The 144179-nt window shown below is 37.9% G+C and overlaps 2 protein-coding genes across 2 annotated transcripts; one reads left to right on the top strand and one right to left on the bottom strand.

Moving 5' to 3' along the window:
* Nucleotides 1-30424: 30424 nt before the first annotated feature.
* Nucleotides 30425-114366, top strand: FBXO11 (F-box protein 11). The gene is made up of 23 exons (XM_042981341.1): nt 30425-31079; nt 88716-88843; nt 89226-89307; nt 89729-89873; nt 92047-92176; nt 92894-92977; nt 93060-93192; nt 94728-94834; nt 94920-95031; nt 95346-95452; nt 95538-95675; nt 103577-103794; nt 104996-105081; nt 105936-106030; nt 107010-107132; nt 107220-107305; nt 108300-108376; nt 108466-108609; nt 110909-111019; nt 111682-111789; nt 112129-112237; nt 112859-112957; nt 113040-114366. The coding sequence occupies exons 1-23, from the start codon at nt 30860-30862 to the stop codon at nt 113167-113169; spliced, it is 2772 nt and encodes a 923-aa protein (XP_042837275.1). The 5' UTR covers nt 30425-30859; the 3' UTR covers nt 113170-114366.
* Nucleotides 114333-135974, bottom strand: MSH6 (mutS homolog 6). The gene is made up of 10 exons (XM_042981340.1): nt 135631-135974; nt 125514-125713; nt 123066-123235; nt 119278-121822; nt 117179-117447; nt 115985-116102; nt 115541-115630; nt 114920-115074; nt 114612-114811; nt 114333-114504 (listed from the first exon to the last, which is right to left on the bottom strand). The coding sequence occupies exons 1-10, from the start codon at nt 135882-135884 to the stop codon at nt 114423-114425; spliced, it is 4083 nt and encodes a 1360-aa protein (XP_042837274.1). The 5' UTR covers nt 135885-135974; the 3' UTR covers nt 114333-114422.
* Between the last annotated feature and the right edge of the window lie 8205 nt (nt 135975-144179).

Below are 144179 nucleotides of genomic sequence, written 5' to 3'. Positions count from 1 at the left end.
TGGAGGCTTCAGGAAGAACAAAGGCCCTGAGATAGGAATGTGCTAACTAGGGCAGGATGGCCACGGTAACTGCAGCACAGAGTAGGCAGAACGTGGTAAAGAGTGAGAGATGTAAAGATTAAGGGGCTGAATAGGTGGGGATTGTGGACTATTCTAAGGACTTTAGGTTTTTCTCTGAGTGAGAAGAGAAGACAGTTGAAGGATGTGACAAAGAGGAAAAATGTTATCTGTTTTAACTTTTACAAAGTCTGTTTGTGGACAAGGGCAGAAGCAGAGAGACCAATTAGGAGGCCACTACAATAATCCAAGTGAGAGATGATGGTGGCTTGGCCAGATTAAATAAAGATGATGAAGGATTGTCAGGTTCTGAATATATTTTGAAGACATAGCCAACCAGATTTGCTGATGGTTTGGGTGTGGAATATGAGAGGAAAGGAAGAGTTAACAAAGACTCCAAAGATTTTGGTGGGGGACTGTAGGAAGAGTGGGTGTGAGATGGGTAATAAGAAATTTGGTTTTGGTTCAGCTAAGTTTGAGAAGCTTATTAGACATCTAAGTAGAGATGTTAGGCTGTCAGATGGATAGATAATTCAGGCATTCATGGAGGAGGTACAAGCTAGAGATTTAAATTAAAGTGTTGTCAACCGATAAGCCAGAAGTTTCTGTCCTGGCTACTAGTAATAATCACCTAAGGATCTTTAAAAAAAGGTTTTTTTGAAATTGTGGTAAAATGCACATAACATAAAATTTCTTATCTTAACTATCTTGAAAAAAATACATAGGCTCCAATCTGGACCAATGGAATTAGAATTTATTGAGATAGAAACTGGGCACCAAACAGTGTTTTTAACAAATATGCCAAGTGTTTGGGAAGATGAGGAGAAACCATAAAGGAAATAGAAAAGAAACAGCCTACAAGATAGGAGTCAGACAAGTGGAATGTCCCCAAAGTCAAGTGCAAAAAGTATTTCAAGAAAAGAGTAATATAACAACTGTCAGATACTACTGATAGGGTCAGGTAAGATGAAGACTAAAGAAAAATCATCAAGCTTAGCAAAATGTACATCTTTATTTTCCTTGACAACTCTTTCTATCAATTGGAACTATCATATTTACTAATATTAAAAATAACGTTTGGTCATTAAAAATAGCACCTTTTGACAGTAAAGCCCATTAGAAGTTTTCAATCCTTCTGTGTCTTGCTCATGTATCACTCATGACTCAATAGTCAGGACAAGGTCAGTTGGTGATTTGGCCCCAGACTGAGTCTCCTGCAGATGATATAGAACTTTGTGGGACCTCCTTTCTGAGATGGAATGAAAAAGGATCTTTCAACTTGATCACCAAGGAGATGGGATAATAAACTCACCCAGCCACTCATAGGAACCAACCAAAGTGAGACAGAGAGGACTACTTATAAAAGGCCAGACAAAAGCAGTCACTAAGAAAAATAGAACTCTTCCTCTTTTTATATTTGAGAAAATGCCCTATCTCTTCCCTGAAACAACTGCCAACAAATGCTTTATATGATTATAATTTATATAATGCTTTAAAGCTTGATAAATTTGAGCTTTGCCAGACCCTTAAACAGAGGGAATTCAAAGACTTGAACCATCCATTGAGAAAGATCTGCTGCTTCAGTTCAAGTCCATGTCTTCTGGATGTTTCTTCCTCAGTGTCACTTCTTTCTTGCTGACCCTGAATCTGCCCTCAATTTATTCATGAATCTGGGTGAAGGCATCCACTGCTTACCAAAGTCTTTCTCCATCCCATGCTAAGGAGCTAATGCTTTCCCCCATCTCACTACTGTATTCTCAAGGGACAGAAGCTCTGATGAGAAGGAAGGATGACATCAAGAATACATGTAGGACATAATGTAGGGACCATATTAGGAGTGATGTCAAAATTCTCATCCTCCTTGTTATTCACTCACTTCTTCCTCTGGATTGTGTATCTAGAACAGGCACCTAGCAGTGCCTCCTGTCCCTAGAGTAGGATTCAGTAGAAGACATACAAGTTTCTCTATAGGGCCAAGAGGGCTTCAAGTCCATGTTATCCCACCCAGTTCATCACAACAGGAGACAAGATTGGGACTTAAGGCTGAAACTCTAATGAATAATTTAAAAAAAGGGAATTTTTCTAGAGCAGATGTTCTCAATCTGGCAGCAATCTCTGTGGTATGGGCTAAATGTGTGTGTCACTCCAAAACTCATATGTTGAAACCCTAATCCCTATTGCGATGGTGTTTGGAGGTGGGGTCTTTGGCAGGTAATTAGAATCAGAATAAGTCATGGGAGTAGAACCCTCAAGATAGGACTAATGCCCTTATAAGAAGTAACATAAGAGAACTCTCCCCCCCACCACCAATATGAGGTCACAGAAAGATGGTGGCCATCTGCAAAATAAGAAGAAAGCCTTTATCAGATTCCAAATCTGCCAGCATATTGATCTTAGACTTTCTAGTCCCCAGAACTGTGAGGAAATAAGTTTATCATATCAATAAGCTTATCATATCAACCTCAGATTCCATGGAAGCTAAGTCATTGGGCCTAAACCCATTCCTGCGTCCCCTTCACCCCCTACACCACTGCTTTGTAATCCAAAGCCAAATACAATTTTTTGGTGTTTAATTGTAATACAACTTTGGAGCAAGAAGTAGTCTGACTTTTTTACATTGTATTGACCGTACAGCAAGGGTGGAGGGACCAATAAGAGTCTTATTGCAGCACTGAGGGAAAAGCTTTTCAGAAAAGGAGATCAAGAAAAATATGACTCATCATGGATGAACCTTGAAAACATTATGCTAAATGAAAGAAACCAAACACAAAAGGCCACATTTTGTATGATTCTATTTTCCATGAAATGTGGAGAGTGGGCAATTCCATAGAAACAGAAAATAGGTTAGTGGTTGCCAGGGTCTGAGGGAAGGGGGAATGGGGAGTGATTGGTAATGAGGATGGGGTTTCTTTTTGGGATGATGAAAATGTTTTGGAATTAAACAGTGGTGATGGTTGTAAAACTTTACAAATAATACTAAAACCACTGAGTTGTACACTTCAAAAGGATGGATTTTATCATATGTGAATTATATCTTAATTTTTAAAAGAAAAGAAAAGATGTGACTCAGAAAGGCACACCTCAGATGTGATAACTATGGCTCAATCACTTATTTGGCAATTAATTGGAGAGTATGGTCTTGAGATACTTCTCATATGTAAAGTTCTGTGCTTTTATCCTCTCCCCCACACCAGTGGAAATCTTTTTATTGCCTTTTCTGTTTACAAAAGCAATACACAGGCATTTTTAAAAATTCTGAAAATACCAGAGGATGTAAAGAATAAAATAACTTGAAAAAGCACCACCCAAAGAAGGTCATTATTAACATTTTGGTGTATATTTTTCCAGATTATTTTTCTATGCATATGTAACAGAGAAAATATTTTAGAACTATGTTAATGTGTTCTTCTCTTTTGCACTTCCTTGTATGTCAGCAACCCTCATTCTGTACAAAGCATCCTTTTTCCATAAACTATCAGATTCTTACGACAGGAATGCAAAGAGTGGAAAAAGAGTCAATGTTCAGTTTTTGACTTCTAAAATACGATTTTTGATTAGACATTAAGAGTTTTGAAAGCCAAATGTTGAAAATAGAGAAGTTTTTTAAAAAAATTATTGTATTTCTCATCAACCTAAGAGGCACAGATAGAGTTTTACTGAAAGCCAAGAATAGGGAAACTCCAAGGATGAGGGATGTGAACTGGGGGGAGAGGGATGAGTTTGGTTGGAGGATTATGGAGGGAAAAAAGAATGGCTTGGGGGAATGCGGAGTAGACAGGTGTATCCTGACCAATATTCTCTGGACCGAATTCCTAGAGGGGAGAGCAAAGGGAAAGGAGACTTCTCTCTGCCCACCAAAAGAAACCTAGGAGACTTCAGTTCAGGGAGATCCCACCCTAGTGTGGGTTGGGTAGAGCAAGAGTAGAACCGCATGGGTTGTGACAGATGAAGCAGAGCAGCAATCCCAAACTGGTCTTGGCTCCACTGTGACCCAGAAGGGACCCCTTCAGGGGGGAATCTAAAAATTAGCCCAGCCTTTAGTTGGGGAGCAGCTAGTGTGCATCAACCAGACCATCCCCCCACCTCCTTCCCCCCTCCCCCCGTACCCCCACAGCCTCCATCTGGGGGAAGGGGGTGGGGGAAAAACAGCCTTGTTAGGGAACTGGACTTTGAATTGATGAGCATTTACCTGACAGAGACCACTTTAAATCAAAATAGACTGTTAAACCACAAGAGACTAATCTGGAGGAGACTGAGATAACTTTAATTGGAAGGGTGGGAGTGTGTGAGAATATTAGATCAGTTAAGAAAAGTAAAGAAGCCAAATGCCCCTCTTTAAGAGCAGTGTAATCAAGCTAGATGTTCTATTTTAAGCAAATGAAATAAATGAAAATGAATAAAACTTTATAAATACTTTTAGCATACACATTTTCGTAACCTGATGTTTTTCACTTTACAGTATGGTTTATTATTATTTTGTTGTTGTCTCCATGTTCCTTCCCCCCAGCTAGGCTATAAATATTTTGAGGACAAGGACAGTGTTTTCTTTGTGTCTGCCTCAGTGCTGAGTACAAAGCAGACACTCCATATCACTACCACCTAAAACATTTCTAGTTCTTTCCCTATTTACATGCAGCTAAAAAAATCTTGAGGCAAGCAGATAGTTTGGAAGAAAGGGCCAGTGGAAAGAACACTGCATGGATCCCTGAGTTCTCCTCCTGATTGGTCACTGACTTAAGGCAAGTCACTTCTTCGCCTCTTGCTCTCACTTTCTCCACTTTCCTCCCTTTCTCAGAAATAATGCCTTCACTATCTTTTCATGCACATGTGAGGCTCAAATAAGGAAATGTACATGACATCACTAGGAGATGAATGCAAAATAACCACATCCAAATCTCATTTTTACTAGTGACCCCAGACTAGAATGTCAAAGTGCCTGGGATCAGGCTCTCTTCCAGGCTGCCCTCTTTGCCCAACCTTCCTGCAAACCCATTGCTACAGTGTTCCTCCTCCCTCCAACCCCCCACCATCAGCTTTCTCTGACTGTGGCAGCCAGACCAGAGTCAATGATCTCCCAGTAAATACTTGTTTTTAAAGAACAACTGAAAGATTTTTACTTAACTGACTTGTGACTGTTTCCTGAACACAGATGGAAAAAGGTTATTTAGAGACAGGAAAACAATAAGGGCATTTTTCATTCTAACAGTGATTAAAGATCGTTAATCCTTTCCACTTCACCAATTAGCAGGTCTTACAGGTCTTGATTGAGAACAAATAAAAGTAAGTATTTTCTCCACATACCAATAGTCTTAAGTCATAAGCAATGATGTAAGCCAGGACTTCAACCGGCAAGGCACTGCACCTTGGTTTTTAACCAAGAGGCCTCTGGTATCATGCTCTGTGATATATGGAATATGGTTCTAGATCTTCAATAAAACACACAGCTTGCCTCCAGTGGTTTCAGAATCTAAGGCAAGCATGATCCTGAATAATTCTGTGGGTTTTAAAAAAAAATCCAATTCCAACTTAACTATCATTCACTATGTAAATAAATCTCTGAGAAATATCTTCTTGAAAAGTAAAGAATTGTTCATTCTTTTAGGAAACATTAAATGAGTATTTGTCACATGCCAAGAGGTGTGCTATGCACTGGGATACAAAAACGAATCAAGCTGAGTTTAGTAGGGGAGACAGACATGTCAAGCGAGTAATTGTTCTACACTACAGTAAATATAATCAAAGGTGTTCACTGGCCCAGAGGAAGAAGGACTGAGCATCCAGGTTGGGTTCATGAGACAGGCCCCTGAGCTGGATGTTTTCATTCCTGCACTCATGCCACAAATACTTACTGCAACCACTGTGTGTCAGGCATTGGGTAATAGGAATACAGTAGTGAACAAAACACATAAAAATTCCTGTCCCCATGAACTTACATTATTGTGCAGACAATCACGAAGACAAGTAAATAAGTGATATATTTATCTAACTAACGAAAGATACTAAGGGGGGGCCTGGGTGGCTCAGTCGGTTGAACGACTGACTTTAGCTCAGGTCATGATCTCGGGATTTATGAGTTCAAGCCCCATGTCAGGCTCTGTGCTGACAGCTCAGAGCCTGGAGCCTACTTCGGATTCTGTATCTCCCTCTCTCTCTCTGTCTCCCCCTCCCTCACTCATACTCTGTCTCTCAAAAAAGAATAAACATTAAAAAAGAAAGAAAGAAAGAAAAGAACTTTAAAAAAAGAAGAAAAAGAAAGGTACTAAGGAATAAAAATGAAACCACAAATGCAGATTTGAAAATTGTAGGTGAGAAGGCCATGGGAAGTCTCACCTGAGAAGGTGACTCTTAATATCTAATGAACGAGATACGTTAAGACTTCATTTCTATGAGGACACCATAGGACAAGATGGCAGAGAAAAGAGCAAGCACACAGGCCCTGAAGTACAAAAGAGCCTGGAAGAATGTGAGGAAGACCAAGGTCAGTGTCCCTACAGTAGAATGAGTGAGCAGGAGAGTAGTGGGAAATGAGATTGAGAGGCAACTGATGAGAAGGAGGACAGATTTTGAATAGGGAATTATGGGAAGGATCTGAGCAAGGAGTGACCTGAGCGGAGAAGATGACGCTGCATGATATGTTCTTGGGGGCAAAAGCAGACAAGAACAGTTGGGAAGTCACTGCAGTAGTCCAGGTAAAAGATCGTGTTTTAGACCAGGGTGGTGGCAGTGGGAATGGTGAGATATGGCCAAATTCTGGACTTATTTTGAAGGTAGAGCCAACATGATTTGCCAATAGATTGAGTGTGAAATGTGAGCCAGACAAAGGAATCAGAAAAGCACCAAAGTTTGTGGCCTGACCAATTACAAAGGTGGAGTTGCCATCGACTGAAATGGGGCAGAGGGACAGGCGTTGGTTTAGAGGAGCACACCTGGAGTTCGATTTTGAGCATGTTAGGTTGAAGTGTTTATGATATCAACTAGAGATATCAAATAGCTATATATTTAGGTGTGGAGTTGAAAGCAGAGGTTGGATATAGAGACATAAATTTGGGCACTACTGCATATAGATAGAATTTAATGTCACGAGCTTGGACAAAATCACCCAGAGAGAATGAGGATATAAAAGAGAACAAAGAGAAATAAAGAAAGAAAAGAAAAGAATTCCAGATAGAGAGGAAGACATGTGAGGACAAGAAGGTAAGGACAGAAATCCGCTTCGTTGAGCTAGAACAGGAGTCGACAGATTTTTCTGTAAAGAGCTAGGTCAATATTTTAGACTGTGTGGATCATACTGTCTCTTGCTCTTACTCATCTCTGCTGCCATAGCATGAAAGCAGCCATAGACAACCCCTAAATGAATTGAGAGTGGCTATGTCCAAATGAAAATTTATTTACGGACAGTGGAAGTTGAATTTAACATAATTTTCACATGTCACAAAGTATTAGTCATCTTTTGATTCTTCTCACCCACTTAAATATGTAAAAACCATTCTTAGCTCACAGGCCATACAAAAACAGGCAGCAGGACAGATTTAGTCCACAAGCTATAGTTTGCTGACTTCTGAGCTAGAAGAATATAGGGTGCAATTAGGGAGCAGTGGGAAAATAAAACTGCAGAAGTAGTCAGAGTTTACGTCATGGGTTAGAAATATCAGGTATGAAGTGACTGCTACATGGTCTGCTCTCAATTAATGGTAGATATCATTATTGATTTGATGTGTCATTTACAGGGAACTAGCAGACAACTTTAAGGAAGTGAGATTTACAGTCAAAACTGAGACCTAAAATCACAGGATTTAGCATTAGCTAAACCAAGAGACAGAAGAGGATAAATGAGGCCTTCACTGAAATAAGATTGGGGGTGACTAGAGGGGCCCCAAAGGCACCAGCAAGACGTTCTGGGTAATAGTTACTAGAAATGCACACATGGATGATGACTTGTAATGATACTTTAATTTTATAAGACATATGTGGAAACTCATTGTGGTTGCAGGCATGATTCATTTGCAGTCTGTGAATGAAGATCTGAAATCGTTAATACAAAAAGATGCTTCCGAGCAAATGAACCATATTTCTGTGATAGAGGAGCATCTTTAATTTATATGCAAGCTTATCAAACTGGAGATAAACATGGTGTGCCAATGTTTGAGTTTAAAGCGCCTGGGTGGCTCAGTCGGTTAAGCATCTGACTTCGGCTCAGGTCATGATCTTGTGGTTTGTGAGTTTGAGCCCTGCCCTGGTCTCTGTGCTGACAGCTCAGAGCCTGGAGCCTGGAATCCGTTTGGGATTCTGTGTCTCCCTCTCTGTCCGCCCCTCCCCCACTTGTGCTCACTCTCTTTCTCTCTCTCAAAAAAATAAACATTAAAAAAAAATTTTAAGCGCTCCTATTCTGCTCAGAATCACCAGACAGAATGTAGACTGAGTAGTACAGGCCTCCCCTCAAACCACCTCCCTACAGGCAGGGTGGAACTTTGGGTTTACGTGTTCTGGTGCTTACTAGTTGGGTGAACTTAGCCCAAGCCCTTAACTGTGTTGGTCTTCACTCTTCTCTTCTGTAAAATGGAACTCATTATATATTTACTCATTTGAAAACTAAAGAACACTTTTTTTTTTTTTTTTTTTTTTTTACTTTTCGGGGTTTTTTTTTCAGTTAATTTCAATCAAAAACACTATTGCCCAGAGAACTGACCTGCAAGATTCCCTAACCGTTGTTATCTTAAAATAAATTTTATTTTTTCCCATTGTAGATGCGAGGTATGTTCATTGCAGAAAATATGTAAAATACTGAAAAAGGAGATGTATGGCCACACAGGGGTGGAGAAACACGCCTGAACCCCCAAGAAAAATCATTATTAAACTTTTGAAGCATTTTTTTTGGTATTTCTAGAATTATTATTATATTTTAAACGTTCAAACTTTTTGCCACCATGAAATGCCAGCTCTCAGGCTTGCCATAAAAATAACCTGAACATACAGAAACGTATTATTATGGAACCGACATTTTCCATCCTTGGTACACAAAACAAAACTTCACAGTCCACCAACAATATATGATTGAGATTCTTGAGGATGTGCTTCAGGGAACTGTTTGTTGAATACTTAAAAATAAAAATCAGTGTTCCATTTTTAAAGAACAGCTGGCTGTGGATCTTCTGCCGTTTTTGCTTTATGGTCCCTTCTGATTCTTAGCTGTAATTAATTTACCGGAAAGATTTTACAGGGCTGAATTAAGAATGCGAACACGCAGTTGTACGATAAAAGTCTGTGCTGTTGTTCTTCACGTCTCTATATTTTTACAAATCATCACTATTTCTCAAAGAAGCTATCAGACACAGATCAAATTGTATTATGTGGAAACAATAAAGCTCCTTTCACCACAGTTAAGAACATTCTCAAGAATCATCTTACGGCCTGCAAATGAAGTTGAAGGAATATTTGAGAAAATCAAAATTCCCATCTAATGAGGGATTTGTCCCTTAAAAATTGTTTAGAAAGGAACTAGAGCCATGACAAATTCACGCATGGTGGCGGAGCATTTCCTGGCCTTTGCTTCAGTTCTCATATTTCTGTCTTGCTCTTCACAATATTATTGTTGTGGGGGGGGGGGGGAAGGTACATGTTGTTAATGATTTCTGCGCCTGTTGTTTTGTCCACATTCTCCAGAAAGCCCTTTCAAGACTGTTCTTTGGAATCAGCTTTTATGTACACGCTCCAAGTGAAAGTTGGGCATTTGCCAGTGAATTCAATGTCAGCATCAACTGTCAGGGTCCAGGAACCCTTCTGTGAGAGGCAGCTTGGGATAGAAGAAAGAGCACTGGACTAGAGTTCTGGGTCCTAATTCCGACTCTGTCACTTATTAGTTTTGTATCCCCTGACTATTTACTTAAACCAAACGAGCTTTTGTTTCCTCATCGGTAAAACGAGAATCATAATAACTGCCCTGCCTATCTCTCAGGGTTGTTGTGAGGAACAAATAAAATACTGCAAGTGAAAGTGCTTTTAAACAAGTGCTCAGTAAATGTCAAACTTTTTTTTTTAATTGTGGTAAAATATACATATAAATGTTACCATTTTACCATTTTAGGTGTCAAGTTCAGTGACATTAAGTACATTCACCTTGTTGTGCAATCATCACCGCCATCCATTTCCAGAATTTTTTCATCCTCCCCAACTAAAACATTACCCATGAAACACTAAGTCCCCGTTCCTCCCTCTCCCCAGCCCCAGGCAACCACCATGTTACTTTTTGCCTCTACAAATCTGAGTACTCTAAGTACCTCTTTTAGTGGATCATACAATATTTGTCCTTCTTGTGACTGGCTTCTTTCACTTAGTATAAAATTTTAAAGGTTCATCCATGTTGTGACATATATCAGAATTTCCTTCCTATTTAAGACTGAATAATATTCCATTGTATATATAAACCATATTTTGTTTGTTCATTTGTGGACAATTGGGTTGTTTACATTCTTTGGCTATTGTGATAATGCTGCTATGAAAATTAGTCTACAAATATCTGTTTGAGTCCCTGCTTTCAATTCTTTTGGGTATACACTGAGAAATGGAATTCTTGGATCATATAGTAATTCTATGTTTACTTTTTTGAGGAACTTCCCTACTGTTTTCCACAGAGGCTACACCGTTTCACATTCCTACCCATAATACACAAGGATTCCAATTTCTCCCACATCCTCACCAACACTTGTTATATATATATATATATATATATATATATATATATATGTGTGTGTGTGTGTGTGTGTGTATATATATATACATATATATATATGTATGTGTGCCATCTTAACGATTGTGAAATAATATCTCATTGTGGTTTTCATTTGCATTTCCCTAGTAATTTGTGATGTTGAGCATCTTTTCATCAGCTATTGGCCATCTGTTTATCTTCTTTGGAAAAATATATTCAAGTCGTTTGACTGCTTTTCAATTGGGTTATTTGGTTTTGCTGTTGTTGTTGAGTTGTAAGTGTTTTTTATATATTCTGGATGTTAACCCCTTGTCAGATATGTGGGTTACAATTATTTTCTCCCATTACATGAATTGCCAAATATTTTTACTTTCATTCATGTACCAGAGCCTATAAAAAAAATGTTCAGTCATTCACCATGGAGTTTTAGGAACTGAGAACACTCTCCCAGAGTTTCTGTATATAGACATGATACCATAGTTTAAAGACCAGATGAGAAATTTTCATTGGCAAAATATTTTCTTCTGATTTAAGTAGTAAGAAAAAGTACTTCAAACTTCCCCTACTCTCAACCTGTCTCAATAAGATATTTAATTTAGTTGTAAGTTGGAAAGTGATTTTCTTTACCTGCTTATACAATAACTAGATAGATTAACAGATTGGCCAACAAAAAGCAAAGAGCTACAGTTATATATGACTGAGGGGAGAAAATAGAGACACTTTTTTTGTTGAGAGAGGGAGCATGTGCATGTGCATGTGCTTATGCACAGGGGAGGAGCATGGAGAGAGAGAGAGAGAGAGAGAGAGAGAATCTGAAGCTGGCACCATGCTCAGCATACAGCCTGGAGCCCGATGCAGGACTTGATCCCATGACCCTGGGATCATGACCTCAGCTGAAATCAAGTATCGGAAGCTCAACTGACTGAGCCACCCAGGTGCCCCCATACACGTTTTAAAAATAACATTTCCTGTTTATGCCTTGCCATTCACCATCCACAAAGGAAAAATGAATAAGCATATGCTAGCAAAGAATAATCACCCTCTTCACAGGCAAACTGTTAAATTGCATAGGTGGAAATAACAGTCAAAAAAAATACTGAGTATCTACAGATCTTTCATTCAATAATTTACTTTACAAACTTGATATTCAGCTCTGTGTTAGGCACTGGATACACAGAAATGAATGGGCACAGTTCCTGCCTTCAAGGAGTTCCCACTCGGGTGGAAAAAATGATCAAGGCAAAAGATAATTACAATACAATATGGTGACTACCAGGGAGTTCTGAGGAGTGTTTCCATTGTGGATAATTCACTGCTGACTTCTATGAAGAATATCTTAGAAGTATCAAGTAGCGGCTTATGAAATCCATCATGAAGATAAAACTTTATGAAATGTTAATTATTATTATTATTACATTCTTGGTATTCTTTTAGTATTAAGAGATATGGTGTGTAAACCACAGAGCATTTTGTGCCTAAAACTGTTTTCATTATCAAAATAATGCATTCTTTTTATAGAGAGTGCAAGCAACACAGAACTCACCGGAGGTAAACACCACTAACAGTTCACTATGTTCTAGTTCATTTAAGATAGCATCCTAATTTCAAAGGTACTAAAAAGTGGAGAGAAAAAAAAGAATTTTAGTCAGCACTTGAAGTCTTGGGTCTGTATGAGCAGAAGGCAGAGACACCAAGGCAGTCTTAAGCAAACTGTGCAGAAGAATTCACAAGAAATCTGGCTTGCATGATTAAAAGAGGATTATATTCATTTTCATACTAATGTTTTATACTTCCAGGCCTTGTATATTACACTAGGAAGTATTTTTGTATATTGCATTCCAAAAATCCCCGGCTCTTAGAAGATGCTCCCAAAGTTTATGTTTCCAGAGTTGTACTTAATACCTTCTGAATAGGTTAAGAATATGATCTTCGTTGTTTGGAAGATTTATTCTGTATTACTCAAGTGAATCTTTGCCTGGAAGGAGATAAATCTCCAGTTTCTGAAACATTGGTCAATAAGTATGTATTGGTCCCACACAGACAGATATGAAGGAGCACATGACTTTTTTTTTTTTTTCTCAGTCATTGGCCTGTATTTATTTTCTTTTCTAAAATCCAAAGGGTTTTAAGGAATGAAAAATGTTGGGATGCAGCCTGTCCAACTGTCAGGTCTCTTTCTTTTAAAAACATTAAGGAGACAGCACAGTATAACATAGTACAAGAGGAAAACATGTGTATGCAGACCTAGGTTCTTCCACTAATTACATGTGTAATTTTAGATAAATCACTTAACCTCTCTAGACCTCTGTTTCTCATCTCTAATTGCTCTACCTAGTTCATAGGTTATTGTGAAGATCAAAAGAAGTCATAAATGTGGAAGCACTTCAAAAAATATAGCACATGCATACTATAAGGTATCATTAATACATACATTTATCATCAGTCTGTGATGCCACTCTTAGACTCAGGCAAGAGGAGCACTTGCCCTGGGTGCTGTGCTCCACAAACACAAACACATTCAACTTTATTAAATATCTAGCAGGACATTCCTAGTATGGCCTCAACTCTGGCAATGGCAACAATATTATCTGGAGTGATTTAAAGATTATATACAGTACTTTCTGGATCTGGCCCAAACTGGATCATCTTGATCAAACACATGTCAGATTTGACCTCACAGACATTCTGGTTAACAATGGAGATGCCATTTAAATGCTTTTGGAGGGGGCACCTGGGTGGCTCAGTCGGTTGAGGGTTCATTTCAGCTTAGGTCATGATCTCATAGTTTTGTTGGTGGGTATCATCATGTTCTGTGCTGACAATGAGGAGCCTGCTTGGAATTCTCTCTCTGTCTCTCTGTCTCTCTCAAAAAAAACAAACAAAAAACAGAAAAAAAAAAAAGGAAAGAAAAAAGTTCTTAAAAGATGGTCTTGGAGAAATTAGATTTAATTTAGATAAGAGGGTGAATTGAACTAGGATAGTTAAGTAAAACCATAAAAGATCCTCAAATAAGGAATTGTGGTCTATGGTGGAAAATACTTTTAATTTTGTGCTAACAATAGTTATTTGGTATGGACTGTTGCTTGCTATTAATGATGTTAGCAGAAGCTTACATAAGACATAGATCTAAACTTGCCTATTTCATTTTTTAAAAAATTTTTAATGTTTATTTTATTTTTGAGAGAAAGAAAGACAGAGTGCAAGTGGGGTAGGGGGAGAGAGGGAGACACAGAATCTGAAGTAGGATCCGGACACTGAGCTCTCAGCACAGAGCCCAATGCGGGGCTTGACTGCACGAACCGTGAGATCATGACCTGAGCCGAAGTGGGATGCTTAACTGACTGAGCTACCCAGGAGCCCCGCCTATTTCACTTTTTAAATAATTTAAAATGCTTTTTAAATTTTTAAAGAAAATGATTTTTCTAAGTAGAAATATGCTAAATGTGACAAATACAATGAAAATGATGTTCCAATAAAATAACAGAAAATTCAAAGAAGGGAATAAAAATGTTGGCATAATTAGGAACATGCTTGTATACAACTATATATCTATATATTATATATCTGTGTCTGGAGAGGTAGATGCTATTTTCTATACATTATAGGTAGAGGTATGTTCCCCTCTGAAAAGAGATTTAAACAAATTGAACCACATATTTTTCTTTCTGTTTTTCTTTATGTCTCAGCATGGAAAAAACTGAAAGAAAATTTAACACTGTATAGATATAGATATTGCTGATAGGCTGGTGAAAAAAAACTTATAAGTGATAGAATTTATATGACAAAATTAAAATTTTGTAGTATTTTCTCTGATAATAATCATGATTGCAGCAGCCCCATTAAAACGTTTGAACATGATCTGTAAAATTTGTGGTTTATTTCCAAATATAAGCATTGATTTAGAAATTTTATTGACAATTCTAGTTGCTACTGCCTCAACAGACTAAAATTCCTCCAATTCTATCAAAGCAAAATTTTTAAACATCTAATATTAAGGAATTACTTTCTTTGCATGAAAATAGTATTAAGATTAATTTTTTAAGAGATCCTTTTTTCTAGGGATGCATATTGATATATTCATGGATAAAATGTTAGGATATCTAGGATTTGGTTCAAAATAATTGGATATAGAGAGTTGGGTAGTATGGATAAAGCGAGACTGACTAAGCATTAATACTTTTTAAGGGTGGGTGACAGGTCCAGTGGAGTTCTTTATGCTCTATGTCTACGTTTGTAAATGTTTTTACATTTCCATGATAGAATGTTAAACAAGAAGCTAAGAAGTCTATTATTTAGGAAAAATTTTGCTATTAGTGTCAACAGAACTCAAATTGTGTGGATTAAAACACTAGAATTAGGGTTTTCCTGAAAAAAAAAATAAAATAAATATGTAGTAATTTATGACCTATGTACATCTTTATCTTCCTACTCATCCAAACACCATGAGCCCATCAACAGAACGCCCAAATGTATAATAATAATTAAGTTCAGTCATTTTTGCTATTTAGCTGACTTTCAGTCATATAAAAACCATTGCTTTATACATTAAATTCTTTTGTCACAATAACGGTATATTTATCAAGGAAGATGGATAGAACACATTTATTTAATTTTTTTAACCTTGATTCATGATTTTTAAAAATTAAAAATTGGACCTTTTGTATGTAGCCCTCTATCTGCACTCTTGTCCTGGGAACTCCAAATGTTAGGGACAAGCATGCTCTCAGAATTTCCATTTTATTCTTTATTTTGACAGCTAAGATTGGCAGTGAATACCTAGAAAAGTGCTTTTTTTCAACTTATAATTGTCTTCCTCTATATATTGTAAGAAAATATGTGTATTTTTGCTCAACATCACAAATGGGGCTCAGATATCTCTGAATGTTCTACCCAAGGCAAGAACCATGTGTAGTCATAGTAATGTTGACAATCTGCCCCCTCCACAGACCAGTGACCAAAGCAGTCATCACCTCTTTAGTGAGAATAGGTGAGATCAAGTTACAGTCATTTCAGGGAAGACCTTAGGAGTTGTTTGAGACCTTTGCAGTAGATGGTCATCTACATCAAGGATGTGCTGTGGAGAGTTCTGTTTATAACTCTGGCCTCTTATTTAATACAGATATTAGACTTTTGGACAATTTGTGCAGATAGAAAGTTTAAGATCCTCTATCTTTTACATGATAGAGACATTTAGCTTCATATTTTCTTAGCTTCCAATTCCCAAACAAGGAGATGTAAAAGGGTGAAGGAGGTTAAGATAATTATCTGGACAACACTTAGTCCATATAAGCAACTAACAACTAGTTTCTTTTGTCTAAGTCATTCATATATTCCCACCCAAAAGTCCTGTTTCTGTTTGAATTAGCTGTGTGATCGCTCCAATCTCCACATGCAGCAATAGCTGACTCTTCAAAAAAAACCTTATTATCTCCAGTGAAGTACATTCATACCACACTTCTGCAATTCTAAGATACTTTTGATTGTAGGATTGACCAAAGATGTAGTAACCACTTTTTTAGGAGATAAAAGAAAGGGACTGTAAAATTAATTCTAATCTCATAAACACCAAAATGTGTGTGGGGGGGAGAGGAGAATGTCTTAGAATTGAGAAAACACTAAAATATGATTTTTTGAAGTTACTTTAGAATAAGAAAGTTATTATAACTCTTATGGGGAGTGATGGGAGACAGAGAAAGGTGTACATGTGGGCCATTACATTGGAACAGCATGGTGGCCCTCTGCTCTGGTCAGAAAGGCACAGCATGAGAGCATGAGGACCTAGCAGGAAGGACAGACACCAAGAGTGGGGAGAAGGGGGCTTGAAAGCAGTCATGGGTCAAGTGGAAATGGTGCATAAAGAAACATTACATTAGGAAATTTGCCTATAGCTGGCTCTGCCTCCAAATAATCCTAAGTAACCAGAAACCTACAAGAAATGATCAAGGTGAGCCCTCAGTTCTGTAACTTCTTCCCTTAGGTTATTATCAAAACCTAACCACCAGACAAAGCACAAGACCTTTTAGCTTAGCCTGCTTGAGAAATAGGGCTGAGTGTTCTACCTCCTGGAACATTAAAAATTACACTTAATCTCATTTTAGTGTAATGTTAAAATACTTTCAAGTCTGTATGGTAAGAAATGCAAAATGTTTTGAGACAAAATACCAAAGGGTATAGTCATTAGGTGTTACTGTGTTTACCCAGTAATTGGCTCCTTTCCTATAATGGATGAATCTCTGTTTCAAAATGGAAAAATAAATTAAACAGTAAACAAATTCCCTACATAAAGGTCATATGAGCTCTTTGTAACCAAAATGAGGTATTTCAGTAAGTTTACTGAGCACCTGGTATTTTGTTCAGGTGGCTTGCTTCACTCTGTAAATGCCAATAACTAGTGTTTATAAGTCTGAACTATTATAATGGTCACTTTCATGTAATAATCGCATCCTTATTCTCTGACTGGAAAAAACAACATAAAAACTGTGAACACTATGTGACTAAATACGGAAAATAAATATGCTTTAATAGTTTGGGAATAGGAACAGTGTTTGAAGGTAGAGAATAGAAAAGAAAAAGGCATTCTGCATTTCCTTGAAAATTTTGATTCTGCTGTCACCACTTCCAAAGTCTAAGTGGGTACAAACAGCCACAATACATCTTTCTGGCTCCGTATTCCTTATTCCCAACTCCTCCTTTCGAGGTAGAGAAAACACTTTGCTTTTTATGTGTCCTTCTATTTCTTAAGTCCTGGAGAAAAGGAGATCAGGTAGTTACCGAAGGAATTGCCTCTTTGATTCACTGAACTCCTACTATGTGCCAGACACTGTGCTGGACATCATGCAAGATGCAAGATGACAAGATAAAGTCCCTACTCTTCAGAAGCTTTAATGTGGTGTAGGGAGAGTGGTCAGGGATTGGGATCACACAGGTAAATCACTAAACTACCGGGCATTGATGGCAGGTAGGGAGTACCAAACAGGATTACCTAAATCAGCCTGTGCTGTGTGTCTTGGGGGTGGGAGGGGGGGCAGTGGTGGTGTACTGGAAGGCCTTCCTGGGAAGAAAAGACACGATTTAAGGTCTTAACCAATGAGTAGAAATTAGCCAGATGAAATGCGGCAAAGGAATGCAGAAGAGCCTTCTTGGCAGAAGGGACAGAAATAAAATTGGCAGAAATCAGTGAGTCATTAGATGGGGGCTGGGTCAAAGAGAGAGGAATCTTATAGATGGGCAGGTTGTGGCTGCAAAGGCACAGGCAGAGCAGGCAAAATTGGGTTTTAATGAGATGTTTCTTTGGTCAACTCTCCTTTGTGGAATGCCCCTTTTGTCCTGGCCCAGGTCATGGCTTCTAACCTGGCATCAGTAAAGAATAGACCAGTAACTAATCTCACCCTCTGGGTTTAGCACTTTGGCAAATACCATCTTTCTAGCTTCCTCCTTGCTCTCCATCTCTGACATTCATTCTTGTTAAACCTCTTACTCAATGCATTTTGCTGCTTGTTTGGCTGGTGTTCCAGATGCCTAATAGCCAGTTAAATTAAACTTACCTTTATAGTTATTGATCTTTCTTTGCTTGAAAAAATACTTACTCAAAATAACAGCTTAGTTTTTTTTTTTAATGATTTCCAAAGAAATAGCCAAGAGCCAAGGGCTAAGGGCCAAGAAAGCCAATAATAATGATAATAGCTACAAAAATGGACTTTTGTTGCTTGTCTCCACAGCTTCTTAGCTCTGTTTCCCACCCCCACCAAGTCTCTCGGTTTTTATTTGAGGAATCCACCTCTCCCCACGCAGCCCATGTGCTTCCAAGGAAGATGACCCACTACCTGGTTAGTTTAAACCAACCATCACATTTCATCTTCCCATGCACAACTTTTGGTTCCAGGGCAGGCTTGTGATTTAAGCAACTGAATATCAGGATATTTGCTAGGGTGCTGGGGCCCAGTCATTCTCCCTAGATGTGGATGAGGGAACATGTACTTTTTGGAGGTGTAGGCAGTCATCTTGTGATCATGAGAGTTGCTGGCTTTAGGATAAAGCTGGCAATGCAGAAGGCTGAGTGGAAAGATGGAAAGACACTGAACCCTTAGTGACTAAAGACTTAAACAATCCTCAGTAAAATAAATTAATCCAAAAGCCTGCCATACCTCTGGACTTTTCAATTTCATGAACCTGTACATTCCTTGCTTAAACCAGCTTGAGTTGTGTTTTTTGGTACTTCCAACATAAAATATTCTATGCCATACAGTTCTTATGTGTTGAGAGCCTACTATGTGCCAGGTATGGTAATGTGTGTTCTACAGACTAATTTCTACAACCATATTTTTTCTTTTTCTTTACAATTGTGGTAAAATACACATAACATAAAATTTCCCATTTTTATCTGTTTTAAATGTACAATTCAGTGACACAATGTAATACAGCCATTACCACTGTCTACTTCCAATCATAATCATATTTTGAGGTGGGTATTCCTATCCTCATTTTACCAAAAAGGAAAATGATCATCAGAGAGATACATTACCCACATCAGATCACAGTTAGTGGTATAGTCAAGATTTAAACCCTAGTCTGTGTGACTGCAAAGCCTAGATATTTTTCTACTTCATTGTAGTGCCAAATGAAATTATGAAGGAAGGAAACAGGAAGTCTTGGTTGAATTATCAGCTCAGGGTCCACAGCATAGAGATTAGGATCTTGGGAGGTACAGATCCAAAAAACATGATACAAGGTAAGGAACAAATAGTGATCAGAATCCAAACCATCAAAGGTTGGACACTAGAGGTGAAAATCAAGGGAACAGGGAAAACCGTTTAGGTTCAAGAAGTAAGGTTGGAAAGGGGGCTCATCAGTGGACCCTTTAAGAATATCTGGTTGTATTTACTCACCCAACCCTGGTTTGTAGGTGAAAAATTACTGCCTTGTTCACTTATTTCCTAAAGGATTTTGACCTCAAAACTAATAACAAATAATACTTTAAAACAAAAAAATAGCCCCAATGCTATGCTAAGCATTCATTAAAATAAGTCACATAATAAAGTTGATCCATATCAAAAAGGAGACACATCCTGTGATGGGGCCTGGTCCTTTAAATGAGGTCTGTGATGACTGAAGAGCTCTATTACCTTCTTGTTGGGACAAGATGGATTCCAAGCAGTGTTTCCTTAAAAAAAGAAAAAAAAAAAAATTACAAGCTTCTATGCTAAAAGCTGTCCACCTTTGATGAGTATCTCTTAATTGTTTACTTTTTAACTAAGGGTTTTTAACTAGGGCTATTAGAACTCCAGGGTGTTTAATCTGTTGATCTGTTTGTTTTCAAAAGTCTAACTCCTTTCATTTGTGATCCTAGGTAAGCAGTAGCTTGGAGGGTTTTACTTATACAAAAAGATCAGTTCCTTAATTTTCGATTTCCGTAAGTGTAAATTTTTGCAGTGTCAGAGGCTCTCTTGAAGTGGGGGAGGGGAAGTTATGAGAATGGATTGGGTAAGACTCCCCATTGTTTTCACACCCCAAAACCTGGACCTCCACACCAAGGCCCCTTCTCCAGTTGGGTAGTGAACAAAAATACCAACATTTTCTCCTCAATTATTTTTTATGTAAATCTAAGTGCTGACCTTAATGATTCACTGCATACTGAATAGAAATATGACAGGGAAAGGAGCTTCATAAAGCCAATGTCATTTGACATGGCTGACACATGTATGAGGCTTATCACCCTTTTCCCTTTAAAGCAGCATTTAGGCCACTAAATGCTCCATGGTTTACATTAGGGTTCACTCTTGGCATTGTACATTCTATGGGTTTAGACAAATTGATAATGACCAAATCCACCATTATAGTATCATACAGAGTAGCTTTATTGTCCAAAAGATCCTCTGTCCTCTGCCTATCACACTGTCCCACCTCCCTAACCTCTGGCAACCATTAACCTTGTTACTGTCTCCATAGTTTTGCCATTTCCTGAATGTCATATAGTTGGATTCATACAGTATGTAGCCTTTCCAGATTGGCTTCTTTTACTTAGTGTATGCACTTAAGGTCCTTTCATGGCTTGATCATTTCTTTTTAGTGCTGAATAATATTCCATTGTCTGAATGTACCAGAGTTTATTTACCCCTTTACCTACTGAAAGACAAGACTTATATAGAGAGGTATGAATAACTGAGCAAGTCCACCTACCTGACCAGGTGCCAGGATTACGGTTGGCCTGCCAGATCCATTGAGTTGGGAATGGAAAGGGGAGAGGATGACAATTAGGCCTCCTTACCAGAGATAGCCCATCGCTACTATGCTACCATCATTCCTCTGGAGAGAATATGTTGCTTCCAAGTTTTGGCAATTATGAATAAAGCTACTATAAACATCAGCGTGCAGGTTTTTCTGTGGACAGAAGTTTTCGACTCCTTTGGATAAATACCAACAAGTGTGAGATTGCTGCATCTTATGGTAACAGTATGTTTTATTTTGTAAGAAATCACTAGATGTTTTTCTCAAGTTACTGCACCATTTTGCATTTCCACAAGCAATGTACAAGCGTTCCTGTTGCTGTTCACCTCACCAGCACTTGGTGTGGTCAGCTTTCTGGATTTTAGTCATTCTAATAGGTATGTCGTGAGTCTCCTTATCTTTTCAGTTTTTACCCTTGTCCTCTCCACCCCCACCACTCCTTGCAATAGCCTATCTTTTCAAAAGGACCCATGGAATCTGAGGGCTGTGTGGTAGGTGGCACAAACAAAGCCACATTAGATAAATGATAGAGTGGAAGGCTGAGAAAGGACTGGATCAAGTCATATGGGAGCCCTGGGGAGAGGAGTCACCTGGCACCCTTTCAAACCAATAGCCTTTAAATAGCTGAGGGCAGAGAGAAATTCATTTTCTATTAATATAAAATGTATAGCTCTTTATGGTTAAAATAAAGAATTTATTACATGCATTGAATATAATAATGTTTCGACTTATTTGGAATTGTCTTTCCTTTCACATTTTTCATTCATTTATAACTTGAAGAACAATAGTTTATTCACCAGGCATAGAGGTAAATTACAACTACAGACTCTTGTTCAAAATATATTTATAAGTTCTTTTGTTTTTTTTCCAGTTTATATGTCACAAAAACAGTTCTAACTTTTCTGAAGGTCTTGTTCTTTTTTTCATTTTTCTTTTGGGAATTTGTGAGCTAGGCAACATCTTGTAAGACACATTCATGGCTTTAAAATGTAGAAAATAACCATCTGTCCCCCAAAACAGTATTAAAAATTGGTGGTAGAATTCCAAAATCAAATGCTACCTCCACCTCTTCTACTGACCAACTTATCTGAGGGAACACGCATGCCCATGTCTATGCCCCAGTGAGAACCCCAGTACCACTTTATTAGTCAGCAGGCAAACGCCCAAACTTAATGCTTGGATCAAGGCTGGGTAGAGGCCAGAAGGTCTAAGTGAGGCCTCTTGAGCAACCTTTCCAACCTCAAATCTAATTCCTGTGACCCCCCCTCAAGTATGCCAGAAAAGAGAAGAGTAGTAGGAGTGAGAATAAGAACAGGACATATAGAGAAGTCATCAGGAGATGACTATAAGTCCATCTACCCAACCAGGTGCCAGGATGAGACTGGCCTGCCAGACCCATGGAGTTGAGAACAAAAAAGGGAGAGGAGGACAATTAGGCCTCCTTAGCTGAGATAGCCCATCGCTACCATGCTACCCTCCCCCCCACCCCGGGGGGGTATCTGCAAAGCAGATTCCTAGGGGTAGGAAATAAAAAAGCAGGCATTAGACTTGTAAGAAAGGAAAGTGTCTTTCAGTGTCATGATCCTTCCTTCTAGTGAAGTGTCTCCAGAGTCTCTGACCAGGCTAGTCACTTTTTCCATGTGGAGGATCTAATAAGAGGGTAAATAGAGGCAGAAGCTTGAGTGGAAATGTCCTCCTTCATGAGCTCTGACAGCCCTGAACAGCCCTCCCCACCCCACCCTCCACACCTACCCCATTATTTATTTATTTATTTAATCTTTAACAACTGGGCTTAATAAGCAAACTTTGTTCAGCTAAGTTTGTCCAATTAAGATTAGCAGCTCCCTTGGTCATTACCACTGCTCCTTGCTCTAACTTCCTGGGACCACTGAGATGCACAGTTAAGCTTAAGCTGGTCTTCCTAAGAGTTTCGGTAATGGGTCACAACAGGTCATTAAATCAATTTAACTTCCAGGCTGTACTGCACCCTTGGCCAAATATTCACTCCCTAGTTTATTTCCCATCTGAAATCATACCTAGTCATACTGTCTAAAACTGGTCAACACAGAATATTACTCTCAAAAGTCCAAATAAAACAACAAAGAATGGTTGGAAATGGAATGACAATAACAGAAATTCAAGTCCAAAATGAATTTCTATTTGTACCATAACTTGAACTCAAAGACCTTCAGAATCCAATTACTCTTCTCCCTGGTTTCCTGATCCTTTCAGTACCTGTCGGAGGATTCTCCTTCAAGTGCCTTGGGTTCCTTCAGCCTTCGCTGCACCCTGAACCTTCTTCCATTACAATGGGTGTAGAGCCTTCAGCACCTTCAAAATGAAGTAACCCACCCAAATCTCTCGAGTCCCATAAATGTAGAAGCAATTGTGACTTCTGCAGCAGCAGCATTTTGCAAACAAAATGATGTTTCTAGGATCCAATGAACAGACAGCCCCTCATTGCCGTTGCCTACCAGAGATTACAGCAGACTGAGTGTTACCTGGGGGAAGCGGAATAATGTATGGGAAACAAAGGATGAAGAGAGAACATCTTTTTGGTTTCTGCCTTGCCAGGAAGCCTATTAGAATATGTCAGTTTTCCAACTGCTACATGTGAATTTAAATCAGTTGGGATAAACTTCCAAATAAGAGGTTAACTGTGACATAGGACGTCTTAGTTGCTTTTAATAGGGACATAGTTGACTTCCTATACAACATCTTCCTCTTTTTCCTCAAAAAACCCTAATTTTTTTCTATGAACCCACATTTCCTCCATCAGCTGACCACATCTGAAGCTATAGGGGCAAGTCTAATTGGTCTAAGAGTAATCCTCACCCTCCCCAGAGGCTCATTCAAGAATGGGCATAGAGGGGTGCCTGGGTGGCTCAGTCAGTTGAGCCTCTGACTTCAGCTCAGGTCATGATCTTGTAGTTCATGAATTCGAGCCCCACATTGGGCTCACTGTTGTCAGCCTGTCAGTGCAGACCCCACTTCAGATCCTCTGTCCCCCTCTCTGCCCCTTTCCTGCTTGTGCTCTCTCAAAAATAAATGAACAACAACAACAAAAAAAGAATGGGCGTAGAACCCAATCAGGTACAAAGAGAAATGAGGTTTTCAGAGGTAGCATCCCTAATGTCTAGATCACACCCAAATCTTCCTTCTTTCTCTTGGTATCCTTCCCATGTTCTGAACCCTTCTATTTCCATTTCCCTTTTGAGTCTGGTATTTCTGGCCGAAAAGACTAATGTTACATTGAACCAGGTCTCTGTGAAGTGACATAGCTTCCACCTCCATGTGTGAACACAGCACTCCACATTTATCATAGGCAACCTGGGGGGCCTGGATGGCTCAGTCAGTTGAACATCCAACTTCAGCTCAGGTCATGATCTCACAGTTTATGGATTCAGGCCCCGCATCAGGCTCTGTGCGGACAGTTCAGAACCTGGAGCCTGCTTTGGATTCTGTGCTTCCCTCTCTTTTTCTACCCTTTCTCCGTTCATGTGCTCACTTGCTCTCTCTCTCAAAAATAAATAAATAAACATTAAAAAATATGTAATAACAACAGGCAACCCTGTAGTCCGTGCTTATAGCCTTGCAGCTGGTCTTCTCTGCATTTGTCCACTCCAGGTCCAAAGCCTTTTAAACTTCATGACACAGCTGCTGCCGCTGTTTCCTGCTCTAGAACTCCTTAGGTCTATTAACCTTGCTTGCAAGATCTGCTCTCCTGAAATGTATCTTAGCTGGATTATCACTCTCAACAGATTCCCGAATCTGAAGCTTCTACTGATGCTTCCAAAAGCGATAATCTCAGGATCACAGAGGAGTCTAATTTGTCCTCTGACATGTGCTCCTCCCCTAAACCCCACTTGCTCTAGCTTTCAGATTCTCCAGTCCTTGAGTAACTTCTACTACTTCATGTATTACTTTCTGCCACTTCTTTCTCTGCTCCTGTTCCATGTCTATCATTCCTACTCTTTTCAAGGAGGCCCAAATGAGTTCATAAATTTTAATCTGGTACTTAAATGCAGCCAATTCTTCCACAAACACAGATACACCTCCAACTGCTGTCTCCTTTCTAGGCCTATGCATCCATTTCCTGACCTAATCCTTGTACTCTCTCTTAAGAGGCTCCCACAGTGAGAAGATGCCAGAGTATTCTGCATCTGCCACAAGATCCTTGTTCAAATACTGCCTGAGTGGAGAAATCCTGCAGGGAGGTCTCCCATCAGTCCATGCCTCATCACCTGCTGTCATTCAGCCTGACCCTCCCCTTTGGTGCTGTCTTGTACGTGCCTTGCAAAAAGTTTTCTAGTACTATTCATTTTCTAGGCATACTTCCTTATAACAAGAGCCATGTCTGCTTCCCTACATATAATGCCTATGTGTTTTTGAAAATCACCAAGTATGGCCTGAAACAATACCAACACCAACGGCAATAACAACAATGGCTAACACTTTACTGAGCCCCTTCTATGCACCAAGCACTGTCCTAAGCATTTTATAGGTATTAATTTGTTTAATCCTCATAATAATACCATGAAATAAGGACTACTGTCACTCCCATTCCACAGAGGCAGAAACTAAAGCACAGAAAGGGTAAGTGATTTGCCCAAGTCCAAAGCTCCCTGTTAGTCTGCCACTCTGACATCTACCCACACGTTGGTCACCTACCAGTTCTTCCAAGATATAATACACTCTTATCATTTGGCCTCATCTTTTCTCAGTGCTTGGAAATTGGGTTCTGCTTTTAAAAAGCAAAAATAAAGATTTACAACTGTCTGTCACAGCTCATCCTAAATCTTGAACACAATTAATTTTTTTAAAGAGTGCCATGTCTCTATTATTCCACAGGGAAGGGTATTAAAGTTTGAATCTATAATTCTTTAAAGATAACCTCTATTACAAGTATCATTGGAGTGCGTGCTTACCAGGTTTTCCCACATATACATTAAATTTAAATCCTTAGTTCCAAGTTAATTTTCACTGTCTAACTGATAAAATATTATCTGAGCATGTACTAAAGAATGAATTTCTGCAGCTTAGTGAGATAAGTCATTCATACTCTAACAAGGATATTTTAAACAGCTGGTTATTCCTTCAGGAAAACCATATTCAGATCAAACTAATTTCCTAAATGACATAAAAGGAGTGAGCAGCTCTGAGGTGTCTTATGTAACTCACTGAGTGCTGATGGCTTGGGACTAGATGATGGAATGACAGAGGAAAGGGAGGCTGAATCTTTGACATGCTAAAAATCACAGTAAATATCACCTGCCAGGTATTCAAATGATTAAAGGGCTTATTTTTTCCACATCCCTATTGTGATAGGTTTTATAAACAAATAACTTTACATACACTATCCTGTTAAGCACCAGTAATTAGTTGAGAAAAACAAACACAAATGTACTTGAAGAGAGAGCAAACCCTGAGGGAATTTAGCCCTCTGAAATTATTCTAAGTGTCTACTGAAATCATTCTAGGAGACTCCTATCCCAAATAAAAACCCCCTTTAAGTTTTTTTCCTGTCACACATAGTATCTATCCTAGCTAACTGACAGGAAGGAGTATTTACTGACACAGGTGGACCTGGCAATGGATAACAATATCTGGAATATTTGGGGTTTTCATGGGGGAATTGGGTCTATATATACCTGTGAATGGAATGGGCACTGTACTGGCAAACAGTAACTTTGCTACTAAGCAGTTACAGGATTTTTTTTTTTTTTTTGTCACCTTACCTCTTTGAACTTTAGCTTCCCAGTCTGTCAAATACAGAAATGAAAATTACATGATCTCCAAGGCCCAGTCTAACAACTCCCAAGTTCCACAATTTTAAGATGCCTTTGAACACTTTTGCGTGAAGAAGATTCTAACATTGAATCCTGTAAGATAGACTAAAAATATGTAGGAACCAGTGATCTGGGGATAGGATAATATTTTTTGTTATCTCCCAATAGATGTTCCATTACTGTTAAACTAGTTTCTCTCTTGCACTCCATCAGCCATCATGGCTCCAAGAAAGGGTACAAAGCAGATACCATCACAAGAATGAAGAGGATATGGTACATAAGGAAAGCTCCTGACATTTAAGAAGGAGAAAAATTCCTCTCTTATAGCCCTGAGGGATGATGGAGAGAAGACAGGGGTACACGGAAGAGGTAATCAGACCCACCATGCTTACCTTCCATCCCTTCTCGGTGGAAACTATGATTGGAGGTATATAGTTGAAGGTATATAGTTCACACAGATTTGGGGAGATCCAGGAAAACTGGGGATAGTGGTTTGCTTCCCTGAGCATGCCTGTGAGAGACTGAGTCCTCCAGAAGCTCAGCTTTCAGCTTGATGGCATGTTCAATATGACGTAAGGAGGATAATGCAACATTGGTGGCGGGAGATGGCTCAATAGATAAGCCCGAAGCAAGGCTCCTGGCTCATCAAGGCCTACATGTGGTATTCAGGGAATCCGGAAGTTCCCATATATTTCAGTGAGAAGAGAGAGTGGCATTGTGAGAATCAATGGACCCACAGGGACTTGGGGTCAGTCAGTATTGAGGTTGTAGTACATAAGGCAAATGGCTCATGTATGTACTTCAGTCAAGATACCAGCATGATACCTCAAAACACTAGAAATGACCAATTTTACCTCTAGACTATCAGTCCTGCTTTCAGACCATAGCAGCCACTCCATACCAGTGGATAACAAAGGACTGGCATGCCTGGCTTCTTTGATGCCACGTAGGCCTTCCCATCCCCCACGGCTGCTACCAACCCACTAGTCACGGTGTAAATTAGAACAAGACACTCCCTTTCTTAAGACACTTTACTTCCATCTATCAGAAAATTGTCATAGTATACACTGGTTTTGTTAGAACAAGTCATCTTACTGCCACATGCCAGAGAACTGTCATAATAAATTTAGAAATCTACGATGCCAAAAAAGTGAAGGGCATTCTAACTGTACCTTATACAGTAACCTTTGGCCTTCATACATATCTTGGAATGAGAGGAGGATGGAGAAACAAAATCTCAAAGACTGATCATTGTTATTAAAAAAGAGGGGGCAGGGCACCTGGATGGCTCAGTTGGTTGAGTGACTCCTGATTTTGGCTCAGGTAATGATCCTAGGCTCGTGGGATCGAGTCTCGCATTAGGCTCTGTGTTGAGCACTCAGCATGGAGACTACTTAAGATTCTCCCTCTCTCCCCCCCCACCCCCTCCCTCTCTCCTCCATTCTGTCTCAAATTAAAAAAAAAAAAAGAGCGAGAGCGATAATGTGGGGACTCAAAAAGGTTAAACATTACAGAAACAAGCTACAATTTCTTTGTACATCTGAATTAATGTAAGTAAATCTTCGACTATGCCATGCCAAATTACAAACTCTTTATGCCCAAGATTTTACCTTTTTATTTTTGGTATTTCTCTTAGCACCTTACAGAGTAATGCAGAAGGGACAGAAGGAACTAATAAGTGCTTGTTGAATAAAAAAGTAAACTTTTAGAAAAGTCAGAATTATGGGTCCACTTATATATATAATAGTAAATAATTTTCCTCCCCCCTCACATTTATTTCAACCAAATCTAAAATTTTACCCATTGGCACCTAGCTAACAATCATAAAAACCTTAGGTTCTTCAGTTGTTTTCTAACAGCCCCCTGCTCAAATATTTTTTGGAAAAGGAAACTTAGATGTAAATTTCAACATTTTAAGGACCAAAGAGAAATCATCTCAAAATTACAGCATTTTTAAAAACTGAAAATGGGATTATGTAGTCCAAAATAAGTTCTTTTTACGGTGAGGGACCCTCATTATTTAGAAAGGTGATATGCCCGAAGTCACATAATTAAACCCAAGACTCAAACACCCTGCACAATATTGGCTCATCTCTTCTTGCCCCTCTCTCTACTCCCTCCCCAAGTACATACTTTTCTCCCTCTCAGCGTTATTTTATCACCCTCTGCAACCGCTTAATTACCTATCTCAAACCTAGATAGCAATTGATCAAACTCAAACAAGAGAGAAATCACCCAAAGGTCTGCAAACCAGAGAATCAGGTAAACTGCCAGTTTTGCCACATCCATAAAATAAACAAAAAAAGAGCGGAGAGAATTGAGAAAGGGCACTTTTTCTGCCATCACAACAAAGCTAGGGAATAAAAACGCGTTTTCCTTGGGGACAGATTATGCTGAGGGGACCAGATACAGATACCAAAGATAATTCCTCTTGGGTTTTTTTCTTTTCCTTTGAGTTTGTGGGATCAAAAAAAAAAAAAATTAAATAACAGTCATAACCTCAGCACATTTACTTCTCTCCTTTTTCTCACATATTATTTTCTTGAACATAGACCAAGTTTCCAAAAAATAAATTGACCAAGGTCTATTGCCTGTTTACCAAAACCTCTTCAAGACTTAGGTGACTCCTCTTAGTCACGAAGATTAGCAAACTACTCCAAACTTCGGTTACAGGCTGAAAGCTCGGTAAATTGGATCTTCAAGGTTTGCAAATACCCTCAGCTGGGCTAAAGGGCACAAAATCTCTAGCGCTCCCTACAGCTCACACTTTGAACGTACCTACCACAGAAAACGCAAGTTACCAAGGATCGACTCCCTAGCTCCACTTTTTTTTTTTTTTTTTTTTCTGCTTAAAAAATTGGGTGAAGGTGGTGGTGGTGGGGCGGGGGGAGGACTAAAAAGGCGAATCGAAGGATTAATCACTTCTCCCCATTACATCAGCAGCCCCCGCCCTTTCCTCCGAGCACCTCCTCTCCTAGAATCGTCGCTACGCACTAGCGCTCTCTTCGCCCCCCCCCACCCCGCTCTATTATATGCCCTGATACCTCCCCATTATCACCCGCCCCACCACACTCCCCTTTCCTCCTTCCCCCTCCTAGGCGAGGCAGGGAGGAAACCCGAGAGAGGAAACAGGGCGTTGAAGGAAGGGACTTCGCCATAAGACCAGAGGCCCCATTGGCCCGAAGGTTGTATGGGCGCCCCCCATTGGCTGCTCTGCCGAAATCCCCGCCCCTTGGCTTCCCCGCCCATTCACCCCTCCCCCCGCCGCCCCGCGGCCCTCCCCCGCGCCCCTGGCCAGCCCCGCGGCGGGGAGGGACCCACTGGGCGAGTGGAGGCTCCGGCGGTGTCAATGGCTCCTCCTGCCACGGAGCAGCAGCAGAAGCAGCGGCTACGGGGTTGAGGAGGAGGAGGAGGAGGAAAGGTTCCTTTAAGGAGGAGGAACGACGACGCCTCTTTTTCCCTCTATCTCCTCCCTTCACACTCATTTCCCCTTCGCCGAGGAGAGAAGGGGGGGAGGAGAGAGAAGAGGCCGAAGAAAGAGAGAAAAAATTCCTCACAGAAATCTCTTTCAGGGGGTGTGGGGGGAGGAAGAGGAAAAAAAAGAGCTGGGCGCCCCCTGCTCCCTCCCTCCCTTCTCTCCCTCTCTTCTCCTTCTCCCTTCCTCGCCCGCCCGCCCACTCCCCCCGCCGCCTGAGACGCCGCTCGGGAGTCGGCGGGACCGGAGTCTGTCTCCTCACCCGCCGACGCCGCGCTTCGCCTCGGGATCCCCAGGCGGGCGGACGCCCTTTCTTTCTTTCTCTCTCTCGCTCTGCCCGTCTTTCTGTCTCCGTCCCTCGCGGCCGCCCCGCCCGGCGGCCTCGGCCTTCCCCGTGCGTCAGGCCCTCCCGCCCGGCCTCGCTCGGTCTCTGTCTCCGCCGGCCTTTCTCTTGAATCGGGGTCTCGTTCACCCCCTCCGCCCTTCCCATCTCCCCTTCCCCTCGCCCCCTTTCCTTCCTCCCCCTCCCCACCCCCTTCTCCTGCCCCGCAGCTCGTAGTGCGTGTGTGTGTGTGTCCCTCCGCCAACGCCGCCACCTCAGCCCGGCAAATGAACTCCGTCCGAGCCGCCAACCGGAGACCCAGGCGAGTGTCGCGGCCGCGCCCGGTGCAGCAACAGCAGCAGCAGCCCCCGCAGCAGCCGCCGCCGCAGCCGCCCCAGCAGCAGCCGCAGCAGCAGCCTCCGCCGCCGCCGCAGCAGCAGCAGCCTCCGCCGCCGCCACCGCCGCCTCCGCCGCTGCCCCAGGAGCGGAACAACGCCGGCGAGCGGGGTAAGGCCGCGCTCCTTCCCCGCCGCCCTCCGGCTCGGGCGCCGGCCGGCCGGGACCCGCGGGGAGGAAGGCCGGGGCGGGCGGGGGAGGCCTGTGCGCCCCCGGGGTGGGAGACGGAGGCTGAGCGGAGGCGGGTCCCCCGGTGCCGCAGTGTCAGCCCGGCCCGGGCCCCGGACGGCAGGAAAAACCGCGGCTTCCCCACTCGCCCGGGCTCTCGCTCAGGCCGCGCTTTGTTTGGTTGCGGGGGCTCGGCACCCTCTACCCCCACCCATCCTTTGGCTCCTTCGCTGGCTCACGGACCCCGCAGGAGTCTGTTGGTGGCTGGGGTGGGGGGAGGCAAAATGTGGGATTTCCCCCTTTTCTGCTGCCTTCCACGGTTTAGCCTCCCCCTTCCTAACAGAAGGTGGGGGGGGGGGGACAACTGGGAGTGATCGGGCGGTGGGGCTGGCTGGGGAACTTGTTTTCCCCCTTTTCTCTGTTAGCCTCCCCCTTCCTGTGGAGGAGGGGGAAGGGGGGGAATCCGAGTGGTCTGTGGTGTTGGCCGGGGAACTTGTTTCCCCCACCCCCCTCCCTAGTCACGGGGTAGGGGGAGCAGCGACTACTCTCCCAACCCCGTAATGTTTGCTGCGCAGTTTGGCTTTAGTTACAGAACCCCTGGGAAGGACCCGTTAAATCAAGACCTTTAAATAAATAAATATAGAATCCATCGGCCATTTCCAGTCCCCTCCCTCGCGTCAGTGCAGTTACCCTTCGGTTCTATCGACCACCCCTCTCGCCTGTCCTCCCCTAGCAAACCCCTACGCCTCCGTGCTACCCTCCGTCTCCTAGTGGGGTTTGAACGCCCCTTCCTTGGAACTGGCCCCTTGGGAGAGTGTGAGTGTGTGTGCTGTGTCCAAGGCCTAGTGAAATGTGTCATTTGGACCCAACTGTGCAGCTCTGTCTGGTAACCACCATTGTCTAAGGGCTGAAGCTCCCGGGGGTTGGATTCTTGCTTTAGCAAAAATAATGTTCAGTTCTACTTTGATGATGTGGTTATTTTGGGAGATATATGAGGTAGGATGTGGCACCTTGGTCTCCAAACGTAACTATTCTCTTTATTAATTAGCTGCTCTCAGTGGGAGTGGAGGTCAGTACCATATTTATGTGTACGGTTGTTGTTTTAAGGAGGAGGGGAATTGTTAGGAGACATTTTGCGTGTTTTCGTTGGCGGATTAAGGTTAATTTTACATGCGTTGGTTGTCACACCTCCTTTGATTAAGCGAATTGAGATTAAATGCCTTTTAAAAATTATACATTCCTTCCTTAAAAACTGTTTCAATGTTGTACTTAGCTAAAATACTTAAAAAGAGAGATGAGAATCTTTTGAAAAATAGTTCAAAGGGTTTTCACTAGTCACTGTTACAGATGGTCCTTGAGAAAGCAGTTTGCTATATGTTGCTTGAAAGAATGTGATGTTTCAAGCCAGTTAGAGGTGTTGTGCAACAGTATTGGTAAATATGTTTTGATGATTCTCGGATACATTTACCATGTTTTTGTAAATTAAAAATATTTGTAGTTTCATCATTTCCTTTCACATTTGCATAGCAGGGTTTTCCTGTGTTCCATTCAAATAATAGTCAAGTCCCCTTCCACCATATACTGTAGAGATCACAGTCCTTTTTGAGAAAACAATGATACTAGATTGAAATCCTAGCATAGTAAGGATTTAATTGCTGGAAGTGTTTTTAAGATGTACTGATTTGTTCATACCATTAGGGCTGAATCAAATCTGTTTGGCCAAACTTAATTTAGTCCCATTGTGTATTTTAAAATATTTATTCTGAATCTCCTTTTCATGATGTGTGTGATTTCAAACTTAGTTGAGGTACTTTTATCTTGGGTACTTTTCTTAACGTTTGTTTGAATTAGTAGCCACTAAAGTCTATTTCCTTTTGAAGTAAAATTACTTGGTTGTTGGCATTAGCATACTAGAGTGTCAGTGTCCTTTTCATTCATGTCCATAAGCTGACTAACAAAAAGATGTTCAAGAAATCAAAATTTCAGTATACACCTAACCAAATAGTAAATCAAATGCACTGTAGAATTGTTGCTTTGCTGCAGCTAGTAGAAACTGTTCTGGTAATTCCATGTTGACACAGGGGGGAAAAGAACTTGCTGATTAGCCTTCAGGGAAAATTCTGTGGGTCTTTTAGAGGGCAGATAAATGGCTTTAAAATGAATAAAACATTAAGATAACTTAAAAGAGTAAAATAGTAAAGATTTTGCCAGTTTTAAGTAAAATATGTCTTTCTACAAAAATTGGCAATTTGATTACTTTTTAAAAACGTACAGTTCACACGATGAGAAGTTAGTCAAAGGAATAACCTCTCTTTTAAAAGTTTTATGGAGCATGGGAAGTGTCACTATTTTTGGTCTGGATAGGAGAGGTTTTGTTGTTTAAGAATATAGTGGGTATCATAATTTTGACAAGGTAATTAAGGAACTACAGCCAACATGTATGTGTGTGTTGTACTTTTTACTAACTGTTAATGGGTATGTAGCTCTTGCATTAGAGTTTGGATAGAGTTACATAATAGTGGATCAGACAGCTTTCCAGGTCAGAAATTAAAGTCAGACTCACTGTTTTTAAGACAAGTTATTCATTCAATATAAAAAATTACTTACTTATTTCACATAAAAGGATGGACTTTGGCTTTTTAGTGGTAATAGTATAGTTACAATGTAGTTTTTATTTTTTTTCAAGCAAAAATTTTGTCAGGGTTGGATTTTTGTTGCTCTTTTACCCACAAGATAATTGGTCTAAAAACTTCCTTGATACATCCTTACACACACACACACACACACTTTCTCTTATATGTCATGGCCAGTGTTTGAAGAGGAAAAAAACAGTCTAATACAGTGAATTCTTATGAGGACTTTTCAAAACCTTCCATTGGGGACAATTACTTATACCCACATTGGGAAATATTTGGCCTGAGTGTTTCATGGAATGCTGTCTTCACTCATGTTATCTGTAATGGCCCACTGTCTTAACATGGAATACTAATCATTAGCTGGTTTTGGTCTTTTAGTTTAAGTTCCAGAGTTTAGGATTTCACATACTACTTTAAATTAGTAGAATATAATTGGTGTTCCACATAGGGACACTTTGATGATATATTCCAGATTCAGTGAATCTGGAAGTAGTGTGGGATAGATTTTTTTATATTTATTTTCTTTTGAAATCCTGAAAGGATTTAGCTTTTGCAGCTTGTTGTGATTTATGTTAATATCTTTTTGATAGTCTTTTTCTAAAAGTATGAGGTAAGGTTACAAGTCTGCAGAAGTGCTATGTATTCCGAGCATTTTTAGTTTGTAGTTAAAATTGGTTACTTAAAATAGGTAATAAATACAAATGATTTAAAATTCAGAAGTTTCTTGTCTACACCTGCCTTCAGCTACCAAATTCTCCTGCTTGGAATCAATCACTATTATTAGTTTCTCATTTATTGTGTTTTAATAAAAACATAAAAAATGAAACTTGACAACTGAAAGTCTTGATATCAAAGTTTTTGAAAATAGGTGTAATTTTTTTCTGGTTGGAGAATTCATAAGATTCTTTTGAAGTGCTGAAATTTTAATTATATAATCATTCAAGAGATTTAATACAATATATTAATGGTATTGCTATTAATTTCTAGTCTGAAGTAATTGTAGAGAGTAAAAACATAGTCTTTTTAGTTCCATATTTGTGGGATAAAAATCTCACCAATGACCCTGGAATTAGAGTTTTGTTTTAACTAAACATGTTGAAATAATGCAGTACATACAGTATATGTGAAATATTCCTAATGGAGCTACGTATTATAATATGCAGCAGCCAGGAAACTCCTTAGTGTTCTAGTCATGCATGCTAATCGTACCTTCTGTGGGCTTGTTCTAGCTCATGATATTTTACCTTCAGGTTCTTCAGAATAAGGAACTTACAGAATGCAAGAATAAGGAACTTCTGCAACCTTTTTTGACAGAAGAGTTCTGGGCAAAGGACATGATTTTTCCAGTCTTAGGAATTAAGTTCTGTGGGCCACTACTCTCCCATCTGGTGGCCAAACCTTCAAAATATTTACATCCATGAAAGGAGAAATGCCACCCAGTTTTTTGTGGGAGTAGGGTGGGGTGGAAAAGAGCCTGTTTTCTCAAAGCTTAAGTTATTTGAGGGATAGAAATGAGATAGTGGGGTGCCTGGGTGGCTCAGTCAGTTAAGGTATGACTCGATTTCTGTTCAGGTCATGATCTCACAGTTCATGAGATTGAGCCCTGCATCAGGCTCTGTGTTGACAGCATGGAGCCTGATTAGAATTCTCCCTCTCCTTCTCTTTCTCCTCATCCTCCACTCTTGCTCTCTTGCTGTCTCAAAATAGATAAACATACATTTTCAGAGAAAACATGAGATAGTGTGACAATGCTGATGTGAAAGTTCTGCTGATTAGGCCTATGGGTTGTCCCTATACTGCTTTTCTCTTTCTTTACTGGAAATTCTGGCAAACCCAAGGACAGGCCAACCAGCTTGGAAACCTACCAGGTAAGGCAAGAACTACCCGTAGATCCTGACCTGTTAGGACCCCTGGACTTAGATTTGGGAGAATTCAAGGCTAGTGAGTATTTCCAAGTTTGTTTGGTTTTTTTCCCTATGTGTTTTAATTTTGAAGCTAATAAAGAATTATTTCAACTTGAGGTTCCTTATAGTCCCCATATTTATTACTAACTAATAAGTTAACTCTTGTGTCTTTCTTGTCCCACTAATCTCTGAAGAGTTATTTTGTTTTAGACCTTCCATTTTATTAATTTAATCAGCCCTTTGAATTAATTACATTCTCAACTTCCAGAGAATTCCAGTTGTATGTGAGGTTACTAGCAAAGTACCTCCAAATTGCAGTTGTTAACCCTCTGAAAATAAAATGATAAGCAAAATATGCCAGTTGAGACAGTTGGGCAGTATGATAGGGAGAGCTCAGGGGTGCCTGGGTGGCTCAGTCGGTTAAGTGTCCTACTTCGGCTCAGGTCATGATCTCACAGTTCTTGGGTTCGAGCCCCGTGTCGGGCTCTGTGCTGACAGCTCAGAGCCTGGACCCTGCTTTGAATTCTGTGTCTCCCTCTTGCTCTGCTCCTCCCCCACGCACACTCTGTCTCTCTCTTTCAAAAATAAATAAACATTTTTAAAAAATTTTTTTAAAAAAGAAAGAGCTCAGAGTTACAGCTAGCTAGTTCTAATCCTGGTTACACCATCAACAAGCTGTTTGACATGGCGAAAGCAATATAAACTCTTGGAGCCTTACATGATTATCTTTAAAATGAATATGGTAATACTTGTCTTATGGAATAATTAATGAGAGATTTAAGTATCTAGGACTTGACAGATGCTTAATAAATGGCAGCTTTTTAAAATAGTAATAGGTGCACCTAGGTGGCTCAGTTGGTTAAGTGTCAGGATCTCATGGCTCCAGAGTTTGAGCCCGCACCAGGCTCTCTGCTGTTAGCACAGAGCCTGCTTCAGATCTTCTGTACCACCCCCATCTCTGCTCCTCCCCTGTGTGTGTGTGTGTGTGTGTGTGTGTGTGTGTGTGTGTGCGCGCGCTCTCTCTCTCTCTCTCTCTCTCTCTCTCTCTCACAAAAATAAACACTAAAAATAAAATAGGGGTGCATGGGTGGCTCATTCGGTTAAGCGTCCGACTTTGGCTCAGGTCATGATCTCATGGTTTGTGAGTTCAAGCCCCACATTGGGCTCTGAGCTGACAGCTCAGAGCCTGGATCTGTTTCTGATTCTGTGTCTCTCTCTCTCTGCCCCTCCCCTGCTCACGCTCTGTCTCTCTCTCTCTCAAAACTAAATAAAATTTAAAAATTTTAAAAATAAAATATTAATAATAGTAAGCAATAGAATCAGTTATATATAAAACTAAACCCAAGAGATAAAATGTGCATGAGTCATTAGTTTCTGGCATACCCCAAAATGCAATCTAGGTGACTTGATAAAACCTTACAGAGGGGCACCTGGATGGCTCAGTTGGTTAAGCCTCCAACTTAAGCTCAGATCATGATCTCACAGTTTAGGAGTTCAAGCCTTGTGTTGGGCTCTGTGCTGACAGCTCAGAACCTGGAGCCTGCTTCAGGTTCTTTGTCTCCCTCTCTCTCTGCCCCTCCCCTGCTCACACTCTGTCTCTCTCTCAAAAAATAAAATAAAATAAACATAAAAAAAAAAAAAACCCAAAACCTTAGTCTGGTTTATAATTATAAATCATTTTATAGCCAACAAATTGAAATATTCTTTGAAGAAAGAATAAGGAAACAGAAGAAATGAGTATTTGAAATACAATAATAAACATAGATCACTGTTTTTGCTTATGTACTAGAGTCTAATACACTCTCATTTAACCCTTTTAGCAATTCTGTAAGATGGACATTAGTCAGCAGTGAGTAGTCCTAGTAAATAGCAGAGATTTTCAAAATTGATTTATATCACTGAATCTTCCCATAAACAAGAGGAGAGATAACAAAATACATTTGGCAGAATGTGTCCATCACATTCAGAGGAGGGAATAACCTAGCCCTTGAAGCACATCTGTCTCCTTTCATATCCCATTTATTTTATTGAAGACTGGTAGAGTAGTCTGATGCCATACATTGTTAGACACCTGCTTTAACATTTTTTAAATAACCTTCTGATTATAACTTTACCTCTAATGTAGATTTGTCTCTGGAAGAGATTGCACTGATTGGCCAGCATGTTTTTCCAGCTTGTTGAGATCACTAAGTACTCATTGTGTAAAGAGGGGTAGATTTCTCTTGAATTACTCATAAGTTATGAATAAAAGGTGTTAAGTCATTTTAGCTCATGGTTATAGACTAGCCTATTTCAGGAAGGAAAAATGTGAGTTAAATTACACTTCAGTGGTAATTTTGACAGGTTTGTGGACTAAATATCCTTTTGTCACCATAGCTTGATGTCTTTGCATGTATAGCCTGGGGTTTTTATATGTTTGGTTAACACAGAAATGTGCTTAAACTTAATCCTTAGAAAATAGAGAAATGAAACCAATTAACTTCCCTTGTATAATTTATTTTAGTTTAAGGAAATATCAAAAATATGTACTTTGAAAATGAATACATTGTGTATTTTTTGTTTTAAAACATCCAAATTAAGATAGTATATTAAAGCAAATGTAAGTTGCTTATTGTCCCCAATTTCTAAAGATCCAATTGTCAGTGTTTAGTCCTTCTAACAAATGAAAAATTGTGTGTGTTCAAAAGAGGAGAAAAAATTATTAAATGCTGTTCCCTCAACTGGTGAATAAACCTTAAAAAACAGAATGGAATATTTCCACATCTCATGAAGGAAGAGGTACAAAGAGAGCCTACTTTTCTGTTTTCTCAAAGCTTTGAAATTGAGTGATAGAAATGGAATAATAACCTGTGCTTTAAAATTATTTTTCTGGTAACAGTGAAAATCTTTACTGATTTCTTCTAGTGTGCAGCATGCACTCATTTTCTAGATGTTCACGTTGGGTTGTGTCAAAATCTTTGACTACTAAAAATTTTTCCTCAGAATGGAATTAACTGGCTCCTATAGGGGTTCAGTCTTTGACATTGATTTCTTTAGTACCATGTATTGATAACTGACTTGAATCAGTTTAGCCTCTGCTGGTTTGCTGCCTTTACTTGAGTTTAATGAGAATTCTTTTTTACACTGAAATATTGATTTTGTATCTTGCATCCATAGTCTATAACATAGTATGTATAAGACCATGTGGCTTTATGAGAATCTGACACTTAAGAGGAAGCAGGTGGGGAAGAGAAAGAACATACAGCTCTTTTTTATTCACCTGTTATATTTTGAGTTGGACAGGGTTGGTATATATATGTCACTAGTAATTGTTTCTTCCCATATAATCATACATATTAAAAAAAAACAGGCTTTAAGGGAAATTAGAAGTGAAATAGAATTTAACAAATGGAAAATAGAAATCATTCTGGGTTTGTATCATGGCAGAGATAAAGGATCAAAGAAGACTTGTTTAAAAGAAATGGAGGTGGGTGAAGATGCTGTATTTCGAAATTGAATTGTTGGCAAAGTGATTGTATGGTAAAAGAAATGGTGGAATCACTCATTTTTCTGTGTTAAAAGTAGCCACAGAACTAATTCACCGTTGTGTGTAAATGACTGATATCTTCATAATCCTTTGAAATGCATTTGCATTTTTAAGAAACTGATCCCTTAGTCAAATTTTGGTATTTTAGGCCCAGTAAAAGAGATAGAAATAAGTGATTTGGACAAAGGCTTTGGGTAGGAGTGCTTCCTCAGAGACAAAATAAGTATGTCAGGGGAAGGTGAGGGTGGAATAGTCTTGTAAGAATCACTTCCCTTACACATTTATTGTTTTTACTAATCTACTTCTGACCCTAAAATTTTCTTAAAAGTTTCACATTTTATTTTTTCAAAAGACTAATTTTGGGTTGAAGATTGGGATGGAGAGAAGAAAAAGAATTAGAGCAGGTAGGAGTGACAGTATGTGTGGGTCATTTTAAATTAGCAGTGGTCATTTAAATTAGAAAGTCTGTATGTAATTATACACACACACACACACACGCTATATATAACCATATATAATTATTTAAATTGTGAAAAATCTATTAGTTTTTTTTTAACTAAGTTTTTTTTAATGTTGATTTTTGAGAGAGAGCATGAGTGGGGGAGGGGCAGAGAGATAGAAGGAGACACAGTCTGAAACAGGCTTCAGGCTCTGAGCTGTCAGCACGGAGCCCAACATGGGGCTTGAACTCAGGAACAGCAAGATCATGACCTAGGCTGAAGTCGGATGCTTAACCCACTGAGCCACCCAGGCACCCCCCTAAACTGACATTTTAATAAAAATACGCAAGTGCACAAATCATTGGTATAGCTTGATGACTTTACACAAAGTGAACACGTCTGTGTAGCCAGTAATACCTAGATCAAGAATTAAACGCTACCAGTATCCCAAAGGGGCGCCTGGGTGACTTGGTCTGTTGAGCGTCCGACTTCGGCTCAGGTCATGATCTCACAGTTGGTGGGTTTGAGCCCCGTGTCGGGCTCTGTGCTGACAGCTCAGAGCCTGGAGCCTGCTTCAGATTCTGCCTCCATTTCTCTGCCTCTCCCCTGCTCATGCTCTGTCTCTCTCTTTCTCTCTCTCAAATATAAAATAAAAAACAAACAAAAAAACCACTACCAGTATCCCAGAAATCAGCATTCTGTGTGTTGTCCCAGCCCCTTGCCTTCCCAGTCATTATCCCCAACCCTATCTTTCTTACTGCTTGGATTGCTTAGATTAGTTTTGTCTGTTGTCTGTCTTTATATAACTTTATATAACTGTAATCACTCAGTCTGTATTCCTATGTGTCTGGCTTCTTTCCCTCAGTATTTGTTTATTTCAACCATGTTGTTGCTTATAGCAATAGTTTGTTTAGTCTTGTTGATCTGTAATACTACATTGTATGAGTATATGACAATTTATTCATTCTATGATTAAGAGACATAGAACTTTAATATTTGGCTGTAAGGAATAGTGCTGTGAGTATTTTATGTATATCTTTTGGTGAATACAGGTGCCCATTCCTGGTAAGTCTTTTACCTCAACATTATACCATCAGTTTTCTTTTCTCAAAGACAAAGCTTCCATTTACTTGGGAGATAAAACAACTTTAAGACAGATGTGAATATGGGGCACCTTGGTGGCTCAGTCCGTTAAGCATCCAACTTCAGCTCAGGTCATGATCTCACTGTTCCTGAGTTCAAGCCCCACATTGGGCTTTCTGCTGTTAGCACAGAGCCCACTTCAGATCCTCTGACTCTTTCTTCTTTCTCTCTCTCTCAAAAATAAACGTTAAAAAAAAGACAGACGTGAATGTGTCCTCTCATAATTAACGCTGCCAAAACAATTGATTTTATTTCAAATATTAGTATTTTTCTTAAGTCTTTGGAATATCTGCTCTAGCATCCTTTAACAGTGGTGTTAGGAAGTTTACCCTTTACCTTAATATACTTTAATTTTCCCCATAGGTTGTAGGTTGGGTTATTTTGAGGAGGAGGGAAATCTTTTTTTATATTTAGGAATTTTCAAAATTACTGTGGAATTTAATGTGATTCTAAGCCTTCATTACAAAAATTATTTGTTTTTGCAACTGCCGTAGTTTCTCCATTTCAGTGTGGAATCCTTTTTTTTTTTTTTTTTTTTTTTACTACTTTTAAGCTTATCTTTTTAACGCCTGTGAAAATATTTTGCTTTTATTTGGTTAATTGTTTAATTTATTTTTTTCTGCATATCTTGATTGTCCTTTATTAAATTCTGCTTATTTTAAAATTACAGAAGCTTCATAGAAAAATTGGGGTGCATTTTGTTCTCAAGTTGTTTTTCTAGTCCTTGACCAGATCATCAGTTCCTGATGTATAAGAAGAAGGTGTAAAAGTACCTCTGCCAGTATCATTGATAAGTTTTTCCTCAGCTGAAAGCTTGTGCTGAAGTGTGCTAGTTAGTGTCTTATAAGCTTATGCTCCCCATGATATAAGTATCCCCTGAGAATGGCAGGCCATCAGTGACTGAAATGGGGTTCTGTTGTTAAAGAACCACTTGCTTAAAACAGATAATATGGTAGCCTTAGATATCAAAAAAGTAAGATCTTATTATTTCATGTCTGTTCTTTCAGCACTTACTAGTTCAGTGTTAGTGCTAACAGTTGTTCTTTCTTGTCCACGATAAGCAGTGTGGAGGAGACTGCTACCTTCCTGTCTTTTTTTTTTTAAACACCTATCCACATCAAGTAAATGTTAAATTTGGGGATAAGGAGCCTGAGCTTTTTCATCAAAGTGGCTTTTTTTTCCCTTCCCTTCCTAGAATTAAATTTCTACATCAGGGGATTTTGAATAAGGTGACTTCTGAGTTGCTTTAAAACTCTTTCTGTATCATTTAAATTGCCAGTAGAAATCAGTGAGGTCTGAATTTGTTAGGTATTACTATACAGACATGGTTCTTGCCTTTATGGAACTTATAATTGAGTTAGAGACTAAATTTAAATAACATTTGAGACCAGAATGAGTTGCAAATAAGGATGTTGATATTGTTTTCATTGTCTTCTGATACATATTTTTAAGGATACACACACATATACATGCATACATACATATACCACATCGGAGTTTCATTCATAACCTTATCTGTCCACTGTTTCCAAGTCCAGAGTCTGTTGGAGAGTTTTTTATGAAATGGTATGAAGATGAAGGTTTGTTTTGACTCCCCGAAGTCTGATATATATTCTGCCCTTTAATCATTTATTGAATTACCTCTGTGCCACACTTAGAAAGTTGTTGCAGCCCAAAGTTTAAGCTAAATTATAGCATGCTTGTGTGTAAGTTATTAAGAAAGAAAATGTGCCTAGTGAAAGAAATTACCTGCAGAGTTGGGGTCATTTATCTTGTTTTCATGGTGTAGTCCTTCTTCATTGTATTCGTTATTTTGCTTATATATCCAGAAACTGAAAGTAGACGGACAGGTTTAAATAAAATTATATGTTGCCAGAATCTAAGATCTTCAATTGCAGAGGTAAAACAACACTTTAAGGTCCTTCATAGCAGCTGTAATCCCACATATAAGTTAGTTGTAAAGGCATACTCTGAAGGTGCCTTTATGGATTTTTTCTGATGCTCTCTTAGTCTCTACTGCAACATCTCACAGGGAAACTTCCCTCTATTTCTGAGTCATTTGATTTGAGAACCTCTTAGCTGAAATCTTTAAAGCTGAAAAACAGAGCTGAGACATCTGGGTGTAGTGAACTTGTCCAAGGTTTGTAAAGTTAAGTCTGGTTTTAGAGGGCTACAGAAATGTCACATACCAACATACATATGCATTGATAACACACACAATACTCTCTGAAACTGGGAATATGCACTCCTGATTTTGTGAAGTGTCTAAAAATTTTTGGTGAAATGTTAGCAGTAGTATCTTGGGATGGTGGAGGGAGGTGATTTTTGTTACTTCTTTTACATTTCTTTGTTTTTCAAATACCATATATGGAATCTGGAAGGAAGGTTTGTATTTTTTTTAAAGGTTTTAAATTTTTTTTTTTTTTTAACGTTTATTTATTTTTGAGACAGAGAGAGACAGAGCATGAATGGGGGAGGGTCAGAGAGAGAGGGAGACACAGAATCGGAAGCAGGCTCCAGGCTCTGAGCTGTCAGTACAGAGCCCGACGTGGGGCTCGAACTCACGGACCGTGAGATCATGACCTGAGCCGAAGTCGGACGCTTAACCGACCAAGCCACCCAGGTGCCCCTTTTAAAAGATTTTAATGGTTGTGATTGATGATTGTGACTATTAGTAGTTGGTTTGATGACATGATCCTCAGATAGGTCATTTTACATTTGAATACAAGCTTGAAACTTTACATTTCTCAGTTCTCTGTGTTTTAATTTATAGACATTTTTAGTTTTTGTATTCACAGCAACTTTAGGATAATAATTGCTTATATCATTTGCAGGAAATGAAGATGACTGATGATAAGAAAGTCAGAATTCGAATGAAAAACAAATTTGTTATTTGGGGTTTTTTTTGAGCCAGTGATACTGTCTTTCTAGGACAAGTTTGTGACTGTAGATTATTTACATGCAAATACATACAGTTTTTTCATTACATACATGCCTGGTTGAATGATGGAAATTTAGCGTACAAACTGGATATTTGAAAGAAAAGTGAAACTTCTTATTGGTCAGAACAAGTGGCTATTTCTTTTGTACTCTGGTGGTATGGACTCATGTCTATTTGATAATTTTATATGGAGGATTTTCGTCCCATAAAACTGGAGATAGCTCTGAAAAAAATAATGACTATTAGGTTGAAACAGATTGCTAAGAGATTGTTGCATCATTATCAGTAAAAAATCTTCCCATTCTAAGATACTGTATTCTTAGAAGTTTTGGATTGTGGAACCTAATGTGTTTGAGAATAAATAAGAACCCACAGTGACTTTCAGAAGATACGGACCTTTGAAGCCTAAATTTATTGGATTTGGAATTAACTTATCTCACACTTGGCCAATCTTCTGATCATCTTATAGACTCCTTATAAACCTTAACCAAGAGAGAATATTTTCTTATTGGAAAATACACTAAAAACCTTTATTGAAAGAGGTGAACTGTTTGTTTTGTTTTTAATGTAGGGGCTACTGTGTGGTTTAGGGGAAATCAGTCATTAAGTATAGATTCTAGATAGTAATTATCATAGTTTTATGAAGAGCTGATTACAGATGAATTTAAAGTTTTTTCCTGAAACAGTGACTTTGGGTAGCTGAAGAAGGAACAAGAGTGACATAGGTGTATTTAAATACAGCTTTTATTCTTTTATGAAATAGTCATATTGGTGTTGTGAGGTTGGGGGAAATTTTTTTAAGTTGAATTAAATGGAAGCAACAACTACAAAAATAGCGCTAACCATTTACAAATAGACATTTACAAAAATTTAGTAAATGGTTGTTTCTGTTTCCCTTCTTTTTCCTTCTCTAGACTGAGGTTTGTTCATATTACTAATTTAGGTTACTATACATATTAAGTTCATAGATTTAAAAAAGCAGGGGCGGGGGGATGCCTGGGTGGCTCAGTTAGTTAAGCGCCCAACTCTTGGTTTCAGCTCAGGTCATGATCTCATGGTTTGTGAGTTTGAGCCCTGCATCAGGCTCTATGCTGACTGCACAGAGCCTGCCTGGGATTCTCTCTCTCCATCTCTCTCTGCCCCTCCTCTGCTCTCTGTGTCTCTCAAAATAAATAAACTTAAAATTTTTTTTCCCTTTTTTTTTTTTTAATATATGAAATTTATTGTCAGATTGGTTTCCATACAACACCCAGTGCTCATCCCAACAGGTGCCCTCCTCAATACCCATCACCCACCCTCCCTTCCCTCCCACCCCCCATCAGCCCTCAGTTTGTTCTCAGTTTTTAAGAGTCTCTTCTGCTTTGGCTCTCTCCCACTCTAACCTCTAAAAATTTTTTTAATAAAAAAATAAAAATAAATAATAAATGCGCTGAGGTTAAGTACCTCAAAAATCAAGAATAGAAGTTAAATTACTTTGAATGGTCTGTTAAACAAAAAAATGAACCTTCATCTTTATAGGAACAACAAAAAAATGAATAATCACTTAGAAATGTTGAGCCAGAACTAAGTATGGCAGAAAACAATATGGACTACAGGTGAACCAACCTAAAGTGTTTGTGTGTGTGTAAACACATGATAATGTATCAGAGTAATAAGACTTGTAAAATGTTGCAATGGTTGAGAAAATATGTCTATTAAAAAAAATCAAGTGTTATTCTAAAGAGGGATAAGCTGACAGGTGACTAAACCTTTCATGTGATTGGAAGTATATGCTCAGAAGATAGCTAGGGAAAATGAATTTAAATTATTTGATGTTTAGAGTGATATAAAGAACATCTGGTAAACATCTTCAACAGGTCGATAAAGAAGATTATATACTTTGCTCTTTTGGTGTCAGCGATTTTGATTAGATATTTTAATTATCGTAGAGATGGTAAATTAGTTAGAAATTATAGAATGTTGGATGTAGAACCGTAGTCCCAATTCTTGAGGTTTTTTTTACTTGTTCAAGGTGGTGGTTGGAATGAACCCAGATCTCCTGACTCCCAGTCAGTGATGATGGTGTTATCTGTTCTTGCTTCAGAATTTTATTAACATTCTGTTCATTTTTTCAGTTTAGTGATTAGTTGAACCTATTGATCAGATAAAGTTTTCTGTAATTTTTTAGCTGAAATAAAAATTAATTTTGTTAGAATACTTGTGTTCAATAACTTAAAATATGCAAGTAAATTTTAATAGCTTGTTTTTTTATTAATTGACTTAATTTTTTGTTTTGTTTCAACCAGTTGTGACTGGTTGAAAAAAGGCAGTTATGTTATTCCAGCAATTATATTATTTACTGTTCAATAAATGATACTGAGACTATTGATTATTCATTTGGAAAAAGCATTCAGTTAATTTCCTACTTTGTACAGTACCAAAAACTACATTTTGAATGATTAAAGAGCTTGACATTTTTTTCAATTGAAAAATGTTTTATTATAGTAAAAACATTTAACATGAGATCTATCCTTTTAACAAAGTTCTAGGTGTATAATACAGTATTATTGATTGTAGGCAAGGTGTACATCAGATCCGAAGAACTTACTCATCTTGCATTACTGAAACTTTATACCCGCTGAATAGCAACTCCTTATTTCCCCTCTCCCCCCAGACCCTGGGAACCACCATTATATATTCTACCTTCATAAGTTTGACTATTTTAGATACCTCATGTAAGTGGAATCATGTAGTATTTGTCCTGCTGCAAGGGGCTTATTTCACTTAGCATAATGTCCTCCAAGTAAGAGCTCAGTATTTTTAGAAAATCATAGAAAACTTAGAAGAAAGTACTTTTTCCTCAGCAACACCAAAAAAAAAAAAAAAAGAAAATCATTAAAGAAACATCAAGAAATTGACTACGTAAAATAAGTGGAAAGTTCTGAGCAATGAAGGTTGCTAATAAACAAAGGTAAAGCAAATGATAGACTGAAAGAAAATTTGCACCTAACATACAAATGATTAATATCATATGTGAGTTTTTATGAAAAAAATTATACATAAAATTAGCTAAATCTTTTTTAAAAAGAACCTTTCATCCCATTCCCTTCCTCACTTTTACCCTCTCAAGAAGCAACAACTGTCATAAATTTGATATAAATCTATTCATTCCATTTTTAAGTACTTTAACATATTTGTGTGAATCTGTAAACATTTAGTTGTATGGTGTTATGGTTGTTACTGTGGGAAAGTAAAAGCTTACCTTCAAGGTGTTTCAGTGCAGTAAACAAGAACATAAAATATTCTTTCAAAAAACGTTTAATATGTAAGTGCCAAAGAAATAGATAAGTCATAAGCCTGGCACTCTAGATTGTTAGGTGAATTAATGAATATAGAAGGATATCACGTTTAAAGGAAAAGTCCTCTCTTCCCCTGACCTACCACTCCCTAGAGGTAACTCTTAACTGTGTGTGTTTACTATAGAATTTTTTAAATATATGTGTATGTAAACACATACTCTTTTTATTTAAAAAGAAACCATACTATATTAATTTGTAAATTAAGTGTTGTTTTTTACTTAAATATATCCTGGGCATTTTTCTGTATCAATATAAGTATAAATAGCTCTTTTTTTTTTAACAGTTGCAGAATAGTTCATTATATGAATGGATTATGATTTATGTTAAATGTACCTCTATTAATATTCAGGTTCTTATTTTTTGCAATTATAGTAAACATCTTTTTACAAGTATCTTCACATGTTTATGTCACAGTTTCAGTTTCATAAAAGTTATTGAGTCAGACATATTTGCATTTTAAAGTTTGAGAAATGTCCAATTTGTTTTTTAAAACAATAATCCCACCATTAATATATGAGATTAAATGTTATTGATTGAATGTATACATGAAATACTTAAGAGTGGAGGGGAAACTAGTCTGAGGCTGAAATGGTTTGAAAAGACTTGCCAGAGAAAGTGAATGCTTAAACTAGATCTTGAAGAATGAGTATGTCACAGATAGAAAAAAGGGAAAAAAAGGATATTCTTAGTAAGAGGAAATGGGCCAGAGAACATGGAAGAATTACCAGGACAGATTTTTAACTCTGTCATCATATTCTGTTCATCTTACAGTTCACTTTGTCTTGATGTTTCTTTTCCAAAAAAGAAGTTAAAGTTGAGTTAGGCACTCTCCACTTCAGGTCTTACCACGTGTAGAATAATCTAAATTCCTTAACCCAGATTCAAAATGCTCTATACTTTGCCCTTTTTTCTTTATTATGATTCTGTTTTGTCATTGACAGACTTACCTATAAATTGTTTTTGAATGAACCCTGTATGTTGCTACTGTCATTTTTTTTTTACACTGTCAGAAATTTTTGAACTCAGTGGTTGCTTGACTTCAGTGTTTAATCACTTGCTTTTCTGTCTCCATGCTTTTTTGGTAGCTACCCATATCTCAGCCTCAAGTGCTTGCTGTCATTTACATTTATGTAGTAAATAAATATATGTAAGCATAAAGGTCATTTATGTTTAATGTTTGGAGGATTATCAGTAAATATTTGATAATATTTTATATAGTAAGCTCATTTTGTTCGATGTCCTGAATGTTTTTATTTATAATACTATTTGGCAATGAAGTTTCTGAAAACTTACCAGAAGCTATGGGAATTCCCTATTAATAGATACCTGATATCAGTGTAGGGACTTCCAATACACAGTGGAAATGATGTATTATATATTGCATATATAATATCAATGTATATATTAAGCATAATAAGAAAATACTTTTGAAAGCACTTAAGTAGTAATTAGCTATTTTTATATCCATGACAAAACACAAGGAATTTTGGTAATTCCTGCCCAGTAGTTGTGATATTAATAGACATCATTTATTGATCACTCTATTCTTGGTAGACAGTAAGTGCATGTTTTATTTTTGTAACAGCCCCCATCATGTAGGTAATATACCCCTTTTATATATGAGGACTTTGAATTGAAGTAAAACCTAAGTTTCCATATTAAAATTGTACATTACTGAACGGTTGTGTAGCAGGATAAATAGCAAAAAAAGTCTGCTTTTAAATCCTTGGTAGTGGGGCGCCTGGGTGGCTCAGTTGGTTAAGCGTCTGACTTTGGCTCAGGTCATGATCTCATGGTCCGTGAGTTCAAGCCCCGCATCGGGCTCTGTGCTGACAGCTCAGAGCCTGGAGCCTGATTCGGATTCTGTGTCTCCCTCTCTCTCTGACCCTCCCCTGTTCATGCTCTGTCTCTCTCTGTCTCAAAAATAAATAAACGTTAAAAAAAAAATTAAAAAAAAAATAAATGCTTGGTAGTGAAATTATAGAACATAATAAGTTCTTTCTTCTTTCTTTCTTTCTTTCTTTCTTTCTTTCTTTCTTTCTCCCCTTTTTAGAGAGAGAACACATGCACGTGAGCGGGGGAGAGGGGCAGAGGGAGAGAGAGAATCTTAAAGCCAGTTTCAGGTCAATGCACAGCTCGATCCCACAGTGCTGGGATCATGACCTGAGCCAAAGTCAAGAGTTGGCTGCTCAACTGACTGAGCCACCTAGGCACCCCAAGAGTTCTTTAAGATGGTGAAAAAAAGAGTGCCTACCCCAAAATATGAGCTATAATGACAGTGTATTTACCAGGACAATAATTTCCAGAAGATAGTGGAATACTCTTTCCTTAAAATATAGAGGTAATATAACTTTAGTTTGAATTCTATACCCATTTAAACTATCAATTATCAGCAAAAATGAGGCCCAAAGTCAGGCTATACACAAAATTAAGAGTTCATCACCTATACAAACTTGATGCAAGGGGCGCCTGGGTATTTATTTTTTTATGTGTATTTTTTTAATGTGTATTTATTTTGAGAGCATGTGTACAAGAGAGTGCACAGGAAGGGCAGAGGGAGACAGAGAATCCCAAACTGGCTCTGAGCTGTCAGTGCAGAGCCTTACAGGGGGCTTGATCCCACCACCATGAGATCACGACCTGAGCCGAAATCAAGAGTCGGTTGCTTAACCCACTGAGCCACCGGTGCACCCCAAAGTAAAAAAAGGGTGCCTGGGTGGCTCAATTAAGTGTCCCAACTCTTGATTTCAGCTCAGGTCATGTTCTCACAGTTCGTAGTTTGAGCTCCGCATTGGGGTCTCTGCTGTCAGCACAGAGCCCACTTAAGATCTTCTGTCCCCCTCTCTCTCTGCCCCTCCCCCACTTGTTCGTTTTCCCTCTCTCTATGTCTCAAATAAAAACTAAAAAAGAAAAAAGAATACATCATGAGTGAAGAATTAGTAAAATATGTTAATAAATTGAGTAGACTTGATTGTAAATATGTATAATATTTTTAAAGGTAGAGCCAAAATACTGGGCAATAACAAGAAAATTGGAAGAAAGGGGATTATAGCATGTCAAGAGTGCTACAGGGTGCCTGGCTGGCTCAGTTGGTAGAGCATGTGACGCTTGATCTCAGGGTTGTGAGTTTGAACCCCATGTTAGATGTAGAGATTACTTTAAAAATAAAATCTTTGAGAAAAAGAGTGCTATAATTCTTTTTTCACTGAGACCTCTAGGTCATCTTGTAAAAATAGCTATTTCTGTGGCTCTGCAGCCAGACTCTCTGGACGAAATCCTAGCTTATGCCTTACTAGCTGTGTGACATTAGGGTTACTATACCTTCCTGTGCCTAAAATTTCTTATCTACAAATAGGAAGGCAATAACCCTCAAAGTGTTATGGGGATGATTAAGTACAATACATGTAAAGCCATTAGAACACTACTCAGTACATGTAAACACTCAATACATGTTTGCTGCTGCTGCTTTCATTTCTCTTTTACCTTAAGGGTAACCCTGAAAAGAATAGAAATAAAATCTATGGCTTATGAACCAGGAAAACTAAAATAAGAGAATGAAGAAAGCTTAACCCTTAGTGTACTGTCAAGAGCAGTTGCACTAATTTTAGTTTTTTATTTTCTGAGCACTTCTAACACTTAAAAAGCTTTGGTGTTTTATTACTTTTATTCTTCTTACAGATCTTCCAAAAAGCAGAAAAATTTTTACTTAAAAAAATCAATCTATGTTGCAGTTATATGAATCCATCAGATGCTTTTTGTAAACCTAAGGTACATTATGGAATCTTAGCGATCTGTATTTTGAAATATTTTGCAATTTCTAGGAATTTTATCATTGCCACCATTTATTTCCTGCTGTGTTAAAAAAAAAAAGATTTGATAAAGCAAGAATGATGGAATCCACTGGAAAGAAGGTATAGTGAAATAGTCATTTTTTAGGTTTTTTAAATTAATTTTATGTTTTTATTTATTTTGAGAGCACACTGGAGAGGGGCAGAGAGAGGAGAGAGAGAATCCCAAGCTGGCTCCACCCTGTCAGCACAGAGCCCCATGTGGAGCTCAGACTCACAAACCATGAGATCATGACCTGAGCTGAAATCAAGAGTTGGACGCTTAACCTGCTGAGCCACCCAGGCACCCCTTTTTTTCAGTTTTGTTTTGTTTTTAAAAAATTTTTAATTTAATTTTTTTTTTTTTTTTTACTAGCTGTATTGCATCCTTCAAAAAAGGTGTAAAAGAGGATGAGAGACATACAGATAAGATAAATACAAGGAGAGAACTAGTATTCTAGACCTGGGCTGTCTAGTATGGTAGCCACTTGCCACATACAACTACTTATATTTAAATTAATTAAAATGCATAGAATTTAAAATTCACTTCCTTGGTCACATTAACCATGAAGTAATTATATAGAGGGAATATAGCTATCTATTAGCTTCATTTCACTATGGCTACCATATTGAAATGCAACTATAGAACATTTTTATCATTGCAGAAAATTCTATTGGATATCACTGCTGTAGATGCTAAGTATGATAGTGAAATTGATCATATAAGTGATAGTAATATGGATCATATCCATGAAATTTCAGATTTTGAGACTTGAGATGTTCTGTACCTTCCAGGGATGGTATTAAAGAGTGCAATTTGGGAAAACTAACTTGTCTAAAACCATAGACTTAACCAGTACTGACACTGAAACTTCCTATGTCCCAACTTTATTACTCTGAAGAGCTTTTTAAAATGTGGGTTATAGCTGTTTACTATATCATAAAGCATATTCTCTTACAATAATATATTAATATACTCTCATGAGTAATAGCTTTTTAAAAACAAAAATAATGGAGTAGCATTGTTTTACATTTTTGCAAATCTGGTGTCTACCTTAAGAAAAAAATCAGCTGGATTTTAATATCTACCTCAGCATTTGGTCAGTTGTGATACCCCATGTCCTATATGTAGCTTCTGAAAAACACTGTATACTTGTGAGAAAATGAGAGTGAAAAGGCATATGATGTCTTATTATTAATAATGAAAATAGTTTGGACCTTAGTACCCGTTGAAAGTCATCCTTTGATGACTCCCAAGGGTTCCCATACCACACTTTGAGAATACCTTCTCTACTCTAAAGCCTGCCAGTCATAGCCCCATACAGAATTTAGAAACCACATTTAATACCTTACTCTAGTATATAAATGGACAGCTGATGATTATCAGACGCTTGAGAAAAACCTATGAAATGAAAGATGGAAGCCAAAGCAGAAAGGTAGAAACAAGTGATTGAGAAGAAGTATAAATGGTACTGGGGAGAAGAAAACTTGTAAGAAAGTAATAACCTCAGAACACTAAGAGGTTATTATATGTGTGAAACCAGAATCAGATGTTAAAAATAAGGACCGTCATAGAGCAAAAGGAGCTCCAAATTAAAAAATCAGAGCAGAGGGGCGCTTGGGTAGATTAGTTGGTTGATTTTGGCTTAGGTCATGATCCATGGAGCCCCACATTGGGCTCTGCACTGGGCGTGAAGCCTGCTTAAGATTCTCTCCCTCTGCTCTTCCTCATGTGTGCACATGCGTATTCTCACAAAATCAGAGTAGATATGAAGTATGAAAAGTGTAATTAAAAATTATAGAAATGTTGACAGTTTATGTTTGTAATGTAAGGGTAGTGAAGGACTTTGTATACAAAACTTCAAAAGCACATGGCATGAGTCAAAAAATGAAATGAATTTGTTTACATCAGAGTTAAGGCATTCTGTGGATTGAAGGGACATCATGGTAGAATGGGAGAAGATATTTGTAAAATATAAAAACTAACAAGGGATTTAACATCAAGAAAATGGAAGAAACTCCTAAAAATGCAAAGGGAAAAGACAGCCATACCAAAATAAAAATACATAGAAAATATGTAGAGGTTCTAAAGAGGCATTTATAGAAGGAGAAACCCCAAAGCTACTAAGTCTGTGTAGATACACTCAAAATCGTTAGTTAACAGAAAATTTTAAATTAAAACAATAAGATATCACATTTACCCATTAGTTTGGATAAAACAGAATGTATTAGTTATCTATTTCGTCATAACAGATTACTCCCCAAATTTAGCATCTTAAAACAAAACATGTATTATCTCACAGCTGTGAAGGACAGAGAATCTGGTATCAGCTTAGCTGGATGGTTTTAGCTCAAGGTCTCTCATGAGGGTGTAGTCACACTGTGAGCCAGGGCTGTAGTCATTTGAAGGTTTGAGTGGGACTGGAATATCTGCTTCCAGGATAGCTCACTCAAAGCTGTTGGCAGGAGGACTCAGTTCTTTGCTGGTTGTTGGCAGAAGATCTTAGTTCTCCACTGCATGAGCCTCACCACAGGGCTGCCTGTGTGGATTCTGAAGGCTGCTTCTAATAACATGGTGTTACAGATTGAATGTCATGTTTCCTTTCTCCCCCAAAGTTTGTTTAAAGTTTCTATGTTGAAATACAACCCCCAGTGTGATTGTATGTGGAGGTAGGGCCTTTGGAAGCTGACTAGGTCACAGGAATGGAGCTCTCATGAATGGTATTAGTGCCCTTATAAGAAGAGGCCGGAGAGTTAGCTCACTTTCCCCCACCATGTTAGAATACTAAAAGAAGTCAACTGTCTGTAGCTTGGAAAAGGGCCTTCACTGGAACCTAACCATGCTGACATTATGATCTTGGACTTCTGGCCTGTAGAACTGGGCAAAATAAATTTCGGTTGTTGATAAGTCACTCAGTTTATAGTATTTTATTATAGCAGCCTGAGTGAAGACACATGGCATCTGGCTTCCCCCAGAGCAAGTGATCCAAGAGTAACCAAACAGGAAGCCATTGGTGCCTTTTATGACCTCTTCTTTGAGTGAAATTTCTATTCATTAGAGGCGAGTCACTAAGTCTAGCCAGTACTTAAGGGGAGGAGAATTAAGGCCTCACTCATGAAGGGAGAAGTATCAAAGGATTTGTGGACTTTCTAAAACTACACTGTATAATGCCAAATGTTAACAGAAGTATGGACTCTGCAGCCTTTCCAGAGCTCAACCTAGCAGTACTTAAGAATATGAACACCCTGTGGCCCAGTAATTTCCTTTCTGGATATGTATCTCAAGAGTTTCATAGGGGTTATGTACATGGGTGTTCACTGCAGTAGTATTTGTAGCATCAGAAGTTAGAGTCAACCAGGATGTCTCATATAATGGTTTGAGTGTAGATGGGTAAAATTTGTGAATGCACATTGTATTAGTTTCCTAGAGCTGCCATAACCAAGTATCACAAACTGTGTGGCTTAAACAACAGACATTTATTTTCTTACAGTTGTGGAGGCTAGAAATCCAAAACCATTGTGTGAGCAGGGCCATGTTCCCTCTGCGACTTTGGATAGAATCATTCCTTGCCTATTCCTAGATCATGGTGGTGGCTATTAATCCTTGGATTGCAGCTATATCACTTCAATCTTTGGCGCAGTTGTCACATGGCGTTCTCCCTGTGTCTCTTCTCATAGCGTTTTCTTCTTATAAGGGCATCAGTCATATTGGATTAAAGCCCACCCTAATGATCTCCTCTTAACTCGATTACATCTACAAAGATTATTTCCAAATAAGGTCACACTTACAGGTAACAGTGGTTAGGACTTCAGCATATCCTTAAGGGATATAATTCAATCCATATACATGTGGACTATTACTCAGAAATTAGGAGCAACTAATTAGATGTACACCTGCACATAGTATATAGCAGGAAATACAAGAAATAGAATGATGGAGTAGTAAAAATAACATTTTTGTTTTATTTTAAGTTTATTTATTTTGAGAGAGCAAGCACATGTGCAAGCAGTGGAGGGGCAGAGGGAGAGAGAGAATCCCAAGCAGACTCTCTTCTACCACCACAGAGCCCAATGTGGGGCTGGATCCTATGACCATGAGATCATGACCTGAGCTAAAAGTGAGAGTTGGACGTTTAACAGACTGAGCCACCCGGGCACCCCAATAATAACATTCATATAAATGAAAAATCAATGTGTAGGAGAGTTCTCCAGAGAAACAAAACCAATAGGATGGAGATAATCTATCTGTATTTATATCTGTATATAATTAGGTTGAGAGATACTGAGAAAAAGGAACTGGCTCACATGATCATAAAGGCTGGGAAGTAAAAATCTGCAGTGTGGGCTGATAGGGTGTAGAGACCCAGGAAAGCTGATGGTGCAGATGAAGTCCAAAGACTGTGCTAGTGAATTTCTTCTTGCTTGGGGAAGCTTGCTTTCTTCTAATTAAACCTTCACCTGATTGAATGAGGCCCACCCGCATTATGGAGGGCATTCTGCTTACTCAGGAGTTTAACAGTTTAATGTTAATCTTGTCCAAAACACCCTCCAAGTTGACACATAAAATCAAATATCACAAGTCCACTCCATGTCAAACTGACACCCATAGACCTCTTCCTTAAACCCTATTTAGAATACAAATAAAGACAATAACAAGGTCATACTTCTACCTAACATACAAATATCCTGTGTATAGCCAAAAACACCCTAAGCCTTTTCCCAGAGGAGGATGCAAAATCCTGATGTTTAACTCTTCTCTTTGATATCCCATAACTTAAATATTATGTTGTTTTTATGTGTGTTTTGTATATTATGATATAAATTCAGTATACCTTAAATGATGAGATAAGAAAGGGAAGAAAAACAAAAATATTTGTATATACAAACACACAGGCACACAAACATATTCATAATAAAATAAATACATGACAGTTACAGTCCTCTTTTCTGTAACGTCACATGGTCATAGGTGGTATTCATAACTACTTTTGCCTACTACCTATTTTATATTACTTTTTCATTCAGCAGTTAACTCAGCTGGTCACAGTTCTTTACTTGGTACAGTGACCCAAATCTTCCTTCCTGAAAGGTCTGAGCCATTAGTAGTCTTGCCTGAATTGGGTTATAGTTTTCCATTGATTTTAATAACAGCATGATAACATGGAGAGATGTCCTTGGGGATCTCCTATACGCCAGATATACTCTCTTACCTCCATTGCAGAGTAGCAATCCCATTTCCCCTTAGTCCCAACCATTCAAACAGCACAGTGACTTCCTGCTTTGACTGTTTATTCAGGGGCATGAGGTATCTAGAATGTCCAGGTGGCAGTTTTAACTTCCAGTTCAGTGAGATCATTGTTATGTCTCCTGATGGAAGCATTCCTTTCTTTGGAATTAAGACCTATACACCACTAGGAGAGCATAAGGTCATGGAGAGAAGAAACAAAAATTTTGCAGGTGGATCACTAGGAATAAATAGTGGTGCCACTTCTATTTCTACCCCTTAATTCCTGGATCTATGAATCCTGACTATGGGGGAAACATCACCATATATTGAATACTGATACACAGCCTCCTGGAGAGTCTTTCCCCATTCCTGCAAGGTGTTGCCAAAATGACAAAAAATCATTTCATTATTCTATCAAGCCAGTTGCTTCAGAATGCTAGGGCACATGATAAGAACATTAGATTCCGTGAGCATGGGTCCATTGCTGTAACTTGTAAGAAGTTACTTCCCTTGATCAAAAGCAGCATCATATGCAATACCATGAACATGAGTAAGGCATTTGGTCAGTCTACAGTAGTTTTGGCAGAAGGTTTGCGTTCAGGGAAGGCAAATCCATATCCAGGATAAGTTTCTATTACAGTAAGAACAAATGCTGCCCTTTCATGATGAAAGTAGGTCCAATGTAATCAACCTGCTATCAGGCTGATCACACCAGGGAATGGTGCCCTTTAGGAGATTCTGTGTTGGTCTCTGCTGCTGGCAATGGGCCACTTAGCAATGGCTGTAGCCAAGCTTGCCTTGGTGAGTTGAAGTCCATGTTGCTGAACCCATGCATAACCTTCCTCCTCCACCCCAGCCACTTTGTTCATGAGCCCATTGGAGGGAACAGAGATGGCTGTTCCATTGGGAACAGAGATGGCTGAGAAGAGAGGCTGACTGGTATCCACAGAACAGGTCATCCTATCCACTTGATTATTCAGGTCCTCCTTGGTTGAGGTCACTCCTCCAGGGGCCTTGACATGGGACACATGATGTTTTCACCCATTCAGAAAGGTCTGTCCACATACTTCTTTCCCAGACTTCCCTGTCACCAGTTTTCCAGTTGTGTTCCTTCCAAGTCATCCCGTCTAGCCAAACCATCGACCACAGCCCGTGAATTGATATTTAATCACACGTCGGGCCATTTTTCCTTCCAAGCAAAAGGAACAACCTGGTGAACCGCTCAAAGGTCTGCCCACAAGGAGGATTCCCCTTACCTCCATCTTTCAGGGACGCTCAGAAAGGAGCTGTAGTGCTGCAGCTGTCTGCTTTCAAGTGGTGCCTGCACGTCATGCAGAACCATCTGTGAGCTAAGCTTGAGTTCTTTCTCCGTCGTCTGATTGGAGGGAACTCCCTGTGAAGCTGTAGGTGCCGGCTGGGAGAGAGCCGATAGTGTGGCAGGGGTAGCGACTGTGGGCATTTGGGCTACCTCTTCATGGAACTTACTTGCGCCTTCAGGATGTGTTCGGGTCCCGTGTCATAATACCACCTCCATTTGATGATGGAATGCTGCAGTGTATGCCCATCTTTATGGCGTGGTGGGTCAGGTAACACCCAGGTCATGACCAGGAGCTCAGATCACATGGGAACTTGATTTCACCCATGGTTAAGTGTTAAGTCTCAGCGAGGGCCCAGTAGCAGGCCAAAAGCTGTTTCTTAAAAGGAAAGTAGTTATCTGCAGAGGATGACAGGGCTTTGCTCCAGATGCCTAAAGGCCTGTGCTGCACTTGTCCTAAAGGAGCTCGCCAAAGTTTCCAAACGGCATCCTCGTCTGCCCTCGATACTTTGTGCACCATTAGATCTTTTGGATCACAAAGCCCGTGTCAGAGCAGCTTACACAGCAGCTTGGACCTATTGCAGAGCCCTCTTCTGTTCTGAGCCCCACTCAAAATTAGCACCTTTTCGGATCACTGAGTAAATAGGCCAGAGTCACAGACCCAAATGATGAATAATGCAACAACTTATCATTCACCTTAGGAAGGATATCTCAACATGCCTCATACCACTGGACCCTTAGAAATTTCAAAGAAGTTAAAGGTTCCTGAATTTTTGTCAGATTTATTTCACATCTTCTGCCGTGTAAACTGCACAGTAGGTCCAATCAAGGTGGTGATACCAGTGTGGTATCTTGTGAAAGGGAAAGGTGATCATGATCCCTCATCACACCATGTATATAAACTAACAGTTTATATACTGTTATAATAAAGATTAACATTAGATATTTTAGAATAGTTGTCTTTGTATAAACAAGAGAATGAAAATGGAAAATGAAAGAACAAATTCAACAAGAATTTAAAATATGCAAATGGAATTGTTAAGTCTCCCAGAAAACTAGGATCAGAAGACCAAAAATACAGAATATGGGTAAGAAAAAGAGAAATAGTAGAAAAGAAAAGTAGAATGTTAGTCTGGGAGACCCAACTCTGAAATCGGAGGGGTTCCAGAAAAAGAAAATAGAGAGGAAGTAATTCAAACACATATTTCAAAATATGTAGGACATGAATTTTTAAATTAGAAGGGCCCAAAGCACATTCATGAGAGTGAATGACAAAAGGCCCTCATTGTGGTAGTACATGATGAAATTTCAGGACATCAGGGGATAAAGAGAAAAGCCTCAAAGCTTCTGGGAGAAAGAGGAGTCACATACCAGTGATCTGGAGTCAGAATATCCATGAACTTCTCAAAAACAAACCTGAAAGACACTTTAGCAGTGTCTTCACATTCGTGAGGAAAAACTTAGCTCTGCCTTCAGAATTCATTACTTTTAAGCACACTGTCAATCAAGTGTATAGAAGAAGGTATAATAGTCTTAAAATCTGAGGAAATTATAAAGCCAAAAGTACAGACAAATGGACAAGTCTGACTACATAGTCACATTTCACACACTTAATAAAGATACAGAAAATTAGCCAATACAATTGACAAGCTTGATTTTAAAAGATGTAGAACCCTGTATGCACACAAGCACATACATAAGTAGAACATATACACAATTTTCAAGTATACAAAATTTAAGTTAACAAAAGTTAATTTGTGTTGTCACAGGGGAAATTTTATCAGTTTTCAATCAGTGCCATTTAGAACATATTCTTGGACCTCAACTTAAATGAGAAATCAAGAATAATGAGTTTAAAAAAAACAATAATGAGTTTAAAAATTATATCTAAACAACTTTGGAGAACTAAGTGTAGTACTTAATGAGATAAGAGAAAATATAGTAGACATTACAAAATACTAGAACTCTGACATAGACACTACAGGTCAGAAGTTGGAGGTTGCAACTAATGTGAACAGACATTTGTGGTTTAAAAATACTGGTTTTTAAAAAGATTGAATATAAAGTAATTAAGTCTTCAACTCTTGGAATAGAAAGATAACAGAAGAATAAAACCAAAGACAAAAGGATAAAAATAACTATAAAGGAGAAATTAATGAAATAAAAGACAAATAATTGGATCAATGTAAAGGCCAGTAGACAAACTACTATTAGGGGAAAAGATACAAATAAGTAATGCTAAGACAGAAAGAAATGTAACCACAGATAGAACAAGAATTTTAAGAATCTTAAGGTAACTCCATGAATACTTTGTCAATAACTTTGAATCATAGATGATACAAACAATTTTTTGGAAAAATGTAATTTGCCAAAATTAACCTTAGAAATAGATAACACTGATAAGTTAATCACCAGTAAATACTCAGAAAATAAAAGACAAATTTACACATACCAGCTTCCCAAAGGTACACCAAACCTCAAAATTTTATAGTTACAGAGAAGAGAAAAAGAAGAGTTCTCCATTGTACCAGACTAATCATTCAACAAGTATTTCTAGAGTGTTTAAACTATGTGCATTAGTGAAATAATACAAAAATATTTGATACCTAAAGTAGGCAAACAGTGCAGGAAGATATAACGTAATCTTATGAACAGGTATACAGAAATCTTAAAATATTAGCAAATTAAACCCAGCTTATATTAATGAAGGAAAACATCACAATCAAGTGGGGTTAATCCCAGAAATGCAAAGTTGTTTTAATACTAGAAAACCTCTTAATGTAACCTGTCACTTCCAACAAGTTAAAGGAGAAAAAAGTAGTCCGTGTACTCATTGAGCAGATATTTAGTATCCACCATAAACCAGGAGGTAGGCATTAATAGGTTAGCAGTGTACAAACCAGAGTCCTATTTGCATGGAGCTTACAGTCTAGTGTAAGAAAAATTATAATGTTAGGTAATCTGATAAATGCTATGAAGAAACATAAATCAAGTAAAGGGAACAGAGTGATAAGTATTAATAAACATTTACATATTAAATATAAACCCTCAGTCTCCTGTTTTTTCCATCTCTGTTCTTTGTCAGCTTGCCATTTATGTTTCCCTGAACACTGTAAAATAATAAGATAATCAAATACTCCTATCCAGAAAATAAGATGACGACCACTAAAATTGGCCAGCAAGGTCTGTCTTGAAATAACTCAGTCTTTATCAGTTGAAGTTTAAAAATTTGAGTCTAGGGGTAATAATACATATGTATGGAATATAAACATTTATAATATATAGCATACTTATATAATCTGTGTATTTATATAATTATATAATTGATAATAAAATGTATGGAATAAATATATATGGAAGTTGTGTTTCTTAGTAAAAACTTGAAATTCAGAGACTGCTCATATATAATTTTTTTTCTACATAGAATTTTTAATTTTCATAGAAGGAATAAAGGAAAAAACTTTTCCTAAGGTTATTAAGTATGGTAGCACAGTTTCTTTAGCATAACACTAGAGATATGAAGAGCTGGGAGTTAAGTTTAATTTGAACACAGTGCTAAATGAAGCAAAAGTCATATAAATTGGGGCACCTGGGTGTGTTAGTCGGTTGAGCGTCCGACTTCTACTCAGGTCATGATCTTGTGGTTTGTGAGTTCAAGCCCCACATCAGGCTCGCTGTCAGGGAAGAGTGCATTTGAGATCCTCTGTCTTCCTCTCTCTGCCCCTCCCCAACTTGCGCTATCTCTCTGTCTTTCTCACTCAAAAATAAATATTAAAAAAAGTCATTATAAATTAATTTCACATAGAAAGACCTGTTCCTAATCCCAGATAAACAGTCTCACAAATGCATCCCCATCAGTCATTATTAGGATGCACTGTGGAATATCTGTGGCTTTACAAAAAATGTTTATGTACTCCCAAAACAACCCAAAGTCATGGCTGTTTGTGTTCCATAGTAAGCACTGTATATGAAGGACAGTATTTATTTCAGAAAAATCTGAACTCTTTAATTGGATTTGGAAGATCTTCTTTGGATATAAGTTTGTTGGTTCTCTTTGTTTAATTCTTGCCAAAGAACTAAACTCTTAGGCCTTCACTTCATTAAAATAATACATTAGGAGCTTCTGCTAAAAGATGCTTATAGTAATTTTTATATTTGTGTATTTTAAGTAAGTTCAAAAGCAGAATTGTATAAGGTATTTTAGGTCTCTTTTGTCAGACTCTTAGTTTACTTCAAGATCCTTCCCTCTAGTAAAATAAGGGTTTATTTTTTCTAAGTTGCCTCTGAGACAACAGTCAAGAATTGGGCAGCTTCACAAAAGATGTGTGCACAAAAGGTCTTTGACTTTGCCTAGCCCAGAGGTTTCAGATTTGCAGCCAGCAAACTGATCTGGCCAACAGAATGTTTTATTTGTTCTGCATAGTGCTCCTAAAAAATCAGTTGGTTTCCAACATTTTTAAATGTGAAATTTCACATAATCTCAATTCCTGAGTTCGTTTAACATTTCAGATCATCTGATACCACTGGCTTGAATTTCTACATGGCTACAGTTGACCAGGTAAAGCAGTGGGTGAGGATTGCATGAACCATAAACTGTCCATTTCTCTGTATTCCCACCATTTCTTAATGTTTCACTTCACTCATTTTCTTCACCTGTGACTTACATAGGTATTTAAGTATGTGACCCTTGCTAACTTACTGGTTCATGTGGACAGCCTTTTTAAAATTTTTGTTATGGGGTGGGGGGGGCCTGATGGCTCAGTTGGTTGGGCATCCGACTTTGGCTCGGGTCATGATCTCACAGTTCACGAGTTCGAGCCCTGTGTCAGGCTCTGTGCAGACACCTCAGAGCCTGGAGCCTGCTTCAGATTCTTTGTCTCCCTCTCTCTCTGCCCCTTCCCTGCTCATGCTTTCTCTCTCTCTCTCTGTCTCTCTCTCAGAAATAAACTTTAAAAGAAATTTTTTTGTTACGGGGCACCTGGGTGACTCAGTCAGTTATAAGCAACTGACTCTTCGACTCCTGTCATCATCTCAGGGTTTGTGAGTTCAAGCCCATGTCAGTCTCTGTGCTAACGGCACAGACCCTGCTTGGGATTCTCTCTCTCCCTCTCTCTCTACCTCTCCCCCCCAATATGTGCATTCTCTCTCAAATTAACTAAATAAACAAAAGAAAAATTGTCGCTTTTAATTATTATGGCATGGGAAACTAACACTGACTAGGATAAATTAAACGTTTTTAAAAGCCTGAATTTGGGCTAGCATTGCCATCTTTCTTTCCCTAAGCTGTAGTATGTCTTTAGGAGAATATACGGATATGCTTATCAATTCTTTATTCACTTACTCAAAGCATTTGATATGGATTCTCCTGGAGTCTGGTAGTTTCTGTAAGAAGAATGTTGTGACTTCAATGAGGTTTGTTAAGATCCTAATTTCGTTAAGTGATGGTATGACTATTAGAAGTAATAATTTTTCAAATCTGTATCACTAAAAAACATTTATTTAACCTCTTTCTGTGTCATTAGGCTAGGCATTTAGTGTAGTTATTTATACTGCTTACTAAATATTTTTGGCTCTCCTCCATCTGGCATTTTCTGACCCCTCTGTCATTGGGCTATGTCAACAGTTCTGGCCAAAGAGTTGTGAATGGAAATGAGTGTGTAATTTCCAGGCCAGTCATTTAATTGCCAGTATGAGCTCTCTTTCCTTCTGCTGCTGCCACTAGCAGTGTTTCAGAGAGTGGCTGCTCCATAGTCTGAGTTCCAGAAGAGGATAATACAGAGCAGAGCTCTTCACCAACCAGTGATAGGTATAAAGTATGCAAGAAATAATTCTGTTATTTTAAGCTAGAAATTTTTGGAGTTGTTCATTACTGCAGTTTAACTTAGCCTATCTGATGCTATATTGTAGCAGTGAAGAAAGAATTAACTTATTAATTAAAGCAGTTAATTAAAGGTAGCTGTGCTAACCAAAATCTATAACCTGTAAGCTATTAGAAAATTGTTTTTAGTCTTTAGGGTAACTCTTATTTATAAGTTGTGTCACCAAAGGCCTTAAGTCTTAGAAATTTCAACTTTGAGAGTACACATACAAGATACTAGTGATCACCATACATTTTGCAGAGTCGGCACTGTGTTATGTACGTAAAGTCTGAAGGTGATTAAGGCCTATCATGTTTAATCCTACTTGTTATCAAGGAGGTGTGTGTGTGTTTATTTTTTTCTCAAGAATAACATAGAGCTGAAAGTTTTTAAGCAAACTTTCAGGATAGATTATAGACTTTTGTGAGCTGACATAATTTTGGGATGGAATTTTAGAGCTGGAAGAATGCTTAGGTGTCATGTAATACAACATTCTTATTTTATAGATGTTGAATGCTATAAAAGACTAAATGAAGAACATGTTCCAGTTACTTACTTTTACATTATTTTTAGGTCTTAAAATACCTTTTGAGAAATTCCAGCTAATCCCTTTGCCAGCTAATATTTTTCTTAGCACTCTTTGTTGACATTTGTACTCTTTTTGCTTCCTCATTTTCCCTTCATTATATTTGATCCTCATAGTAATTCTAAGAGGTAGATAGTTTTCTGCCATTTACAGTTCTGGAGACTGAGACTTAATTGAAGTGAAGTAATCTGCCCAAGATCATATGGCTAAGTAGCAGAGCTGGGATTTGAACAGGTTCTGTTGATTCTAATAATCCATGTTGTTTCCACTGATGTCTTAAATGTATTTAAGATTCTTATACAAATGTAGAGAATATTTTACTTTGTGTGACTATTAAAATTAGATTTGTCAGGGTGACAGGAAACCCAAGACAACAGTTGTCTAAAAAGATAGAAGTTTATTCCCCTCTCTTGTGATTAAAGTCTGGAGGTAAGCATGTAAGGTTAGTATGAAGGCTCTCCACCATGACTTTATGGATCAATACTTACTTCTGTTTTGTTTACTCCACTATCCTTAAACACATGACTTCTGTTTTATGTTTCAAAATACCAGCTCGTGTTCCAGCATTCTACCTAGCAGGAAGCAGAAAGTGTAAAGAAGCACCCTTTTCCTTCCCTTTAGTACCTATTCTGGAAATTATATAGGACACTTCTGCTAATATTCCATTGGCCAATACCAACTCATATGGCCAACTCATTTGTAAGGGAGGCTGAGAAATGTGGGCTGTGTTCTAGATGGTCATCTGCTCAGCTAAAAATCTAGGGTTTGTGACAGACACAGTTGACTAGATTTGAAGTAATAGCAGTTTCCCTCACAATGATGTAATCCGGTTTTGTTTCAAATTGTTTATTCATAGGTATTTATTGAGTACTTATGTACCAAACACTGTCATAAATATATATGATGGTAAACTGCATTAGTTCTTATGTTTATTTTTACAGGTTAGGAAAATTTTTCTCTAAATAGGTTAAAATAGTACCCAGATGTTTTCTTTGCACATATATAAGGAAAAAAAAAACATATCCAGCTTTAGGTTTATATTTATGATCCAATAAAACATGCTATATGTTTTCAAAGTGAGCCAGTACTTTTGAAAATTCTGTGCCACAACCCCAAAATACTGTATCTAATGAACACTGTGAAACTTTTGAAATAAAATTATAACTTTCACTTAGGTACTTTATAAATTAAGATCTGTTTATAGACCCTTTATTTTGAACACTTTTCAAAAGTGAGACTCTTATGATCTGAATGTAGTTTTCACTTAAGTTTTCTGTAACTAGATTGTTTCAGAGCCATGTGAATGAGCTATTTAAGAATACTTATGGAAATTAGAGTATATTCTCATTTAATTCTGTTCCCTATTAGCCTTACAGCAGAACACCTATAAAATCAGCTAGTGATTATTCTTGACAAAAACATATAAATAGAATTATCATTTAATAATTAGTTCATTTGCTTTTTTTTTGTACCAACACATCTGTGGCATTTTAAACTTGAAACAGTATCATATTGAACTAGCTTAATGAGAGTGTTTTGGTTTTATTTTCTATATTGAAGTAGATTTGAAGTCAAGGGGAACATTGCATTTGAAGCTAATTTAAGTTTTTGTACTAATTGTTTTAGATTTATTTTAGTTATTAAACAGTATTGGTATGCCTAGTGCTATGATAATCACTGTTGAAGGAGGATCCAAAGAAAGAATTGTGCATGTGTGCATATTTTGAATTTGCAGTCACATTTTTATGGTTAAGAGTTTGCTCCCATAGATTAGGTTTGGATTCTTACTCTTCCCTTTTCTTCCCAGTTCTTGACATCACTCTGCTTTAATTGCTTCTGAATTTCTGATTATAACTTCTGTAGTCCTGTGGCTTTCAGCCCTGGTTGTATGTAATGAACAGTAGAGCTTTTTCAGAATTCAAAATGCTTTTGAATGTAGCTTAAATCTCACTCAAACTGGCTTAAACTGTAAGAAAATTTACCTCATGTGGTAAGTTTTGTCTTAAGTTTTCCTCAAGGACCTAGGCTGGCTGCCTATCATAAAAAAATGCAACATCTATCCTTGTTTGTATCTACTAGGAAAAGAGAGAAGGGCCTCTCCTATCCAGAAGCCAAAAAAGCAAACTACTTCTTGTGCCCCACTGGGCCAAATTGGCTTAGTCCTGTTCATCCTTGAAAAGTATGGAATTACCATAAATAGCCAGACTATGTATATGCGGTGGAATGGATATTATGAAGTAAAGCACAATGCCCATTTCATAGTAAGTGAATTGTGGATATATGTGTTTTTACAGGAGCTACAGCTGATTCAGTGTACCACTAATTTTGAGCACTATTACACTTCCCAGTTCAAAAAAAAAAATAGGGAAGAAGAAAACGTAATTATTTTTCCTTTTACCAATGGAACAAAGAATGGTTTTGGTTTAACTTATTTGATTTCTGATGAAGAGGCTAAGTTTGGGTAGCGTTGGTTAAGGCTTCAGGATAAAGTAATTGTTAATTAAGGATTAGATTGGAAGATCTGTATTCATAATTGTCATTTAAATTTATTAACCATGTGGATATACAGCCAATTTCTAACGTGGTGGCTGTTGTTAGAGGTCCTTTGGCTGTGTACTATCTGGCAAATGAGTTTACCACTCAGAGTACAATGATAAAAAGTATTTTAACTATTTGGAATAAAGCTGCCCAGCAATCTCATTTACTTTAACGCTGAGGCTAAAGCAATAAAGACTTTGAGCAGCATGACATAGTTCTAATACTCATGGTACTTTATTCTCAGAAAAGTTTCCTAAGCTCCTTTTTAGTGCCTGTTTACCCTAACTATTAATTAAGATATGTCCAGCAAGCTATTATTTTAGATTATCCAAGAAAAAAGAAGTTTATAGTTAGTCTAATGGACAGCTTTGAAGAAGCAACAGCTGACAGCATGACAGCAAGAAAGGGAGAAAAAAAATCTGTAAACTGCAGGAGTAACACAAGAAACCCAGCAGTGTAGGACAATTTATTCTAGAATATAGCTTTGTACTCATAAGTGGGTCCTCCGGGGAGTGGTTGGGCCGGGGGGGGGGGGGGGGTGCGCCTGGATGGCTCAGTCAGTTAAGCGTCGACTTCAGCTCAGGTCATGATCTCAAAGTTTGTGAGTTCGAGCCCTGCGTCGGGCTCTGTGCTGACAGCCTGGAGCCTGCTTCAGATTCTGTGTCTCCTTCTCTCTCTGCCCCTCCCCCACTTGTGCTCTGTCTCTCAAAAAATAAATAAATGTAATAAAAATAATAAAACAGCATGAATCTCCCCTCTACAATTCTATGATCAAAGTGTTGCATTATTTTAAGGGTATTCTTCTAAAAACAAAATAAGGTAGGGGCACCTGGGTGGCTAGGTTGGTTAAGAGTCCGGCTCTTGAGGGGCGCCTGAATGGCTCAGTCGGTTGAGCGTCTGACTTCAGCGCAGGTCATGATCTCACAGTTTGTGGGTTCAAGCCCCGTGTTGGGCTCTGTGCTGACAGCTTGGAACCTGGAGCCTACCTTGGATTCTGTGTCTCTCTTTCTCTCTCTGCCCCTCCCCTGCTTGCACTCTGTCTCTCTCTCAAAAATAAATAAAACATTAAAAAAAAAAAAAGAGTCCGGCTCTTGATTTCAGCTCAGATCATGATCTTGTGGTGTATGAGTTTGAGCACTGGATCAGGCTCTGCACTGACACTGTGGAGCCTGCATGAGATTCTGTCTCTCTCCTTCTCTCTCTGCCCCTTGTGCACTCTCCCCCTTGTGCACTCTCCCCCTCTCTAAATAAATAAACTTAAAAAAAAAAGATTAAGGTAATTTACTTCAGAAACATTTTCAATGAAGATTGATTAAAATTCTGTTCTGAGGTGCCTAGATGGCTTAGTTGGTTAAGCATCTAACTTTGGCTCTGGTCATGATCTTACTGTTCACTAGTTTGTTCGATCTCTGCATCGGGCTCTGTGCTGAACGCTTGGAGCCTGGAGCCTGCTTGAGATTCTTTGTCTCTCTCTCTGCCCCTCCCCTGCTCATGCTCTGTCTCTTTCTCTCTCTCAAAAATAAATAAAAACATTTTTTAAAAATTAAAAAAATATTTCCTGGTGTTTGAAGGGTGTAAAACCCTCAGGTATCCTGAAAAAGTAACTATGAAAACATTTTCTTTGAGGGCTACAGATAAGAAAGACATAGTAAAGCTTTAGCTATTTGTATACAAGAAATTGGACCAAAATCTTTCTTGAGATCTCATCTATTTGTGAATTTATGAAAATGTGCTGTTTTTCCTCTGTGTAAATCATCCAGAGGCTATTACTTTTAAATCTTGCCAAGTTTCCCCCCCCCCTTCCCCTAACCCCAATCAGTGCAAATTAGTTTAATCCTAAACTAACCCAGACATCATCAGAATGAATCATTGATGTTGACACAAGTTGTTCCCCAAATCTCCAATTATTTTTATATTTTAATCTTTGAGCTCTGGATGATTTTGAGATGAGTGGATATATTTTGTTGTAGTATTCCTCCTTATACATCTTAGAATCAAGAAGGGGGTGCGCCTGGGTGGGCTCAGTCTGTTGAGCTGCCGACTTCGGCTCAGGTCATGATCTCACGGTCTGTGAGTTCGAGCCCCGCGTCGGGCTCTGTGCTGACAGCTCGGAGCCTGGAGCCTGTTTCACATTCTGTGTCTCCCTCTCTCTGACCCTTCCCCGTTAATGCTCTGTCTCTCTCTGTCTCAAAAATAAATAAACGTTAATTAATAAATAAATAAATAAATAAAGGAAATACATTTCTGTAAAGGGTAGCTTTAAATTACCCATATTGCTAATAAATTCTGTTAGTGCCATTGTTTACTCTGTAACTCCTTTGTAAGAAGTAAGACTTAAAAGACTTAGTAAAACCCAAAGTACTTCCAATTCAGGTTTTTGCATTAAGCAGTCTTGTGTTTTTCAAGAAGTATTCATGCTCTAGAACATTGTTATTGACATCAGTCTGTGGGATACCACATGAAAATCTGGATAATTTATAAATTTTAAAAAATATTTTTCAGTTCTAATATGAAAAGTTTTTTTTCCTTTTGTTTTATTTAGTTAATGATTTACATGACTCAAAGCATTAGTGAAAAAAATATTTTGGCGCCACCTGCTGTTTAATAGGATATTTCATCTATTCTGGTAAAACTTGAAGGTAGATTTGAGTAGGTATATATTTTCTATTTATTCCTGTAAAGCAGAAAAATGAGTTATTTTTTAATCTGCTTGCGCTGCCTTGTGATTCCTATATTTCTGATGCTCAGACTGTTTCCTTGGTAATTTTGGAAATAAGCTTACTGAAAAATATTTCTGTACTCTTACCTCTGCCACTTTTGTATATTCATTCAGTGCCTCTGGGTTCCTGAAGACTTTTTCCTCTACCTTCCTTTGTCTTCCCATGAAAGCTTTGAGTAAGACAGACTCACTGGGCTTCTTACTTAACTTTTGCTTTCTTATGTCCTTTTCTGAAGACCTAGTTTTTCATCCTTCGTAGTCTTCCCGCATCTTATTCTCAAGCCGCACCTCTGTCTATTCTGTGAAATTGTCCCCTGTGATTCTGAGCTACATTTATTTTTACTGCTTTTCTATAGTTTCTTTTATATAAATCGTTTACACTACAGAAGTAGCATCTTATTTTATATTCATAGTCTCTAATTGTCAGACATGACCTGGTACTCTGGTATATTAAGAGGGAGAGATTGAGTTTGTTCATTAGTTGTCATGTATGTCTCTTCTCTCCAAACAAGAGTCCTGTTCTCTGTTGACTGGGGCAATTTATATACTGATTTTGTAGTCTTTAGATAACAAATGTTTATGCACTTTTGGGTATAAAAACTTGAAAATCTGATGCCTTGATTTAAAAAACTGTGCAGGGGTACTTGGGTGGTTCAGTTGGGTAAGCATCCAACTTCAGCTCAGGTCATGATCTCGCGGTCCCTGAGTTTGAGCCCTGCATTTGGCTCTGCTGACAAGTCAGAGCCTGGAGCCTGCTTCAGATCCTGTCTCCCTCTCTCTGCCGCCTCCACTGCTCACACTCTGTCTCTCTCCTCTCTCAAAAATAAATAAAACATTAAAAAAATTAATAAATAAAAAACTGTGTACATAGACTAAAGATAAATGAGTCCTAAGCAGTGAACTTTGAGTAAAGTTAATGAGTTTCTGTGCATAAGTAGCATGATGTCTCTTTTGGCTGATCAAATCTTATTCTGATTCTCCATCAAATTTAAACATTGTTGATTTCTGCTGTGTTGATTTACTTACAGCATTCCTACCACTCACCTCAACCCAATAAAACTTTGAAACATGTATTTAAAGCTTAATTTTACATTTCCTCAACTAAGAATAATATCTCTAGACTTCCTCTTTTGTAAGATGAGGATGGATACTCACAGTTCTTGCCTTTCACCACAAAGGTGGTTACAGCTGTACATTCTCATTATCAAGGTTAATAAATGTTTGCCATGTTGTTAGTGAAGTGTTTTTCAGTGATTTGTACATAAAATGACTTGAGGTTGAAAAATGAGTGTTTACTATGAATATGGAGATATTTTTCTCTGTAGCGCCAAGTATGTGCTAGTTTCTCTTTCTCTACTCCCTAATAGGACACTCAAAAGAGATCATTCCTAACTATTCTGATGGATTCTTTTTTTTACATTTCACCTGTTGCCTTTATCATGTTTTCAAGTTATTCCAAGCTTCTTACTATCTAACCTGTTAATTTCCCTATGAAATTTCTAGGAAATTTTCATTCCTGCAGCTCTTTGGAGTCCTCTTCTGATCTGTAGTTCCTTTGGGCCTGCTTCACAACCTTTATCTTGGAATTTCTTCCCTTTGTTGCTTTTCTGTGATAACTTTATTAATTTCTGGATCCCAGATCATCTTCTTTCTATATTTACTGCCTAGTTTTGTTGAACTATGTCATCAAGTAACTTCCTAAGGAAAGTTATATAGGAGACCAACTTTCTAAGTCTCAGCCTGTCTGGAAATTTCTTTATTCTCCCTTTATTCTTGTGTGGTGGTTTGATGAGACTTGACTTCCTTTTATTGATCAACAGTGAATGTCATTCCTTTCAGATTCACATACATTGTCCTTTACCGTAATTGCATTTTTCAGAGTTCAAAGCTCATCTGAGGTTTTGAGAGGATTTGACAGCTCCCTCTTCAGTTGTAGCTTCTAACATGCTTTAGTAGGCAGTAGCTTCTTCTGCTTTGCTTCTGCAGTCCACACTCATTTATTTTTGTGTCTTCTAGAAATCCATTGAAATCTTTTGTGTACTGATGGCTTTATCCTGTTCTTTCTTTTGTAGCGGTTTGTATCTTTTTATTTCCTTACTAATAATGTAAGGAGCCTTGGGGATAAAATGAGTATCAATCCTGCCATTTTCCCCCAGGTTTTTTTATTTTTAAAAGTTTAGGGGCACCTGGGTGGCTCAGTTGGTTGGTTGAGTGTCTGACTTCGGCTCAGGTCATGATCTTGCGGTTTGTGAGTTCGAGCCCCGCGTCAGGCTCTGTGCTGACAGCTCAGAGCCTGGAGCCTGCTTTGGATTCTGTGTCTCCTCCTCTCTCTGCCCCTCCCCTGCTCATGCTCTGTCTCTCTGTCTCTCAGTAATAAACATTAAAAAAAAAAAAAAAAAAAAGTTTAAAGTTGACCTGTACTAAGAAAGTAACTTGAACATTAGATCCCTATTGATATTATAGTGATTTTACTGTGGCAGAAAATTATTCCTGATTTCATGCTGTGTTTTCTAAATAATAGTAGTATGTATACATACAGCTTTCCATTGGATAATTGCAAAAACTTTTATCAGAGAAGAGTGACTGAATCACAATTTGGGTTTGTTTGTTTTTTCCTCTTTTTTACTACCATCACCTTAATCCAGGGTTTTCTGGTTTATTGCCATTATTGAAGGAGTCTTTTTATTGTACCCTAGTTTCTTATATGCACATTGCTGCCTAAGCCACCTCTTAACAAAAGGTTTATTAAATGTTACAACTCTAATTGAAAATTTTCCTTTTTTTTTTTTTTTTTTTTCTTACCACACCATTTACCTTGGCTTTCAAAGACTTTTTTTGTGTGTGGCCCCATTGATTCTCAAAAATGTGACTCCTGACCCAGCAGAGGCAGCATCCCTTGGAACTTGTTGGCAGTATAAATCCTTACTCCCATTCTTCCCTTTCTGATTCAGAAACACCGAGGGTGGAGCTCAGCATTGTGTTTTAACAAGATCTCCACATGATTCTCATCTGTACTGAAGTTTGAGGACTGCTGATCTAAGTCCATCCCTCTCAGTTTGCAGGCAAAGAATTGAGGTATAGAGAGGTTAATTGGTTTGCCCAAAGTGATAAAACGAGGTAGTTTTCTTTCTAATACTCTACACTTGATTTGACTTTTTCTAAGTTGCAATTAGAAAGCAATACAAGAGGCACCTGGGTGGCTCCATTGGTTAAACATCTGACTTCGGCTCAGGTCCCAATATCACTGTTCATGAGTTCAAGCCCCGCACCGGGCTCTGTGCTGAAAGTTCAGGGCCTGGAGACTGCTTCGGATTCTGTGTCTTCCTCTCTCTCTGGCCCTCCCCGATCCTACTCTGTCTCTCTCTTCCTCAAAAGTAAATAAACATTAAAAAAAAAATTAGAAAGCAATCCAAAAATGGAAAAGTTGGGAAAGGCTTTATAGATAGAGAACGTGGGACTTGACAGAACACTAAACTATATAACCTTATGTAAGTAGAGAGAAAAGAGATGGATATTGTAAGCAGAAAGAACACAGTGAATAAAGGCACATAGATGTAAATACATATGTAAACATATCCTAGGAACAGAATAGTCTAAGTTGCACTAATACTAGCTCTTCTTCACAGGAGATGGAGATAATATATGTAAAATAATGATCACACTACCTGGCACATTGATAAAATGTTAACTGCACGTTATTAGTGCTGGTGGCTGGGTAGTGTCAATTATGTTGTTGATGTTGTTGTTGGGGAGGTGGTATGGAACAGAAGACTGTGTCTGAACCAAATCCCAGCCTTGCTGCTTACTAGCTGTTTGACTGGAAAGTTAATCTCTCTAAACCAACTATTTTTCAGCTTATATCTGTTATTCTTAATAAGTTATCTTATTTGACACTGAATGACATAAAGCTAATGTCAAAAATCCTATCTTTCCTGAAAGGGTGAATTTTTGTCTTGAATTGAAAAAATTAACAAAAATGGCCAAGGAAAAATGGAAACTTTAATAAGAGCGGAGTAGTTAAATAAATTTAACAAGAGACTGTTGGAATAAATCATGGAACATTTATATTCTGTAGCCATTGATAGCCATGTTTCAGAAAAAATTTCATGACCTATAAACATACTTCATGTTCATGGTACAGTGAAAATTAAAAAGCAAGATATACAAAGCAGTATGTACAGTATTTCAATTATATCATTTGATAGGGAAAAAAACTGGAATATTCTAAAGCATTAATGGGAATAAAATTCTGAGTGATGGGATTTTTCAGTAACTTTTTTCCCTTTTGTGTTTTTCTTTACATTTCCTAAGTGAACGTATTTTTATAATAAAAAAAAATGAGTGTAACAAATACTTCAATTGTGGCAGGATTGTTGGAATAATTTTATAGCCTCCCAGAATGATATTTTAAAGGGGATAATACTCATTTTTTTCTGTGGTCAGCCCATGGCATTTGTGGATTTCACATTATATTTTGTGCTATTTAAGAACTACTCTGAACACCCATCATAGGTAGTTTGTACTAGTAATTATTATTTCTACTTCAGCTTTTTTTTTTTTTGAAGACTGAATTAGATAATATTAACAAGGCTTCTAACTGGAATGTTTTGAGTGGACCTGGCTAACTTTCAGCATCCCATCTCATTTATGGATGTCTCTCTGCCAGGTACTGTGTTAAGTATTAATGTTCACAACATTTTATGAGGTAGGCACCATTATTTCCATTTTATGGATGCACTGAAAATCAGACAGAGTAAGGAATTTGTCCATGATTGTAGAGCTAGCGACTAAGCCAAGATTCTAAGCCAAATAAGTACCGTTTTCCCAGTCTGTATTTTTAATCACTGTACTATACTGTATCCAAGTATTATTGATATTTATAATACAAAAAGATCTAAAGAGGTGCCCGTTATGAAAATAAAGGGTCTGACGTATATGTTTTGGTGTTTTTGTATAAAATGTTAACTTACTAACACTTAATAAAGACCTGAAATAGTATGATTTTTTTAAATCCTGTAAACATTTCCAAAAGAATGTTTTATTTCATGATACTGTCCTGTATGATAAATACTCCTAGTAATAAGTATATCCAGTAATATTTATCAAGATTAATTTGTATGTATATATGTATTTTTACTTTTTTTAATGGGAGAGAGAGAGAGACAGAGTGTGAGCAGGGGAGGGGCAGAGAGAGGGAGACACAGAATCTGACGCCAGCTCCTGGCTCTGAACTGTCAGCACAGAGCCTGATGCAGGGCTCGAACTCACAAACTGTGAGATCATGACCTGAGCCGAAGTCAGAATCTTGACCCAGTGAGCCACCCAGGTGCCCCAAGACTAATTTGTATTTAGATAGTACAGTGGTTAAGAGTATGGGGCTCTGGAGCTAGTCTGAGTTCAGATTCTGCCTCTGCTACTACTTAATATTGCATAACCTTGGGCAAAATGCTTAACCTTTCCTTGACTGGATTCCTTCTCTGTAAACTAGGAATAAAATAATATGTTCCTCATAGGGGAGCCTAGGTGGCTCAGATGTTTAAGCGTCCAACTCTTGATTTCAGCTCAGGTCATGATCTCATGGTTCTGGGATCAAGCCTCCTGTCAGGCTCCATGCTAAGAGCATGCGATCCCTGCTTGGGATTCACCTTCTTCTCTTTCTCTGCCCCTCCTCCCCCATCTTGCTCGTGTGTGTGTGTGTGTGTGTGTGTGTGTGTGTGTGTGCACTCTCTTTCTCTCTCAAAATAAACATTTAAAAAAGTAATATATGGGGTGTGTGAGTGGTTCAATTGATTGAACGTTTGACCCTTGATCTTGGTCAGGTCATGATCTCCTGGTTCGTGGGGTTGAGCCCCATGTTGGGGCTACTTGGGATAGTACAAGAGCCTCCTTGGGATTCTCTCTTTCCTTCTCTCTCTGCCTCTCCCCCATATGTACTCTCTATCTCTCTCTCAAAGTAAATAAATAAACTTAAATAATAATATGTTCCTCATAGAGTTGATAACAGTGATTTAGTGACTTAGAACAGGGATACTGTGTTGTTTTTTTTTTAAATTTTTTTAACATTTTATTTATTTTTGAGACAGGGAGAGACAGAGCATGAACAGGGGAGGGTCAGAGAGAGGGAGACACAGAATCTGAAACAGGCTCCAGGCTCTGAGCTGTCAGCACAGAGCCTGACGCGGGGCTCAAACTCACGGACCGCGAGATCATGACCTGAGCCGAAGTCGGCCACCCAACCCACTGAGCCACCCAGGCGCCCCAGGGATACTGTGTTTTATTGCACATCACTTTATATTACAGATACTGCATTTTTTACAAATTGAAGGTTTGTGGCAACCCTGCATCAAGCAAGTCTATCAGTGCTATTTTTCTAACAGCATTTCGCTCTTTTTGTGTGTATGTGTCATGTTCTGATAATTCTTACAGTATTTTGAACTTATTCATTATTTTGTGGTGGTCGTCTGTGATCAGTGATTATGACTTCCTGAAAGTTCAGTTAATGGTTAGCATTTTTTAGCAATAAAACATTTTTTAACTTAAGTATGTATGTTGTTTTTTTAGACATAATGCTATTGCACAACTAACAGACTACAATATAGTATAAACGTAGCTGTTATATGCACTGTGAAACTAGAAATTTATTTGACTTGCTTTATTGTGGTAGTCACTTTATTGCAGTGGTCTGGAACCAAACCTGCAAATCTCTTGAGATATGCCTATATGTGTATAAAACATCTGAAACAGTAGTGTTTGCCACATGTAAGTATTCAGTATTAGGTACACTAATAGTGGTAGTACTAGTAGCAGTAGTGGTACTGCTGCTACTACTATTAGTCCAATTACTATTATTATTCATATTATAAAATAAACTTTGGAGACATTCAAATTACATATATACATACATACATACATACATACATAAGATTGTACTTAGAGTCCATTGAGCTGAAACTTACTTTGCTTCCACTTACTAACTTTCTAACCTTCAGCATTTCCCTGAACTTTAATGTCAGTAAAACAGGCTGATAATATTCTTTCCTGTCAGGTAATCTCTTGATCTGTAAAACATTACTAGAAATCATATAGTTCTAGAAATTATGGTCTAACTTTAAAACTATGAAAGAAAGAGAACTGATGATGCTCTGCCTCCCCTCCCTTCCATGAGGTCCATTTTCTTTCTTTCAGAAAAATGGTTTCTCAAGTGAGTTGACAACAAAGGTTAAGCATTTAATGCTTGTTAGATTATAATAGTCTTATTCTTATTTCGATTTTCATACTTTACTCTCCTGGTCTTGGTATTCCTTCTCTATAAAACTAAAGTAATAAAAGCCATTTCTAAAAATTTCTAAATTTAATGTGAAAACAAAATTAGGGACAAGCTAAATTGTTTTCTTTTAAGCTGTGTGTATATGGTGATTAACGTACTCTACCTCATATTTTCCTAACACCTTGTGTGTGCCTTTAATATGGTGGTTATTATAGTGATTCAGTTGTTTGTATGTCTAGCTTCCTACTGAATCAAGCAGATCTTTATATTCATTGTGACTAACATTTATATTCATTGTGACTAACAAATAGTTGAAAATTAACAGGTTTTTAAAATTTGCTGATTTACATGAATCCTGGATTAGCCCATAATTAATGAGGTTTGTCTTAATTGCTGACTTGGTACCATGGTCATTCTGATCTTAAATTAATGATTCACTTGATTCCCTGGTCATATCAGCTTCTACTTTAGATGTAATGTTGCTTTTGAATAATATCATTGTCTAAATCCACTTAAAGCTACTTAAAATTTATGAAAGTTGCTAACTTTAAAAAGATTCTTTTATTTTTCATCAAGCTAGCTAGAATTATGAACTCTTGTCAATTCTGGGACCCACAGATATTTTTTATATGTGGTATTGATAATTTTGACCTCAGTAGATAACAATCCATTGTACATTATATAGCTTTTTCTCAAGGATTGGATAGCACATTAGTATCAAGTATCTATATTACATCATAGTATGTAAATAAGGATAGCTAAATCTATGCTTTGTAACTCTCTGCTCCTACTATAGTATATTTGCAAAGTGATAAAATTCTCTCTTCAAATCACTCATTGAAACTTGAGCTTTGCTGAGAATCTCCACTTGTATGTCCCACAGTACCTCAAAACTCAAAACCCAAACCTGAACTCATCTTTTCCTCCCCATTCCATCCCTAACTTGCCCACAAAGATCCCTGCCCTAGTACATGGCACCATCCATTGGATTGCCCAAATCAGTATTACTCCTGGCTGCATCCTCTTCTCTACCCGCCCCCCATATCCATTCACTCATTAAGTTTTATGAATTTACCTTGTGCATGTATCTCAAATCTATTCACTTCTTCCTTTTTTATTACCATAGTTCAAGCCATGTTTATCTCTTCTCATTTGTATTTCTGCCATAGCATCCTAAACTGGTCTCCCACCACCATTACCATCCATTTCCAGTTGTTTTTACACTGTTTAAGTAATCTTCCTAAAATACAAATCAGAGCATGTTGCTTGCTGCTCTATTTAAAACCATTCAGTGGTGGGGCTCCTGGGTGGCTCAGTCGGTTAAGCATCTGACCAGCTCAGGTCATGATCTCATGGTTCATGAGTTCAAGCCTTGCCATCAAGCTTTGTGTTGACAGTGTGGAGCCTGTTTAGGTCGGTCTGTCTGTCTGTCTCTCTCTCAAAATAAATAAATAAACTTAAAAAAATATTCAGTAACAATCCTTGACCTTCAAGATAACATCTAAATTCTTTAAAGTGTTTATAGCACCCTTCATAATCCAGCCCCTACTACATGATACAGCCATATGGAGCAACTTGTAGTTCCTGGAGACCTGTGCTGGAGGTGAGCACCTTCAGGTCTTGACACACACTATTCTTTCTGCTTGACTAATTCCCAATTGTCATCAGTCTCATTTTGGAATTTTTTCAAGAAACCTTCACTGATACCCCAGTATCCTACTCCAGCGTCATCTAATATTGGATTAGATATTCTTGTATATTTCCATAGTACTTTCTGCTTATCCCTGTTACAGCGTGTGACATACTGTATTGTCATCGCCTATTTAGTTGTCTGCGTCTCTCCTGAATTCCTGGAGGGCAGGTACAATATTGTTTTGGTTGCTGTGTTTCATTTCATTCTTTCTTTTTTTTTTTCTTTTCCTTTTATGGTTTGCCAACAATGTTGGAGCTACTTTCTTCAGATGTATCTTTCTCCCTCTCTCTCTCTCTCTCAATTAAAATTTCATTTATTTTTTTGACTTATTTAGCCTGGAGACAAAAAGTTTATTTCTCCCACCATCCACCCTCTACCTCTAGCAACTGTCATTCTGTTGTCTGTATTTATGAACTTGGTGTTCAGGGCAGGGGGTTGGTTTTGTGTTTGGAGTTTTTTATTTTCTTTTAGATTCCACATGTAAGAGAGATCATATGGTAGTTGTCTTTTCTTCATCAGACTTACATCACTTAGTGTAATGCCTTCAGGATCCATCTGTGTTTCCACAAATGGCAAGATTTCATCCTTTTTTATGACTGAATAATATTCTATTGTGTATATATACAATTTTTTCATCGATTCATCAATCAGTGGACACTTAGGTTGTTTCTGTATATTGGCCGTTGTAAATAATGTTGCAGTGAATATGGGGTGGGAGGTGTATACATCTTTTCAAGTTAGTGTTTTTGTTTTCTTCAGGTAAATACCCAAAAGTGGAATTGCTGGATCATATGGTAGTTCTACTTTTAACTTTTTAAGGAAACTCCATACTTTTTTCTATAGTGGTTGTACCAGTTTACTTTCCCACCAGAAGTGCACAAGAGATCCTTTTGGGTTTTTTTTTTTTAAGTTTATTTATTTATTTTGAGAGAGTAAGCAAGTGTGAACAGGTGGGGAAGAGGCAGAGAGAGAATCCCAAGCAGGTTCTGCACTGACAGTGGTGCTTGAAGTCATGAACCCTTGACATCATGACCTGAGCTGAAGTCAAGAGTCAGATGCTTAACCTCACTTGCTTAACCGACTGACCCACCCACGCACCCCGGAGATCCTTTTCTCTACATTGCCAACACTTGTTATTCTAGTCTTTTTGATAATAGCCATTCTAACACGTGTGAGGTGATATCCCTTTTGATTTGCATCCCCAATGATTATAAATGTTGACATCTTTTCATGTATCTGTTGGCCTTCTGTAGGTCTTTGGGAGAATGTCTATTCTAATTTACTGCCCATTTTTTAAATTGGATTGTTAGGGTTTCATTTTTGTTTTGCTGTTGAGTTGTAGGAATTCTCTATATATTTTGTATATTAGTTGTTTATCAGATACATGATTTACAAATATTTTATTCCATTCAATAGGTTGTCTTTTCATTTTGTTGTTCCCTTTGCTGTGCAGAAGCTTTTTAGTTTTGAAGTAGTCCCATTTGTTTATTTTTGCTTTTGTTGGTTTGCCTTGGGTGTCAAATTCAAAAAACCATTGCCGCCAGGACCTGTGTCAAGGAATTTATTGCCTATGTTGTCTTCTAGGAATTTTACGGTTTGAAGTTTTTTAATCCACTTTGAGTTTATTTTTGTGTGTAGTGTAAGCTAGTAGTTCAGTTTCATTCTTTTGTATTTGGGTGTCCAGTGTTTCCAACATTGTTTATTGTGTCCTATCTGCATTGTGTATTCTTGGCTCCTTTGTCGTAAATTAATTGACCTTATATGTGTGGGTATATTTCTGGGCCCTCTATTCTGTCCGTTGATCTATGTGTCTTTTTATGCCAATGTAATACTGTTTTAATTACTATGTCTTTGTAATATATTTTGAAATCTGGGAGTGTGATGCCTCCAGCTTTGTTCTCCTCTTTCAAGATTGCTCTGGCTATTCAGGGTCTTTTATGGTTCCATACAAATTTTAGAATTGTTTGTTCTGTTTCTATGAAAAATACCATTGGGATTATGAAAGAGATTGTGTTGAATCTGTATATTGCTTTGAGTAGTATGGACATTTTAACAGTACTAATTTTTCCAATGCATGAGTACAGAGTATTTTCCCATTTATTTGTGTCTTCAATTTCTTTCATTAATATCTTCTAGTTTTTAGTATATAGGTCTTTTACCTCCTTAATTAAATTTATTCCTGGGTATTTTTTTGTTTTTGTGCATTTGTAAATGGGTTTTCTTTTTAATTTCTAATAGTTAATTCTTCATGTATGCAACAAATTTTTGTGTATTGACTTTGTATCCTGCAACTTTATTGAATTTATTCTAACAATTTCTTGATGTTTTTAGGGTCTTGTATATATAATATGTCACCTGTAAATAGTGACAGTTTTACTTCCTCCTTTCCAATTTGGATGCCTTTATTTGTCTTACCTGATTACTCTGGCTAGGATTTCCAATACTGTGTTGAATAAAGTGGCAAGAGTGAGCATATTGGTCTTGTTGTTCCTGGTTTTTAGAGGAAAAGCATTTAGCTTTTCACCATTGAGTATGTTAGCTGTGGGTTTATCTTATATGGCCTTTACTGAGGTATGTTCCCTATACCCACTTGGCTGAGAGTTTTTATCGTAAATGTTGTTGAATTTTGTCAGATGCCCTTTCTGCATCTATTGAGATGATCATATGATTTTTTTCTTTTATTTTGTTAACGTGGTATATCACATTGACTGATGTGTAGCTGTTAGGCCTTCTTGCATCCCTGGAATAAATCCCACTTGATCATGGTGTCTGCTCCTTTTAATGTATTGTCGAATTCAGTTTGCTGATATTTCATTGAGGATTTTTATATTTATGTTCATCAGGGATATTGGCCAATAATTTTCTTGTGGCATCCTTATCTGGTTTTGCTATCAAGATAATGTCTGCCTTGACTTTGGAAGAGTTTTGTCCTCTTCTATTTTTGAAAGAGGTTAGAAAAATTGATATTAAATCTTTGAATGCTTGGTAGACCATAACAAGAACCCACCATAAAAGGAAGAAGACCCATCATATGCTGCCTTACAAGAGACTCATTTTCCAAAATAGATTATATGTTAGGCCACAAAAAAAGTCTCAATAAATTTAAGAGAATTGAAATCATATCAGGCATCTTTTCCAACCATAATGGTATGAAACTAGAAAATTAATTATACAAAGAAGACCAGAGAATTCACAAATTTGTGGAGATTAAATAGTATGCTACCGAACAACCAGTAGGTCAAAGAAGAAATCAAAAGAGAGATCAAAAAATACCTTGAGACAAAAAAAATGGAACTGTGACAGACAAATATGTGGCATGCAGCAAGAGCAGTTCAGAAGGAAAGTTTGTGGCAATAAATGTCTATCTCAAGAAACAAAGTCTGAGACAACTTTATATTTCAAGGAACTAGGAAGAGAACAAAAAAAGCCTAAATTTAATACAAGGAAGAGAATAACAAAGATTAGAGCAGAAATTAATAAAATAGAGAGTCAAAAGACAATAGAGAAGATTAAGGAACTAAGAATTGGTTCTTTGAAAAGATAACAAAATTGACAAACCTTTAGCTACACTCACCAAGACAAAAGGAAATAGGACACAAATAAAATAAAAAATGAAAGAGGAAATATTACAACTGAGAGCACAGAAATACAAAAGATTGGGAGAGGTTTTTTTTGTTTGTTTGTTTTAGGATTGGAAGATTAGAATGAAGTTGTATGCCAACAAATTGGACAACCTAGAAGAAATGGATAAATTCCTAGAAATATACAACCTACCAAGACTGAATCATGATGAAGTAGGAAATTTGAACAGATGAATTACTAGTAGGGAGATTGACTCAGTAATCAAAAACCTCCCAGCAAACAAAAGCCCAGGACCAGACTGCTCCACTGGTAAATTCTACCAGACATTGAAAGAATTAATGGTTGCTCTGTCTCACCAGTAACTCATACGGTGCATGGCACATTCGTTCGTTCATTCTACATTTATTCAGCAAATATTTGTTGAACACACTTTATGTCCGGCAGTTTAGAATGAGTTGGTCTAAATTTTTTCTGTTGAAATGAAGCCTTGTTTGAGTTTTCAGTAAGTGTTGATAATATCAAAGAAGTGGCTTCTAAAGATTATTATTCAGTGGTCAAAGTGTAAATATTTCTTCTTTTACCAGTCTTAGATAATCCCTATAGTTCATATTGTTTTGGAAATTCAGAAGTGTGTGTATATGTGTGTAATTAATAACTGAATATGTGAATGGAATATGTAATATCTTGAATAATTACATATTATGACTTTATTTCTGGACTCTCTACCTTAAAATATTTAAGAAAAAATTTTTAAGTAAAATGCTTAAGTTTTAAGTAAAATATTTAAAAACATTTTAAATGAATTTTATCTTGATTTCAGTTTATTCAGTGGATTTTTTTAGTAGTTGGAAAAAGCTGTGGTAGTTCGCAACTGTGTTAGAAACAGTTGTCAAGTGTGGTTCTTTACAATGTGAGACTGGGAGCTGTTTCTAAACACACAGTTACTAGCACAGATTTGCTTAAGTTTCCAATCTGATCTGTGGCTATGGGTAAGTAATGTGGAATATGTATAATATTTGTGGGGGGTTGGAAACCACTGTAAATTAATTTCCATAAACTCCAACTTTAGGTTAGTGTATAACCTAGTGTATAGATTTTGAACCCCATCCAAGCAGTAATACAGTTTTTTTGTAAACCTTTAGGATAGTTAAGTATGTAAAAATTAAGGTATTCTTCTAGTTTCAGAATGTATAGACTTAAGTCCCTTCTTTTGTTGGAATAAATCCTAATATAAATTTTCAATGTATTTAATATCAAAGATTTCAAAGATTATTTTTTAGCTAAAGAAAGAAATGTGCTTATTTTCCAGAAGGCTTTGCTTAAACCTTGGTTCCTATTAATAGTGAAGACTCTGGTATATTAATGTAGGGTTGACAGTAAAATCTAAAAATTATAAAATTAAATCTGTGTGTGTGTGTAAGCATCCCTTTAAATTGCACACTGTTATCTTTTTGAGCACTGATAAGGTATTAATAAAATGTGTAGGTGTGTACACTATCCAATTTGGGTAGTCACTAGTCACATGTGACCGTTGAGCACTTGATATAAGGCATGTCTGAAAATAAATGTGGTAAAAATAAGTACTGATTTTCAAAGATTTGGTATGAAAAAAGAATGTAAAATATCTCAATTTTATATTGGTTAAATGTTGAAATACATTTTAGATATCTGGTTAAATTATATTAGAATTAATTTCACTTTCTTTTTCAAATACAGCTACTAGAATATGAAAAATTACATGTGTGGGGGTGCTTGGTTGGCTCAGTCAGAAGAGCACGTGACTCTTGATCTCAGGGTTGTGAGTTTGAGCCCCATGTTGGGTAAAGAGATTACTAAAAAAATAAATAAACTTTAAAAAAATTTACATATATGAATCACATTCTGTTTCTATTAGACCTCTCTGGTTGAGAACATTTCCTAACTGAAAATTATGTTTTCTGTAAATTATGGTTGAAATTGAGCATTTTTGTATTGAGATTTTTTTTTTTAGTTTTAGATTACAGCTTGGCATTTAAATATGGACATTCTAATACTAGGTGTAAAAGTGAAACTATAAAGTTAAAATTTTTTCAACAAAATATTGTTTTGAGGGCTTGCTTTTAGACTTCGTTGTTGGAACAAAGCCATAAATAATATTTTATGATTTCTTGATTCTTGGATTGGAGCTAGTATGGCAGTTACCATTGATCGTTCACTTTATTCATGGTTTCATTTATTTATTTAACAAAATTTTTGTTTATTTGCTTCGTATGTGCCAAATCTATCTTGGGAATACTTCATAATTTTAGGAGGGAACAAAAAATCATACATGTGCATGTATATAAGTTCATTGGAGTTGAAGGTAGAAAGACATGAAGCAGTTCCTGTCCAGATTTTTATTTTCTGTAAAGTAGTATCTAAGGTCATCATAGTTCACCACTAGGGATGGTTTTTGGGGAAAATTCCTTGAATTGAAGGGGTTCTCCATAGATGTGAATCAACATTTTTTTTGAGTACCTACTGGACAACAAACTAGATACTGAGAAAGAATATAAATGAGAGACCTGGCCATCAAAGCTTATATTTTTGTCAAGAAAATATGGCATATACCAAAAAAGTAAATAATAACATAAAGTAGCTATGATATTGCAAAGAATATATGGTACTTACATACTACTGCAGATAATTATACAGTACTACAGGAATTCAAAAAATGAAGAAAATACTAATGACTAGAGTTGTTTTGTTTTTTAATCTTTTCCTTTGCTTCATATTGCAATAGTGGCCAAGTGATCTTTTCAGAATGACCCCTTTTTAAATACCTTTTAGAACAGTCAGTGGTAATTTATTATGAGAACTATATAGAAATTTAGCACAGATTCTTTACCTCAGCACAAATAAGAATCAATAACAGTTCTTTTAGAACTGAGCTTTGAGTGCTTTAGAACAAGACAGTGTTTACAGATAGGAAGTTGAGGTTACTATGGCATTACACAATTCAAATTATGTAGCTTTGTGTATTTGTTTGGTGTGAACTTCTGGGTGCAGCTGAGTTAACCAACACCTTTTCTTTCTGTTAGTACCTCTGAATTCCTTACTTTTTAGTCTTTAATATTTGCTGTGTTGATGGTGAGAAGGAAAGGATTCCAGGGCAGGATGGGTGAGTGAGTTAGGTATCTGTAATAATAAGATCTATAGATTTGAGGGTTTTTGTTTGTTTTTAGAGAGAAGGCACGAGTGGGAAAGAGGGGCAGAGGCAGGGAGAGAGAGAACCTCAAGCAGGCTCCACGCTTAGCCTGGAGCCCAATTCAGGGCTCAGTTCCCATGATCTTGGGATCATGACCTGAGCTGAAATCAGGAGTTGGACACTCAACCATCTGAACCACCCGGGTGCCCCAAGATCTATCGATTTTAAACAGGAATAGTAGTGGAGTGAGAGAGAAGAAGGTTGTATAGGATGAAAAGTTTTGAGAATGTACTTTTTTGAGTGTTGTAGAAACTGATTGCTAGCAGCATTATAACCAGGGTGATAGAGATATTATCCCCACATGCATACCTACCACAAACATACAGAAATGTAACACAAAACAAGGACAGAAATGTAAATGCGTAGTTAAGCTCTAAAGAAGGAAAGAAGAAGCCAGAAATGAGAGAAGTCAAATCAAAGCAGTAAGTAGGAGTAGGTGCTATTGTATAAAATAGCACAGGGACTTTTTGGTTCTGGACTATATGTCCTCAGGGATCTGGGTTGGAGTTTTAGTGCATATATGGGCATGGGAGATATGTGGTCTTAGGCATTTTCAAAATAGAGCTAGCACTAAAACCTAGGCATATGGCTTAGAACCTGAAACAACTTCTGTAATTGTACAAAAATCTAATTTTTTTTTAATGTTTGTTTATCTTAGCCTGAGCGGGGGAGGAGTAGAGAGACAGGGAAACAGAGGATCTGAAGCAGGCTTCACACTGTCAGCAGTGAGCCCAGTGTGGGGCTCAAACCCATGAACCTCGAGATCATGATCTGAATGAACCGAAGTCGGACACTCAACTGACTGAGCCACCCAGGAGCCCTGTCCTTGCTTTGTATTTTGTAATGACCACATAATAGTCTATTGTATAGCTGTACCAAAGTTTATTTAAACAGTTATTGATGAACATTTTGATTGTTATCCCGCAGTATTATAAACAACTGCAGTGAATATCTTGGTACATACTACTTTGCCCACATGTGTGAATATAGTTGCAGAATCAATTCGCGGAAATGGAATTCCTTATTAATAATATCAATTGCCAAACTGCTCTCCTTAAAGCAATTAGGAATCTTTTTTCCCCATACTATCCTTTAATGATACTAGTATTTGATCACACTTTTTGATATTTGATAACTTGCCACATAAAAAATCTCATTGTCAGGGCACCTGGGTGGCTCAATGGGTTAAGCATCCAGCTCTTGATTTCAGCTCATGTCATGATTTCATGGTTTGTGAGATGGAGCCCTACGATTCTTGGGATTCTCTCTCTCCCCCTCTCTCTGGCCATCCCCCTTGTGCGCTTGCACATGCTCGCTCTCTCTCTCTCTCTCTCTCTCTCTCTCTCTCTCGTGCGTGCTCTCTTTCAAAATATATAAACTTTTTTTTTTAATCTTATTGTCATTTTTATTAGCATTTAAACTTAATTCTGTCTTGTCTATTCATGTCCTTGGCCTGATTTTCTATTGAATTGTTTCTTTTCCATATTGATTTGTAGGCATGCAGATAAAATAAGGAAATTACCCTTCTGTGACATGTATTGTAAAAATATTTTCCTACTAGGTTGCTTCTTGATTATGTTGGTGGTGTTAATTTTCCAAGCAGAATTTTAAAACTTTTTATATATTACTCAAATTGATTAGCTTTAAAAAAAAAAATCAATATGTTTATTTGGGGGGAGGTGGGGAGAGAGAGAGAGAGAGAGAGAGAGAGAAAGAAAGAACAAGAACAAGTTGGGGAGGGGCAGAAAGAGAGAAGGAGACATAGAATCTGAAGCAGGCTCCAGGCTCTGAACTGGCAAGCAGTGAGCCCAATACAGAGCTTGAACTCAAGGAGGGTGAGGTCATGACCTGAGCTAAAGTTGGACGTTCAACTGATTGAGCCACTCAGGTGCCTCTATTAGCCTCTTTCTTTTTTTTTTTTTTTTAAAACAATTCGTACTTAAAGTTAAAAGTATAATACAAGGAAGGTTTTTTCCTTCTGAATCCCCACAAAAGTAAGTTGCCAGCCTGTTATCCTGCTACCTCCTAATACGTTAGGGTGTATGTTTCCTACAAACAAGGATATTCTCCTAAATCACTGTACTACAGCTACTAAAATCTGAAAATTAACATTGACCCATTACTACCTTCTAATCTTTTAACTCCCATTCAAGTTTCACTAATTGTCATAATGGCAAATTTTTAGCAAAAGGATCCAGTTCAGAACCATGTTAGTTGCCATATCTCTTCCGTATTCTTCAACCTGGAACAATTCCTTAGACTTTGCTTGACTTTCATGACTTTGACAATTTTGAAGATTATTCAAAACAAATTAGAACAAATTGAGCTTGTTTGAGGTTTCCTCAAATTAAATTTAGGATATATATCTTTATCATAGCAGTTGTGATCCTGTTGTATGCTATCAGGTGGCACACAGTTTCAGTTTGTCCTACTGATGATAGTCATGTTGATCACTTGATTAAGGCAGTGTCTGATGGGCATCTCTGCTATCGAGTTACTATTTTTCCCTTTCTACTTAATAAGTATTTGGGGGGAGGTACTCAAACGTGCCATTCCATATCAAACTTTAAAGTTAATTATTTATCTCTAGCAATATGAATTTATGGGTTGCTTTCTATTCATTGGATTATAATACTTTTACTGTCATTATGAATTTTGATGTTCCAACATAATTTTGCTAGTGAGTGATCATTTAAGCTGACCTCTGTGTCTTTTTGACACATCTTCATCATTCTTTGAGCATTTTCTTTTCTCCGCCACAAGATATTCCAGGCTTGTTTTATAATTTCCAACAACCTAAAATCAGCCATTTCTCCAAGGAGCCCTTATCCTTTTTATAAAAAATGTTATCAGAAGCCAATATCCAAATGTTGGTCATACTCATTGGTACTGGAGTGTCAACTGCTTTCTAGGTTCTGTCAGTGGACAAAGCTAGGAAATATACGCAGGTACATTTATCCACATCCAAACATTTACATATGTATTTATGTATTAGAAACCATGAGTTCACATTGATAACTTCCAATTCCAGTCTTAACACCCAAGTTCTTATTCTAGTTTTCTTTTTATAATTTAACTCTCTTCTCTGACAGAAACCTGGCTTCCATTATTGTTTAATTATTTGATGAATCCCTCTGTTGTATGCAGCCAATCTTCCACTTCCACCATCCCTTTTCCTGTATGCCCTTCTCTCCTTGCTCTTGCTCTGACTCTCCATTTCAGGCCACCCCTTCTCCCACACAAGCTTCCTTACCCTGTTGAGCTCTCTAGCACCCTATGCCAGACCACCGTCTGCAAAATGTTGTTTTCATCCTACTTGATATGTGATACCCACCCTCCACTTAGCTGTCCCTCTGCATGGACACCCTCCTCATCCCACTTTGATTCTGACACCTCTTGCCAGGCTACTCTTCTCACCCTACTTGGGCTATAATCATGTATTAGTAAGTCTTCCCATTCCTCATCAAGTGAACATGCTCCTCACCTTTTTTTTAAATGCCTTCCAGATATTGTGTTCTACTTCTTCTCTGCTTTAACATTACAAAAAATAATTACCTTTGGTTTCTTTTAGTGATAGATTTTTTTGTACTTGAATACATGCTCTATTTTGGAATTTGTTTTGAAGTAAGAAATGAACTAGAAGTCTAGCATTTCTTTCAGATGTTTGTCCAGTTGGCTGAAATTTTATATAAAAGTTATACCTACCCCTTCTTCCCCTATCAAATTTATGAAGCTTCTTAAAAGTATACTGCATCCATAGAGCTTTTTTTAAAAAATGGGTGTCATTTTTCATATTGCTTTTTTTTATAACAGATGATGATGTACCTGCAGATATGGTTGCTGAAGAATCAGGTCCTGGTGCACAAAATAGTCCATACCAACTTCGTAGAAAAACTCTTTTGCCAAAAAGAACAGCGTGTCCTACAAAGAGCAGTATGGAGGTAAATAAATGTAACTCCTTTTCTTTTTGTAATGAAGGAATTGTTAAGAAACAAAACGGGAAATGTCACCATTTAAAAGAAATTTTTTTTAATGTGTATTTATTTTTGAGAGAGAGACAGCATGAGTGGGGGAGGGACAGAGAGAGAGAGAGAGAGAGAGAGAGAGAGAGACAGAATCTGAAGGAGGCTGTAGGCTCCGAGCTGTCAGCACACAGCCTGACATGGGGCTCAAACTAAAACTGCGAGATCATGACCTGAGCCGAAGTCGGACGCTTAACCGACTGAGCCCCCCAGGTGCCCCTGAAATGTCACCGTTTTTTAGAAGTAATGATTACGTATGGTAAAAATATTTGCTTAATTAGTTTTCCTTTTGTTTTTGAAGGGTGCCTCAACTTCAACTACAGAAAACTTTGGTCATCGTGCAAAACGTGCAAGAGTATCTGGAAAATCACAAGATCTATCTGGTATTTCCTTTGGGAAAACTAAGGGATAGAGTTAAATACTCTTTTTAATTTTGTTTGATGGCAAAAATTAAAATTTTATTAAATATAGATTAATGGCACATTTTGAATTGAAAAGGTGATATTATAGAATAAACATGAGAACCTGATCTCTTTTGACTGTAATTGTTGTATAAAAATACATTTTATGTGTTTAACCAGTTTCTGAAATGGTACATAACAGCTAAAAGAAAGAATACTTAAGTTAGGACAAAAGAAAGTAAATGTGTATATTATCTATGAAAGTAAAATGCTTATAAAATGACTGTCATCAAACAATAAAAGCTATTCATTAGATAAAATGAAACTAATGCTCTTTACATAATGAGAAAGTTGTCACTACCGCAATAAATAGTTTAAATTCTGTTTGTTAATCTCTCTATAGCAGCACCTGCTGAACAGTATCTTCAGGAGAAACTGCCAGATGAAGTGGTTCTAAAAATCTTCTCTTACTTGCTGGAACAGGATCTTTGTAGAGCAGCTTGTGTGTGTAAACGCTTCAGTGAGCTTGCTAATGATCCAATTTTGTGGTAAGTGAAAATTTATTTCTTATTATCTTGAGATATATTATTTGCTGCCCTAAATGCTAAAGATGGTAGGGAAGTTGAAGTGTGAGGTGCTGGTTAAAATTAAACCGTTGGAACAACATTAGAATGCTTATAAATTCCATGTTACCTGTTTATCACAAATGTAGGTTGTTGGTCTAAGCGGTATTTATAAAACAAAAAATGAAGTACTTTCTGTGCTATTTATCAGTTAATAGCAACTGAGTGATTATGGGAAATGTTGTTCATTTAAATTTAAGCTTTTTAGAAATAGAACTGTGTCTAATTTCAGATAGGTAATTTTTTAAGAAAAAGAAAACAGGTAATTCAATCTGATAGTTTAATGAGAGTGTAGATTTTGTTACATCACTTTTGGAAAACTGTTAACATCACTGAGTTTGACAGTTGTATTTATGAGCCTTAAAGTATGCGAGCCCTTTGACCAACGTAATTCACTTCTGGAAATTTTTTTTCCTTATGTACAATTTTTCATAATGGCACAGTTAATAATAGGGAAAATTAGAAATCTAAATGTCTAGCAAGAAGAAATGGACTAATAATGTAACATCTACTTGGAGGATGATGATACAGGCAATTAATAGTGATTTTTACAAGAGTTGCTACTAACATAGTAAAATGCTATGTTCTAAAAAATTTTTTTAAAGAGCAGAATACAGAATTTTATATGCTATATAATCATAACTGTAGTAAATGAAACTATCTGTAGATAAAAAGACTGCAAGAAAATACCAATTTTTACAGGAAGTGATAATAGTTACTATCAGTACATTTCTGAGATTTGTTGGCTCTTGATAATAACATGTAAAGATATACAAAGAGTTAATTAGGTTCAGAGTATTTCACTGAAAGCCATCCTTTAATTATTTTTTTCAAAGTTTATTTATTTATTTTGAGAGAGCATGCACATGTGTGAGTGGAGGAGGGGCAGAGAGAGAGGGAGAGAGAGAATCCCAAGCAGGCCATGCACTGTCAGCGTGGAGCCCGATGCCCGGCTTGATCTCACAAATGATGAGATCATGACCTGAGCCGAAACCAAGAGTTAGGCGCTTAACTGACTAAGCCACCCAGGCAACCTAAAAGCCATCCTTTTAAATAATAACCGTATGAGCCTTTTACAGTAAGGGTAGCCTTTTTTCCCCTAAGCAAATTTTGAAGAATTGACACTTCTTATTTTGGGAGGTGTACTATTTTTTATATGTAGTTACATATTGTTTTTTAATGTTTATTTATTTTTGAGAGAGAGTGAGTGGGGAGGGAGCAGAGAGAGAGGGAGACACAGAATCCTTAGCAGGCTCCAGGTTTCTAAGCTGTCAGCACAGAGCCAGATGTGGGGCTCAAACTTGTGAACTGTGAAATCATGACCTAAGCTGAAGTCAGATGTTCAGCCATCTGAGCCACCCAGGTGTCCCTATATGTAGTTATATTATTTTAGCCAAAAACCATTTTACATTTAAAATTTTGGTTTTTTATATTCTTATATGTTTTAAAGCATCAGATAATTTTTCTAGTTGTTTTATTTTTATTTTTATTTTTTTTTAATGTTTTTTTATTTATTTTTGAAACAGAGGGAGACAGAGCATGATCAGGGGAGGGGCAAAGAGAGAGGGAGACACAGAATCCTTAGCAGGCTCCAGGTTTCTAAGCTGTCAGCACAGAGCCAGATGTGGGGCTCAAACTTGTGAACTGTGAAATCATGACCTAAGCTGAAGTCAGATGTTCAGCCATCTGAGCCACCCAGGTGTCCCTATATGTAGTTATATTATTTTAGCCAAAAACCATTTTACATTTAAAATTTTGGTTTTTTATATTCTTATATGTTTTAAAGCATCAGATAATTTTTCTAGTTGTTTTATTTTTATTTTTATTTTTTTAATGTTTTTTTATTTATTTTTGAAACAGAGGGAGACAGAGCATGATCAGGGGAGGGGCAAAGAGAGAGGGAGACACAGAATCCGAAGCAGGCTCCAGGCTCTGAGCTGTCAGCACAGAGCCCGACGTGGGGCTCGAACTCACGGACTGTGAGATCATGACCTAAGCCGAAGTCGGTTGCTTAACCGACTGAGCCACCCAGGCGCCCCTTTCTAGTTGTTTTAAAGGACATTTTATGAAGAAATCTTTCATTCCTTTTCTCCTTCAGGAAACGATTATACATGGAAGTTTTCGAATATACTCGCCCTATGATGCATCCTGAACCTGGCAAATTCTACCAGATTAATCCAGAAGAATATGAACATCCAAATCCTTGGAAAGAGAGTTTCCAGCAGTTGGTATGAAGTATAAATGGAAAATACTGATTTATATTTGTAACTAAAAGTTTCTTTTTAAAAAATTTATTTAAACTTAAGAATAGGTTTTAAGGCAGTGAATATTTATCAGTCAACAAAATATTCAACAATTTTTTTAACTGCTGATGTATTTATTAATAATTTAAACAGTGGCAGTAAGCATCAGTAGCCCAAGAGCAGTTATACTTTATATGGATCTCTTTGAACTTTTTCTTAAATTATTAGTGTTCAGGAGTTGTTTTAAAGTTTCACATTTACCTTAATTTTCCTATGGTCTTTTATGAGTGGTTCTCAGGTGGGGATGGTTTTGCTCCACAGGAGACATTTGGCAATGTCTGGAGACCTTTTTGGTTGTCACACTGGAGAAGAGGATTCTACTGGTATCTAGTGGGTAGAGGCCAGGGATGCTGCTAAATATTTTAACAGTGATGCACAGGACAACCCCACAACAAAGAATTATCTGTCCCAAAATATCAGTAGTGCTGAGATTAGCAAATTTTGTCCTTTCTTACTGGATATTACTGAGTCATAAGCTGTTTCAGAATTTACATTGCACTATGCAACAGAAAATTAGAATAATTAAAACGTTTTTTATATTTAATAAAAAATATACAATACGAAATTAATTTAGAATATAATGTTTATATTAGTAGTTAATGTTTCTGGTTTTTTTGTTTGTTTTGTTTTTTGACATTTTAGTATAAAGGTGCACATGTAAAGCCAGGATTTGCTGAACATTTCTACAGTAATCCTGCAAGATATAAAGGAAGAGAAAATATGTTGGTATGTTTGAATCGTATTTTTACAAGACTTAAGGTGGTAATCTTTCAGTTCTGTACTGATGCTTTTATTTTTTTTTTTGTAGTATTATGATACAATTGAAGATGCCCTTGGTGGGGTACAAGAAGCTCATTTTGATGGACTTATCTTTGTTCATTCTGGAATATACACTGATGAATGGATATATATTGAATCTCCAATCACCATGATTGGTGCAGGTATTTTGAGATGCATTGTCATTAAAAATTTAATATATTATTTACATGATTTTTTTTTTTTTTTAACACTAGTGACTTAAAATCCAGGGGAACCTTGGTAATACCTTAATGGTAAGAAAGAACAGGAATATTGCATATCACAGAAATGAAAACATGACAGTTCAGACATTATAGATGAATTTTTTTTTAAGATGTATATATTTCTTGATGTCTGTACTTTGTCCAACTGTCTTATTCATTAAAGAAAGAAAGATACTTGTTTTATCTTTTATTTGAAAATCAAGATGGTTAATGTTTTTATTGCTGTGTTTTTAATGAAACAGATATCCTTTGTAAATTTTTTTTGTGCTATTGGTCAGGTTTCTAAGAATTAATGTAACAGTTGTTGAGCACTGGTCAGTCATTTCAAGATTTCTTCTGCCTTTTTTAAGGACACTGTACCTGGACCATTTTAAGATAGCTAGCATTTATTACTTGTAACTGAAATTTGTATTTACTGCCCCTTGTGCTTCCCTGCTCCATTTCCACGATAGAGAATAGGGGGGGAAGGTATAGTAAATTTTGCCTAGTGACTTGCAGTACTTTCCAAATCAAGGCCAGTTTGGAAATAAGTTTAAATTGGGAGGTTTCTCTCCTTCTCTACCTACTCATCATCCCCCTTCTTCTTTCCCCTCCTTAAGCTTCTTTTTCTGGTGCTGCCAGAGGTGATTTTATTTTCACAAGAAACCATTTTTTAATCTGTCATTGTATTTGATACTAAATACTATTAGTAGTTAAATATTATTAGGAGTATTGTTATATATGAATGAGTATAATAGTACTCAAATAATACCCACATTAAATATGATGGCCTGTAGTAAAGGCCAGTGAAACACAGTTACCTGATAAAATGAATATTCTTATATACTCAATACTAATGTTTTTTTAAAACTTCCCCCTCATTATGCTAAGTGAAATAAGTTAGACAAAGACAAATACCAAGTGATGTCACTTATATATGGAATCTAAAAAACAAAACAAATAACAGTAAAAAGGAAATAGACTCATAAATACAGAGAACGTATAGGTGGTTCATAGAGGGGAGGTAAGTGGACAGATAGATGAAAAAGGGGAAGGAGATTAAGAGGTACAAACTTCCCGTTATAAAATAAATGCCACAGGTTGAAAAGTATAGGATAGGGAATATAATCAGTAATATTATAATAATTTTGTGATGGTGACAGAGTAATTACACTTCCATAGTGAGCATTTTGTAATGTATATAATTATCAAGTCACTGTATTGTACACCTGAAACTAATATGTTAACTATACTTCAATTAAATTTTTTTATTAAAATTTTTCTTAAAAAATGAAAAAAAAATGCCTCCTCCAAAAAAAGTACCCAACTTAAAACAATAAAAAGGATTTTTTTTATTATTAGTTTTATGGCAGAATATTTTTACTGATTAAAAAAATTTTTATTTCAATTTCATCTGATAAATCATGTGCTTTAAAAAGATAAAGGTAATGTGTTTTAAAATATCTTCTCCACAGCACCTGGAAAAGTAGCAGACAAAGTTATAATTGAAAACACTAGAGATTCAACCTTCGTCTTTATGGAAGGTTCTGAGGATGCTTATGTTGGATATATGACAATAAGGGTAAGGAATTTAAGATTTAGAATATGTATGTTGAAATCATTTAAGGCAGTGGTTGTCTGTTTCAAGCAGAATTTCTCCTTTTCAGTTTAACCCTGATGACAAATCTGCTCAACACCATAATGCACACCACTGCTTAGAGATTACAGTAAATTGTAGCCCTATTATTGATCACTGTATCATCCGAAGTACATGTACAGGTTAGTGTTTCCATTATGTTTTATTATGAAATGAGTTATTGGGGTGCCAGGGTGGCTCAGTCACTTGAGTGTCCCAACTCTTGATTTCGGCTCAAGTCATGATCCCAGGGCTGTGGGATCCAGCATTGGGCTCTTCACTGAGCATAGAGCCTGCCTTGGATATATATTCTCTCTCCCTCTCTCTCTCTCTCCCCCTCCCTCCCTCCCTTTTCCCCTCTCCCCTGCTCTTGCTCTATCTCTCTCTGTCTCTCTCTTAAAAAAAAGTCACTGTATTGTTGTCCAGTAGATTTTTGAATAAATTTTTCTTCTTACAGTTGGCTCAGCAGTATGTGTTAGTGGTCAAGGAGCATGTCCCACTATCAAGCACTGTAACATCAGTGACTGTGAAAATGTTGGACTTTATATAACAGATCATGCACAGGTATTTTTTAATTTTGTGGGTTTTTTTTCTTTTTAAAATTTTTTTTAAAGTTCTGCTAATGTCTATTTCTGATTAATTGTTGCAGGGAATATATGAGGATAATGAAATATCCAATAATGCTTTAGCTGGGATTTGGGTTAAAAATCATGGAAACCCAATTATTAGACGGAATCATATCCATCATGGACGTGATGTTGGTGTGTTCACATTTGATCATGGCATGGTAAGAACATTTATTCTTAATAAAAAAAAAACTGACTTCTTATCAGTTAAGCTGTTTTTTTTTTTTAAATATTTTTATTTTAGGGACACCTGTGGGGGCTCAGTCGGTTGAGTGTCTTGACTCTTGAGTTCAGTGAAAGTCATGATCTTATAAGTCATGGGATCAAGCCCCACATCAGGCTCTACTGACATCATGGAGCCTGCTTAAGATTCTCTTCCTGTCTCTGCCCCTCCCTTGCTTGTACACACACACACACACACACACACACACACACACACACACACACATATTCTCTCTCTCAAAATTTTAAAAAGAAATTTCAGCATATTTTAAAATCATTGTGCAGTAATCTGTAAATTCATGAATCTAATACTATGTGCATGTAGAGAAGATGGTGTCCTTAGGGAACTGATGAATCTTTGAGGGGAGTAAGATCTAATATAGTAGTTCTCAAATGTAAGTGTGCATAAAAATCACCCAGATATAATAAATAATATAAATGGGGATTAGGGTATGCATTTTTAATAAGCACTATAAGTGAGTTGAATGCAGGTTGTTTTTAGACTACACTTTGAGAATTAATGGTTTCATCATTCCATTTTAGTGCTTTAAAATTTTTTTTAACTGGCAGAATTTTAATAAGAGATACAGTGATAATAAAATATCAGTTCTAAAACTGATGCAGCAGTTAGTTAGTGTCTTGATGGATAATATTATATTTTAAATACTATTATGTCATTTTACACAGATTTCTAGAGGCACAACTTTTTGAGCTCTCTTAGACCACTATTTTAAAATAATGGTCTTTGGTGTCTATTCAGGTATGCTTTTCATTTAATGTCTAATTTTCATTGAGGCAATTGTTAAGTCCTAGTACAACATTGGCAACATTTTTTGTTAAGGAGTCTGAGATGGGAGAAGAGGTGATGATATGGTGGGCAAATCGGGTTACAGCGAAGTTGTATTGCTGTTGTATAGCATGAATCAAGCAACAGAGGAATGTTGGATTCACATATACAAATCATCAATTAGTGAAGGAAATTTTTTATTTTTATTGTTTGTTCCAAAGCCCTAATGTAGAACTATTTTAAAACTGATCTAGACCAGGAGGGAGCACTCTTTTATGAAATTCTGATTAGATTTAAATGGTTTCAGACCATCCAGTGCATCATACTCCTGGGGTAACTGTAACCTGCGAAGAATAGTTCACTTAAAATGTAGGCTATAACTTGGGCCTTTAAATAAGAAAGCAGAGTGGGGGAAATAAAATAAATAAATAAACAAGCAAACAAATAATAAAGAGTGGAGATGACCACTTGCCCCTCTCCAGCTGGAATAAAGAAATTGACATTTCACTGTAAATTGTACCTCTGTTTTCCAAAGAATAGGGAAATAGGAAGCATGGGAACTGGGGAGTCTGGGCAAAGGTATAGAGGATATCAAAACATAAGAATCTTGAAAATCTCCCCTTCTCCCCTGGCCTATATTGCCTATAGTTCCTAAATGGAACTCTCATTTTGTAATGGCACCACTATGCTAGTATTTCTCTGCTCGCGTTGCCTTTACACTTTGCCCCAGAGTTAACGTACAATTCTAGTATCACGTTTTTGCATTCCTCTGGTCTCATTGACAAGGGAGATTTGAAGTGCCAAGATAATTTTAATCTGAGTAAACTTCCTCATTTTTAAAAGACCTGTGGTGATGGTCACTTAACTAAAGTTCATCATAATAATTTAGTCCTCAGTAAACAGTAAACAGTATAGTGAATTGTACACCTATATTTGGGCTTACAAATTTTTTAACTTGTTTTTAAACAATTCTAGGCGATGCTACAGATAGATATTTTCATTAAGGATTGATGAAAAGATTTGTAACGTATTACACATTTGTAAGGGAAGGATGGAAATTAAAGCATAACATCTTTTGGTAGGATGTTCTTCCATTTCAGGTATTCTTTTGGCTTGTCTTCTTCATCGTCTTTGTGTTGACAGCCCATGATCGGTAGGATAACATCACTGTGAATAATCTTTCTAAAATTTGACTTTGTTATCTATAGAACTTCAAAGAACATTAGAATAAACATTTAAAACTAGTTTCTATACTGTCCACTTTCTTTAAATAGACATGTATTCTCTGAATTTTTTTCCTTTACTTGCCTGCTGACATACTTAGACTTTAAATTCCTATACTCATAAGAATTAATCATAAAAGATTTTATACTCTTTTTATTTTAAAGAGTTGTTTTTGTAAAGATACTACATGCACTAGTACAAAGGACACCTCTAGGATTAAGTATGAACTCGTACAAAAAATGAGGGAATGAACACCTTATATTTCAACCTGTCACCATTCCGTCATTTATATTCTTATTTTTCTTTTGTAAAGATTTGTAACATTTGCATTCTTATAGTTATTGGTGTGTATTTATTCTATATTTGTTTACCTTTAGTCCTTTTATAACAGTTTGTCCATTGCTGAATTTTTTTGATTCATCCTTTGTATGGCTGGACTTTGTCATCTAGCCATTCATTATTTGTTTTTTGGGTTTTTTTTAAGTTTATTTATTTATTTTTGAGAGAGAGAGACAGACACAGAATCCCAAGCAGGCTCCACACTGCCAGTGCAGAGCCCAGTGCCAGGCTTGAACTCACAAATTGTGAGATCACTACCTGAGCCAAATCAAGAGTCAGATGCTTAACCAACTGAGCCACCCGCCACCCCTTTTATTTATTTTTAAAAGAGGGGCTTACAAGTATTGTAGCCTGAATTCTTACCACTTGAGAACACCTACCCCATTACCTTTTAACTTGGCTACATATACACAGTTTTGAGTGCACTTTTTTCCCCTCTGAATTTTATAGACATTTTTATATTTCTAGCATCCAGTGTAGCTGGCAAGTCTGAGATCATTCTGGGGCTTTTTTTGTTGTGTTTTTTTTTTTTTTTTTTTTTCTTTTTCTACTTCAGTATCCTTATGTAGGTTTTTGTTGATGTTGTGTTTTACTGGTTTTTTTTTTTATTCCATGTGTTCCTTTCTTTAGAAACTTGGCTCTCTGTGTCCCTTACTATGATTCTATAGTTCTTTTTTTCCTGTTTTGTTTCCAGTAGAGTTTTTAGCTCTAATTTTTAATGCATTTTGTTTTATGGAATTTTTCTAACGTACATAAAAGTAGAACAGTATAGTGAATGAATCTCCACGTACCCACTTTCCACTTCAACAGCTATCTCAATTCATGGCCAATTTTGTTTCATCTGTACTTAATCACTTTACTCTCTACTCTCTAGATTATTTTGAAGCAAATCTTGGACGTCATCATATCATCTGTATATATTTCAGCATGTATCTTTAAAAAATGAGGATTCTTTATTTTTCTTTCTTTCATAGAACCACAGTACCAGTCTCATTCCTAAAAACAATTTTTCTGTCATTGTTCACAGTTCCCCAATTATCTTTTTTTAATATTAAATCCATTCCAGAGTATTGTTTTGTATAAAATGTAATTAGAATACCACAGCAATACCAAACTGCTATAAAATTTTTTGAGACATTTATTCTTAATTTATGAATTTGACACATGACAGAAATTTTGAAATTGCCCTCTCTCTCATTTTCCTTTACTTTGGATAATCTCCCTTAGATAGGAAGCATAATTTCATGCTTAGTGTGTTTCCTACTCACATTTACTTCTTGTGCCTGGGATATTTCTATGAAAATGATACAGAAATATCTCTTTCTTATGTTCCGTTCATGCCATTAGATCTCATCACTGTAGTATTGGCTAGGCTCATTGGAACCTTCAGCTATTTGGGGGAAACTACCTTGCTAAAGGTAGAAGATAGCATTTGTTAGGTTTCAGCACCTACTCTTCCTTATCCAGATTTTGCAGTATTTGGCAAGTGTTCTGTAAATAGTAGTTTGCATTGCAGACATTTATTTCAATGAAGATAGCATGCTTTTTTTCCTCTATTTTTCATTCTTGTGTTCTTTGGAGAGTTTTAAGAGAAATTCTTGAATGCCTTTTACTTTGTCATATTTAATAAAGACTGTTGTATTTCCAAAAAATTTTAAATGAAAAAGTCCTTCGCCTTTTATTTTTATATCAGTGTTAAGTTTTTAACTTTATAGAAAGTTAATTTTCAAAAATTTATATTAATGTGTATGTCAAGGATTTAGAAACACTTGTGGTATCAAGTTAACAAGCCCTTATTTTATATATGGAAGAAGCTTGGGGTCCCTGGGCGGCTCAAGTCAGTTAAGCGTCCAGCTCTTGATTTTGGCTTGGGTCATGATCTCATGGTTCACATGTTCAAGCCTCGCATTGGGCTCTGCATTGACAGCATGGAGCCTGCTTGGAATTCTCTCTTCTCTCTCTGCCCCTACCCCCCTTTGTACTGTCTCTCTCAAAATAAATAAACTTAGAAATGTATATATGGAAGAAGCTCTTAGCAATCTGATATCTTTGAAATGATTTTTGGGGATTGTCCCAACAAAACACCCTTGCTTTTGGAGTTTTGTACATATATGTTGGAGTTTTTGTGGTCTGCATCTTACAAGGCAAAGTAGAATTCTGTCTATATCCTACTTAACATTTCTGTATTATTAGGCTATTTTACACTAAAGGCATCTCTTAAAACATGCATTCCATTAAAATGTATTTTAAAGCACAATTACATTAACTGAACCCTTTAAGCCCATAAGAGATAGATTTCTCTGTAAAATTATTAAACTATAAGTCAGTCAATCATTGTTCTGTAATGAATGTAATAAAATGACAGTTGTAGCAATAGAGAGGCTTCTGGTTTTCAAAGCATGTAGTGGGGGGGGCAGCTCCTGGAGCATGTGACTCTTGAGTGTAGGGTCGTGAGTTCAAGCCCCACATTAGGAGTAGAGTTTACTTAAAAAAAAAAAAAAAGTATGAAAGAAAATAATGTTTTTTCCTGCTTTCTGTTCTTGAAAGTTATTCTCAAACAAAAAATACAGGTTACAAACACCGTCTTTGATAAAACCTAGGAGACATTTTAACCTTTAAATTGCAATGTTGTAAATGACTGCATGCCTATGACCAGGGCAGCCAGTCCAGTTTAGAGCCGATTATAAAACCTTATGTTCAGGAAGATAAATTGATAAATCTGATGTGAATATAAATATATTCAAGTGTTTAAAGAACTGATCACAAGTTTAGGATAGAATTATCACTAGAGACCTAAGCAAAGGAGAACAAGATAATTACTAACTTCAATAAAAAGTTGTATGGCAAAGAATATGTAGTTGTACTTTATGGCTCAGCTCTGAGTAGCACAGTAATCTTAACCAAAATTGTGATATAACTACATTGGAATGACAGTGTGAATGTGTGTGATGGGAGATAGAAATAGAAAGAGCTAAATTGTTACCTTCTATAATAGGAAGTCAGTGGATAATCCCTAAAACTGCAAGCTGAAGATACAATACAAGTTGTTTTTTGGTTTTTTTTTTTTTTTTTTTAATGTTTATTTTGAGAGAGCGAGCACAAGTGGAAGGGGGCAGAGAGAAAGGGAGAGACAGAATCCCAAACATCTGTGCTGGTGGCGCAAAGCCTGCTTAGGATTCTGTCTCTCCCTCTCTCTCTGCCCCTCCCCTGCTTGTGTGACCGCTTGCTCGCTCACTCTCTCTCTCTCTCAATATAAATAAACTTTAAAAAAATAGATAAAAAGAAACAGCTAAATGAATGGAAACGGGGGCCATTAGATCAGGGAAAATGAGGAGAGGAGGCTACTGTTTGCCTTAATAAACTTGTGGATCTAGTTGACTATCTTAGGGGTGCCTGGGTGGCTTAGTGGGTTAAGTGTCCAACTCTTGATTTCAGCTCAGGTCATGATCTCACAGTTTGTGAGTTCAGGCCCTACATCAGGCTCTGTGCTGATGGTGTGGAGCCTGCTTGGGATTCTCTCTCTCTCCCCCTCTTCTTTCTGTCACTCTCCAACTCGTATGTGCTCGCACTCTCTCAAAGTAAAAAAATAAACTTAACAAAATAAATTGCTTTAGTTGACTATCTTAACTATACAGAATCAAAACCTAAAGAAAACAGAAAGAGCATCCCTGCATTTGAATCATGTTTAGTCAATACATAGCAAAATATACTTGCAGTACTGTATGTTTAGTATAGTCAGTAGATGACAGTGGGCTGTTACTGAAATCTTTATGGAAGCCCAATAAGCAGCACATTTCCTTGCCACATTCTGAACAGATTAAGAAATAAAGCCATGAGGTAGCAGAAGGGGGCTGAAATAGCATTTTATTAACCCTTAAAGAGCTAAGTTGGAGAATACAACCTAGAACAAGAACCACATGGATCTGGTTGTAATTGCACCCCAAAATTAAATAGGCTTACCCACTTAGTCCTAAGATTTGTTTGTGGAATAGTAGCAGAAGGCATGCTCCCTCAGGGCAGCTCACTTCTGTGAGGAAAAGAGTGAAGCTGAATGAGCATACCCAGTTTATTCTTCCCCAAGTTTACCAATCAGAGAAGTCATTCAACTCCCAGCAGAAAGAAACTAGGAGCCTAATTGAACTCCTTTCTCAATAATGAAAACATCAGAAATGTGGATTCATTCCAACCTAACATTAAGTCCATTTGGTCTGAACTCTTTAAATTTCTTGTTTTTTTCTTTGATGCTCAGTTTTGCCATAATAGTCTGTATATATATCCATTATACATCCATTTTTATTTGGTATAAAATCAAAGAAGCTTTTCATATTTAAAAAAGTTATTTTTCAAAGTTACAGATAGTATGTACTTGTAGAAAATGAATCCAGAAACTACTTCTGAATGTTATTCTCAGAGGTGTGTCTTCTTAAAGAGTTAAATATATAGTAAACTATTCAGATTTACATCCTGTTTTTAGCCTCTACTAGATTTTGCAGAAAGTTAATTAGTTCTTACTTGAGTGTTTAGTGTGTGTGAAGTCCTGTATAGCTGCACCAGAAATTAGTATATTCATTTCTATATAGGAGCTTATGATCAGTTAGAAATGGATATGACCAATATGGAAGTAGTACAAAGCAGTACTTAGAGGTAGCATAAGAAAGTACTTAGTATTAAAGAGAATTTAAAGAATGGAGAACACCTTCAGTTTTTGAAGGGAGATAGACCAGGAGTTTAAGTGCCATCTTAGGAATGTCTTATTTTTTTCTCTTAATTATTTACTCTTGATTGGATCTTAGAATTTAGGATATCAGTATTACAGTAACTTTGACTCTCATTACAAGTAAGTGAAGCATGTCCAAAAAATAAAAAAAAAAAAAAATAAGCATGTCTGTTACAGAAGATTTAAGAAACTAAGAGAAGTGTAAAGGATACAAAAAGTCATCCATAATACTTCTCAGATAATCATGCCCTCATATTTTTGTTTTATTCTTCAAGTTTTTCTTGAAATAAAATTGAGATCATATTTAATGTATACTATCTTAGATAGCATGTAGAGCATAAACATAAGTCTTCAGAAGGGTTTTATTGTCTCTGATTATGTCCTTAAGTCAACTTTTTAGAAAGTTTGATTTCTTGGGGCATTTTTAACTACAAGGATTTATTTTATTTAATACGTAATAAGTCTTTGTTAAAGGATCTATATATTTATTGGGTAATGGTGTTTATTTGCATTTATTGAATAAATCTTTCCCTATTTTTCTTTCCTGGCTTTGAGTATACTGAGACTAATTAGAGAATTTGTACTTATGTTTTACTAAAATACTTAAATCTCTTCGTGTTTATCATTTGAAATTTAGTGTATATCTGTGTTTTATTCTTACTCAACATTTCTGATACTTAATTTAGAGGTATACATTAAAAAGGTCAATTTTTTTAATGTCATTTCTTTTTGGAAGGTAGCCTTACCTACAGTTTAATTTCTGTGTTTTTCAGGGTTACTTTGAAAGTTGCAACATACACAGAAACAGAATAGCAGGCTTTGAAGTAAAAGCCTATGCTAACCCCACGGTGGTTCGATGTGAAATTCATCATGGGCAGACTGGAGGAATATATGTGCATGAGAAAGGAAGAGGACAATTCATAGAGAATAAAATCTATGCAAACAACTTTGCAGGTGTATGGATTACCTCAAATAGTGACCCAACAATAAGGTATTTATATGTAATTATGGATGGAAATTACTTTGTCACATTGTTTTGTGTTGTAAGAAAAGTCAGGATACTTAGCTTTAACTCTCAGTGTTTTTCCTAGACACCTGACTGCTGTAAAATAGATTTTCCTAGTAAATGTCTATGCATCTGAATGAGCATAACAATTGCTTTTATTTTAGGGTGTTCGTTTTTTAGTGATCTAAGCCATGCATTAATAATATTTTATGAACAATTGCAAATGCTGAGATTTTTATTTTAAATTTATCAAACTGCATTATAAATGGGTACGTAGAGCCATGAACTTTCTCTTGGAACCTGAATGATCTTGTCTTCTCTTTTTGTCTGAGAGCAGGTAGCATAAATCAGGAAAGTAGCTATCTCAAAGATTCTTGGACAGAGAGTCCAAGAATAACAAAAAGTCAAAACTTTCCTTTAATAGTTCCTACCACTCCCTCTGGCCACACAGTAAGGAAACAAACAGATACATTCTGAAAGGCATTGACTAAGACTGTAGAACAGAACTATTATAATTTGATCAATGATAATTTATTTTTAATTGCCAAGTTTTATTTTCTGCTGGCTTTATGAAAGTAGATTATGGGATTTCCATCTTGTTAATATTCAACAAACGTTTCCAGATCAGCTAAAAAACAGTTCTTCTCATTGTGTTAGCTATTTTGAGGGGGGATTTTTAAGAATGTTATTTTGGGGGTGCCTGGGTGGCTTGGTCAGTTAATAAGCGTCCAACTTTTGATTTCGTCTCAGGTCATGATCTCGGGGTTCATGGGATCAAACCCCACATCAGCTCTGCACTGACAGAGCAGAGCCTGCTTGGGATTCTCTCCCTCCCACCCTTCCTCCCTCCCCCCCCTTTCTCTCCCACCTCCCCCCCCCCCCCCACCCCTGCTTGTGTGTACCCATGCTCTCTCAAAATAAATATTTTGGGGAAAAAAAGAATGTTATTTTGTCTCAAATACCAGGAGGCTCTTCTAAGCTTTAGGTCTTAGAAAAACTGCAAGGGAATTTAGAAATCATCTAATCTGAGTCCCTCATTTTACAGATTAGGAAATTGAGGCCCTTAAAAGATAAATAATTTTTTAAGGTCACATGATTATGAGTGGCCTTACAGTTTATTGTGTAAAATAAGTAAGCTTGTAGATGTTGGAATAGATGTTTATTTTTTATTATTTATTAATTATAGGGGAAATTCTATATTTAATGGAAATCAAGGGGGAGTTTACATCTTTGGTGATGGACGAGGCCTTATTGAAGGAAATGACATTTATGGTAAGCATGTGGTTTTGCTGTATACAGTCTTGGAGCTTGGCCTTTCTTCTTGACATTAGCACAGTGGACCACTTTGAAACCATCCAAATAGGATAATTGATCCAGTTTCTTTAAACTCTCAATAAAGATTATTTCTGATCTATTTACTTAATAGTCATTATTCACTTAACATTTACTGAGTACCCACTGTGTACCAATCACTATGCCAGATTATCAGTGATGAAAATATAAATATGACCTTAGTCTCAGAAGTATCTACAGTTTCCTTAGATTCACTTCATTAACTTTGGTACTAACTATAAAAGGAAAATACTCCTCATTAAAACTTTTTGAGATATTAATTCAGCAAACCATTATTAGGTGTCTGTATGCCAGACACTGATATGTTCCTGGGCTTTGTCTTTTGCTAATACTTAACATAAAGCTTACTTAGTTTCAGGCATTATTCTGAACACCTTACCTGAATTAAGTCATATAATATTCACATCAACCCTGTGAAGTAGACACTATTAAATATCCCCACTTACTGATCAGGAAACAAAGGTATGATGAGGTTAAGTATCTTACAGTCACACAGGAAGGTAGAATTCCTGGGATTAAAAATTTGGCAGCCTGACTTCTGAGTCTCTACTCTTAACCATTATACCCATACTGCCTACAGTTTTTCTTTTTATACTCCTGGTTCCCTTAGTTTTTTTTAATGTTCATGGCCCACAAATATCTTTCTGAATATGACATATTCACAGACTAATGCTTTTACTAAAATTGTAAAAATGTTTATTGTGTAATGCAAAACTCTTACTGTGTTGCACTAGGCTCCTTATGTTGACATTGTAACTTTTATTTTTAAATAGGCAATGCACTAGCAGGAATTCAGATTAGGACAAACAGTTGTCCAATTGTTCGACATAACAAAATTCATGATGGCCAGCATGGTGGGATTTATGTGGTAAGTTAATGAATATAGTTCTAGAATGCCATGCATTAAAACCAAGAGAGAAGGGGTAGGCCACATTCAACTTGTAGAGTATGAATTTATGACTCTCTTTAATATTTATACAATAAGACTCTTGTTCTTTCTGCCAGTATATATGAATAACTTACTTTTATAGTGTGGGTAGTGTTCTGTAAAATTCAGTCAACTGACTGAATTTAGGCATAGAAGTATCTTCTTACTAATTTTTTAAAGTTTTATCTATTTAAGAAATCTCTGCCCCCCCAGCATGAGGTTCATGACCCTAAAAAAATCAAGAGTCGCACGCTCTTCTGAGCGAGCCAGTCAGGTGCCCCTAGACTTGAATCTTTTTGAATATTTTTTGAAAAGCCATTTTCTCATTTGAATTTATGTTGAAACATAATTGAGCATCTTACAAAATTGTAAAAATATATATTAGTCCTATGTCTTCTGTTACCATGGTGTCTCAAACTATTACAACCGATTCAAGTGAGAAAATGCAGGAAGTTTTAGAAAGGTCCTTGTGTAATGCTAGGTGTGACTCTAATTTTTATTTTCAGTTCTAGAAATGTCCGTATCTTAAATCTTCTCAAAAATTTTAGTAACCTAAGACCTTTTTTTGAATTATTTCATCAGTTAATAAATTTGAAATAACTATTAACTTACTAAATGAAAGATAAGCTTTTTTGCTGAAGAAAATTGAATGCTACTACTCTTTCTATAATAGATTTAAAAGTACAAAACCGCATAACAGTATATAAACTTCTGGAGCTTAAATTTGTGTAGAGACTACATAAAAACAATGTAATCATTACCTCTTTAACCAGATTAAAAAATAAAAATTGAGATTTTTTTATGATAACTGTCTTTAAAGGGGGAATATAAACTATTTCTAGAAGATATATATGTATATATATATTGTAATGTTTCTAAAAGATATGTATTGTAATTTATTGTAATAAATTTTATTTAGCATGAGAAAGGACAAGGAGTAATAGAAGAGAATGAAGTTTATAGTAATACTCTGGCTGGGGTCTGGGTGACAACTGGCAGCACTCCAGTACTGAGAAGAAACAGGATACATAGTGGGAAGCAGGTAAAATTATTTGGGACTCTTATTTGGGAAACACATTGTTGGTAAACACTTTCTTGTCATTTGAAAAATAATTTTTTTAAATTTTAGGTTGGTGTTTATTTTTATGACAATGGACATGGAGTGCTAGAGGACAATGATATCTATAATCATATGTATTCAGGGGTTCAGATAAGGTAAACATTTTCACATTTTGCTTTCGGGAAGAAGTTGGGTGGGAGTATGTGGGGCATGTAGAACTTGTTATTTAATGCTCAATCTTTATTCCTCCATATATATATTCACTCTCTCTTATCACATGCTCAGCTTTAATTGTCAGAATATAACTTCTCTTGAACAACTTGAAGATGGTAGCCAGTGGCACATATGCCTGCCATAAGTGCACATTTCCTCTGTTCTCCAGTGTAACGGTTGTAGTTGCCAGTGTACTCCATCATACTTGGAAAAGTGGAAGGCTGTATAAAAACACCTATGAACTATACCTGGCATGGTGTAGGCACTTAGTAGATGGGAGCTTCTTTTTTTACACTATTTCTGTAAAATTAATAGTTTTTTAAATCCCTCTTTCCTGTATTTTAACAGTTTTAAAAACTGTAATAGTACTTAAATTCAGCCCTTCATTTTATATATGAGGGGAGCATGCAGTAATAGTCGTTTAATCTAACTTCCCTCAGTTTAGTTTGTATATTATTAGGAGACTGTATAGTAGTAATATAATCTATAACTAAGTGTATTCTATAGTAAATAGAATTAAGCAAAATTAAATCAGTGTCTTTACCAATAAATTTTCTCAGAGCATTTTGGAAGGATGCCATTGTTATATTTATTCTTACTGTGATTAATATGAATTTTTCCACTGTTACCTCACATAACATGGATAAGAGAGTAAAAGCAATTTATTTTTTAACGTTTTTATTTTTGAGACACACGCGCGCGGGCACACACACACACGCACAATGTGAGTGGGGGAGGGGCAGAGAGGGGGACACACAGAATCCGAAGGAGGCTCCAGGCTCCAAGCTATCAGCACAGAGCCCAACACAAGGCTCAAACTCATGAACCACAAGATCAAGACCTGAGCCGAAGTCGAATGCTTTAATTGACTGAGCCACCCTGGTACCCTGGGAGTAGAAGCAATTTAAATGGCATTATTTTCTATTGTATCCATAGGACTGGAAGCAACCCCAAAATTAGACGTAACAAAATTTGGGGAGGACAGAATGGTGGAATTCTTGTTTATAATTCTGGTACGTTTAATCTTTCATCTTTTTCTCAATGCTAATTGCCTTTAAAATATACTTTCCAAATAACATAACCTACATTTTTACACTTGTAGGTCTAGGCTGTATAGAAGACAATGAAATATTTGACAATGCAATGGCTGGAGTCTGGATTAAGACAGATAGTAATCCTACACTAAGAAGAAATAAAATCCATGATGGAAGAGATGGTGGCATCTGTATATTTAATGGGGGTCGAGGTATCGTTGTTAATTTTGCATTAGTAAAAAACCAAGTTTTTTGTTATTCTTCTTCCATATCTTTAATGATTAGTGACATTACCAATTAATGTTATAAATGAGTGAATCTCAAGTTTATTTCTTTATCAGGTCTTGAGATGGTTTAAGAGATTAGTGCCTAGAGGTAAAGGAGACAAATGTTAACATAATTTTTTTTTTCTTTTGTAGTCATCTTGACTATGCCAGTTGTTAGGCTTTTTTAAGGTAGAATTTGTTTACATCCTCTCTCTGGACTTAATATTTAGAATAGTGATAGGATTATAATAAACCTCAAAGTCCAGTTACATAACTAGATGAGAAATTAATTGGGTCTGTAAATATATGAAAATGTCTGTAGTAAAGAAATACTGCTTTGTAACTGTTTACAACTGTGTTGGAGAATGGAATTAATGAAGCCCAGCGGGCATGCCTGGTTTTGTATACATAAAGGTCAGCTCATTTTGCATTGAGGCAAAAGTTCCACAGTCCCTGCCCCTTGCAAATGCATGTTGCTTATAGAGAGACTAGGGGAGAATGTCAAATGTAAATTTATCATCATTCCTGAAATGTCAGTAACCCAGCACTGTACATATCTTATACAGGATAGCTAGTCATTGCTACAACATACCAGTCAACAAAGTTTACTACTACAGCCAAGCAGTGATGATTCCATTAATGACAGAGACTCTGAAGGAGCTTAGAATTTAGTAATAAAGTAACATATCTGATAGGAGTATTTACAAGGTATAACGAGGAAACACAATACAGTGGATGGTTTTATTTGTAAGGTGTTGAGAAAAGGTTCATGGAGTAAAATCACTCTTGAGCTGTGCCTTGAAAAATAAGTATTCACAGGTCAATGGGGTGGGGAGGTCATTCCAGGTGTAGAAAGCATACTTATTTCAGTTTCATTTGTTCTGTACATATTAACTGAATACTCATGTACTAACAACTGTGATACCGATGCTAAAGATACAATGCTAAATAAAAACAGCACTACATCCAGAAAGTTTATAGTCTAATGGCACATTAAAACAACTAGAAGAAACAAAGTGGTTTAGTAAGACAAAGAGATACTGAAAGGTGAGCCTAGAAAAGAGGCAGGGCCCAAATCTTAAGAGACTTTGTACATGGAATTCAGACTGGCTCTTAGCAAAAGCAAAATTACAGATAGGGACTTGAAGCAATTTAAGGTCAAGACTGAAATACCACAGATGGGTCAAATGTCTACAGAAATAAAAACCATGTTTCACGTCTTCAGGGAGCAGAGAAACACTAGTACCCAACTAATAATTGTCTATACGTAAATAGGTTTTATAGGAGTAATATAGCTTAATATTTATTTAGTGCTGTGTACTTTTACATATATTAATTCATGTGATCCCCATTATAACCCTATATGGTAGGTGCTATTATTCCCATTTTACAGATAAGGACATGGAGACAAAGAGTAGGTAAGTAATTTACCTACTCAGAGCTAGGAGGAGGTGAAATCAGTGTTTGAAGACCAAAAGTCTAATAATTCCTCAGCTCACTATCGATCATTATGTTATACTCCCAGAAGAGAGAATAATAAATTTGATGGAGAGAAACTAAAAATCTTCCAGAGGACGTGACATTAGGAAGAAAGAGAGTAGGACATTCCGGAATGAGGAAATAATACAAACCATAGCATTAGAGATAAAAACGTATAGCATATTCAAGGCATAGGTAATGTAGGAAGACAGAATAGGTTGGGGAATATTTTGAAAGGCTTTAAATGGCAACTTAATTTTAAACTTTATTCTGAAAATACTTTTTAAGCAGAGAGGTATGTGATAAAGCTGTAGGTCACTGGGAAAAATAACAGCAAAAGAGACTGGAGTAAAAGAAATTGGTCAAATAATGATTATTATAGTAATGGCCAGAAATAATCAGGGCTTGAATGAAAACAGGGTGCTGCAGAGGTTCCAGAAACATTTAAAAGGAATTAATTTTAATTCAGTATTTTTGTGAGAAAAACTACGTGCCAGCCACTGGGGATGCAATGGTGAATGAACTGCACATGGTTCCTGCTACCCTGGGATTTCCAGTTATTTGTTAGTATGGTTACATGGCAATTTTCAGTTAAGTCTTACATTCTTTTGAATTACTAATAAACTTTCCTTTCAGCTGAAAAGTTAGTCCTGTGAATTTTATACAATGCAATTAATAAGAAACTAAAAGAATACTTAAATACCACCAAAACACCTAGTAAAACTTGTGTGCATTAGTCTTAATCTGAGGAAATATTTTATTATAGGTCTCCTTGAAGAAAATGACATTTTCAGGAATGCTCAAGCAGGTGTTCTCATCAGCACTAATAGTCATCCAGTCTTAAGGAAAAACAGAATATTTGATGGATTTGCTGCAGGTTTGTATTTTCTTTTGTTACCTGTAGCTTGTTTTCTATAAAGTGTTTTTTAGTCTATTCTCTTTTGCTTTATAACTAAAGGTGTAAATTGTATTACAAAAGTGGCTGAATGCCTATCAATTTACAATCGCTTATTAGAGTACCCAATCCAAGTTCTGGATTCTCCTACTCTAAGCCCAACTTTTAAGAAATGTCTCTATTAATGTCCAGTAGTAATTATGAAACATTATTTGGGATAGAATGCAGGCTTGTACTACAGACAAATTCAAGCCCTTTGGCTTCACAAAGTATTACACATATATTTCAACTTTTTGCCAATGAAGAGGACAATTATTTTTATCCCAAATAACCATTCAGCTCCTTTTTTCTTTATGTGTATAACTAATGGCTACCTCACCATACTTCTGAGCATTTATCCTCTTCTTAGTTTGCAAAGAAAGTAGTATGTTATGAACGATCTGTAGCATTGCTCACTTTGGCAAGGAGAGTGGACTAGTAACAGTGGAAAATAAGTGTTATTCTCAAGGACTCTAACATTTCATCTTATTCTTTAGATATTAAGAGTTAATACACTTGTTAGTTTTTATTTGCTGTATTGCAGGTTTCTTTTAGGAAACTGTATAATGTGATGATGTATCTACTGTTTGTAAATTTTACTTCAGGTATTGAAATTACAAATCATGCGACTGCAACACTAGAAGGCAATCAGATTTTTAACAACCGGTTTGGAGGCTTATTTTTAGCATCTGGTGTTAATGTGACAATGAAAGGTATGTTGGGAGTCTGCTCTGCCTATAAATATAGAAAATACGCCATGAAAAAATAATGGTATCAGAAGCCATTGGTATTTGACTGCTTTGTCAGTCTACCAAGACCTATTTTCCTGTTTACCAAGACTGCAACTCACCTATTTTCTAAGTTTCAGGTTATTCTAAACAGTTGGAATCTCTTACACAAGGAAAATCCTTTAAGGTGTTTTACTCAATTGGCTAGCCTTCTTTAAAGATCTTAAAAAGTGACTCTTCTTTAAAATAGACTATTTTTATCTTAAGTCTTCTATATTTTGTCTTTGCCCTCTAGAATTTTACTTTTTTTTTCTTTTATTACAGACAACAAAATAATGAACAATCAAGATGCCATAGAAAAGGCTGTTAGTAGAGGCCAATGTTTATATAAAATATCAAGTTATACCAGCTATCCCATGCATGATTTCTACAGGTATATTTCTGAATTACTTGAGTCTTGGAAAGGGGGAGTTTGTGATTTTTCTTTTTCTGTGTGTGTGTGTGTGTTTTCTAAACTGGCAATACCTAACATTTTTAGATCTCTTTCTCTTAAGGCAGAGGAAATGGGGTATTTGCCAATGGAAAGAAAATATAACTGCGAACTTTATATTTGTCCACATTGAGTTCTGTGGTCAGTCTACTTGAGGATTGTATGTTGGGGACCATAAATATGAAAATACAATACTGCAGTAACTATTCCTATCACTAGAAAGATGGAACACAATGCTTATTTGTTTGCCTAGGAGTTTCAAAGTAAAGCTGTCATTAAGTGTTCCATATACCCTAGTCACTGAGTGGTTTTTGACTCCCTTCTCCCCCAAGTTGATTCAATACAGACTTTGATAGGTTAAATTGCAAATCAATGGCTTTTCTCAGAAGACACAGGAGATTCACTTATTACATTTAAGTCCTTTTGCAGAATTAATGTGGCATGGGGCCACAAAATGGTTTTGGTCCTCTTTTCTTGTAAACCAAAGGTCATACATAGGGTGAAATACCATGTTTTGAGGAAATCTCATGTTCAAGAAAAATAATGTGAGCTTTTGCTTTTTAGATGTCACACTTGTAACACCACAGATCGAAATGCCATATGTGTGAACTGCATTAAGAAGTGCCATCAGGGACATGATGTAGAATTTATTAGACATGATAGGTATGTAGCACACTTACTTGCTCTATTACCCACTTATTTTCCCCCTCACTTTCCTAATTTTTGGGTTTTCATTTTGCTTTAGGTTTTTCTGTGACTGTGGTGCTGGAACACTGTCTAATCCTTGTACATTAGCTGGTGAGCCTACACATGATACAGATACACTATATGACTCTGCTCCACCTATAGAATCTAATACATTGCAGCACAACTGAATTCCTTCCCTAAAGAAAAAGTCCTGCCATTCTAACATCATAACTTAAAACATTTTTTTTGGAAGAAGATTTAAAATATTTGCCCATGCTACAGGAAGAGACTGTATTAAAAATGGATACACGAGGTCAGTTGACACTATGAAGCTCAAGCTACCAAAAAGAAAGTGGCAATATATTGACTCAGGATCTCAAAGCTGGGTGTTTTAGCATTACTGTGTAAAGACTTTTGAAGGGACAGAAGTGAAGAAATAAGCTGCAATTTTGTACAGATACCAACTTCTGAAAAAAAGCTGGTGTTTTTACAACTAGCATTGAATGCAGTCCAATTTGCAGTAGTACTCTTCAATAGACAAGCAGCTTTGTTGCTGCCTTTATGGACATGGGTACCAATTGCTTTTGTAATATGGTAAAAATGTGAGCTAGCACTTCTGCGTTTCTTTTGATTTTTTTTTAACATGTATTCAGATTGAGAAATATGATTTTAATGCTTTAATCTCATGTAGTTTGTTTTTAATTTCAAGCAAATCTTCTTGTACTTGAATGTGCCCTGTTTTGTTAGCACACCTAGACTTGCTGTAACTGTACTCATGTCCCAGTATGTACGTTCTTTCTATGAAAGAGAAAACACTAATCTTAAATTATATCCAGCAATGTTTCTGGTATCCTTTAAGAAAAGTTAAGACTATTATTTCCTTCCCTTCCCTGTGCAGCATTCAAAAATCACCCCTAGAAAAAGTGAGTGTTTTAATGAGACTTCCTAGGAAGGGATGCACTGTAAAACAAAAGTATTCTTGTAACTCAGTTTTGTGAAAGGTAAAAACTACTATGTTTTAAAGTACACTTTAGAAAGTCTCTTCAAAACAGTCCTGTATTTGAACTCTGTTCATAGTTTTTTTTTGAACAGTTTAGACAAACTGCTGGAAATTATAAAAACAATTTCCTGCATTAAGCTGAGACAAGTATATATACAGCCCTATACAGTTTCATAGCTCCCCCTCCCCCATTTATGTGTATTGGTGACAGTGGGTATAAACAGCCTGAAAGTGTATGCATGTACCATAACATCTAGACTTAATATATTGTGGAGTATTCAATAACCATTATGTAGAAGGTAGATAAGAATTAAAAGGGTTTAATTTCCTAGAAAGAAAATGGAAAAATGGTCATTTTTAAAAAATAAAGTTTATTAGATCATAATGTTGTCTGAATTTACCACCTTTGTCAAAAAGTCAACTCAAAGCTTCCAATGTAGTCTATAATTCCTTAATCAAAGTCAGCAACTTAGGGACAGCTTCAGCATCTATAGTCGACCTTTCACTAGCCAGGCAAACTTCCCTTAAAATTAAAAAAAAAAAAAAAAAAATTGAGTTCACATCAACCATCCCCCTTTATGGTTTTAATAAGGTTGGCTGCATGGCAAAATTATATCCAAGTATAATTACCGAAATAATCGCAGTGATTGGGTCATCTTCTCAAATTCTCTTGCTTTTCTATGTCCCTTTTGAATAATCTCCTCTGGAAGATTAGCAAGCTTTGCTGCATTAAAGCCATAGCTTTTAGGACAAGCTCCCTTAATGAATTTATACAGGAAGGTAATAGTCTCCTGGCTGGGATCCTCACATTCATTTTCTACCATGCATGCCTAAAAAAGAAAAATATTTTATTACGTTATATTCATGTGCTAGTAATGGAAGTACCTGACTTGATTCCCTCAAAAATCTAACTTTTTGCATAAGCAATTTACACATACCATGTGTCCCAGGCGCACTGCAACGTTTTGAGAATAATCTTCCACTAATGAATGGTAATGGGTAGAAAACAATGTACGACACTTTATGTTCTCAGCAAGTTCTTTAACAACTGCATTTGCTATTGCTGTTCCATCAAATGTTGCAGTACCTCTTCCTATGAAAGTAAAATATGCATAAATTACGTATCTGCCTAATACCCAAAAGGATCTACCTTACAATAGAAAAAAAAAAAAAAACGAAGATAGAACAGTAACATCAATTAGTGCATCCAAATAATAGGCCCTGTTTAGCTAAATAGGTCTGGTCTCATTTAGCAGCACTTGTAGTGGGGTGCATTTCTTCAAAGCATACTGTTCAGGTACCAGTCATCTTCAGAAATGTCCTATTGGTTTCTCCTTAAATATCCGTATTTTGATAGATTAATTACCAAGGCTTGAGATCTCTTAATACTGAGAACTTTTTCACATTATCTCTTCAATCTCTTATCTCCAACTATGGTCTATGGCGCAAAGGTGAGTGCATTCTTTTAGAGAACTGTCCTGTCAACCATCTTCAAGAAAAGTAATTCTTTGTACTAAAGTTTTAAAAATAGCCTTCAAATGGAAATTGTAATGTCTTACCTAATTCATCCACAAGCACCAGAGAATGTGCTGTTGCGTGTGTAAGGATACTGGCAGTTTCACTCAGTTCAACAAAAAATGTACTTTCACCTAAAACACACACATATGTGAAGGAGAGCTTTAAGAATCCTAAAACAGTACATTCATCTTTAAGGTTCATATTCTTTGAATCCATGAGCTACCCAGGTTAAATCTTTTTACACAGATTATGCATGCAATTCCTGAAATAATAAAATGATTTCAAATGTCTGAAAGCATTCCAGAAGAAAAACATCAAATTTAAATGACTCATATGCAGGCAGATATATTTATCATTTAAAACATAGAAATGAATTGTCAAATTCATCAGATGTCTGATATATCTGAAGGCAGATATGTTTATCACTTAAAACACAGAATGAATGGTCAAATAATAAAGCCTTTTAGGTGGAAAAGAAAACTCACCTGACATTATTCTGTCTGAGGCACCAAGTCTAGTAAATACTCTATCAATAGGTGTGAGCCTGCATACTTCAGCAGGTATGTAACAACCCGTCTGGGCCATTACAGCTAACAGGCCAGCCTGTAAATGGAGGGAAAGGTCATTTCTAATTGGTATTAAAAACATAGATACATAGACAGATACAGATCTATATATATCCAGAAGACAGCAACGCCAAGCTAATAAACATTATCTTTCAAAAGAACAATTATGGTAGGAGTCAGGCACTCCTAAAAGGCACAGCGAAGCCTAGAGAAGGCAAAAGGCTTAGGGCCTAACTGGCTTGAAAACCTCAGCCTGTGAGGTCTGAACCCACTACATCAGTGATTTTTAACCCTAGCTACACAGTAGAATCACCTGGCAGCTCTTTAAAATTGCTGATGGCTAGAAGCAATTCCAGACCAAATCAATCTGGGAGGATGGAACCCTCCTGCACTTTGTCAGGCTCACCCCATTTTCATTTTTTAAGATCACCTGGAGAGCTTGACAGAAATACAAAAAAATCAAAACCGATCAACTAGAACCGTACTGTCCCTTGCTAGTTAGGAAATTTGATGACCATAAGTATAAGATTATACAGGAGAGCAGGGGGTCAGCAAACATTTTCAGTTCAAGGGCCCAATGTCTCAGTCACATTTTTTTTTCCTTTTTATAACCCTTTAAAAAATATAAATCATGGTTTACCTCAGTGGCCGGCCAACCCCTTACGTTATTTATTGTCTTCCCTAAAAGCAGTTTCCAACAGTTACTCGAGGTCATAAATTTTATTTGCTTTCCTATCTGAACAAGTCGGTCATGGTTTTTTATAAGGATTCCCACAAATGAGTCTAATTAAAGGACAAACCTGCAACATTTTCAATCGTTATGAATATACCTACCTTCAGAGGAAATGAATCCAAAGTTTATAAAGACATAACTTGAAATCTCCCTTGCCTTTTTATTTTTCTAGCCTTTTTAAATATAGGCTTCCTGTACATCAGACAGACATTTGATGAAGTGAATATAATTCTGTTTTATAATACATTTTTCCTTTGTTTCCTAGTATTCTAGTGACTGAATTCTGTTATTCATGTGCTATTTGGAAAAGGGCCTAAATATGTAATATATTCCTAAAGCGTACAAGTAACTTTGTTGTAAAACCTTAAAGGTCAGTTTACCTGTCTCATGAGTGTCGACTTGCCCCCCATATTAGGTCCAGTAACAAGCACACAATAAGCTTTGCCATTTTCCTCCTCCTCTTCCTCACAGCCTATTAGAATGTCATTAGGAATAAAGTCATCTCCAAAAAAAGTCTTCATAATGCAGGGATGACGTGATCCTCTAAGGTCCAAGAAGGGGGGTGTGTCTTCTTCTGGAAACAGAATTACTGGACGACACATAGGGCCATCACCCCCTCGACTGTAGTTAGCCAGGCACAGTAAGACATCTGTTAAGGTAAAAGTGAGGCTTGATTTTTGAGGTCTGATAAACACAAAGACCCAATTAAATAATATAAAAAGCCTGCTGGGGATTCTGTGTCTCCCTCTCTGTCCCTTCCTCAGCTCACACCGTCTTGTCTCTCTCAAAAGAATAAACGTTAAAAAAAATTGTTTTTAAACAAAACAAACACTTTCTCAGTGGAGGGTGGTGGTATGTTCTACTTGCTTTTTAGACATTGTGTTTTTTCTTTCTTTAAAAGGCACTCCAGAATACATAAAATGCTTTGTTAATGCATTCAATAACCTAAAATCAGTCATCAGCCTAAATGTTTTAGGGGTCTTCTATTATAGCATTTGTAATGAAAAGAGAACTCTCATTTTTGGCCCCAAATCCCACTTCTCACCCAATCTCAAAAACACTTAGTCCCCTAACATACAGACCAGAGGAATGCCAGAGGAAGCTAAGAGATACAACTGGGAAATGCTATACTGACCTATTTTACTTGATCTAATCCTGGAGCTAACACTTCTTAGAAGCAGAATGTTTTCACAATAGGCACACTGATATAAAACAATTTTTTTTTTAAAGTTCTTTTAAATGTTTATTTTTGAGAGAGAGAGAGACAGAGTGCAAGTGGGGTAGGAGCAGAAAAACAGAGGAAGACACAGATTCTAAAGCAGGCTCCAGGCTCTGAGCCATCAGCAGAGCCTGACACAGTGATCAAACCCATGAACCTAAGATCATGACCTAAGCCGAAGTCGATACTTAACCAACTGAGCCACCCAGGTGCCCCTAATATAAAACAACCAAGAATAAATTCACAATTTTGAACACCTGTGCTGAGGGAATTTTTTTTTTTTTTTTTTTTTTTTTTAATTACCCACTGAACTATTCAAAGCTGTATTGGTTTAAGGAATATATGTGGCACAGGGGCGCCTGGGTGGCTCAGTTGGTTGAGCATCCAGCTCTTGATTTTGACTCAGGTCGTGATCCCAGGATCGTGGGATCCAGTCTGAACGTGGACGGAGCCTGCTTGGGATTCTCTCTCTCCATCGCCCCTCTCTACTGCTAGCATGCACTCTCTCTGTAAAATTAAAAAATTAAAAAATTAAAAAATGTGGCACAAAAAGGATGCCAATTCTGGACAGCCATGTTCAGGTCAAAATAGTTCTGTTACAAATTTGGTTACTGTGTTTTTAAACCACAGGGAAAAAACCTAAACCGAAACACCAAGGGTTCCAAATAAGTTGGCCATGAAATTTAAAGAAAAAGGATATTAAGCTTTTGAAAAGGTTACCAAATTACAAATCTATAAATCAGGGCTCTGAGAAATCAACTGCAGGAAAGAAAGTGTGATAATTTGGGCTAAAAGAAAAAAGATTAAAATCTTGAAATATGCATGTAAAGAAAAGAGATGCACTGATAATCAGAAAGGATGCAAAAGTTAAAATTAACAAGTGATGGGCCAAGATTTTTTAAGCTTCTATTTTTTGTTAGACTAAATTAAAACAGTATCAAATACTAAAAAACTCCACTGTAAAGGAAATTTGATCTAAAACACATTGCCTCATTAAAAGTACTAAAAATATTTTTTTTGTTCAATTATTCAAGACTGAGTAAGGCCAAAAAGTGAACAACTTAAATTGCTATGGACAAACTAGTCATTTTGTCTAGTGAGGAGGCAAGCATACACACATCAAGATGTATATACCTTGTTATCTATGTTCAGAGATACGCCTCAGTGGCAACTCTCCAATGGGTGTAAATCTTAATGTACAACTAGGACATAATGCATCACTAACCAAAGCTTTAGGAATAAACTTGTTCAAAGTCTTACCCAATACTGCGATGCACTCAACAGCAGACTGCCAGTCTTTGTAATTTTTATCAAAGTTATAGAAGAGTCGCCGCATGCAGTCTTTCAATGATACGTCTCTCCGCTCTTCAGCGTTTATCAGATTAGCCAACTTCTTCTCAATAGTTTTGGTCCAGTATCGTTTACAGCCCTTCTTGGTGGATTTCAACTCATATTCTTCTGGCAAATTACGAGTGATGAAATTCTCTGGAATTTCCAACTGGTAACGGTTCCTGCCAATCCCCCAGTAGACAATGGTCCTACAGCCAATTCGACTGCGCTGTTTCTCCAAGTATTCCAGGAGGCTCTGTTCATTTTCTCTTATGTCAGCAAGAGCTTGGTCATAATCAGGGTCAAATCCTGCTTTGGGAGTAATTAGTCCAGTCCTTCGAGCCTTTTCATGGTCAAAGGCTGTATCCCATCGGTTCAGTTCTATAGTCAAATCAGGAAAACGGCCCTCAGGATTTTTTGTCTGCAAAGTAATGACTTGCTTAAGGATTTTAGACTTAAAGTTGTCAGCAACTTCTTCCATAATCTCTATAATTTTACATATTACTTTGAATCCTTCTAGAGCAGAAAGAAAATCAATAATCTTTTTTTTGCTGTATGTAGTTTCTTCATACATTATAGCCCTGCTATCTGGGTGGTTCTGGCTCTTCAGGGGAGACCCAACATTATGAATTTTACTCAGCAGCCTCTCAAGGTCTGGAATCTTCTTTAGAAGGTCTGCAACATCAGAGATTTTGTCAGGCACAGCCATGAGGTCTTCTATAGCATCTAAACGATCATTGATAGCATAAGGGCTACAGAGTGGGGCACAAAGCCACTGCTTTAGGAGCCGCTTACCAAAGGGAGTATGGCAAGTATCAATCTTTTCTAGCAGGGTCCCTTCAGTAGAACCATTTGTTCCATTCAGGAAAATCTCCAAGTTGCTTAATGTCACAGCATCTAGCACCATCCGTTGATTGGCTTTTGCAAAAACAGCACCAGGTCTTGTAGCACTAACCCTGTCAGAATCCAAGGGAATGTATTCTTCAAAATTAGCCATTGATAAAAGCTCTTGATCAATAAGGCATTTTTTGAGGTAGAAGACACAACCACCTAGAGCAGAGAGGGCCAATTCACTCTTCTCTCCTGGTGTTAACCCAAGAGAATCAGACTCTGAGGTCATACCTTTAAGCACCTGGGGTAACATCACCCCACTGTCCTCATTTAACTTTTCCTTAAAATATGCTTCTTCAAGGAGAGTTCTCAAAGTTTTGGCTGCATCCCAAAACTGGGAGCCTGGTATCAGACCTTCCTGAAGAGAGGAGGATAATGAACCCTTCAGAATCATCTTAGTTTCTGTTGAGAGATTTCCTTTCTCAAACAAGACTTGTACTGGAGGGTAGTGTGCCACTAGAGTCCTAAATCTAGAACAGTGGCGATCGTCTGGAAACTGACCTATGAAAAACTTTCCCAGTGAGGTATCAACAAAGCATACTCCATACACTCGAGTGTGGCCAGAGGAATCCTCCTCTTTTTCTTTGAGGCTAAGAAGATACTTACTGTAGTTCTCAGAGGGGTCACCTTCCAGTACACTGTAGGTCTGTGTACCCTTGGTAATGACTCTACAGATCTCCCTCCTCACCACTCTGTCATACTTAGATATATGTGCCATCTTCCGGCATCGTGCCTCCATCATTTCCGGGGTCTCAGTCTGTTCCACTCGTGCTACTTTATAGCCCTTCTGAACCAGAGAATCAGAGTATCGGCCAAATGCAATTTCAGGGAAACCAGAATGAGCCCAGTTGCCTTTCATGAATACCAGCCCGAGTTCATTGACTCCAATAAGAGCATCCATGTGGTACAACTCATAAAACTTCCCCACCTTATAAAAAATAACAAGATCAAAGTTCTGAGACTTAATCTGCCACCACTTCCTCATCCCAGGAGTACAGGAATTAAGGAAATCCTCAGGCACATAGAGTGTGGATGCATCAAAATCGGGGTGATCAGGTCGCCTCCTGTGGAGATCTCGTCTCTTTTCCTCCTTAAGCCACTCTAAAGTTTCATGATACCAGAAAGTGGGGCGACTACTATCCTCACATCCTCCACCAGTGTGGGCTTGAGATTCAGAATTCTGAGGGGCAGAGAAAGCACTCAGAGTGCTCTTGGTTTCTGATGAAATGCCAGTTGATCGTTTGGTGGCCAAGGGCATTTCCTTCCTTGAACTTTTCCTTTTGAGAGCGCCATTTCCAGACACCATTTTCTTCCGTTTTGAAGCAACTTTGACAGGGCTGTCCAAGCCTTCACTGTCACTGTCCCCCACTCCACTGCTTATTTCATCACTGCTTCCTTCCTCCTTAGCATCTGGCTTGAATTCCACATCAGAGCCACCAACATCACTCTCAGAATCTGATATGACCCTTCGTTTTTTTATCTGGCGGCTACTTCGCCTAGATCCTTGCACCTTAGGTGGCACTTCTTCTTCACTTTCAATTTCCTTATCTTCTTCACTCTTATCTGATGAGTAAGTTGCACCTACCTGGCAGGCAAGGAAAGAGTTATTTAAATACAAAACAATTTGGAAAATTACAGTACTGCTGTGAAGTATTTCTCAATACTTCCTATGTCAAGAGAAGAACCCATCTCCAAAAATGAGAAACTATTTTTTTCCTCAAAGAATATCAGTTTCAGTAGTATCACATTACAGGATTAAGTGATTCTATCATGACAGTTCTATCCTATATAGTGATGCAGCTCATTAGCATGACCGTACATCACAAATGCCCGTAAGTGATGCCCCCAGGAACAGTCAGCTGTGGAAATAAACAACTTTAAATAACTCCATTATCTTTCTTCCAGGGTCACCTCTCCTCTTACAGAAGGACGTATTACGAAATTTGCCACTTTATAAATTCTTAAGTGTTAAGAAAGCAGTAAGCAATCTCTACTGGTTCTAGTCCTTGCCCTTCCACAAACCAGCTGTATCTTCTTGGGCACAGCACATTCACTTATCGTGGATCTCCCCCATACGTAAAGTCACAGGAGGCTAAATGATTTCTGTATTACCATCCAGTTCTAAACCTTTGATGAATGTTATGATCCCTGCTCTCAACCTCAAACATAAGATTAAAAACACTTTTCCTCTCATTTCTCTTAAAATACCCATTAGATTAACTTGTTTATTCCCTATCTGTAATAGAATCTCTTCAGCACACCGCTCAGTAATTTCTTAAATTAGAGAATAATGACCATGTTTGTTTTAAATGAACCAATTATTTCTTCCTTAACAGAATTTAATTCAGTCAAATAGTGACCACTAACATTTGAAACCCAGGTTGTATGTCAAGGTTATTTAACCTTTATTCTCATCCATACAAAATACAACAACAAAAAAAGGAATGAACACATAAAACCAAGCAATTAATTACCAGGGCTTGACCACACCCTCCTATAGAGGCTTACTACCAGATACCATAACCAATTTTGTCACCATGTCCTTACTGTCCTGAGCTCATTACTTGTTACCAAAAATGGTTCTACCTCTTACACGATGTGTCCTCCACCAGGCTTGAAGCTGTAAAACTTAAGCAAAATGACTGCTGAGATTCTAATCTAATTTAACCTACAGTCCTGAGGAAATACAGACGTATGTGTACAAATATTAAAGTGTATATATATATGCAAACAACATATAAATAAGAGAACATCACTTTGCATATCCACCCCCTCCTTCCATCACTCTCCCAACAGAAGTAACAACTGACTGTTTAACAATGCCCCACCTCCATCTCTTCTTCTTCCTCTGGTTCTGAGGGCTCATCACACACTGCCAATTCAAGCCTCTCGATCTTGTCTTTATTCAAGGCTTCATCTGCACGTTGCATTGCTCTGAGTATTTCAGGCTTTGAACTATAAAAATGACCTCCTTTTTGTGCTTCTTTCGATTTTGAACCTAAAAAATTTACATTTAGATTTAATTTATATTTCTTAAGCAAATCTTATTCTTATAAATAGGACCTGTTGGTGGGGTAGTGGACTCAACCTACAACACCTGTCCTAATGAAGAATGATGAGAATCTAGTTTTTAATTTAATGACCCATTACTTCTGATTAATAGACCAGGAAAGCCAACAAGGAAGGAATTCTCAGGGAAAAAATTACCAGTGAAACTTAAATTACCTATTTTACCTCCTTGAAGTTGCCTTAACTGTTGGGTCATCCAGGACCACTTCATCTCTCTTCTAATTTCTTGGGAAGTGGCCCTAAATAGATAAAGCCCACCTCCTCTTCAGGTGAGGCATGACATGTAAAAGGTGTTTGTGTTGAGACCCTTTTTTTATTACTTCAGGAAGGCCAAAACTACACCCTCAGTTAAATGGAGTTATGATACTAAGTTTATCCCTAAGTTAAATAGGATATATTAAAAACAAACCAAAAAACAAACAAAAAAAAACCCTCTACTGGTAAGGATACTAATATTTTGGAAGGGTACCCCATTTCAGACTTTGAATGTTTTTTGTTTTCAAGTGAAACTGTCTTGTTTTCAAGCAAAACTCTTTCTTTACTCCTTGCATTTAAAGAGCTATAATTTTAAATGACACTATCCACTGAGCAAAAGATTAGATGCAGAAGATCACAAATCTAATGGCACAAACTAGGAATGTCTGTTTTCTTCTAACCAAATATAATTAGAAAACAAACCTGCATTTGTCTACATTTGAAAGCTCCAAACATGGCGTTATTTCCTTCTTTCTACTGAATACTAAAACTAAGTACATGCTAAAGTGTCATGGAATTTGCAACTTTAATGAGCTGCCTAAATAAAATAAAGGTACAATTTTTCATTTTTCTAAAGAGCTGCACCAACACTACAAAGTTAGGATAATCAAAATCCATTGGAGGGTGGCTCCTAACTTCTCCAGTGCCTTGTTTGCAGCTACACTCACCCCCCAGCTATCTAATGACATCATTCCACGAAACACCCTGATGCAAACTACTTTACAATCCTAAGACCAAAAAAAAAAGAAAAAAGAAAAATTAAAAACCTACTTTTCCTCATCCACACTATTGCAATGATTTAGAAATTTAAAGGGCCAAATGCAGTATGCCGAGGGTGCCTTTACAAAATAATGACAACATAAATGCAAAATTTTTTGGTATTTTTAAAGTCATACTGCCAAAGCTTTGTGTAGAATCTCCAAATCAGTCCTAGGAAAAGATCTTATTTGTCATCTAGTTCAACTCTCTCACTTTATACATGAGTGAACAGTATCTGAGTTGCTTTGTTGGCCAAGATTATACAGCAAATTAGTGCAGGAGACAGCACCAAATTTCCAGATTCTCTTTCTGTCCTGCAGGTCAGATTTCTGTGCAGACTGAACTTTCTTCAGTATGCTCTCCTTGCCCTGCAGGATGAGCGGTGCTAGGACCAAAAGGCATGATTCCCAGAGATTCCTGGGAAACTGACCCTTATTCTGACTCCAAAACACTTGAGTTCAACAACATCCTAGCCTGGAGAGTCTGGGGATAACAGATAAGGACTTATTCATCATCAAGTGTATGTACAAGCACTGAATCCTGCAAACATCATGTGCATGCACTATATAATTCAAGAAACTGAGAAGGTGCACCTGGCCCAAGTGAGGCCCCACAGGCAGGAGTGCTGATGTCTAGGACCATAAAAAAGCTGGGCCTGGAAAAAGAAAGTTATGGTTCCAGAAATCTGATGTGAAACTCACCTCAGACGTAATCATAGGTGAGGATTTTGAAGGCCAGGTAAGCATGCATCTCCATCTGTCCTAGAGAATGACACTGATTTATATGCTACATATCCTGACTGCATTGCCTTTCTCTTGGACCCTTGAAGATGAGGACACTGTGTCAATTTACCTTTTTCATATCTGAATTTGATATTTTGGTCCAAATGAGATCTAATCATGAAAACATTTTTCCTTTAAAGGCATGATATTGCCATAAGTCAACTGAAAAGACAGAAAAATTCCACTCCATGCAACAAACCTACTGAAGACCAGCTACAGCATCTTATATTTTCCCCATCTATCTTATCCTTTTCCCATGCTGGAAGCATTTCCTGCCACTCCTGAAATTTATTGGCATAAAATACACTTAATTTCACTGTATAGGAGACGGAGACACTTGTGCTCACGTGCATGCGTGCTTGCTCTCGCACACTCTCTCTCACAAACATTCTGCAGAGTGGACTCCCTTACCTGTATATGGCTTTAATAGCCTTCTGCTAACCCAGCCCCTTGTTGGGCTGTCATCAAAAAACTGTACATGAACTCGGACAGACTTCCCTTTCTCGCGGATGAATGTTCCATCAAAAGGGTGGTTATAAACCAGGCAAGGCCACCAGGGGTAACCCTCCATCTTGGCCCAAACCAAATCACCTGGTGAGAAGTCACAAGAACTGTTGCCAAAAGGAAATATATAACTTGGTTAATATTTGGTTAAGTTGCATTCAAGGCAATTACCTACAAATAAAAGCAATTCCAAGGAAGGTATCATTAACACTCCTATGAATTCTGGCATTAATATTCAAGCATAAAAATCCTAGAATTAATGATTTTTAAAAATCAGATGTTCAAGTCATTTTAAAAACATAAGCAAATATCACAATGCTTATTATTTAACTATTAAGACAAACACAAATATAATGAATTCTGGTATTAAGGTGAGAAACTACTCAGAATCATTCAAAGTTTAAAAACTATAGCAGAATTCTGGTAGAATAACAATGTTAACAACAAGACTCATTGTACATGCTCTCCAAATTATAATGCATCACATCAATGCCTGCATACCACCATATAGTATATATCAGGAACAGGACCTGACCCACAGTATTAATAAAATACCAAGCATACTATGTAATTTGCTAATGATATTAAATATTACCTCATTAGACTCTGCTTGGAATCAGTCTCCAGTCAAGCTCCTATGTATTCCACACATTCCAAAAGCTACCTAGCACACTACTATCCTTCACTCCTAAAAATCTAGTTTTATGGAAAATGTCAGTAAAGTGCCTAACATCCCTGAAGTATTGAGTACATATGCCTTTAGACTCGAAAACAGAAATTCAATCTTAACAAAATGATTTGGTCCTGAAGGTTTCCTGAGAAAGGGAAAGGAGGAGAGGGTAGGGAAAGAAAAATCTAGCTTAAAAGACTACAGCAGATGTACACCTGAAACTAACATAACACTGTATGTTAACTAATTAAAATTAAACTATAAAAATAAAAATTAAAAGACTACAGCACAGTCCCTCAGTGATGAGGAAGCCACAACAGCTGATAAATTCTGCTCAAGTACTATATACCAAGATTTTCTAAACTTGCTTAAAGATTTCACTGAATAACTGCAAAAGTGAAATAAGTATGACAAACGGAACATTTTAGAATAGCTTCCATTAGTCACCTGGGGCCACTGTATTCAGACCCAATAACGAAATTATTCCTTTTCTTCAAAAATGTGAATATGGAAACCCCTAGGCTAGACAATTATAAGAGAAAAACAACAGCATGATTCAGCTGGGACTTTTCTCAAGGGCCTTTACAGTATGTGCACTCTTAAATCTATAGCAACCTACACAAGCAAAGATCTATAAATATTGCCATCAAGCTCACCGCATAGGTCATCTTTAACAGGAAGCTGTGACTGTACAATTTCAAACAAACTTCTACTATTAAGTGCCTCCTGGCTACTAACATCCATTAACAGGAGACAAAGACCCTTACAGCTGTGCAGAATGGTTTGTTTACAAGCCTCCCTACTGTCAAGCAGTCTTTCCCTTGACTCCAGCCAGGTAGCCACTAACCACACAGCCTTTGTACCAAAGTACCTGGGACTACCCTAAAGCTGGCCTTTTATTTCTGCTGCTAAAGGAAGGAAACATCTTTTGTCTTTGTAAAGACACTAACAGTTGTGAGTCTGAACCGTGGCAATAATTTTTACAAGATTGGCCAAAGAGCAAATACATGTTATTTCAATGAACATGTCTCCCCTCATGAAGCGTATTTCTGTATAGTCTTGAGACATCAGGCTTCAAATTGTGTTATCCAAGCAGATTTTTCTGAAAGGGGGACCAGTTGGGATACCTATCTGTCAAGCCTGGCTGCCCTTCTCAAAGACACTTAAATCCCTTAAAAGATGGAGACTCAGGTAAGGTTTTGGTGTGTTTGTAGCTAAGCCTAAACCCCATCATTGGATAGTTTGAGGCAGTTTCTCCCCAAGTATTGAAGTTATTCAGTATACGTAGATGAGCCTTGAGCCTGACCATTATGGAGCGAGGTTTACAAAGTGTTCTTGGTTTGGAGTGCCTGGCTGGCTGTCGGTGGAACATGAAACTCTTGACCTCAAGGTTGTGATTTCGAGCGCCACATTGGGTATGGAGATTACTTAAAAAATAAAATCTTAAAAAAAAAAGCGTTCTTGATTTGTGAAATTAAAGACAACTATTCTTCTTGCCTGTGTGTACAGAGTTATGCAGGGTAAGGACTAAGGGCTGAACTGGACACCAGCTGTTTCATTACATCTGTGTCTTATAAAAGTTACAAATTCTCAGGGCGCCTGGGTGGCTCAGTTGGTTAGGTGACCGACTTCGGCTCAGGTCATGATCTCACAGTTTGTGAGTTCGAGCCCCACGTCAGGCTCTGTGCTGACAGCTCAGAGGCTGGAGCCTACTTCAGATTCTGTGTCTCCCCCCTCTCTACCCTGCTCACGTTCTGTGTCTCTCAATAATAAATAAACGTTAAAAAAAAATTTATAAAAGTTACAAATTCTCAAGAATGGAGTTAGTGCATAACAGACTGACAAGAATGCATCTTAGTAATACATTTTTTAAGTTTATTTATTTTGTGACAGCACAAGCGGGGGGGAGGGCAAAGGGGGGAGAGAGGGAGAGGGGAGAGGGCAAAGGGGGGAGAGAGGGAGAGAGGGAGAGAGGGAGAGAGGGAGAGAGGGAGAGAGGGAGAGAGGGAGAGGGGAGAGGGGAGAGGGGAGAGGGGGAGAGGGAGAGAATGAGAATCCAGAGCAGGCTCCACGCTGTTAGCACAGAGCCCAACGTGGGGCTCCATCCCACAAACCATGAGATCATGACCTGAGCCTAAATCAAGAGTCGGACACTTAACCAACTGAGCCACCCAAGGTGCCCCATCTTGGTAGTACATTTGAAGTTCAAGGGAACAGGATGCCTCAAATCCAGTGGAATTCTGTTTTGCCTGGTATGAGGCAACAGAGCACTTGCAGGAATCTCAGTTTTCTTATGGGATCCCAGAAAAACTGTCACGACTAGATCAAAATTCTTGAGCCAAAAATGACATGGCCACACCTGCCTCCTGAAAATTCCTTTCTATCCTCAAGTAAGAGTAACTCAAGTTTCTGAGACCCAAAGACATGAAAAAAAATTTTAGTTTTATACCTAAACTTAAGATGTAATAAAATATTACTGTTTTAACATGAATAAGTTCATTAGTTTTATCCCAAAGGAAATAACTTGAGCTAAGTAAGACTCAAGTTATTAACTGCCATTTGTACAAATGTAGTGCAAATTGTAAAACAAACTGTACAGTGGTATTCAAAGGTCTCAAAAATAATTAGAAAAGATAAATTTCCAAAGCAACCAATTTAAAAATTCAATGTCTTGGGTACCTGGGTGGCTCAGTCAGTTAAGCATCCAACTCTTGATTTTGGCTCAGGTCATGATCTCACAGTTCGTAAGATTGAGCCCCATGTCAGGCTCTGTACTGATAGCAAGGAGCCTGCCTGGGATTCTCTCTCCCTCTGCCCCTCTCCTGCTCATGCACACTCTCTCAAAATAAATAAATTAACTTAAAAATTGTTAATATCTTTAAGTTTATCTTGAAAGGCAGATAGCCATACTTACTGGAGGAAAAAAAGCGTAAAAAGCTAGTTTTGAAATAAATTCCTTATTTGTAAAGTTAAAATTAACTGTTCAAATTGTTTTTCAACATCACCATACCCTAAATATAACCTTATACTTAAAGAATCTTACACACAATCTAACTTTTCTGCTGTTAGGAATTGGCAGGAAACTATAAAATGCTAAGGCTAAAATGTTTAGTAATATGCACTGTTCCTCTACTAATGCTAAAAATGACATTTTAAAAATTCCGGCCCAGGAAACAGTGGTTTCCAGCCAAAAAGAGAATTAAGTGGGTAATAAAATACACTGTTGTATATACTGTGTAATAAAACTAGGTATTTTAAACATTTCAATTAAAAATTTTCTTCACTTAATGCTAACAGAGTTCTTATTAAATCTATTAATTTTGTGGGTACACTCCAATTGTTTAAAGGTAATTTTAAAAATTTAATCTCAAAATAAATAAATAAAATAAAAATTTCTAGCAGTTGTGTAGTTTCCAAAGAATACCAAAATAAAAGGAACATATATTTTAATCCATGCAAATATTCAGGTTTTCCTACCAACACTAAATCCTGTCTTTTAAAATATGGAAATATAGGGGTGCCTGGGTGGCTCAGTCAGTTAAGCATCCGACTTTGGCTCAGGTCACGATCTCACAGTTTTTGAGTTCGAGTCCCACGCGTCACTGAGAGCCTGCTTCAGATTCTGTGTCTCCCTCTCTCTCTCTGCCCCTCCCCCACTTGTGCTGTCTCGGTCTTTCAAAAATAAATAAATGTAAAAAAAAAAAAATGGGGGGGGGGGCGCCTGGGTGGCTCAGTCAGTAAGCGTCTGACTTCAGCTCAGGTCATGATCTCGCAGTTCTTGAGTTCAGGCCCCGTGTCGGGCTCTGTGCTGACAACTCAGAGCCTGGAGCCTGCTTCAGATTCTGTGTCTCCCTCTCTCTCTGCTCCAGCCCCACTCACACTCTCTTTCTCAAACATTAAAAAAAAATTTTTTTCTTAATTTTTTTAAATATGGAAATATAATGCAATCTTGAAATATGCTATAATTTGAATACCTGCCAGTTTTTCATACACTGGTTTTCATAAAAGCCTGATAACCCTATGAAAATCACATCCACCTATTTCACTGGCTCTACTTAAAACTTTGCCCGACAGTCATGTATTAACTGTATTTTAATATTTAGCTATGTTTTCTGACAATCTTAACATTTTTCCCTTTTCATATAACTGTATTAACAAGAATCTTTAGCCCTATGCAAATCAAATTTGAAAATATCTGGGCCAAAAAGTCACCTCACATCTAAATATTTTATTACAGGGGAACCTGAGTGGCTCAGTTGTTGGCTCAGGTCATGATCTCACAGTCTGTGAGTTCGAGCCCTGCGTTGGGCTCTGTGCTGACAGCTCAGAGCCTGAAGCCTGTTTCAGATTCTGTGTCTCCCTCTCTCTCTGACCCTCCCCCGTTCATGCTCTCTCTCTCAAAAATAAATAAACGTTAAAAAAAAAATTTAAACATTTTATTACAATGTAAAATACACTGGCTCTTCCTAAAGCCCAAGCTGAAATGCCAAAATAAATACTGGAATGATATCTTACAATATACTTATTTATAAATAAGATCTAAATAGGGTGCATGGGTGGCTCAGTCGGTTGAGCTTCCGATTTCAGCTTAGGTCATGATCTCACAACTCATTAGTTCAAGCCCACTTGAGCTCTGTGCTGACAGCTCAGAGCCTGGAGCCTGCTTTACATTGTGTCTCCCTTTCTCTCTGCCCCTCCCCTGCTTGTGCTCTATCAAAAATAAACATTAAAAAAATTTTCTAATCCAATTATGACTTTATATGTTTTTAAAGTGTTAATATAAATGTTTTTAAATCTATTTAAGTAATCTCTACATCCAACATGGGACTCAAACTCACAACCCCAAGATCATGAGCTGCAGGCTCTTTCCACTAAGCCACCCAGGCACCCCAGAAATGTTAATATATCTTAAATGTTTAATATTCTTGAGATTCTAAAGATAGCGTTAAAAAAAAAAAAAAAAGGAAAAACCGGATAGCTCAGAAAAATAAACGTAAAAGCCTTCATACAACTAGGGTGCCAAGCTGTCTCAGTCTGTACAGCATGCAATTCTTGACCTCAGGGTCAGGAGTTGGAGCCCCATTTTGGGCATAGAGCTAATTATTAAAGAAAAACAAAACTCATACAACTAAAACTGAGAAATGACTTAGTAAAGCTAAATATATATTGAACAGATCTTTAAAACTATGCTTTAAAAAAAAATCACGTTTTTGCTTTCCTTTTGGTCCATAATTTTGTTGTCAATTACTGATTGTGCCCCCAAATTTATAATTAATTTTGAGCTATCTACTTAAAAAAAAATTCAGCAGGTACCAAAGTACTGCTAGAATCTGCTTCTATAAACAATAAAAGAGTCAAACAAAAATGTGCATATAACACAAAAGCACTTTCAGACCAACTTCAGAAATCAGCTACCAGTGTTTGCACCTAACTCTCAAGGTGGACCATTAGAGCAGACTTCCTCTACCCTCAAATAACTAAATGCAGTACTGAGAAAAGAGAAGTAATCAGAGCAACTAATTCCAAGGCCCCTACAAGACCTACCCCCCTACCAGTACACCTCTGCCCATATATACCCTTTCCTTCTCCTTCAGCTTGGGTTAACTGTTACCCATCACTTATGCACTAAGGATCTAAGGTGACCATATAAACTGTCATCCAAACTGGTGTCTACTATTTTCTAAACAGGATCAGAAAAGAAACCTAAAGGAAATTTTAAAAAAACAAAAACAGGTTCTTTGTGGAGCAGCTTAATTCCATGCAGGGATGGAGAAGGGTCATCAGAATGAATGTTTTCAAAAGTCCTGAGGTGATGTTAAAAAGTTGTAAAAACTCACAAGAGGCTCCCACAGACCAAATTATGACAAGCTGAGCATCTTTAAATACCCGTTTTAATTATATCAATTAAAACAAGTTAGGTCTGTGAAATTGAGCCCACAGGATACTTTTTAAAAGGGCTAGAATTCTTTCTCTTACAATAAGTAATACTATATTGATGTCATATTAGTTGGAAAAGTATACTGCTATCTACAAATACATTTAACTATGAAAATTCTTAGGAAAGGACTTACAACTAGTACAGACAAGGGTGCTTAAAGATTTGCCAGGTCTGACCACTCCTCCTCTGTGAATGTGGATGGGGCATACACTTCAAAGAGAGACAATTATCATTGAGATAAGATTGTAAAAAATAAACTAGCCAAGATTTGTAATAATAATTTTAAAAAGCCAGATTTAAAGTGCTCAAATTTTAAAAAGCCATACGTATTACAGCTCTCTCAATTATCTTAGTCAAAAATAAAGAAAAAGGGGGTTCATGACTGAACCCCTACACACCTCTCAAAGGCTCACATCTCCTTTCCTTCAATCCACAATTTGCTGGACCTTCTTCCTGAACCAGCTTCCTAACACCCCCTTATTCCCACCATAGCCTAACTCCTGTCTGTCTGCTGGGTTTCACCCCGAAGAGATGAAAGCCTACCCTGTCATATATACTCTCTTCCCCTCACCAAAGCTCACAGAGCTCATACACTCTGCTCCTACTCTAAGAATTACTCTTTTGCTTGTTCTATATAAGGTTGTATCCTGGACCCACAATGCCTAATACTGTGCTTGGCAGAGCAGGTACATGGGCATTTGTTGAATGAAGGTCAAATCTATATACTGGAGTCTCTTCAGAAGCTTAGTATCAAATGCTGATCTTTCTTGAATACTCTGGAAACAGTCCGTTTAGCAGGTGGTCAAGTGTAAACAATGTCATGTTTTTACAAGTCTCCTGAATTCAGACCTCAAAAAAAAAAAAAAAAGGAGCATGTACTTTTCTTTCTTTCTTTTTTTTTTAAACGTTTATTTATTTTTGAGACAGAGAGAGACAGAGCATGAACGGGGAGGGTCAGAGAGAGGGAGACACAGAATCTGAAACAGCCTCCAGGTTCTGAGCCGTCAGCACAGAGCCCCACGCGGGGCTCGAACTCCCAGACCGTGAGATCATGACCTGAGCCGAAGTGGGCCCCTCAACCGACCAAGCCACCCAGGCGCCCCGAGCATGTACTTTTCAATACATAAAACACAACCACACAATAAATACGTCCTTTTAGCATGGATGCAAGAATAGTCAACTCCTCTTCAAATAAACATTATAACACATCTTGCATTTCTTACAATGAATGATGAAAAATTTTATGAAAAACAATGTTATGGAAGATACACATGTTAGAGGAGGAAAAATGTTTTTCCTCTAGCCTTCTGAGTTCTTGGCTAAGACCCGCAGTAATAAAAGATTAACGGAAGAAAACCAAACTGAGGTTTATTAACATGTACACCTCCTGCATACATTGGAGATACTGAGGGAAACAGTTAACTCCCAGAGATAGCTCCAAGTTACCACCTTAAATACCATCTGCAGCTAAAGACAAAAGAAAGATGGAGGAGGGGTGGGGAGAGGGACAGGTACCAAAGGGTACCAGGGAAAGAACACCCAAGAAGTGTTGATTGTTATGCAGATTTAAGTCAGAACCATCTCCATTAGAAACGTTTTATCCACTTTTAGTTATCTTTCCTCTTCCTGGTTCAAAGCAGGAGACATCTTTACAAATGGAGGTTTCCCTTATAAATGTAAATTGATGAGTAAAGTACCCTTTTCAAGAACTGCTCTAGTGTCTGCTGTTTCTCAAAAAGAAAGCTCAAGGGGCGCCTGGGTGGCTCATCAGTTGAGCTCTTGACTTCGGCTCAGGTCATGATGGGCTCGGCGCAGCTTAGGACAGACTCCCGCTGCCCCTTCTCCGCTCGAACACTCGCTCTTTCTCCCAATATAAATAAACTTAAAAAAAAAAAAGAATTTTGACAATAAATCTCATATATTGAAAAAAAAAAGAAAAAGAAAAAGAAAAAAAAGAGCCCCAAATAATCTTTAAGCCAGAGGCATACCCTACTACTCTTCACACAACTACATAAACTCACTGCCTGAAAGGGTCGCTTAAAGGAAGGTAACACTATAATTTACACTTGGACTTCACAATCTGTAGGACACCTAAAACTAAAGACATTGGGATTACTCAGAACCACTAACACTTCAATCTTGAATGAGTTGGGTTTGTTTTTTTTTCTTAACCTCTATTTCTTCATCCTTTCAAACGGCTAGCATTACATTTTGTGCCTAATACAATACCTGGGATACAGCAAATACAAGCTTTTCAAAATGTCGCCGCTTCTCCTACAAAAGGCCAACCAAGCCGTGGAACAGCACCGAACTGCTAGGAGAGCTAGGACACCTCCCGGCCGGATTCCCCACAATCGTGGCGGTATATCCCTGTCCAGGGCCAGCTCAAGGCCTTTCCAAGCTCACTCTCAACTGCGAAAAAATTACAGTGCTCCCTCCTCCCATGGAATCGTCAACAAAAGAGACACTGTATCATAACATCTTTTTCAACTCCACACGACACTTCCACCACGTGTGTCAAAATTAACACGGCTTCTAAATTCTCCATTTGTTGGTGCATGTTCGGCCTACCTATGGGATGACCCAGCCGGATCCCAGCACTTTCTGCTCCCCCCCCTGCCCCGCCCCACCCCGCCCTGCAATTCTCCTTCCGACCAATCGGACCCCTCGGTCTGCGACGTGATACACCCCCGACGCACACAGCTCGTGGCCCACCCCCACTCCCACCTCCCCAACAGCCCACACAAGCAGGCCGAGGGCCCATCGCCCCCACAGTCTAGGCGTCCAAGGCTCAAATCAAGCATCAAAGTGTGTTCCCCGAACGTCTAATGGCCCCCAGATCACTATCCCAGCTCTGAAGGAGGAACCTCCTCCTCGAATCCCAGTCACTGCCGCCCCCCCCACAACCTCTGGGCTGCAAGCGTTCATCCTCCCCGCAGACATTCCTCTTTCCCGCCACCCCTCCCCCGCCGCAGGCAAACACCACCCCCTCCCCCGCCCTGGGTGCGCACCCCGCAAGGAGCTTGCAAAGCTCCCTTCTCTTCCCGCCCCACCCCCAACGCTCCCATCTCCCCTTTCTTCTCGCTACCCCAACCAGTTTGCACTCCATCTCTACCGCGGCCTCCCACCTGGCGGAACGCATCTCTTCCTACGAAGTCTGCACGTCTCCTCCCCCCCCTTCTTCCTGCAGCCAATTTCCTGCTGCCCTGTTTACAATCTACGCCCCCTAACGCCAAGGCTACGAACTCAACCCCTGCACTGTTTCAAGCCAAGTATACAGCCCCACCTCCTCCGAACCCAAGGCCTGGCTACGCACCCCGCAATCCTCCAAAGCAAGCCTCCCTTCCCCAGGCTCCCTGCGCCCCGCCGCTGTGCCCCCGCCCTCGCCCCCCCCCCACACACACACACCGCGCTACCTGGGGGGGACCGCGGGCGCGGCCGACTTCCGCAGCCCTCCATTGATGTTCCTCGCCTCGGGTGGCGACGCAGAGCCCGCTAGGGGCCCAGGCTCGGCCTCGCTCCAGGCCGCATCCCCGCCGGGAGAAGCGGAGGCCCGGGTAGCAGCGGCGGCACCACCGCCTTCACCTGAGGCCCTGACCGAGGCCTTGTTAGCATTATTCAGCGCTGGAGACTTGGGGAAGAAGCTGTACAGCGTGCTCTGTCGCGACATAGCGACGGCCGACAAGGCCCAACCGCTCGGTCGGACCCAGCGCCTAGAAGCTCGGAATTAACCGCGCGGCGACTGCTGGCGGGAAATCTGGGGGGAGGTGCGCTGCGCAGGAGGAACACTGGCCCCAGCGGCCAATCGACAGGCGCTGGGGCGGGCGCAAGAGGCGTAGCGGCCCGTGCGCGACCTGCCCCGCCCCCTCGGGGCGCCAGGCGACGTGAGGAGAGGAGGGACTGGCAGGCCGCGCGGGGCCCCCGCACCCAGGGCAAGAATGGCAACAGGCCTGCTGCCCTCCCTCCGTGGCTGGTCGAGGCAGGAACGCTCGGGCCGGTAGCCGACGGCAGCCTCGGAGCCGCCGCTTCGGGAAAGCCAGCCCTCTGTGGAAGGGCGGTGGCGGGGCCGTGAGCTGGGGGAGAGCACGCACCGCGTGGGCATTAGTGGCCGGGGTGCAGAGGGCTAACCCAAGGGCCGGGGAAAGCGGCCCTTGCGGAGAAACACCTTCCCGCGCCTGCCTGAAAAATTCCGTGGTTAGAGCGCTTCCGCCAGGAACTCGAGGGAAAAAAGAATTGAGTCTGCAGTGAATCAAGCCCCCTGTTTATCCTGAATTCTCAGAGTGTTACACTTAGTAGGCACTTGATACACTGCTAAGTGGCAGGCACTTTTTTTTTTATTTTTTATTTTGTTTAATGTTTATTTATTTTTGAGACAGAGCATGAACAGGGGAGGGCAGAGAGAGAGGGAGACACAGAATCTGAAGCAGGCTCCAGGCTCTGAGCTGTCAGCACAGAGCCCAATGCGGGGCTCGAACCCACGAACCCTGAAATCATGACCTGAGCTGAAGTCGGATGCTTAATGGACTGAGCCACCCAGGCGCCACGACACTTTATATGTTTATGAAAACCTGCTGGCTACACAGAGCTTTCCAATTTGTTTACATAGACTAGTTGAATCTGCTCAATAACTGATGGAAGTACTTCAGGTCCACAACTCCTTATCTGAACCTTTTGGACCAAGTGTGTCTCAAAAATGCAAGGTTTTTCAGATTTGGGAAGTGATGTGGAAAGGTTCAAAGTTCAGAGCGAATTTTTGAGAAATCTTTGGTGTAAAATGGTGGCTTTATTAACGCACAGGGACAGGACCCGTGGGCAGAAAGAGCTGCACTGGGGTTGTGAGGAGCAATTGATTATATACCTTCAAACTGGGAAGGGGTTAGAGATAGCTTAAGTCTCTAAGGAAGTTTGGAAACAAGGTTTCCAGGAAGGGGGGGGGGGGCGGCTAGCTGTTGTAAGGAGGTCATTTATTACTGTCTAGTAGTAAAACCTTAGTAATGAGACACTTCAGAGGTGTATCAGTGGGCCACATGCTTGGAGGATGATTGCTAACATATATCTTGGGGGGTAGAGATAAAAGAAGTTTCCAAAGGAATATTTATATGTTAAAGGAGACCTACAGGATCCTGGAGGTCAGAATAATGTGAAGCTAAGATTGCTTTTTGCCCTTAGCAAATATTAACATGGAGGCAGTTGAGTTCCTAGAGGAAGGTCATTCTGCCTGTCTCAAGGACTTGTCAATGGGCTAGAAGTTGTAAGGAAATTTAATTTTTTCTTTTGTCTTTGTTCTCCACGTCAAAAAGATGATAGGGTGTGACTGAAGTTCCCATTCTCCAAAGCCAAAAAAGAAATAGGAAGACTGACACTTCTTTGGCCTTAATCCCAAATTGTGAATAAGTAACTAAAATCCAGAATCCTGGAAACCAATCCCAATCAGCAACAGCTGTGCTTTGGTAAAAACCTTTATAGGACCAGCTCTCTGCTTTATTCAGGAAGGCTGTGCTCTACCACAAGTTCTCCTTTGCTAGACAAAAAGTAAAACCAACATTGTTTCAAATATATTTGAGAGGTGCTTTCTTCCCTCTGTGGGTATAATATGTGACACTCCCAGAGATTCTGGGGCAACACCCTGAAATCAATATTAATGCAGTAAAACCTGTTCAATTCACAGTAAGTGGGATAATTATAGACCATCAATAGCCTCAAGTAAACTCAGGTCAAAATTTGCTACCACTTGAGTTTGCCACAAAACTTGGTTTTCAGAGATACTTATATTTCAGAGTTGTAGACAAGGGATTGTTGACCTGTATTATATCTCCACACTATGGCTGTAAAGACTGAGGTACACATGGTGCAAGTAAGGTGCCTAAAATCAAACAGCCAGAAGTGATGGAGTAGGGATTTTAATCCTGGAGAGGTGTTTCTGGGGTCTTGTGTTGTTATTATTTTTTCAGTGTTTATTGTTTATTTCTTTTTGAGAGACAGAGAGCAAGTGCATGCGCGCACTAGGAGAAGAGGGGCAGAGAGAGAGAGAGAGAGAGAGAGGGAGACAGAGGATCCCAAGAGGGCTCTGTACTCAAAGCAGAGAGCCCAATATGGGACTCCAACTCACAAACTGTGAGATCATGACCTGAGCCAAAGGACGCTTAACCAACTGAGCCACACAGGAGCCCCTGGCGTCTTGTATTATTAACAGAAATGTTATACTGCCTTCATTTTAACATAATTTCATTTCACTTAATCCTCACAACAAACTTGGATTAGATTGAATTGTATGAAATTGCCAATACTGAATTCTTTTTAGGAATGAACCAGTTATGGGACTGAGGTTAAGTGCCATTGCTTTTAGATAGATCAAGAGCTAGGCTCCATCTCAGCCTACCAGCCTGGTAACTGAGTAATTTTACTTCATTGAACTTGTTTCTTCATTGTTATTGAGAACAATCCTAACTTGGGGCCAAATTTTGGAGGCTACAGTCAGATGTCTCCCACATCTAACTTTTCATTAAGAGTCTAAAAAGTAAGAAGTCACACCACACATCTTAGAATTCTCAAACACACAATTTTTTCGTAGGTGAGATCACCCAACCATCTCCAGAAAGCACATGTTTGTAATTATAAATGAAGAACACCCAAATAAGAGCAGACAGAACAAGCTACTTAATCAGTGCTTGCTACAGCAAGAGACTCAGCTACCATCACGGGCAGAGATTCAAGGGCAAGCTAAGGAGTAGGAAAGCTTCACAGTGAGCAAAGGGAAGGCTTCAGATGTGCTCTGATTAGAAGTAGTTGGCCTGGGGAAACTAGACATGGGCTAACTAGAAGTAGAGCATCCTTTGTGGTTGATTTGGGAAGGATATTTAGCCTTCTCTGATCGGTCCTGAGTTGGAAGAGGGAACAACAACAACAACAACAACAACAACAACAACAAAATAGAGAACCTGACCAGTCATTCACCAAGTCCTGACAGTTCTGGGCCAATTGCTGCAGAAATCTTTGGTTGCTGCAGAGGTTGTGGTTTGGCTTCAATCTACAGCAACTAGCTCAAGAAGTCAACCATATCTGCAGCAACCAGTCCAGGGAGCCAAACAGCATCCCTGATAGCCTTTGAATCTCTGCAACATGCAAATGGCGGTGGCTGTGACTCCCTTGCTGTAGCAAACTGAATAAATAGCCTTTGCTCGTTCTCATTTGGGTGGTCCTAACTATTTCCACATGTCTGACAAGAGTCTTCCAGGCCAAGGGAACAGCTCCTCAGTGAAGAGCAAACACCCAGAGGTTGGGTGTAGCGAGGAGGCCTGAACTGCGAGAGAAGAATAAGCTGGGAGGAGCAGCAGGACAGGAGGTCAAGGAAGAAAGGCTAGGGTGGATTATCTGTGCCCTTATGGGACTTTTGACATTGACTCAGAGTGAGCTGGGGAATCATTGCAGATTTTGAGCAGAAAAGTGACCTGATGTGACACAGATTGCAATGTTGATAATAGAGTGCAGTGTAAAAAACAGTAACCTAACTCAGCTCTCTTGTTCTTGACAGAAGAAAGTATGGAAATAGGGAGAGTGCAGTCTGCATAAAGTCTAGGGAAAAAAAAGAGCCAGAAGAGCAAGAGAAATTAGTGGTATTTATATCTGAAAGTCTGGATGTATTTACTCATGTATTACTCATCAGTGGGGGAGGGTGAAATATCCCCCAAAACTTCATCATGTGTGCTCTGCACCTGTGCTCCCTAAGCTCATGCAACATCTCCTCCAACTGAATTCTTGCTTTGTGCCAGGCTACTGATGTTGGCACAAGGGATACAGTCATGGGCCAGAAGGGCATGTCCAGAGGAGGTAGAAACTACTGAGAAAACAAGCCCGGTCCCAGTGTTCCTATCACTTTTGATAGGGATTAGGCTACCACCATGGTTCCCAAACTGGGCAGCAAGGCATCCCAGAGAATAAGAGAAAATTCATAGGGGCACCAGGGGTATTTTAAATTTTCAAGGGAAACTCAGCAACATCTGTTGGACACCAAGCAAAACTACTACAGGTAGTTTACAGTTTCAATATTAAATCATGTTACATTGCTTTTGACAATATTATTGGGGAGGAAAAACAACATTTTCTCTACCCTCTTAGGTTCACTTCTTGGAAGTCTGTGAATTTAACTGACAAAATGCAGATTAGCAAGAGAAAAGAGATGAAATATTTTTGCATGCAGTGCAAATACATGTGGGAGTACTCAGTGATAAGTAACTCACAGAAGTGGTTAGAATTTCGGGCTTATATGTCTAGTTTAGTGGGGGTAGGAGAGAGAAGGAAGAAAAGGCTTCTATAAGGAAGAACAAATCAGGGGTTTTTTTGGTTTGTTTTTTTTTTTTGTTTTTTTTTTTAGAAAAGACAAATTGGGGGGTGCCTGGCTGGGTCAGTCAGTAGAACATGTGACTCTTGACCTCAGGGTTGTAAGTTCGAGCCCCACATTGGATGTAGAGACTACTTAAAAATAAAATCTTAAAAAAAAAAAAAAGGAAAGAGACCCCTGGGTGGCTCATTCGGTTAAACATCCTATTCTTGACCTTGGCTCAGGTCATGGTCTCACAGTTCATGGGATAGAGCCCCCAGTTGGACTCTGCACTGGAAGCTCACAGCCTGCTTGGAGTTCTCTCTCTCTCCTCTCTCTCTGCCCCTCCCTCACTCTCACACACTCTCTCTCTTTCAAAAAAAAAAAAAAAAGGAAAGACAAATGGGTTTTTACAAAAACAAACAGAAGATGAGAAAGTTTGTGATAATTGTTTATGCAGGTATGAGTGTTCGTTTTCATGGCCAGGAAACTCCCCAGGAGAAGAGATTTATGACAGCTTCATTTCTCAGAACTTGCTGCTTTTAGTCAGATAAAGGAAACTCCAAGAATACTTCTTTCGGCATCTGTTACATCTCAAATGTCTTCAGCTTAAAACATTTAAGCTGACACCTGGATGGCTCAGTTGGTTGAGCAACCAGCTTTTTATTTTGGCTTGGGTCTTGATCTCACAGTTTGTGAGTTGGAGCCCCGTGTTGGGCTCTGGGCTAACAGCATGAAGCCTGCTTGGGATTCTCTGTCTCTCTGCCTCTCCCCTGCTCTCTTGCAAAATAAATAAATAAACTTAAAATATTTATACAAATTCTTGGGTTTTGAATGGATCCCCACACATCATATCTTTGTGAAACTGAGTTTTTGGTGTTTTCTGTGCTAAAAAGCAACTACCATGTGTTATAAAGAGAAGCAACAGGCCCAAAATGGCATTACTTGGGCCAGGACAAGTCACCAAACAAGGGCTTATTACCTAACCTAATTGCAGTTTCAACCTTCTTCAGAAATTAAGTTTCAACCTATCAATAAAGAATTTTCTTATTTTGTTAAGTATTATTTTTATTTAAATAATCTCTACACCCAGCTGGGGCTCAAACTCATGACCCTGAGACCAGGAGTCACACACTCCTCAGACAGGGCCAGCCAGGTGCCTCAGAGTTTTCTAATAAGCATCAATGAGGTAATCTGTCACATGGGCCCTCTCCATCCCCTCCCCAACCCCGCACCCCAAAGAAATAAGAGATAATCTGCACAATAAGACCCACTGCCCTTCCCTCTAAGGAAAGGAGGTCTTGCCTGAAGCAATCCTTTCTTTTGCTTGTAGCTTTCTTGTCCCACCCTCCTTTCTACAAACACCTTCCCTTCTGTACAGTTCCTCAGAGCACCCCTCACCCTGCCAGACCAGGTGCTGCCCATTTCAGGAATCATTTAATAAAGCCAATTAGATCTTCAAATTTATTTGGTTGAATTTTTTTTTTAATTTTTAAAAATTTTATTTTATTTTTCAGTAAACTCTACGTGCTCAACGTGGGGCTTGAACTCACAACCTGAGATCAAGAATCACGTGCTTTACCGGCCAAGCCAGTCAGGTGTCCCTGAACTTTGTTTTTTTTAACACATGAGAAAAATGAATGTAGAGTAAGGGTGATGGTGTCCAAATCTGATCCCAAAGTTGGAAAAGTGTGCAGTGCCCAACTAGCACACATTCCATTACTAGGTGCAGGTTATTTAAGAATGAAACACAATTTTTTTCTTTTAATATAGATGTTTATATATATATATATATTATATATATTTTTATATTATATATATTACATATATATTTTTATATAATATATATATAATATATATATATAATATATATATATATAATATATATATTTTTTACTCTACCCTCTTAGGTTTATTTATTTAATTTTTTAATATATTATTTATTTTCAAATAGCGATGGCATTGTTAGGACCTAAATGTTTATTAAGGTGTATGTACATAAAACTTAATACACAGAATTGTTAAGTATTTCTTTTGGACTGGGGGGGTGGGGGGTGGAGAGGGTTGGTGAAGAAAGTACTGAGATACTAAGAGCACCAGAGGTTTAGGACCTAGTGGTTCAGGGCTCTGTACTCAAACTCTGCACTCAAGCTCTGTACTTAAACTTGATGTTTCAAATTCCAACTAACCCACTTACTAACTGCATGACTTTGTTGGGCAAGACATTTAATCTCTCTCTGTGCCTTAGTTTCTTCACCTATTAAATGGGAATGATGATAAGAGGACCTACTTCGTGGAGTGTGATAAGGATGGAGTAATAAGACACTGGTAAGGCCCTCAACCCAGCTTATGGTGCCTGCCACACCATAAGCACCAGAGAAATGAGACAGTCATATACAGAAAGCTCTTAGGATTTTCCAGAAGAATGCGATGCTCTGTGTGCTCTCTGCCTATCCAAGGAGCAGGCTGACTCAACAATTCTTGCCTTTGTCTTGGGCTTTAGGAGATAAAGTCAAGTCCTAGCTCAATCACCCCATGGTCACCAGAAACTTGCCTATAGTCTGAAAAAGTCAGGGTTTTTTGGTCAGTGGCAAGGAAGGAGAGTCCATAGCACAACAGGAACCACGAGGCATCTCATCCAACAAAGAAGAACCTACAGTTGTTATGGGGGAGGGTGGAGGTTAGAAATGTACCTGAGGGGCGCCTGAGTGGCTCAGTCAGTTAAGTGTCCGACTTCAGCTCGGGTCATGATCTCACGGTTTATGAGTTCAAGCTCCACGTCGGGCTCTGGGCTGACAGCTCAGAGCCTGGAGCCTGCTTCAGATTCTGTGTCTCCCTCTGTCTGCCCCTCCGTTGCTTGCACTCTGTCTCTCGCATTGTCTCAAAAAATAAATAAACATTAAAAAAAAATTTAAAGATTAAAGAAGTGTACCTGAACCCATGTTTGGATGGGTTCAAAGCAAAGTCGAAATCTAGACTGCAAAATGGACCCAAGGCCGCATTTCCTTGGAAACTACTAAATTCAGATAGATGTAGAATGGTGTGCCCCCAAATCCTTTATCTAATGCTGTCCACCTGGGTTGTAAATTGAAGTTGCTTCTCTGTGTCAGAGTGCATCAAATACTCCAGGCAAGAGTGGGATGTTTCATCCCTGCTGATACAATTTCAAAGAGCAAAGTTTCTGCTGGTCTCTGCATGTAGAGATTGGAGATCTCTCGACAAGTATAAGTAAGCACCAGTCTTCATGGCCCTGTACAGCTAGGGCTTAGCCTTGACAGAAAGTATTTCTTCTTTAACTTTGTAGCTGGCTTTGTCTTTGCTGTCCCTGCCCCATGAATGGCAGGGCACATTTTTAACTTCTCATTCCTTGCTAATATTTACTTTCTCAGTCCCCAGAAATAAGGAGGGCAGGAACTTTGTGGCAGCCAGATAGAAGGAGACAGGAGCTGTAGCCTGCCTTTCAGGCAGGAAGGGGACAGAAGTCAAAGGCACCTCTGTGCTCCTCAAAGTACCCAAGGTGTGCTAGAGGCACTGAGGCACTGAGCCTAGGCTCTGTCGCTCAATGCCTGCACCACAGGGAGAGAGAGCTGCAGCCTCGGTGTGTTTCCCCTTCACCCCCCACCCCCCCACCGCCCCTAGCATGCTTCT

The sequence above is a fragment of the Panthera tigris genome, chromosome A3, assembly GCF_018350195.1.
Source record: "Panthera tigris isolate Pti1 chromosome A3, P.tigris_Pti1_mat1.1, whole genome shotgun sequence".
In the NCBI taxonomy this organism is placed as follows: Eukaryota; Metazoa; Chordata; class Mammalia; order Carnivora; family Felidae; genus Panthera; species Panthera tigris.
The sequence above is the reverse complement of the archived record's forward strand: the minus strand, read 5'-3'. Positions and strand labels throughout refer to the sequence as shown.

Coding starts and splice junctions, on each gene's coding strand:
- FBXO11 (XM_042981341.1), top strand. CDS start 30,860: ATGAACTCCGTCCGAGCCGCCAACCGGAGACCCAGGCGAGTGTCGCGG. Junction 106,031..107,009: donor AGCATGGTGGGATTTATGTG/GTAAGTTAATGA, acceptor AATTTTATTTAG/CATGAGAAAGGACAAGGAGT. Junction 111,790..112,128: donor TGTTAATGTGACAATGAAAG/GTATGTTGGGAG, acceptor CTTTTATTACAG/ACAACAAAATAATGAACAAT.
- MSH6 (XM_042981340.1), bottom strand. CDS start 135,884: ATGTCGCGACAGAGCACGCTGTACAGCTTCTTCCCCAAGTCTCCAGCG. Junction 116,103..117,178: donor AGTCGACACTCATGAGACAG/GTAAACTGACCT, acceptor CTCCATTTACAG/GCTGGCCTGTTAGCTGTAAT. Junction 114,812..114,919: donor CAGTGCGCCTGGGACACATG/GTATGTGTAAAT, acceptor TTTCTTTTTTAG/GCATGCATGGTAGAAAATGA.